The 144179-nt window shown below is 36.1% G+C and overlaps 1 protein-coding gene across 2 annotated transcripts; it reads left to right on the forward strand.

The window, feature by feature from the left end:
• Positions 1-1108: 1108 nt before the first annotated feature.
• Positions 1109-119882, forward strand: NDFIP2 (Nedd4 family interacting protein 2). 2 transcript variants are annotated; one of them, XM_036753702.1, is made up of 9 exons: positions 1109-1338; positions 54050-54206; positions 60567-60700; positions 67596-67655; positions 78515-78602; positions 105149-105273; positions 108210-108276; positions 111091-111196; positions 112607-119882. In XM_036753702.1, exons 1-8 carry the CDS (start codon positions 1297-1299, stop codon positions 111192-111194), a joined length of 777 nt encoding a protein of 258 aa, XP_036609597.1. In that variant the 5' UTR covers positions 1109-1296; the 3' UTR covers positions 111195-111196; positions 112607-119882. The 2 variants fall into 2 exon arrangements, with proteins under 2 accessions (XP_036609597.1, XP_036609598.1); XM_036753703.1 differs by lacking the exon at positions 67596-67655.
• Positions 119883-144179: the final 24297 nt, after the last annotated feature.

Below are 144179 nucleotides of genomic sequence, written 5' to 3' on the forward strand. Positions count from 1 at the left end.
ATGTAATAAATACTAAGATTTCTATAATCCCCTTAAAGATATATAGAACACTTTACATACAGGATCTCATTTGGTCCTTACAAAAACTTTGTGAGGGAAAAGCTATTATCATTCCCATTTTACAAATGAGAAAACGGAGGCGGCCAAGATTAAGTATCTCTTTCTACTAACCGAATTTTCATTTGTCAGATGTTCAAGTCTATTTATAAATATTCTTGCCCAAAAAGTAACCCTATCTCACTAGCCTCTCCATGAAGCTTTTGGGAAACTCCATGTATTCTTGCATTTTTCTTTGATGAATCGATTAATCAACTAGTCATCTATCGCGCCCACTATGTCCCACGCAGTGTACTGGGTAGATAGCAGGGGAAGAGCCCTTGTTCTCAAGGAGCTTCATTCTGTCCTACCCTTACACATTAATGTGCATACAAAAGAACATACAGTGCTTTAAGATTTGCAGAGCTCTTTTATATATACAGGGTGTCCCAAAAAGGGTCTTTAATTGCACCAAGACTTTTGGGACACCACCCTAGGAGGTGCAGGTGTCATTATGATCTATTCTAGATAAAAATGCTTAGGCAGACGGGTTAAGTAATTTGCTCACCATCAGATCATACAGCTAACTAGTGTCTGACTCCCAAGTTTAGCACTCTATCCACAACTCTTTTTTTTTTTTTAATTTAAAAGAAAAAAACTGGGGGGGGGGAGCGGGAAATTCGGAAAGGCCTGAGGTAGATGTGGCATGAGAGCTGAGCTTTGAAGGAAATTAGGGATGAGTGAACAGAACCTAAAGGATCCTAAAGGCGGGTGACTGTGGGATCTGGCTTTTCTCGTGTGCGTGTGTGTGTGTGTGTGTGAACGGAAGGGACCCGTCAAGTCTAACCATGGCGGGTAATAAGTTCCACTCTCGCGGCCACGGCCCACGCGACAGATAAGCCACCACCAAGGCAGCTCATCCTTCCCCGGCAGGTCCCTCTGTCACTCCTACCCAGAAAGAGTCAAACCTCGATCTGGAAACTAAGGGACTCTTTAAAAAAAAAAAAAAAGGAGCCATCAGGCATGCGCGTGCCCCCGAGCAGCGCATGCTCAGTAGCTCAGGCAGGTTCCAGATGAGGACTGCAGCGCCTCGTCTTGACCACGGACAGCGCGGAGGTCTCAGCTGGGGCAGGAAGTGAGTCTGCTCCGTCAGGACGCGGAGGCAGCCAAAGCGTCTGAGAGCCTCTGGGTCTCGGACCGCCCTCCCTTCCCACCTCTCAACCCTTTCCTAGTCCCGGAGCTTCCTGCAGACCGGCGGGGATGGATCTTCACAAGCCGATGACTGCTCGCCGCTACCAAGTGGTGAGTGAAGCCGACCCTGTGTCCCTTTCGGGGCGAGCTCGCGCTCCGGGAGCTGTCCCCCCCAGTCAGGGCCGCGCAGCTGGAGCGGGCGCTGCCCGTCCTCGCTCCGGGGATCCCGGGCTGGGCTCGGGGCTCGCACCGAGAGCTCGCGCTCGCGCGCTGCCTCGTTCCCCCCGCCCCCACCCTCACCCCCGCCCTCGCCTCGAAATCAGTTTTCGTTTGTCCGGCTCCTTCCCTGCCTCCCGAAGACTTGGGTGACTCCGGGCGCCCCGCGGATGGGCTTCCTCCTGGAAAAGGATTCTGCGTTTGGGAAACTCCGGGGAGGGCTGGGCGGGGGCGGGCAGGTACGTGGGCAGCGGAAGCTGGGTGGGGTGGTGGAATTTAGTCAACATCTGGCCTCAGCGTTTGACTTCTGTTTTGGAGTATTTCTCCCCCTTTGGAGTTGCCCGGGACTGATTCTGACTCTGCCTTAGTCAGATTGTGGACTTTGGAGTTAGAAAGACCCGGATTCGGAATTTTGCCATTCATTGACACTTGCTAGCTCTGTGCCACGGTGGGCACAGTTCCTCAGTGTCTCTGAGCCTCGATTCCCTTATCTGTAAAATGGATCAGTTACAGTCTCTTTCCACTTTAAAAGGGAGGTTATGAGGTCTCAAATGAGAAGAATCTATTTGTAGATGGCTTTGCATACTTTAAAAGAGCTATATAAATGCCTATTAACCTGAGGTTATTCCTTTGGAAGAGGTAGCTCCCACTACCTGTACAGATTAGCAGTTCATCTAATCTGCAATTTATAGTCTGGAGCAGCAGTTCTCAAACTAGGTCTCAGGACGTCTTCACATTTTTAAAAATTTCCTCCCCCAGGAGCTTTTGTTTACATGAATTATATATGTGTGTGTATGTATGTATCTCATTATAAATGGAAACGTCTTAATATTGTTATGAAAATAGTTTTGACTTAGAAGACTCCCTAGGGTGCCCCAACCACTTGTCAAGAATGACTGATGTAGACTTCCAGTTAAGATTCAGGGAAGTAAATCTCTTCCTCCCTCAATAACTTCCTTTTTCATTTCCTAGTCCCTTCCTTTTCCCCTTCGCTTCCCCCTTTCCTTTCCTCTATCCTTCCCTTCCTTTCCCTTCCTTTCATATTCTTCTGTTTTATACTTTTATTTTGCCATGTGTGGGACATTCTATAGTGGATCTATTTCCATTAGAGAACCTACTTAAGAGCTGACTTGGACTAATAGTTTTTACTTCTAAATTTAATAACGAATTCAGTGTGTTCCATAAACTTTCAAGAGGTAAAAGCATTTGGATGGAGGTGGGGCTAAGAGCAGCTCAAACTCCATCACGTATTCTATTGGTTTCTCCTTTGATGCTACAATAAAGTGAATTGTTACACTATTCCTAAATCTTTAAAAACTTAGCTATGTTACATGGTTTATGGGTCTCTAATTTCACCTTTCACATTTACTTGCATTGTTTCTCTAAGGATCACTGTCTTGTTTCATTCACTCATTTAAGGTGGGGCCTTGAATCTTCAAGTATGCTCAGAAAAATCATTAACAATTCATATTGTAATTGTTTTAATTATTTTGTATAAAAGCACATCAAAAAACTTACATGACACTTAAGTTTTCAGTGATTTTAAAAATTCTTTTAATGGTCCAAAAGACCTTCCAAAAATCCTGTTGCTACTATCAAAACAGTTCTGATACTGCCTCCGTTTTTTGTAGGGCATTATTTTGTTAGTGAACTTCAATTTTAGTATTATTCTTAAAAAAGTTATGCATTTCACTTAAATTAGCAAAAATACTCTTAAACTGAAAATAGGTTCCTTTTCTTCTCTTTATGGCTTTTCAAATTCTTATCTGTCAGTGTTGGAGAGAGAGGTTGATCTTTTCAGAGGGACTTAATGCACTAAAGAAATTAGAGATCTTTTTAAGCATTGAATTAAGTAAAGGTAGCAGTAGCTTCTTTCACTTTGGTGTTTTACCATCACCCCTTATGGGCTCATATAAAGAATCCTCATACGCAGGATATAATTCAAAACAAGTTAAATTACTAACAGTGATTGACCTGTAAGAATGATTTCTTATAATCCCTGTGACTAGTTAATTTTATTTTTTAAAAGTCCCTGAAACCAAAATACTGATAGCGGATTTCGTACTTTATTTCTGTATTAACCCTGCGGACCCCCCTCCCCACCCCAGCTTCTTTTGGAAATATGTAAAAATCCTTGTGCTTTATAGTGTCTTTATAGTGCTCTTTCCCCCCAAACTGAAAAATTCTCCTGTACTTCTCTACCAAAATGTAGAGAACTTCTTGGTGTTATGCTATTAGATACTGCTTTTGGAGATAAATGATTTTTCATGTACTTTCCATGTTTCCTTTCTTCTTAACATTCTGCAGTTTGACTTCCCACTTCATTTCACTGAAACTGCTATCCAAGAGATGGATTTTTCTCAATCCTCATCCTCGTTTAACCTCCCTGCATCCTTTGACACTGTTAATCACCTTCTTCTCCTTATGCTCTTTTCTCTGTAGGTTTTTATGACACTGCTTTTCAAACTACTCCTCAGTTTCATTTGCTGGATCTTCTGCCAGATAGTTCCTGCCAAACATGGATGTTGTCTTGAGTCCTCTACTTTCTCTAATCTGTATTATTTCCCTTGGTGATCTCATCAGCTCTGGTAGATTCCTTATCATTCCTATGCTAATGATTCTCAGATCTGTTTATTCAACTGTAAACCTCTCTCTTAACCTAGGGATTCAGACCTCTGATGCTTGTTAGACATCTCAAATTGGATGTCCCATAGACATCTTAAAAGTCAGCATGTCTAAAATAGAACTCATTGTCTTTCCCTCCCCACGCTAACCCCTAAGCTCTCCCCTCTTCTGAATTTCCTTAGCAATGTTGAGAGTAGCACCATCCTTCCTGTCACCCAGTCTGACAAGCTAGGTGTCATTCTAGCCTCTTCACTCTCTTTCAACCCCTCCTTCCCATTTCAGTCTGTTGCCAAGTCCTGTTGATTCTACCTTCAAAATACTTCTCACATATGCCCTCTTCTCTCATTTCAGTTGCCTTCTGGGAAGATCTGACCATGTCAACCTGACACCTCCCCTCCCCCCCTTCAGTAAACTTCAGTGGCTCCCAGTTACCTCCAGGATCAAATATAAAATCCTCTATCTGGTGTTTAAAGGCCTGTATAACATGGCCCCTTCCTAACTTGCCAGTTTTCTTACTCCTTAATCCCTCCGCCCACCCACCCCTCCAGTGATACTTGCCTCCTAGTTGTTTCTTGTAGAAGATAGTCCACTGCCCAACTTCTGGCATTTTCACCAATTTATCCCTTATCCCTATAATTCTCTTTCCTCATTTCCACCTCTTTATTTCTTTCAGCTTTCAGCTAAAATCCCTCCAAGGCTTTCTGAAATTACACTTGTTCTTTTCCTCTTTTGGTTAGCTCCAATTTATCATTTATATATTTTGTTTGTATATACTTATTTGTATGTTTCCTCATGAGTTTCCTTATTAAACTATGAACTTCTTGAAAAGGGCTTTTCTTTAAAACCTTTTTTTGTGCCTCCAGCACTTAGCTCAGTGCCTTGCACAGTAGGTGCTTAATAAATGATTGTTAACCTAACATGTCCAATACTGAGTTTATCCTCCTTGCTAATATTCTACCTTATGAACTCTTCATTTTTTATCAATGGTCCCATCATTTCCCCAATCTCTATGTTGAAACCTTAGGGTTATATCTGATTATTCTTTTTTTTCTTCATTTCTCATAGCCAGTCTATTATAAAGTTCTCTGTGATTCTGCTTCTACTTTATCTTCTTTTCTGTCTCGTACTGTTTTTTTTTTAACTTGAGCCACTGTAGTACCCACCTGAAAGATTGCAAGTAGCTTCTTAACAAATCTTCTGTTTTTTACTTTTCTTTCCTTAAGTCCATCCTTCATACCAGTCTTTTGCATAGATCTCGTGATATTTTTTTCTGCTCATAAATATTCACCAACGCTTGAGGCTCTCCACTCTAGCTTTACCCTATTTTTTTCAGCCTTATTTCATACCTGCCACAAACTTGATACCTTAGTGTCAACTGGATTGCCTATTTTCTTCAAAAATACTCTGATCTATTGCCCCTCCCCCGGACATGTATTAGTACACAGAGTGTACTAAGTGCAACAAAGATACAAAGTTTAGATGACACGGCCCTTATCTTTATAGATTGGGGTGGGGGTGCAGGTGTTAAGACATCAGCCCAGATCATTGTAATACACAGTATTACATGCCCTTGATTGCTTTAGGCAAGTGATTTGAAGGATATGAAAGAATTCAGAAAAAAGGAGAGCGAGGCCTATCCAGACATAGGGTACATTGTGAAAAAAAAGGCAATGAGGTGGAGGTGGTAGGGTGCATGGAGTGAGTTCTTGGAAAAGAGAGCAAACCTGTTTGGCTAGAGCTTAGAGTTCATGAAGGAGAATAATAGAGTACAGTAATAATAGCTCATGTTTGCATAGCCATTTAAGATTAAAACAGAATTCTTTTATTATTATTTTCCTCCTAATATTATCTTCTCCCTCCCTCCCCACCCCCCCATTTAGCGAATTAAATTTAACAACAACTGAACTCCAAAAAATAAAGCTGTCAGTACATAGATGCATAGTTGGGCAAAACAAATATCTACTTTGGCCGTGTCTGAAAATGTATGTTTCATGTTGAATTTTAAAGTGTCAACCTTTTTGATGTGAGGTGAGTGGTATGTTTTGTGTTCATTCTTTTCAACTCATGGTCTCATTGCATTGACTAGGATTTTAAAGTCTTTCATGTTTGCTTTTCTCTATAATGTTGACATTATTATAAATTATTCTCCTGTTTCTGCTCACTTCATTCTATATCACTTTGTAGGTCTGCTAGTTTCCTCTAAACTGTCCATTTCGTTATTTCTAATGGCCCAATTATTCTATTATATTCATATACCACAATTTGTTTAGCCATTGCCCAAAAGGAGGACAGCTTCTTACTTTTCAGTTTTTGGCTCCCACAACGAGAGCTGTTGTAAATATTTTTGTAACTTACAGGTCCTTTTCCTTTACTGATTTTTTTTGGGGGGGGGGTATTGGCCTAGTACAGGCATGAGACTGTACACTGAACAAATACAAATTAAGGATGATAGACCTCTTTTTTTTTTTAACTGTATAAGCTAAGCCAAAAGGTATGTATACTTTAGTAACTCTTTGAGCAAAGTTCCAAATTATTTTCCAGAATGGCTGGACCAATTCACCACCATACCAACAGTGCACCAATGTACCTATTTTGCTGAAGCCCATCCAAAGTTGGCCTTTTTTGTCATCTTTACCAATCTGATAGTTGTGAGGTGAAACCTCAAAGTCGCTTTAACTTGATTTTCTGTAATTTGTGATTTCATGCACTTAAAAATATAATTGTTGGTAGTTTGAATTTCTTCCTTTCAAAACTGAATATTCATATTCTTTGACTTTATCTACTGGGGAATGATTCTTAGTTTCATGCATTTGAATCTGTTCCTTATATATCCCGGATATGAGACTTTTTAAAAGAGGAACTTGCTCCAAAATTTTTTACCCAATTACTTTTCCTCTAAGTTTTAACTATGTTTGATCTGTTTATGCAAAAAGTTTTGGATTCTACATAATCAAAATTGTCAGTTTTATTATTTTTGATTCTATTGTTTTTGTCGCAAACTCTTCTTCTAAACATAGATCTGAAAGGTAATTTCTTCCTTGCTCCTCTAATTTATTTATGATGTGACCTTTTATATTTAGGCAATGTTACCTTTTGGAGAGTATCTTGTCATATGTTGTGAAGTGTTGGTCTTAAACCTAATTTGTGCCAGACTGCTGTGCAGTTTTTGCTAAGTAATGAGTCCTTCCTTCAGTAACAGGAGTCTTCCAGCTTGTCAAACATTGTTTCTGTGTGTTGTATACCCAATCTGTTGCACTGATTGATTCCCTAACCCCACCTGTTTTGGTAAACTAGTATCAAGTGATTTTATTGATTACTTTTTTGTAATCTGGTACTGATAAGGCCCTTTTCCTTCCCACTTCTTTTCGTCATTGGTACAGCATTGAGTAAGTACATTATCCTGCACCTTCCCATTTCCATACCTTTATTCATGCTCTTCCTTTATCTGGATATCTTCCTTACCCATATTTGCTGATCCAGTTTTTTAAACCCATCTTCCAGGGCCAATTTACATACTATCTCCTATAAGGGATTGGCAGGGGATCTTGTTTTGGGGGATTGATGATAATTTTCCATGTTGAGTTTGAGGTTTGAGTATAGGCTCAGTAATTTGTCTTGCAATAATCTGGCTAAATTTGGAGACAGATAACATTTTAGCCATAATAACTTTGAATGATAGTCTGTCAAGTCAGAGGTATTCTAACTGATCAACATTAACATACTAACAAAATCATGCGTTCTTGAAGTATTGTAGAAGAAAAAAAGTGATAGATAATTCAAGTGTACATTTTTGCTGGTATGTAGAGATATGCAGTTAGAGCTAAGGGAAGTAATGATTTAAGTGTTTATATGTATAATTTAAGAGTTATCTGTGCAAAGGTGATTGTTGAAGCAATGCACTGACTTCCCTGAGGGAAAGAATATAGTGAAAGAATTAGCAGAAAGCTGAAGACTTGAGAGCCAGTGTGGTGCAGGGGAAAGCTCACTGTACTTAGAGTCACAAGACCTTAGTTAACATCCTGGGTCTATTACTAATTGCCTTTGAAACCTTGGGCAAGTCACTTAACTTCTTAACCTCTCTGGGCCTCATTCATCACTTCTTACTGCACAGTACTGTTCTATTATGTTCCTATACCATAATTTGTTTAGCCATTTCGCAGTTGATGGGCATCCTCTTGACTTTTATTTCTTTGCCACTATAAAAAAGAGCTGCTGTAAAGATTTTTGTACATTTACAACTTTCTCCCCTGTTATCTTTTTACTGTTATCAGTAGGCAAAGGTTATGCCCATTTTAGTGTCTTTTTGCATAGGTTCAAATTGCTTTACAGTCTGGCTGTACCATTTCATAGCTCCATCTTGTGCATTTATGTGCCTGTTTTCCCATAGCCTCTCCAATATTTGTCGTTTTCCTTTTCTGTCAAGTTTGCCAGTATGATTGGGCCTCAGAGATGCTTTAATTTGCATTTCTTTAATCATTGGTGATTTGGAGAATTGGATAGAGTTTTGGGGAATGAGAAGTGTTGAAGGCTTGAGTAAAGAAGAGATATTTTGGAATAGCTTCTAGAGAGAAGGAGATAAAGAGTTAATTAGGAAAGAATAAACCGATTGTATTGCTGTAGTGAAAGCCCAGTTGAGATTGGATAACATGAATTCATACTATACACAGTCACTTAATATGTAACTATGCTAGCTTTGTTCAACTCCATGTGAGTAGGAATGGAGGATGAAGGTGTTGGGAGTATTAGAGGGTTGAGAGTTTGGCAAGGGATAGAGGACAAGGGTTGATCAAGACTGTGTGAAGTTGATGGGTTAACTAATAGTAGTGTTTTGTGAATATGTGGAAAATGTATGGATTGAAAATAATGTATGAAATTAGTGTTAGTTGGTACCATGTAAGTGAATCTAACTCCTTAGGTGATATGTAAAAGAATCTCATGATTTGAGAAAACAAATTTTTTCTTAAGTCATTTTTCTGTTGTACACGTACTTTCAACAATTTAAAAATATTTCTTTAATTCCTTAAAGTCATATTTCCAACAAACTTAGAATTTCATATTTCAATCCATGATTGTCCTAATTGTTGGTGGTTTTTATAAAATTATAGTAATGCAGATGTGTCTGAAGGGAAGCTGTGTTTATAGGCTTAAAGGTGAAATAATTTTATCATTGAGTACCTAAGCCATTTTTGGGGGAGGGGGAAATTTAAAAGAACTTTCCCCACCTCCATCATCTCTTAGTTTATGTACAATTCTGTTTCCTGTATCATTAACAAATTTACTATCAAGAGATAGGAATCTTAGCTAGAAACTTTCTTACTGTTGAAGATTTTGTTACTGTTAGCCTTAGAGTTGCCATGACTAAGTGAAGCTAGAGTCTAGACTGAAGGAAATTCCATTTCACATATTTGTGATGTCATAACTAAAGTACAAAATTAAATTTTACTGATATAAACGGTTTCTTAGAAAAACATTTTCAACAGGAAGAAGCAAGATCAGGATAGAAATTACGCTGTATTTTCATATTTGAGCATTTAGTACAATTTAAAACATTTTAACCTGATGTTTTGAGAAAGCATAGCCTTTTTTATGGCCTATATTTTCAAGGGGGACATCTTTTAAACGTTGATTTTTATCTTCAAGAGAAGAGAAAATATATATTAAAGGAAAATTTTACCATATTAGTGGTTAATGCTATTCTTTTATTATTGTTAAACTATCCATAATTACAAGAGAGCCATCATTTTATAAACTATTTTCATGTTACTAGATAAGTAAAAATTAACTAATGCCAGTCACATTTTAAATATATATATACATATATATATATATTAGTGATAATAACTAAGGAGGTAGACAATTTTATCAAACATTAAATTTCTAACATTTTTGATAATCTTAATTGAGTGTGACCTACATACAATAGGTGCTTAGTAAATACTTGTTGCATGAATTTTTAAAATAAGTATTTAATTTAATAAATTAATAATTTAATAATTAATAATTTAATTTAATAAATTAATAAGTATTTAATTTAATAAGTATTTAAAATAAGTATTTAATAAGTGCCACAGAAGATTTTTTAAAAATTGACATTGAGCATTGTTATTAGAAAATTTAGGGGCAGCTAGGTGGCACAGTGAGTAGAGCACTGGCCCTGGAGTCAGGAGGCACAGTGAGTAGAGCACTGGCCCTGGAGTCAGGAGGACCTGAGTTCAAATCCAGCCTCAGACACTTGACACATGTACTAGCTGTGTGACCTTGGGCAAGTCACTTAACCCCAATTGCCCTATCCTCCCCCCCCCAAAAAAACAAACAATTTAGAAAAACATGTAATATGAAAAATATAGGGTGTGCTTATTTTGTGTTAGTGTTAAAGTAATTGGACTAAGTTAATAATGACCATTTGAAAAATCTGTATTGATGAGTAGCTTATGATTATTTTTATGCTGTAAATATTTTTGGTTTATTTTACCATCTGTTCACATTAGGGTGTATTTTTAAAACTTTAGTTAGGAAAACTCAGTTGATTTTCTTCCTACAAGTCTATTATTCTTGTTTGATAGAACTATATAATTTCAACATAGTAAACTCAATCTGAAGTTATTTCTTAATTAGTACTGTCATACATTTAAGATACATTAGATATTGTTTATAATAACGACCCTGAGTTAGGTACCCTGAATACTCCTGAAATAACTTCTAAATTAAAAAGAGTACCTGAATTCTTTGGGTAGGAAAACATGACCATATAGTTATGCACAATATAAATATTAGCCATTATATTAAATATTACATTAAAAACATTAATAATACCATATATGTTAACTTTTAATTTTAAAAACGTGACATCTGTAATCAGATAGGCATTATATTAGAAGTCATATAAATGTCAGTAGATAATGGAGGGATTATGCTCCCTCTACTAGTGAAGAAATTGCCCTGATATTACAGATCCATTGAAACAAGAAATTAGTTTTGTTTTTAGATGCTACATAACTATGTTCTTGCCCAGTCCATTTGGAAGAGCTGTTACTGGAAAAAGTTCCCTTCCACTCTCCCCCTTCTCCAAACAATTCACAATTTTTAGGTTGATTGGGGAAGGTTAGGAAATGGTGGAGGTGGACAGAAGATGTTTACTTACTGTAATCCCATTTGGAATTTATAATGTAGTTCTTCATAGAAACACTGAGAAAGGATGGTTAGGCTCTAGAGCTTCATTAGCAGGTGCAAGAGTAAGGGTTAAATGAATTTTGTGGTTGGGAGCCCACAACTTAACATTCTTTAAAATGGGAAAATGTGTTCTGAGGCTCATTTGATTTCCAAACTTTTCATCTGGAACTGCTGCCCTGCCTTGTACCCCTCCCACCTCCCATTAGTGATTCTCCTGGCCCACTATTTTTGGAAGCCATGCCTCACTTCACTGCTTCCTTACCCCCCAACAGTCTCTTCAACAGTTTTTCCAGTTTCTTCTCTACTCCTTGCCTGTTGAAGAACCATGATCAAAATCCTCTCTATCATCATTCCTGGAAGAAATGTGTTAATCCTTATGTCCTTGTAGCCTCCCTCACCATCTCTGTAGCTTTAAGGACCAAAGTGCTACTACAGGACCATTTCCCTATTCTAGTTGCCTCTATTAGAATGTATGGTTCTCGAGGGCAGGGATTGTCTTTGATTTTGCATAAGTATTCCCCAGGTTTAGAGGGAGGTTGTTGTAGCTGTGTATTAAAAGCAGGCCTTGGAGCCTGGAAGATCTCAAATCAAGTCCTTTCTTTGATACATACTGGCTGTGTGACCCTGAGCAAATTGCTTTGATATTTGCTCTTTGTGCACCAGGTACCTCAAAGGTGCTGACCTGTACTGGTGGAGGGAACATTTTCCCTTTTAGGAGTACCCTGTGCCAATAAAATCATAGGTCTGTACCCTAACTATCCCCACTGCTTAGTACAGTGTTTGGCACAGACATAGTAAATTCTTAATAGGTGTTTTATCATTCATATTCATTCATTCCTCTCTTAACCTAGGGACATTGCTTGTGTTTTAAAGCCTGTTGTTGGAAGGACTCGTTTAATTAAATTGTTAGACTAATTTATTTAAATTTTAATTAATTAATTAAATCTAAGACCTTGGTTTAATCAATTCTCATTTAATTATGTTCCTAGTTTATAGTTTTCCTTTTTGTTATGACTGATATATAAAGTCATAGTTATTATTTTGAAATAATTTCAAGGATATTAATGCTGTGAATATTCTGGACTTACCACTTCCTTCACTTTTAATTAATACTATGCAAAATGCTTTCAATAATTCCTTGTTAATTGGAATCAATCTAGGGATGCTTTTTGGTGAGTAATTTGTAATGAGCTATTGAGTGCCTATACACTTTGACATACTTTTCAAAATATATTATTCTTTTAAGATTCTTTTTCTTTATTATGTTGGTGTGTGATACAGTTTTTTTTTGGAGCGATTAAGTGACTTCCCTAGGGTCACTCAGCTAGTAAGTGTCTGAAGCTGGATTTAAAAACTCAGGCCCGCCTAAATTCAGCTTTGGGCCTACATACCCAGATCCACAGCACTTCTTTTCACTTGATGGAGTGATTAGGTTAGTAAGGATAAACCAGACCTGCACAACTTGGCAGTAAGGGTCCTAAATTAAAATAGGCTAAACTTCTTTGGGCAGCAGATAGGTTTTTAGCAGCTCACTTTCCAAATAAAGGTATAATTAATGATTAAACTGTTTTGCAAATAAACCAAATTTAAAAAAGGGAAATCAGTATCAATTAATTACACTTATTAAGATTTTTATTTATCATGAAATCATATTAATGTTTAAAAATTACTTTGCTAAGTTGTAGAAGTTTTAATACATTTTCCACGTTTTTTATGGTTTATAGTTAGTTAATGGGTCATATTACACTTCTTGTCAGCAATCAGTTTATCATCCTCCAGAATCATGTTTGTGATCAATTTCTTTAGAAATCTGAAAACTAACCTTAGTAGCTGCCTCATTTTCTGAGTTTGCTTTCTTGAAAAACCATTGTTTGCCACTGAGATTTTTCAGCAAATTGGATGCTTTAATTTGTTTTTCATTAGTGTCCAATTTGCTTAAGTCAGGATGCCTTGATTCGAAATGGCGACGAAGATTGTATTCCTTCAGAAGAGCTATTGCTTCTTGACAAGCAAAGCACAATATTTTGTCTCTCGTGTACGTAAACAAGTACCTATTTGTGCACTCTGCATTAATGAAGGAAACTCTGTGTTCTGATTTGATCTGCCATTTCTTTTTATCACTCATTTTACAAAGTCACCCCAAAAACTTTAATGTTAGAACCAAGAAATCTCCACAGCAACTGCTCACAGACAAAGAAATACTGAACTGAGTGTCTGACCTTGAGAGAGCTCCAGACACTTATGTAACTTGGAGGGTGGCTGGGCAGTGAGGAAGCCCTTGCGTTGCTGCCCTTTATTGCATAGTGGGTGTCAGCTGCGTTGTCATTGCCATGTGGCTGCACTCACTTTGTCCCTGTTCAACGCCAGTAACGATGGAAAACACAGCGAAAAGATAGGAGGACTCCCACTCCTTTCAGACTAGAGACAGACTGAGGATGGTTGGTTGATGTGGAGAGAGTGTGCAGTGGCAGCCCACTTGCCAAGTTACATGACAGGCACAATAGTGACTATTGGAAGGCAGGTTAAGCAGGGCATGGACAAAGCAGTTATGACATCTTTATTGCTTACATCTTTACTTTCTTTTACGTTCTCTACATTTTTTCCAGGCCACCTGAAATCTTTTGTTGGGCTGCAAGCGGCCTGCAGGCCATATGTTGTGCAGGCCTGTTCTAAACTTTTTTTGTGAGGAATGAAGATACCCTATGTGAGATTTGGGACTGATTCCAGGGCCAGTGCTCTACTCACTGTGCCACCTAGCTGCCCCTCTTAGCTGTCTTTTTTGAGAACTACTGGCCTAGTAGGAGATGATCAATCAGAGGATTTGAATTCAAAATCTGGTTCTCTGATTTGTTACCTCTTTGACTTTGTGGTAAATCTCTTTTATCTCCACGTATCAAAGGTTTCTCGTCTATAAAATGAGGAAATGCTAGGTGATCTCTATTTTCCTTCCTAGTTATAAATCTTGTGATCTGTGACATAATCATGGTCTGTCATTTGGGATCCCAAGCCTGTTTTCTTCATTCTTTTTTTGCTTATATTAAGAGTTTTATATGAGTCCATTTTCTAAGAACATAGATTTAGAGTTGTAGAATTCTTCTATATTTCATTACTGTATATTCATCAAATAAGTTGTACGTTTAATGAAATAAATATGTATTGCAGTGATAAAATCAGTATTAGTATTTATTTTTTAAGCTCTACTTATTGTCGTAAAAATTGTCCAAGGATTTGTTGATAGGGACAGCTGCCGGTCGTACTTACCATCATGTAGTGACATTTTAACAACCAGTGTATTATATATATGCTCAGCATAGACGCATAGTATACAAAACCCTGTGTTCCTTAAGCATCAGTTTAAGTAACCTCATATAGGTCTAGTTTGATCAAGCAGGAGGGATTCAATGGAATTTTACAGAGGGCGTAAAGGCAAAGTAAAACCTTATATATCAAAGAACAGATAGTGGAAGGAGTTCTGCATCAGATAACATTAAAACACTAGGAATAAAGTTGGAATTTACAGACTAACAAATAACACCAGAATTATGCCTCATTACTTGACATGTTCATCTTAAGTAAATAGAAGTAATAAAGCTGAGCTAGAAAATCTTTTACCACTAACCAGCCAAAATTTGATGTCAGCTAAATTCTGCAAGCTCCTGCTTGTTATGTGACTTACTGTCTTAAGGAAATGGTGGTCATTAAGCTAATACAGAGCATTTCTCTTATCCCACTATGAATAGCTAAAACAGAAGTAGGCAATCTGGGGCCTTGAGGCTGCATGTGGTCCTCTAGACCCTCAAGTGAAGCCCTTTGACTGAATCCAAACTTCACAAAACAAATCCCCTTAATAAAAAGATTTGTTCTGTAAAACTTGGACTCAGTCAAAAGGCCACACCCAAGGACCTAGAGGGGCCACATGTGGCCTTGATGCCTCAGGTTCCCCACCCTTGAGCTAGAATATAGTAAGCAATTTTATTTCTGAAAAAGTAGCCAGTTTAGTAATCATGGAGTATTTGTTTCTCTTTTTCGAAAGTTTTGTTTGGATTTCTGTTTTGCGTCTTCAGTACTTGAGTGAAGAAACATCATAATATTTTTCTAAACATCGTTCACTCCTCCTCCTTTTCCTCACACCTTTATAGATTCTTATGGGAAGATGTTGATTGCATTTAGAACAAAATGATATTCCAGAAACTTAATTTTTAGATACCTTATGCCCCAGTGCTTATTGGCTATTGTTAACACTAAAGTGCTATGTAAATGTTAGTCGTTATTAATTACAGTAATAATAAGCATGTTTTATCCTTAGTTGATGTAAGTATCAAGGCACATGGCATATTTAGATAAAACTAATTAACTCCTGAAGACAATAACCTAGGTAGAACTTAAACTTAAAATCATGTGTATATGATACTGACTTGAAGTCTCTCCCAGAAACACTTTTACAAGATCAAAGAAAAATGATGAGACTGGAGATAGAGAACTTTAGGTAGTTTGGGTGAAGCTAAATTGTGTGGGTATAGAAAGAAAATTGTAGAAGTGTATGTCATGTCTACCACATTTTAGGGTTCATATAGTTCAGGGATTTGTCCATCTTATCTTACTGATTTGGGTACTCGCCACACTGATGCAAATTCAACCCCTTTATAACTTACGAGATAGTCTTTGGGAGTTTCTGTGACTGAATTATTCATAATTCTGCAGTCAGTCTGGTGCTGACTTACTAGGTTGTACTCTGCTACAGAGCATCTACAGTTGTGTCATGAGTGAAAGGTAAAAGCAGCTTGATCACTGCTGTGGCTGAGGCAGTTGTGGTTGATATTGGAGGAGATGCATGCAATGCCCCAGTAACCTTCGCTTCTGCCCACCTTCTACTATACACAACTTTGCCAAAGCATTTGAACAGCAAGTCAGCGGCTGATGACTTCAAGATGGATGAAGGGAGAAGCAGCATAAATCTTGTCATCCCAGGGATTCTATGGCTTGACACCAAGGAGTTAACTGAGGGTAGGAAGACAGATATTTTCTCACCTTCACTATAGTAGGCAATCATGAGCTCGTCTCCAGTACAATTTACATCTACCCTTGTCCCCAAATACTTTACCACTCTTGCCTCCTTCCTCTGCAGTGCATGCTCCCAAACTTCCCCCCTTCTCAGCCAGAAATTGGTCTCTCAGGATAATTATAAACTATCTGACACCTATAGAAGCTACGCAGGTGCCGTTGTTAAAATTCTGCCTCACATATCACTTTATGACTGGATAGTCCACTTCAGAAGGAGAAGCGATGACCAGTATGAGTCTTCTCTCTCCCTATTTCATTTTTGTTTGTGGGACAGATAGAGTCCCACGAGATGTGCCAGCATGGATATGTTATGATCTGGGTCAAAGATATAACATTGCCTCTCTTTCGGATTTCTCTATTTCTCCTCTGGGCATCACCTTCCTGCTGGTCATTCAGGTTTGCGCCATTTTCAGTGTCTGTCTTGTTTAGCTTTTTACCTTCTGTTATCCCACATCCACATATGCAGCCAGTTCTCATATCTTATCAGTTCCACCTCTGCCCCCCTCTGATTCTCTACTTGTACACCCCTACCTTAGTTCAGACCACATCACCGCTGTATTGTAATAGCCTTCTTGCCTCCTCTCTCCTTTATACTGTCTGTTCTCCACACAGTTGCCAGAGTGATTTTCCTAAAAGTGTAGATCTGGCCATGTTGCTGCTTTGACTGTGGGATCAAATGTGATTTCCTCCTGATCTCGTTTTAAAAAATTTCTCAGTGTTGTGATGTATAGAAGTATTAGTACAGTAGTACACACATGTAATTTGGGTGTAGATGCTTAGATTTTTTTTTTTTACTAATAGAGGTGTACAATCAAAAAAAGCTGAAAGACCACTCCTGTATGGGACCACCGTGACTCCAGGAATGATATTGTATGTAAGTTTCCTGTTACATATGTCATATGCACTAGGTGGTTAGAATATTCAGTGCCATCTACTGGCTGATGCCAACTTATCTAACCTTATACCATCTACTCCCCACTATGTAGTCTAAGTTTTAGTTACATTGGACCAACCTACTACTCACTATTGTGGTGCACTCACACTTTTTTTGCCATTGTGTCTTTGCTAATGCAGTTACCTGGTGCAATACTCTATGTTTCCTGCCCTTTGAACTCGGTTTCAATTGCTTTTTAGTCATGTCTGACTCTTTGTGACCCCATTTTAGGTTTCGTTGGCAGAGAGAGTAGAGTGGTTTGCCATTTCCTTCTCTAGTTCATCATACAGATGGAGAAACTGAGGCAAACAGGGTTAAGTGATGTGCCCAGGGTCATACAGCTAGGAAGTGTCTGAGGCCAGATTTGAACTCAGGAATATGAGTCTTCCTGATTCCAGGCCTGGCACTCTATCCACGGTGCTACCTAGCCACCCTGAACTCTTGTTACCCAGTTTTTTAAGCCTATTACCTATTTCAAGTGCTTTTTCCTTCCAAGATATTGCTAGTAAATAATGATCTAATTTCTGTTTATTTTACCTAGCACTTTATTTATTCTTTTATGTACTTATCCTGAATTAACTCGTATTAGTTACTTACAAACATATCCTTTTTTTTTTTTTTTTTTTTGCTTTTTGGCAGGGCAGTTGGGGTTAAGTGACTTGCCCAAGGTCACACAGCTAGTACATGTGTCAAGTATCTGAGGTCGGATTTGAACTCAGGTCCTCCTGACTCCAGGACCGGTTCTCCACTCACAGCACTACCTAGCTGCCCCCAAATATATCCATTTAACTATATCTTGGATGGACACTACAGATGTTCAGTATGCTGGGCCCAGGGTTAAATGGGAGAGTGAGCTGGATTGTTTCTGGGAAATTCCCTGAAACAATGGCCCAACTTCTTACACTTATTTTTCTAGTCTCTTAGGCTTATAACCTTACTATAATTAATCAGTAAACATTTATTAAGCACCTGCTGTGTGCCAGGCATTGTGCTACACTTTGGGGTAAAAAAAGAGGCCCTCTCTTAAAGGAGTGTATAATCTGATGGGAGGAATAGTATACAAACATATATACAAAGCAAGCTATATATAGAATAAAAAAGAAATAATTAACAGAGGGAAGGCATGGGAATTAAGAGGGATTGGGGAAGGCTTCCTGTAGCAGGTGAGATTTTAGTTGAGTCTTAAAGGAAATTAGGGAGATCATTAATTGAAGTAGAGGAGGCATAGCACTCTAGGCATGGTGGGTATAAGAGTTGAGAGATGGAGTGTCATGTTTACAAAACAGCCAGTATTACTGGATTGATGAATGTGTAAGAATACTGGAAAGGTAGGAGGGGGCTATCTTATGATGGACTTTGAATGCCAAACAGATCATTTTGTATTTGCTCCTTGAGAAAATAGGAAGACCCAAAAGTTTACTTAGTAGGGTGGTGACAGGATCAGACTTGCATTTTAGGAAAATCACTTTAGTGCCTGAATGAAAAATGGATTTGAGTGGGGAGAGACTTGAGACAGGCAGACCTACCAGCAGGGTATTGCAATAATCTAGGTATGAGGTGATGAGGGCCTTGTACCAGAGTGGTGGCAGTGTCAGAGGAGAGAAGGGGGCATATTTGAGAGATATCACAAAGGTGAAATCTACAGGCCTTGGCAGGAACTTGGATGTGGGGGTGAGAGATTGTGAGGAATCCAGGATGACTCCTAGGTTATGAGCCTGAGTGATTGGGAGGATCATGTTACTCTCTACAATAATAGGGAAGTAGGAGGGGCTGGGAGGAGGGTTTAGGGGAAAAGATAATCAGTTCTGTTTGGGATATATTGAGTTTAAGAAGTCTATTAGACTTTCAGTTTGAGATGTCTGAAAGGCAGTTGGAGGTGTTAGAATGGAGGTTAGCAGAGATAACGGGACAAGAAAGATTTGAGAATCATCAGTACGGAGATGGTAATTAAATCCATTGGAGCTGATTAGTACTGAAGTAGTATAGTATAAGTGAAGTAGTGTAGAGGGAGAAGAGGGCCCAGGTTGCATGTATTTTTTACGTATTATAACCCTTAAGCCAAGATCTACTGTATCAGAGATAGTTGGGTGATAGTATTGTAAGTCATAGATTTAGAACTGAAAGAAATATTAGTATGTCATCTAATTAAACCCTTTCATTTTACAATTGAGAAAGCTGATAGCCATAGAAGTTAAATGACTTGTCCAAGGTTATACATAGCCAGGATTGTAACCAAGCCTGTTGGACTCCAGTAATTTACTCCAGTAATCTTTCCGCTGCACCACCAATTGTACCTATTCCTGACAGTCATGTCCTTTTCTGGACTTTGGCTCTGTGGAGACATCAATTTAGGGAAAACTTTAAAATTAATGTGCATGTACCAGCAGTATTTTGTTTGTTCATAGACTTATTTTGAGAGAAAACATAGCTTAGCCATTATAAGGAAATGGACTTAAAAAAATCATTCTATCTTTCCATATGTGTTACAACCTGTAACACTATTCTTTGTCCTCACCAAAATTTCAATAGCTCCACCCTTTATTCTTTATCAGGCCATCACCCCTGCACTGCCTACACTGGCTACTCTTTCCTCTCTTCCCCATCTTGATCCATTGATAAAACACTTCATCCCTAAAATGTACTCTGGAATTCCTTATTACCCCATGCTATCTTCTGTCTTGTGCTGCTAATTCCTAGCTTTAAAATACACATATATTCTGTCTTCTTTGTTCCTATTCATGTGTTGCTGAATGCAGGTGGAGAAAAATCTTGAAACTGTGCTCACTGAACCTGCTGCAAATTTGTTACATGATCTTAACTGGGCCCTCACTATTGCAAGGCATATAATCAACTAATTATACCTAATTAGATATACACCTAATTAACTAATTGTACAACTTAACAGTAGCTTTTCTAAACCTTTTCATCTCACCTCAAACTTCCCATGGCTTCTCCTGACCCCACTCCTTTTAGCTGAGAACCTTGTCTAAAATTTCATTTTTTAAAAATGAGGGCATTGACCAAAAGTTTCTTTCCACCCTTTCTCCTCATCACTTATCACTCAGATGCCTTTTGCCGCTGTTTCCTTCTTTAAACATGTCTCACATTAAAAGATATGCCTTCTTCTTGCCAAGGCAAACCCCTCTACATAGACAAGTGACCCCATTTCATCCTGTTTTCCCTAGAAGATTGCCCTTTCTGTTACCCTAATGCTCTCACAAATCTTTCCTTGTCTCCTTTCCTAATTCCTAAAAGACATACTTGTGTCTTCTTCATCCTCAAAAATTTCATTGCTACTATTCCTGTATCTCTCCTTTTGTGGCTAAACTCCTTGAAAAGGCCATCTACAACTGGTGCTTCCACTTCTTTTTCTCTCATTCTTTTCTTGATATTCTGCAATCTGGCTTCCTACTTCATCATTTAGTTGAAAATGCTCTCTCCAAAGTTACCACTGATCTCTTAATTGTAGTGGCCTTTTCTCAATTCTCATACTTCTTAACCTGTCTGCAGCCTTTGACTCTATTATCCTGTTCTTCTCTCTAGATTTTCATGACACTGTTTTCTCTTGGTTCTCTTCCTAGCTGTCTTACTTTTCCTTCTTAGTATGCTTTACTGGATTTTCAATTAGGTAGTGCTGAATAACTATAGATGTCTCTCCCTGCACCCATGCCCCTGTGTTGGGCCTTCTCTTTTTCCTCTATAAATGTGAATAAAAAAAAAAAGGAGGATTTGTAGTCTTTTTTTAAATTTAATTTATTTAATATATTTAGTTTTCAGCATTGATTTTCACAAAAGTTTGAATTACAAATTTTCTCCCCATTTCTACCCTCCCCCGCACTCCAAGATGGCATATCTTCTGGTTGCCCTGTTCCCCAGTCAGCCCTCCCTTCTGTCACCCCACTTCCCTCCCATCCTCTTTTCCCTTCCTTTCTTGTAGGGCAAGATAAATTTCTACACCCCATTGCCTGTATATCTTATTTTCTAGTTGCATGCAAAAACTTTTTTTTTTTTTGTTTTTGAACATCTGTTTTTAAAACTTTGAGTTCCAAATTCTCTCCCCTCTTCCCTTCCCACCCACCCTCCCCAAGAAGTCAAGCAATTCAACATAGGCCACATGCTTATCATTATGTGAAACCCTTCCACAATACTCATGTTGTGAAAGACTAATTATATTTTGCTCCTTCCTAACCTATCCCCCTTTATTGAATTTTCTCCCTTGACCATGTCCCTTTTCGAAAGTGTTTCTTTTTGATTACCTCCACCCCTATCTGCCCTCCCTTCCATCATCCCTCCTTTTTTTATCTTCTTCCTCCTTCTTTCCTGTGGGGTAAGATACCCACTTGAGTGTGTATGGTATTCCCTCCTCAGGTCAAATCTGATGAGAGCAAGATTCACTCATTCCCCCCCACCTGCCTTCTCTTCTCTTCCTACAGAACTGCTTTTTCTTGCCACTTTTATGCGAGATAATTTACCCCATTCTATCTCTCCCTTTCTCCCTCTCTCAATATATTCCTCTCTTATCCCTTAATTTGATTTTATTTCTTTTAGATATCATCCCTTCATCTTCAACTCACCCTGTGCCCTCTCTCTCTCTCTAGATATATACATATACACATACACATACATATATACACACATACACACACACACACACACACACACACATATGCATATTCCCTTCAGCTACCCTAATACTGAGGTCTCATGAATCATACACATCATCTTTCTATGTAGGAATGTAAACAAAACAGTTCAACTTTGGTAAGTCCCTTGCAATTTCTTTTTCTTGTTCTTTTTCTTGATTACCTTTTCATGCTTCTCTTGATTCTTGTGTTTGAAAGTCAAATTTTCTATTCAGCTCTGGTCTTTTCACTGAGAAAGCTTGAAAGTCCTCTATTTTATTGAAAGTCCATATTTTGCCTTGGAGCATGATACTCAGTTTTGCTGGGTAGGTGATTCTTGGTTTTAATCCTAGCTCCACTGACCTCTGGAATATCGTATTCCAAGCCCTTCGATCTCTTAATGTAGAAGCTGCTAGATCTTGGATTATTCTGATTGTCCCTCTCTCAGTTTGGAACACATTTAATAAAGTTAGAGAGGAGGAAAAATGTAGAATAGAATACATTGAGAAACTAGAGCTAAGAAACTTATGGTATAAATATGTAACTTAAATAAATGTATACAACTTATGGTCTAAATACACACATATATTTAATAGTACCATTTAGACATAAAAAAGACACTCAAAGACATGACACCCAAAAAAGACACTCAAAAGAAGACACTGATTTTATATATATACATATACATATATGTGTACACACACACACACACACACATATACATACACACACACATAGTGTGTGTGTATATGCGTTTTTCTCAGAACTACATAGAACTTTCCTACAAATTAACCATATATTAAGGCACAGAGGTATTGCCAATAAATTTAAGAAGGCAGAAATTATAATAAATATATCCCTTACAGATTATAATACAATAAAAATAGTAATCAATTCAGGGAGTACATAATCCCAATGGTCACCTTATTGTGAAATCCTCTATAATAAGTGGGTTAAAGAACAAATAGTATTAATAATTATGTGAAAGAAAGTGATCATATTGAAACAGAATATCCAAAATTTCTGTGATGTACCTAAATCAGTCCTTGGGAGAATTTGTATCCTTAAAACGTATATTAAAAATAGAAAAGAAGAAGATTAAGGAACTGAATATGAATGAAAAAAATTAGAAAATCAGCTAATATATATAAAATAAACATAGAAAAGGAGATGTTAAAAATTAGAGAAATAAACTAGAAACCAAAAAAGTATAAAAGTGACAAGTAAAGCTAAAAGCTGTGTTTTTTTAATACTTAAGTTTGATAAATCTTTAGTCATTCTGATTATAAATGAAAGATTAGCAAATCTTATCAATAATATAGCAAACAAGTTGAAATTGCAACAAAACCAGAAAAAATAATTGAATTATCAGAGGCTACCATGTAACTGAGTACACAAAATAGAGAAATTAAAAAAAAAACCAAAATCTCCAAAGTTTACAGAATAACCAATAGAGATTTTAAGTAATCCTATCTCAGAAAAATTAATAGAGCTAGCTGTAATTGAAAAAAACCAAACCACAAACCTCCTGGTCCTGATGGATTCCCAAGAGAATTCTTTCACATTTCTAAAGAATATCTTATACCCATACAACACAAAATATTCTTAGAAATTGGGAAAGAAAGCACTGTAGCAGACTCCTGAGAGAAATGATTATTTTTCTATTATATTAATAGCCAATTGCTAAATTAGAATTGAGGTTTTTCCTTTCTGTTTCCTCATTCAGGAACCCTTGCCAGTCATTCAGTCGGTCTCTGAGGGATATTGTTGATAGATGAGGTTGCCCAAATACTCAAGGTACATGCTCTTCCATCTTGGGCAGCACCCCACCCAACTAGAAGACGTTATTTCTGTTTAAAGTATAAACAGAATCCAGTCTAGGTGAGTTGTTGCCCCAAAGAAATGAGCCCCTGTCCTTGGAATCCTCCATTATAATTTAGGGCGACCCAGCTTATGAAGGAGAAAACAAACCAGAGTAGTCTAGGTAGAGATGGATTCCTTTGTCGAGAGAGCTGGAAGCAGCTGAGTCTCATGATCAAGTCACATTCTGAGCAGGAAGAGCTGAAGACTTTTTGCCTACTTCTTCATTAATATGTCTGCCCCCCTCATTAATTGTTCACAAATCAAAGCTGATTTTCACCTGTCAAGGGCACCTCCTTTTCCAAAGGTATTTAAGCACTCAGGGATTACCATGGTTTTGTCTTTGGTTACCAAAAAAGACCACTGACCATCAATTTTTTGATTATTTGCTAGTCTAATTAATGAATTGATTACTGATTACCCAGAAACTCTTTTTTTCGTTTTTTCACACTCCTTTTATGAGAAAAATATAGTCCTGATACTTAAACCAGAGAAGGACAAAGCACAGAGAACCTTAGATCAATATATTAATGAATATAGACTTGAAAACTTTAAGTAAAATCTGTCATACCTTATAACCAAGTTGCCAGGCATGCAAGGTTGGTTCAGCATTAAGAAAACAGATAAGTAATTATATTAAAAATAGCCAAACAAATCCAAAACCTAATTATTACCTAAATCGATGTAGAAAAAGCCTTTGACAAAATACAACACTTATTTATGCTAAAATCCTTATGAAGTAGAGGTGTAGAAAGGACATTTTTAATATTATAAATTATATCTTAAGACAAAACCAAGCACCACATATAATGAGTATATGCTAGAACCTTTCACAATAAATGCAGGAGTAAAGTAAGGATGCCTGTTCTTCAATATTATTTGATATAGTTCTGAAAATAATAGCAATTGCTAGAAGACAGGGAAAGAAAGGCATAGAGATAAGTAAAGAAGAGAGAAGAAATATCCCTAATTACTTATGGCATAATGGTTTACTTAGAAAACCCTAGGAAATAAAAAAAAGATACTGAGACAATCAGTAGCTTCAGTAAAGTTGTAGGCTATGACTTAAACCCTCAAAAACCAACAGCATTTCTCTGTAATAAAAAAATCCAAGAGGCACTAAAGAAAGGGAAATCATATTCTAATAAGTACAAAATACATAAAATATTTGGGTATCTATGGAAGTAAACAAAAATATTTGTTTAAATTTAACTATAAAGTACGTCTTAAAGAAATATGTCACGATTTAAATAGCTAGAAGTCACTGCTCTAATTAATTTATAGTTTTAATACTATATGTATCAAGCTACGAAAGGGATGCCTTATAGAAGTCAACATAATCATAACACAATTCATTTGGAGAAACAAAAGATCTAGAATATCAAGAGAAATGAAAAGAGGTATGGACAAAGGAGGAATAGTACGTCTAGACGTCAATCTATATTATAAAACAGCAGTCAGTCATATGATATTGATTAAAAATTACAGAGGTGGATCAGTGGAATGGAGTAGACAGGGGAGAATTAGAAACAATGAAACACAATAACCCAGTAATCAATAAGCCTGAAAACTTAGGAAATTACTTAGGAAAAGAACTTCCTCTGTGTTAAAAACTGCTAGGAAAACTGGAAAGTAGTTTGGCAGAAATTAGGTTTAGGCCAACACCTTGTACCACTTTCCAAAATACATTCTAAATTGGATAATATGACTTTAATATTAAAGATCATGTCATTAAAAATAAGAATAGAAACCAATCATCTTTCTATAGCTTTGGGTAGGAGAGGTATTCTTAACCAAACTATGGCTAGAGACAATTAAAAAAGATGAAATAGGCAATTTCTCTAACATGAAAATGGAAAACTTCTGTACAAACAAATTTAATATAACTAGGAGTCTCTCAGAGGGGCCCCAGGAGTGTGCTGGATCCAGATGTCTTGAGCATCCTGAACCCCTAAGAGACCCAATTATCCTGTGCCTGTGACACTCCCACTGCCCCCAAGTGACCCTAGTGTTTGGAGGCCCCTGAACCCAAATGTCTTGAGTTCCTTGACCTCCCAAAAGGACCTGGGTGTCTGGACCCCCGCAAAGGGACTCAAATAACCTGATCCCCTTTTCCCTACAAAGGGACTCCAGTGTGTGTAGGCCCTTCACCCTTCCCTAAGGGGACCCAGGCATTCAGAGTCCTTGACCCTTCCTAAAGAATCTCAGTTGTCCTGTGCCCCCAATCTCCCCCTAAACAGACCCAGGCATCTGTAGCTCCAACATCCCAAAAGGCCACAAATATCCTGAAATTTTACCCATTATAACTTGAATCAGTGAGTGGGAGCTGAAACTCCAGCTCCCCTCCAGGGTCCCAGGCATCCTGAGCTCCTCACTCCCTTTAAAGAAGTCCAGGTTCAGACTGCCCCTCCACCCTCCCCCACCTCCTCGTTTTTGTCCCCTGGCCCCTAGGACTGAGCCTGCAGAAGATTCAGTGCTTCCCAACAAGTTCAGCATTGAGTAGCAGGATAATGGGCCCTGAGATCCTGAGAACCACAGTTCAGGAGTCAGTGACCTTCAGGGATGTGACTGCGGACTTCTCCGGGCAAGAGTAGAGACACCTGAATCCTTCTCAGAAGGAGATAAAGCTGGAGAACTACAGGAACCTCATCTTCCTAGTTACGAGTCAACTTAGTGACCCCCAATTAATGTACCTGGGATAAACAGTAACATGATCTAATGGTAAAAAAAAATCTATCACATTTCACTGAGATTTTGGTATCCAAGTTATAGAAAAAAATTGATTTTTTTTGTATGTGTACTTATACACACATACAATTATATACACACACATAACCAAAAACCAATAAATAAGTGGTCAAAGGAAATGAACAGTGCTCAAAAGAACTGCAAAATATTAACCATATGAAACAATGCCCCCAACAGTAATAAGAGAACTGCAAATCAAAACAACCCTGAAATTTTACATCACACCCCTCAAGATGGTCAGTGTTGGAGGGTTTGTGGAATGATACGCTCACTAATACGTTGTTGGTGGAGCTGTGAATCTTCGCAACCATTTTGGAAAGCAATTTTGAATTATACAAATAGTGACTAAAATCTCTTTGACCCAGAGATTCTGCTACTAACTTTATACACCATAGTGGCCACTGACAAGATGAAAATCTCCATATATAACAAAATATTTAGAGCAGCACTTTTTGTGATGGTAAAGAATTGGAAGCAAAGTAGATACCCTTCGATTGAGTGAATGGCTTAACAAAATGTGGTTTATGATTGTAATAGAATGTTATGGAGTGAGAAATGATGAATATGATACAGAGAAGCATAAATGACTTATATGATCTGATGCAGAGTAAAGTAAAAAGAGCCAAGAAAACAATATACATACATTGACTAGAATAATGTAGATGGAAAGAACATCTATAAATAAATTAAAAGTCTACTGTTTCAAAATTACAAAGAATTAGTTCTAAAGAAGAGATACAAGAAGAAATCGTCTCAGAGGTGGTAGATTCGTGAGGGTGGTACATTGCACATATTTTCAGACCTTTTTTTTCTCTTTTATCACTTTTGCTATTTTCCCCCCTTTTTCCTCATTTAAAAAAAAACACTTGTTATATTGGGTTGGCTGTCTTAAATTTTGGTCATGTAAAAAGTATACCAATAAAATTTTTTAAATATACATAGAAAACAGATGAGTATCTTGTGAAGAGCAACAAAGACACTGCATCTTAGAATACATTGTGAGGAAACTAGAAAGGTAGGAAGGTCTAGTTTATGAAGGACTTTAAAAGACAAAAAGATGAATTTTATTTCATATTGAAGGTCTTAGGCCAGCGGTGAGCAACGTATGGCCTCTAGGCCTCTTGTGACCCTCTTCACAGAACTTAATCTCTTAATAAAAGGATTTGTTCTGTAAAACTTGAACTCAGTCAAAAGGCCACACCTAAGGACCTAGAAGGCTACATGTGGCTCTGTAAAACTTGGACTCAGTCAAAAGGCCACACCTAAGGACCTAGAAGGCTACATGTGGCTCTGTAAAACTTGGACTCAGTCAAAAGGCCACACCTAAGGACCTAGAAGGCTACATGTGGCTCTGTAAAACTTGGACTCAGTCAAAAGGCCACACCTAAGGACCTAGAAGGCTACATGTGGCTCTGTAAAACTTGGACTCAGTCAAAAGGCCACATCTAAGGACCTAGAAGGCTACATGTGGCTCTGTAAAACTTGGACTCAGTCAAAAGGCCACATCTAAGGACCTAGAAGGCTACATGTGGCTCTGTAAAACTTGGACTCAGTCAAAAGGCCACACCTAAGGACCTAGAAGGCTACATGTGGCCTCTAGGCTGCAGGTTCCACACCCCTGTCTTAAGCAATGTAATGAATAGGAATGTGGGATGACATGGTTAGACCTGTACTTTGGGAAGATCGCTTTGGTTGGTGGGTAGAAGGTGGAATGGAGTTGGGGGTGACTTGAGACAGGAGACCTGCACCAGAGTGGTAGCAGTGTCAGAGGCAACAAGAGGTTGTGTATAGAGTTATTTTTTAAAGTATAATTGTCAGGATTTGGTAACGTTGGGTACCAGACAGAATCCTGGGTGACTCTGAGGATGGTTGTGTCTTTGACACAGTAGGGAAATTTAGAAGAGGGAATGGGTTGTCTTTCTCTATTATCGTCCCTTAGATTTTATTTTTATATAGAAGTGCTGCTGAATTTTGAGATTTATATAAAGCCTGTGACTTTGTTGAAGCTATTGTCTCAATTAGTATCTTTTTTAATTCCCTAAGATTTTCTAAGTAAAGCATCATGTTACTGGCAAATGGGGATAATTTTTATCTCATCTTTACCTATGTTCATGCCTTCAGTTTCTTTTTCTTGTCTTATTGCTATTTCCAGCATTTTCAAGATTTGCCAACAGTGAAAATGAAGGGGGAGAGAGTTAGGAGTTGAGCCACCATACCTAGTTTATAAGCCTGGATGACTGAGAGGATAGTGGTACCTTCAATATTAACAGGAAAATTAGAGACTTCATAACTGACCAACACAATGACACACCACAGTTGCAGAGGACTCATGATGAAAAATACTATCCATTTCCAGATAGAGAACTGATGGACTTGGAGTTCAAATTGGAGCTTATTTTTTTTTTCTATTTCTTTTTGTTGTTTTGCCCTCCCTCCCCCCACACTCTCCTTCCACCTGAAGCAGCTTCCCCTGTGCCCCCTAAACATGGCTAATGTAGAAATTTGTTTTACATGACTTCATATTTGTGATGGATTTTGTATTTTCTTGCCTTTTTTGTATTTTGTAGTTTCTTGCCTTCTCAATGGATGCGGGTGGGAAAAGAAGAAGGGGAGGGAGAGAAAATAAAATTGAATAGAAGAATAAATTTAAAAAAAATCTTACAAAAGAAAAAAAGTTGTAAGTAGGAGAGGACTTGGGAGTTGAAGTAGAGAAGGTGAATTTAGATATGCAGGTAAGGCAACCAATATGGTTGTAGAATGTTTTAGTAGAATGTTATTACTTCTGGAAATGTTTTCTGTAGTCAGCTAATCTCTTCCATAATATTAGTCACATACTATGTGGCCTTTTCCAGTTATGTATCTTACTGTTTTTTTTTTGCCTTTCCCATAGATTTTGAGATCTATATTGTAAGACAGTGGTCGCTATATATTTACTCTGAAATTTGTCTGTGAATACAAAATTACTGTTAACATTTCTGCTTTGGGGTTAGTAATATCACAGATGGTTTCATCTATTATGATAGAGGTATTAAAGGAGAAAATGAGACTTTCAAAAGTCTGTCATGGACACTTTTGTTTCCTACCCTCTCAACCCCCAATTATCTTGGGGTTATCTAGTGATTTGGTTCTTGCTAATAGCACAGCAGCCTAGAAGACATTATGTAGAAGTAGCCACTTAGCATGAATTTGAGATAGAATAAAAAACATTATAATGATATATTTTTATTTATAGATTTTGGATTTTGGAAGTCAGTGTTGTTCAGTGCAAAAAAGTATTCAACTAAAAGTCAGGGCCTCAATTTACCTGTAAAAAGATAGCAGTGGAGTAGGGCTTTCAGACTCTAAAATTGTGAGTTGCATATTTTATATTGCAAATTTTATTAATGTTTCCCTGGAGATATGCTGAGACAAATATTGGGAAAAAATTACTGCTTAAAGTTACAAGTATATAGCTTCAGGAATACAAATTTACTTGGTTGTTTGTTTCCATGGAACATTTTGGCCTGAAGCCATGACTTGAAGCATGTGATTGCTGAACAATGCGTTTTTGAGCAAAATTATATTCTGAGCAGCATTTGCATCATCACATAACCATGTGTCTCTCACTTCAGTCTTTGTCAATAGTGGTGATTCATCCATCAACCATGTCAAGTATGTATTAGGGTGCTTGTGTATGTATGCGCTTGTGAGTACGTGTTTTTCTGGAGTACGGAGAAGTAGGGATACATAAGAAGATATTTCAGAAATAAGTGAACTTGGTTGGAATTATAAACTTATTTAAATTGATAAAATAAGAAGATAACTTATCTTCCGTTGTTCAAAGTCTCTTAAGGAAATTTCAGGCTGGTGTACATGATTAGATATCTAGAGAATGATCTCTCAGAGTCTACATTTTGCTTGAAGGCTCAGCCCACTTGCCATCTCTTTCATGAAGCCTTTCACTGATCCTTCCAGTTATTAATGTTCTCCCTCTTTTCGAATTATCCTGTATTTACTTATTTTTTTTAGTAGTTGTATCCTTCCAGTAGAATGATAATTCCTTAATGGCAGGAGATATTTCATATTTCATTTCTGACTTTGTCACCTATGCATAGTATACTATTTTGCATATGTTTTATTTAAAAAAATTTTTTTATGGTTCAGATAGGAGGTAAGAGATATATATGGTCTAGGTCTGAGATTTTGTCTTTCTGGAGAACTTTTAGTATTGAAACTCCTTCACCTTATGTACAGCAGCATTTCTGCTGTAGCTTATAGTCTTAATTGCCTGGAGACACTGACAGGTTAAGTGATTTACTCATAGTCAAACAGGACTTGAATCCACTCCAAGGCTGGCTTTCTAACCATTATGTAATTCTGCCTCTTGCCCATAATAGGCGCTTATCAAAGTGTTTGTTGTATTGTTGTGAGGATCTGGGGAGACATATAAACCAGCTTTATAAATGGTAAAAGAACAGTATAAATGTAAATTGTTCTTCCATTAAGATCTTATTCTAGTAGCTTCCTTGCTGTGTGCAAGTGATATTGGACTTGAAAGTTGTGGCATCAGAGTGCAAGCTTATTCTAGCAGGTTCCTTCCAACCTAGAAAGCCATGCTGTGAATTGTACATCTTTCTTTGGAGGTTCTCTTAGCCTCCATCTGTTTAGAGTAGCTTATTACCAGAGGTGTGGCTGCTAAATGATTTACTTTTTGACCATAGCAATTCAGTAAACCGTCTTCAGTTCAAGGGGTGGAGATGCAGTCTGCGTTGATATTGGGATTACCCATACAGATGAAGATACAAATTCTTGTTCTATCAAAGTATAAATAAGTGTTGCTTGTCCTGCTGTTAGATATTGTATTTTAAATGCCAAACAAATGATGGGAGCAGAGTTACTCTGATTTTATCATGGAAACCAGAGAGGAAAAAAAATATTTTCTCTACATTACTTTACTTGTACTAGCATTTATTTATTAAGTGCCAGTCACTGTGGTACATGCTCTATAAATGTTATTTCATTTGGTCCTTACAACAATAGGTAGGTTTTATCATTATTATCCCCATTTTACAGTCCAGGAAATTCAGACAGAGAAGTTATGAGACTTGCCCAAGGCAAGAATTATATATGTTTGATGCTAGCCGATTTGGATGTAGTCACTGTGCTTTAGTTATTTGAGTTCTCTAAATACTCCTTTAGTATGAAGTATCCTTCCTTAGGGAATTATAGTTTAACAACCAATGTTCAAGTAATGTGCTGACTAACTCCTGGTGAAGAAAATCAGAAAGCTTTCTAGATTGCCTGCCAAAGTGTTTGTTATGTGGTATTGATTAAGGAAGTAGGGAAGAAATAAAACCTTTTCTGACAAGTTGCCATTGCCAATAATATTTCACCTTGTGGAGGGGTTAAACTAACTGGAATATTATAAAACCTCAGTATTCTAATAGTTATGTACATTTGAATATCTTTAAAATTTTTCTTTGCTTCTTATTTTAACAAAGAAAAATCCTGTTGGCCTATGTTGAATTTTAGTGCCCAAACCACATGGGCACCTTATATACTGGAGCCTCACTATAATCTTATTAAAATGGAATATTAGGACAACACTGTCACAAAAGTCCCTTCCTCATATGTTAGAACAAGGTAAGGGATGGGTACTTGACTTGCCTCCTCAGAATATTTCATTTTCCTGTGGCAATCGAGCTGCTGTCCCAAATGCTGGCCTGTGGGCAAAATGGGGCCATCACTGAAGGGAGAAATGATTTGGTGGTAGTGGTGGCGAATGCATGCATCAGAAGAAGTGCTCCTCCACCCATTCATGGAGGCATGTAGAAGTATCTAAGGGTAAACTGTATTGGAAACCTTCACTAGCTACTTTCTGGAGCAGATTTCTCACCATTTCCCTTTAAGGGAAGGGAAACCTATCCTTATTTTGCCCTTTCTTTAGTGTAGGCCTGTATAACATGACCCACTGGCTGCTTGTGGTCCACCAGAGGATTTCAGGTGGATTTTCCCCCCATTATTGTACCACCCGTGCTATCATTTGCTATACAATGGAATTTCATATAAGGACTTGTATTTCATACAAGACTATCCTAGCACAGATCCCAGATAAAATGTGTTTCCTAGGGAATTTAGACACATTGCTTTTGATGCCTGAAATTTCCCTTTATCTTGAACCAGTAAGGAAACCAAATTTGTTATAAGACAAAGAAAGTCAAATCAAGTAGCATATGCCTGCTTAGTATTTGAGAGTCTCAATGGTCCATCATACTTCATGAAACTTAAGTGAAAAACTAGGTTTATTTTTTTAAATTAATTTATTTTTAGTTTTCAGCATTCACCTTTATAAGATTTTGTGTTCTAGATTTTTCCCCATCTTTCCCCTCCCCACTCCCCAAGATGGAATGCAATCTGATATAAGCTCTACATGTACAATCATATTAAACATATTTCCACATTAGTCATGTTGTGGAAGAAGGGAAAAAGGGAAAAACCACAAGAAAGAAAAAACAACAACAAAAAAGAAAATAGTATGCTTCTATCTACATTCAGACTCCATAGTTTTTTCTTTGGATGTAGATAGCATTTTCCATCATGAGTCTTTTGGGATTATCTTAGATCATTGCTTTGCTGAGAAGAGCTAAGTCCATCAAAGTTGGTCATTGCACAATGTTACTGTTACTGTATACAGTGTTTTCCTGGTTCTTCTCATTTTACTCAGCATCAGTTCATGTCTTTCCAGGTTTTTCTGAAGTCTGCCTGTACTATTCCATTACATTCATATACCATGACTTGTTCAGACATTCCCTAATTGTCAATTCCCAATTCTTTGCCACCGCAAAAAGAGCTGCTATAAATATTTTTGTACATGTGGGTCTGTTGAGGGTTGGGGGAGCTCAGGTCCAAGACTGGAGTTCCCAGACAGGGTCATTGAGAGGGAGTGCCCCTCAAAGACCCAAGTACTAGAGAGGGTTGGGGCTGTCTGGAATGAATTCATGATTTCAAATTTTCTTTAAGTCAAGTTGGCAAAGATTTATTATGCTCTACAGCGGGCAAGAGTTCTTAGGGAACCTGGGACCTTACAGGGCTATAGGGAAAGTTTAAGTACAGGATTGGGAGTGAAACCTGTCAATTATGTGTTTTGGGGTGGGATTAGGGAGTGGTTAAGGGGTGGTCAGTTCTTAAAGGGACATGTACTTTGTGTATCTTACCCAGAGTTCACTGGGAAATAGCCCAAGGCGGGGTTCTCTGGAGGTATGGTTTTGACTGTGAAACATCACTAAGTCATCCAGTGGTCAAGGCTGACTGGCAGTATCCAGGTAGCCTCCATCAAGTGTCTTGTTAGACAAGATGAATGTAAGAGAGTATACATTTGACTATGTCTAGGATACATATCAGGAAGGTCAGTAAGTAGTAAATATTGTTAGTCCCAGTGCACAGCCAATTAGCACATATACAAGGAGTCCAAACTAATAAATTCTGTAAGTGCAGCTGGCTGCAGTATCAGGAGGAGATATAAGTGTTTTGCTAAGGCATGCTTCCCTTGAACTGGAGAGGGATTGCTAGGGCCAGTGCTTTGAAGCTAGGGAGAGATGTGATTTTAGGACTGGGGTCCAGGCACAGGCACCCAAACAGAGACTAAGGAAAAATGTGATGTTAGAATTAGGGTCCAAGCACAAGCCCCCCAGCACCCCACCAGGTCCTTTTCCCTTTTCCATGATCCCTTTGGGATACAGACCTAGTAGTGGTATTGCTGGATCAAAGGGTATGCACATTTTTATAGCCCTTTGGGCATAAAAAACTAAGTTTATTACAAGAGAAATGGATATGCAAGTGGAACCCTAAGCATGTACAAAGAGTTCACAATCCAAACAGAAGCTTACATATTTATGAAATTATGACAAGGGGAGGAGGAGAAAAAGGAATCTCCACGTAAGTAAGAGTGGCAGGGGAGGAGAAATCATGAATAATTAAGGTGGCAAAAGCAGCATTCTTTTCCCTTGGGAACTGCTGGCTAGACTATGAAGGCAGTCTGCCTATCTACATGGGTCCTGGCTGCACAAGTGGTTTCCCAGTTTGGTGCAGACTTTCAGGTGCCTGTCTTGACTCCCAAGGACACATAGGGAGTCCAGCTTGGGGTGCAAACAGCAAATTAGGTCAGGTGGGGGAGTGGGACTGGCAGTTATGTCCTTGACACGTTCAAGGCCACTTGTATCCTCTGGGTCCAGTGTTGCTGGAAACTATGGCAACTTAAAAGGACAAGTTCAGGGGACTCCTTAACAAGAGCACCAGACTTGGAGACAGAAGGTTGATTTTAAGGTCCAACTGTCACTTAACTAGTTTTGTGTTTCCTTAGAAACATTGCTTAACTTCTCTGAACCAATTTCCTTATTTGTAAAAATAAGGTAATACAATATCTACTTCTTAGTGTTGTGAGACAATGCATGCAAATACTTTGTGATTGGAAAAAGTTAATGTAAGTTGCCCTTGTAACACTTAAAAAAATTACAAGAGCAGCAGAGGCTTTGAGCTTAATTTTCTGCTGCTTTTGTTTATTTTGCTCTATTGTGACTCTTTCTAGATTGAAATCCTTGTCTTCTTTCTGGGTAGTAGATGGTGATGAAGCTTGTACTTACATATACACATACATAATATGTTTATATACAATACAGCTATTTTCTTTCATAAAAGCTACAGTGTACACACTAGTAAATACAGCTCAAAAATCTGTTACCATTGTATGCATTCAGATCATAAAATATAACTTGTGAGTAGTTATAGAGCAGAACTTCTTTAATCAACATTCAGTTCTTTTAATTTCTGGCTTTTCAAGTAACATAAAAATATATATACTTGAATAATGATAAAGCTTTCTGTGGGTAGTCATCGTTCTATGACAAAATGCAGAGTAATTTATGATGAATAAGGTACACTTCTCTAAATGCAATGACAGTAATAGTGTAAATTTTTCTAGCAGGGTTGCTGAATCTACATATTTAATTGCCCAGGTCCTGTTGTGAACAATAACATACATTTATATAATAATATATTTAGGAATAAACAGAATCATAGAATAGAAGAAAGTTTTTTTTTCCACTGTGTGAAGCATGCTGGATGATATAGAAATGAGCCTTTTACCTTGATGTCATTGACCAACAAAGCTTATAAAAAACATATTGAAAAGTAGAAATGTTTAAACCAAATGAATATTTATATTCTCAGCCTAAGCCGTTTTGGTATGCTAGTCAGTGGAATCACTTTGATTCTTCAGTGGATATATGGTTTCATCTCTGTCTATGTTGGTGTTCCCAACAGTTGTGCACAGTAGTCCATCTACACCTTCTCATCCTGTCCAAATCTTGTCTCTGTCCTCCCATAAATATCATAAGGCAGTCTTCCCAACATGCTGGGGCCCTTCCCCTCTCTCTCTAACATAATATTTCTGTACATATTAGTGGAACATGCAAAGGGTCCACCAATTCTTGTTTTCTTTACATGATGTTCCCACCTTCTTTTCCAGTCATAAATCACTTTGATGACGTCCTTTATGCTGCTTCTCCCATATAATTCTTTCTTCGTAATAAGTTGCAGCCTACTCACACCCACCATTATCTTTTGAGTAACTATAGCTTTTAATTCTTCAGAGACTTTGGTACCCATGACTCACATAAAGCCATAGAGAATCTTCATAATTCAGTTTAACCCTTTAGCCAGATTTTAGGTAAATGTTGCCTTACATTGTTCCTAAAATACTTTATAGGTGTGTAGGTGCTGAGAAAACTATAGCAACTCCATTTTGTCTGTAGTTTTTCTGTTTTGTGTCTGATCCTGTTTGTATTGCAGCTTCTGCCCTTACCTTCCTTATAGCTGAAACAGCAAGTATCCAGAACAGCAAGGTTAAGAGGAAGAGCTACCCCAAACAAGACCTTTTCTGGTTCCACACTCCCAAATTTATTTCCAAGCCCCCAATAACAGGTCCTGTCCAATTAAGAGATGCCCTATACCCAATTTACCTCCTGCCTAATTGATTAGAACCTATATAACCCTTGTCCTTTTGTTCCTTCCTGGGAGTCTCTGGGTGGGGCTCCCTTGCTGGTGAACTCAATAAACCTCCATTAGTCCTTAAATTTCTTATTCTGGTTCTGGTTTGAGTTTGTTCTGCCACTGACAATTTTACTCACAGTGGTAATAAAAATAAAGTTTTCTATTGCTTCCCTAAAGCAGTGATCCCCAAAGTGGGTTGCATATACTAGGTTCCCAAGATGATCCATTGTGGATGTGTTAACAACCAATAGGAAGATAGGATCCATTCCACCCCTGCTGTGACAACCAGTCACTGACTGTGTTTCACACATAACTTCATCCCCATCTTTGTTACTGTACAACATTGGCCCAAATTGCTGCATAGGCTCCTAAGTGTTTTCCTGTGCCAGATGCTGGGGAAATTACAGTTTAAAACAGAAACTTACAATAGCTGCACAGTGGCTATTGGGAAAATTCTCCTCTTTTCACATTATAAATGTCCTGCCACCCAGATCATTTCCTGGTGTTGGTGGGTGCCTCCAGCAGCTGGCTTTGTATCTTGGAGCAGTAGATAGTAAGACTATTGTCAGCTGGAGTTTTATTTTTTGTGGGAAGCATTTTCAGTATTGAAAACCACTTGGTTGGCCAGGCGCATTGATCAAATTAACTGAATAATTAATTACTAATGTTGAGAAATATGGGGTATAGGTGTTTTGATACAGAGTATCTCCAGTATGCTCAGGGTTATGCACTATAACTTCTTCCTTTTCTTCTTTCCCCTCTCCCCCGTAATTTTATTAATTTGTTATTTGCCTAAGTTTGGAGGCAGTCATTTAAATAGGTATACTTCGTAATATTCCTATTAATTACCAAGATAGCACACACTTTCCAACTGGCTTGGCTCCTACCACAAAATAAAATGGAATAATCTCATCTCCCACAGGCAGCTTCCCCTCTCTTCAACATCAAATGTCAGACAAAATCAGTATTAATGGCTGTATAATTTATTAGAAGTATCAAGTAATAAGGAAACATTAAAAAAAATAAGCAAGGTATAAGCAGTAATGGTACTCACATCCAGGGTTACCACTGTGCTCTGAGGAAGTAGGGAAAAAGAACTGTTAATTGCACTTTGAGCTCCCCGACTGCTACTTTTGCCTGGCTTTGTCTCCAGTCCAGTTCTTCTGCAGAAAGATACCTTTCTGCACCTGCATGTGGTACCCACAAACTTGGGTTAAGCCCTTTCAAGGCCATTGGAACTCCAAAAACAAACAGGTCTCCTGAACAAACTGAAACTCTCTTCAGAATGTCCCTTTTAATTCTAGTCTCTTTAGGGCAGTCTGTGATCCTCTTAAATATACCGTATCAGTCTCCAAAGGCTCTGTTATCACAGTGGGAACAAACAGGTATCATTTACAGATCTGTCTTCCATTACATACAATAGAAATTATGAAATATAATAAATTATATTAAATCATATTGATTTTAAAAAGTAGCATTAGAGATAGGGTCAGGGACTTGACCTGTGATTTCACTGTTATAAAGAGCTCCCAGATAAGGAAAATCCTTTTCCCAATACAAGTGGGCACCTTCTCTGAGATCCATAGTCTTAGAAGGTTGCTTAGAGCACTGAGAGCTTAGGTACCCTCAGCAGGTCTCATAGCCAGCATGCATCAGACATGCCGTTTGAACCCACGTCATTCTGGTGGCCAGGCTGACTCTCTCATTGTCAACTCTTAGCATCTTAGAGTAGGAATGTCCTTAAAATATCATTTAGTCCAGTCTCCTACCCAGTGCTAGAATCCCGTCAATCATAGTCCCTCTTGATCTTAGTGTACTATACTTTGGAATTACACAGAATTGTCTAATGAAGGGGTTCTTAACCTAGAGTCCATGAACTTCTTTGATTTTTTTTTTTTTGATAATTATATTTCAGTATACTTCCTTGTTTTTTATGTGATTCTGAGAAGGGGTCCATCGGTTTTAACAGACTGTTGAAGAGGTCTATGATACAAATTTTGTTCAATTTTTTTTTTTTCAGTTGGCCGATATTTGAAAATTACTTTCACTTGCTTCCCCTACCCTAATATTTCCAGCTTTTAGTTGCTTAATTTTATCTCTTTGTGTGTATGTGTGTGTATGTGTGTGTGTGAATGTTTATATGGATAAAACTTGGTTTCCTAGCTTTTCATGATCTTAGTTGTTTTCTGGATGGCCTAGAAGTTACAGGAGATTTATACTGCTTTTCATTTTCCCAAGTGTCTCCTAGGCAAGAAGACCCAGGATAAATATCCCTGTTATCACATCACGGAACAAGGAACTGGCCCTGCATCATTATTATTTATAGCTAACTCAATTTTCATGCTTGTAGGTTTCACATGTAGGCTACTACTTCAGAGAATAATAGATTGTAAAATAGCAAATGAACAGTAAAATGTTGAGAAAATTTATACAGATTTTTCCCAAAAGACAAGTTAGATAATCAAGTAAATGTAATTTGTTCTTTGATCTTCCACACTTCAGAACTTCAGAGAACATTATTGATATGGATACTCCATTGGTACAGCTTATATTTTTTCATCCTGTTATAATCTTGGCTTTGTTAACCCACAGATTATCCATACTGATTGTTCTTGGCATGCTGGAGTCCTCCTAGGTCTTTTAACTTTGCCTGAGTACCAGAGCAGCATTTGTACTGTCCATTTCTTATCCCTTTCTTTCATTACATGATGAGCTAACCTCATTTTCTGACAATGTTTCCTGGATGCCATCTTCTGTACCTCTTTTTGCATGGGAGTTATTGATAACATGTGGCAGTAAATATGTTCACCACATGTCTGTCCTTTGCCTTTTGGTTCATCTGCAATTTTGGTTATTCAGAGATTGTGTTAAGGTGATTCATAGACATATATTAACACTGGGAGATTGAGGACATTGAGCTTTTGTTTCAGCATCATGGGATTGTTGTAAGTGCTGTATAGTTTTTTAAATGAAATCTAGTTATTTTCCTTGATCTCGCATATTAAATTTAAAAGATTTTTCAAAATTGATGTCTCCATAGGGCCAACATAATTTATAAAACTAAGCAGATCATAGTCAAAATATTGTATTCAAACTAAGTTGAAGCTGGCTGATAAAGTGTATAGTGGGCCATATTGGTGTGTAGTGGGGCATGGTGGGGTGGGGTGTGGTAGTTATTTTATAGGAGATCCATCATGGCATATTGGATAAAGTGCTGACTTTGAAGCAGAAGGAGCTAAGTTTAAATCCCACCTCTGATATAAATTGGCTCTGTCACCTTTCATGAGCCACTTATCTTCTCATTGCTCTAGGTAGCTTTCTCTTAAGATTTTAAATTGCACAGAAGATGCCAACCTGCATTGGTAAATTGGTCCTCATCAGGACCATTCTATACCAAGAAATCACAGGTCTGTATACACTAGGATATGGTATCTAGCAAACAGGATCATAGAATTAAATCTACAAGGGATCTTAGAGGAGGTTAAGTGACTTGCCCAGGGTCTCCCATGTACTGAATAATAGAAATGGGATTTGAACTTGAGTCTTCTTGACTCCAAATACAGTGCTTTCCCCTCAGCATTGTATCATTGATTTAGTAGATGATTAAACAAAACTTTTTTGCATACAATTAGATCTGTTAAATTCCCTTTTGGAAGAGGATTATGGGAAGATGGCAGAGTAGGTCAGAAAACTTTCAGCTCCCCAAATTTCTTCCACAGAAAAAGACAGAACATTGCCTCAGAGGGAATGCAGAACAGTGGAAATAAGCAAAAGTCCAGGTAAAGCAGTTGTTCACCTAAGACAATCCAAGAGGACCCAAGGAAAGACCTGACCTCCAAGAACAGAGGTTTAGCCTGAGTGAAGAGCAAATGGCTGGCTCTGTGAAGTCAACAAACAACAAATCCTAGGGGCAGCTGGGGTTGGGAGGCAGCCTTAGAAACTTTCATGTCAGGGATAGTGCAGGGATCTGAAGGCTAAGTAGAACAAGACTGAAGGACCTTCCAAAGGTTGAAGGATGCCAAGCACAGCTGTGCCGACTAGATATGTCCTGGGCTGGGCTGCCGCTGCAGGGGAGAAGGAGCTAGTGCACACTTGGTGAGTACAGTAGGAGAAGTGTGGGGACCCTGATGGCTGTGGGCACTTGCAGGAGAGCAGAATCCTTGGTTTCAGTTCCAGGGAAGAGAGGACAGCTGTAGTTTGCAGCCACTAGATGGGCCATGCAGAGTAAGATCATTTGTGAGACAGTGTGATAGGGCTCTAGCCAAGGATTAGGAGTGGAGATGAGAGCCCAAGATTGAGCCCTAGGACAGACCTCATAAAATAACAATAAGAAGGACCTGAGGCTTGGGAAATTATTCCTCATACTTCAGGACTAGAACTTGATTACACTAATAGCTGCTAAAAATAAAACAAAAAATAAATAAAAGTGAGCAAGCAAAGGAGAAAGAACCCAACCATAGATAGCTACTATGGGGATAGAGAAGATCTGAGTTCATATTCAGAGGAAGATAATGGAGCTAAAAAAACCACTCCCTTTTCCGTGAGAAAAGTCAAATGGTCCCAAGCACTAAAAGATTTCTTAGAAGGACTTTAAAAATCAAATGAGAGATTGAGGAAAAAAATAAGAGCAATCCAAAAAAGTCAAGAAAACTATGAAAAGAAAGTCAACCAACTTGAAATAGAGAATCAAAAACTTAAGGAAGAAAATAATTCCTTGAGATCTAGAGTTGGGCAAAGGGAAGCTAATGATATTCTAAAATACAAAGAAACAATAAAACAAAATCAAAAGAATGAAAAAATAGAGAATGTGAAACATCCCATCAGAAAAACAACTATCTGGAGAACAGATTGAGGAGAAATAATGTAAGAATAGTCAGACTGCCTGAAAATTATGATAAAAAAGAATCTTGATTCGATATTATAAGAAATTATGAAGGAAAATTGCCCTGAAATTCTAGAACAAGAAGGCAAAGCAGAAATAGAAAAAAAATCCATGATCATCACCTGAAAGAGATGCCAGGAGGAAAACTTACAGGAATATCATAGTCGAGTTTCAAAGCTCCTAGGTTAAGGAGAAAATAATGGAAGCAACAAGGAAAAAAAAAACCTAAATATTGTAGAGCTACAATAAGGATTACACAAGTCCTAGCAGCTATTATGTTGAAGGACCATAGGTCTTAGAATATGGTATTTCATAGAGTAAAAGAGCTGGGGTTCTGATAAAGGGTAACTTACCCAGAAAAGTTAAGTATAATCTTGAATGAAAAAAAAATGGACATTTAACAAACCAAAAGAGGTATTTGGGACAAAAAAAGCAGAACTTAAGGGAAAATTTGACATATAACTTCTAGGAGAAATACGAAATAAACATGAAGGACCAATTATTAGGGACCCAATAAGGTCAAATTATTTACTCCTTATATATGAAAACATTATCAGTTCTTTTATGACTGTCATTTTTATTTGGGTAGTTTGAAAGAAAGGCTAGGGCTGAGCTGAGTATGATGGGGTGATTCTAAATTTTTTTTTAAACAAAAAAATAAAAAAGGAATTATACAAATGAGGCAAAAAAGGGAAAAAACGATAAAGAAGCTAGTAGGGGGGAGGTTCAGTAGTGCTGAAACCTTGCTGTCATAGAGGATGGGTTAAAGAGGGAACAGCATATATATCTAGAAGGGTATAAAAGTCTTCTAAATTCAGAAAGAAGTAAGAGGGGAGGGGGAGAGGATAAGGGAGGGGTTTTTGGATGGGTGGGTAGGTTAAGGAATAGGAGGGCAAGGTAGTGGGTAGAAGTAAAGCAGAGGAGGAGGAGTGATAGGAATAGGGTGAGGACAGTGAGGAAAAATAGGAAGGAGGAAAATATACACAGGTAACTATAGCTTAGAATGTGAATGGGATGAGTTTACCCATAAAAGGGAAACTGATAGCAAATTAAAAATTTGAATTCAACAATATGTTGCTTTCAGGAAATGCTATAAAATTGAGAGATACACAAAAACATAAAGATCAGAAGTAGAATTTATTATATATAAAAAAGTAGGGGTAGTAATCATGATTTCAGACAAAGTTAGAGCTGAAATAAATTTAATCAAAAGAGAAAAATAGGGAAACTATATACGTCAGCCATATTATTCAATATTGTTTTAGGCAGTATAAAATACTTGAGCATATCTGCCAAAACAGATACAGGAACTATACGAATATAAGCATAAAATGCTTTTTATCCAAAAAAAGTTAGAATTAAATAACTGAAATAATATTTATTGTTCATGGGTAGGTAAAGCCAATATTATAAAAAATTGACACTTTTACCTAACTTAACTATTTATGTAATCCCATCCTAATTAAATTACTAAAAAATTAGCTTAGTGAGTTAGAAAAAATCATTATCAAGTTCGTTTAGAAGAATGAAAGATCAGGAACTTCAAAGAAACCAGGAGGAAAAAAAAAAGATGTAAAGTAGAGCAGATTCAGTAGTAACAGAACTTAAACCATATTACAAGGTGAGAACATTGTTGAAGTGTAAAAAGAATAATTTTGATAATTTTAACATAAAATTTTCTTGTATAAATAAAATCTATGTAACCAAAAGTAGAAGGAATGCAGAAAATTGGAAAAAAATTTGATAGATAATCTGTCAGATAGAACATGATTGGGTTGGAATATTGCTATGGTATAGGAAATGATGAGCTGGTTGGTTTAGAAAAACATGGAAAGACTTGGACTTATGAAAGATGATGCTACCACTTTCAGAGAAACAGATGTCAAGTAGAAATAAGCTTAGTATGGTCTTACATATATGTATATATATGTGCATGTTTATAGATAAATGTGTGTGTGTATATATATGTATGTGCATATATGTACATATATAATCTATACTTAATTGTAGCCTTCTTTCTTGGGGGGGGGAGTGGAAGGAGAGGAAAAACCAAAATAAAGAAAAAAGTGCACAGCAGAGATAAAAGAAAACCTACAAGGCGGACACCTTTGAAAACACTATGTAGTATTTATTATATAGGTTTTCTTGAAATGGAAATTTATTGCTTCATATCGAATCCTTTCTTATGTTCTGCTGTGAACATGACAGTGTTTTTCTTTTTTTTTCTTATTTTGCAATTAAGTTTAAAATACATTTAAAAAAATTTAAAAAAATATGCCCTTTCTTCAGTATCTTACATTGTATAACAAGATATGGTCAAAATAATTTAAACATAAAGAGTGATACTAGAAGCAAATTAGGAGAGCAAGGAATAGTTTATCTGTCAGGGAAGAATTTATGGCCAAAGAAAATATAGTGAGTATTACTAGATGTAAAATGGATAATTTTGATTATATTATATATAAAACATTTTTTGCACAAACAAAATCAACACAACCAAGATTAGAAGGAAAGCAGAAATCTGGGGAACAATTTTTACAGCAAGTATCTTTGATAAAGTCCCCATTTCTCAAATATATAGAAAACTGAGTCAAATTTATATGAATACAAGTCATTCCCCAGTTAATAAATGGTCAGAATATGACTAGGCAGTTTTCAGATGAAGAAATCAAAACTTTATAGTTACGAGAAAATGCTCCGGATCAGTATATGATTAGAGAAATGCAAATTAAAACAACTTTGGGGTACCACCTCATACCTATCAGATTGGCTAATGTGACAGAAAAGGAAAATGATAAACATTGGAGGGGATTTGGGAAAATTGGGACACTAAGGCTCTGTTGATAGAGCTATGAACTGATGCACATTCTGGAGAGCAATTTGGAATTATGCCCGACGGGCTACCCTTTGGGCATACCCTTTGATCCAGAAATACCACTACTAGGTCTGTATCCAAAGAGATCATGAAAAGGGGGAAAGGACCCACATGTACTAAATATTTATAACAGCTCTTTTTTGGTGGCAAAGAATTGGAAATTGAGGGGATGTCCATCAATTGGGAAATGGCTGAACAAGCTGCAGTATATGATTGTAATGGAATACTATTGTGCTATAAGAAATAACAAGTAGGCTGGTTTCAGTAAAACCTGGAAAGATTTACATGAACTGATGCAAAGTGAATTGAGCAGAACCAGGAGAACATTGTACACAGTAACAGCAATATTGTGTGATGATCAGCTTTGATAGACTTAGCCCTTCTCAGCAATGCAGTGATCTTAGACAATTCAAAAGACTCATGACGGAAAATGCTATCCAGAGAAAGAACTGATGGAGTCTGAATGTATATCAGAGCTTACTGTTTTTCACTTTATTCTTTTTGGTGCATTTTTTCCCGTTGGGTTTGTGTCTTCTTTTACAACATGACTTATATGGAAATATATTTTGCATGATTTCACATGTATAACCTGTTACAAACTGTTTACCATCTTGGGGAGGGAGATAATTTGGAACTGAAAAAGTTTTTAAAAATGAATGCAATTGTTTTTACATGTAATTTGGGAAAAATAAAATATTATTTAAAATTTGTTTTAGAAAATAAATTATACAAACAAAGCTAATACAATCAAGATTAGGAGGGAAGCAGAAAATTGGGAAAGAATTTTTGCTACCAGTGTCTCTGGTAAAGGCCTCATTTTTAAAATATGTAAAGAACCGAGTCAAATTTGTAAGAATACAAGTCATTCCCTAATTGATGAATAGTCAAAGGATATGAACAGGCAGTTTTCAGATGAAGAAATTAAAGCTATCTACAATCATGGCTCTAAGTCACTATTGATTAGAGAAATGCAAATCAAAACAACTCTTAAGTATCACATCACACCTACCATATTGGGTAACATAACAAAACAGGAAAATGAAAATGCTGGAGATGTAGGAAAATTGGAACACTATTGCATTTGTGATGGAATTGTGAACTGATCTAACCATTCTGGAGAGCAATTTGGAATTATGCCCAAAGGTTTATAAAACCGTGTATACCCTTTGACCCAGCAATACCACTTCTAGGTCTGTATCCCAAAGAGATCACAAAAATGGGAAAAGGACCCACATGTACAAAAATATTTATAGCATCTCTTTTTTTGGTGACAAGGGATTGGAAATTGAGGGGATGTTCATCAATTGGGGAATGGCTGAACAAATTGTGGTATATGAATATAATGGAATACTATTGTGCTATAAGAAATGATAAACAAGCCGACTTCAGGAAAACCTGGAAAGACATATATGAACTGATGCTCAGTGAAATGAGCAGAACCAGGAGAACATTGTACACAGTCAGTGTGTTATGACTGACTTTGATAGACTTAGCTCTTCTCAGCAATGCAAAGATCTAAGACAGCTCCAAAAAACTCACAATAGAAAATGCTGAAAGTGGATGGAAGCATACCATTTCCTCCCCTTTTCTCTTGTTATTTTGTTTTGTTTCTTTTTTCTCATGGTTCCTCCCATTAGTTTGAATTCTTCTTTACATCATGACTAATGTGAAAATATGTTTAATATGAATGTATAAGTAGACCCTATATCAGATTGCATGCCATCTTGGGGAGGGGGGAAGAGAAGGAAGGGGAGAAAATTTGAAACTCAAAATCTTATGGTAGCAAATGTTGAAAGCTAATAATAAGTAAATTAATAAAAAAAGAAAATAAATTATATCCTTTCTTCCTGTGGTATTCGCTTCTCCTTCCCCTAAGAAACCAAACTGGAGCTGAGGGGTAATGTTATAGTATGTTTTGCAAAAGGAAAAGAAATTAAATGTTTTGTGCATTCTTAAGCCCTTGGATTTGAGTATAAATTTTTAGCTATTCCAAGGTTGTGAACATGGTAACTGGAATTACTGTGATGCTTTCTGCAGCAAAAGGAAATTTGTGAAGTGGGTGAGGGTTTTTAAAAAATTTTTTTTTTGGGGGGGGAAATAAGTTCCAATTTGGGCATATTGGGTTTGAGATACTTTGGGACATTCAGATGGAGCTGTCCATCTCTCAAAACCTATCCCTTTCTCCACTCACACAGCTACTGCCTTAGTTGAGATTTTTATTACTTACTCAGATTATTGCACAGCCTCCTAATTGTTCTGTTCCCATTTTAGTCCTTCCTACACATTGCTAAAAAAGTAATTTTCCTAAATGGTACATCTGACTGTGTGAGTCTCCTACTCAGTAAACTCCAATTGTTCCCTTTTACCCCTGGGGTTAGCTTTTAAACCTTACTAGACCCCAGTCTGTCTTTCTAGCCTCATTGTACATTATTCTCCTTTCTTCCTGTACTCTGTCATCCAGACAAACTGTTCTCTCTATTCTTAACACAGGACACTACATCCCCTGTAGCTGGAATAAATTTCTTCCTTAACTCCACCCCATAGAGTCCCTATCTTCTTTAAGGCATGTTCAGGCCTCATTTTTTTCATGAGCCTTTCCTGATCTTCCCAAATGCTAGTGCCCTCCCTTTAAAATTGCCTTGCAATGAACAACTTTGCATCTATTAATTTTATCTTTATGCTATATTTATTGTGTACTTGTCTCCTCTGTTGGAATGTATGTTCACTGTCACTGGGAATTGTTTCTTTATTTGTACTTATATCCCCAGTACGAAGGCTAGTGCCTGGCAAACAGTCCTTAATGAATGTTGATTGTTTGATTGTTAGGGGTTCAGGAGACAGAAGAGGGTGAGATGTATAGACTTTAGAGTAGGGGTAGGGAACCAGCGGCCTCGAGTCCACATGTGGCCCTCGAGGGCCTCAAGTGTGGCTCTTTGACTGAATCCAAACTTACTGAGTTTGGTACGCAGGTACTGGGGATGCAAGTACAAAGAACAAAAGTTCCCAATGACAATGAACATACGTCCCAACAGAGGAGATAACAAGTACACAATAAATATAGCATAAAGATAAAGTTAATAGATGCAAAGTTGTTAATTGCAAGTCAGTTTTAAAGGGAGGGCATTAGCGTTTGGGAAGATCAGGAAAGGCTCATGCAAAAGATGAAACCTGGACGTGCCTTAAAGAAGATAGGGACTCTCTGGGGCGGAGTTAAGGAAGGAATTCTTGGATTAAGTCAAAGGGCTGCACCTGAGACCCTAGAGGGCCACATGTAGCCTTGAGGCTTCAGGTCTTCCCCCCCATCCCCCACCCCCACTTTGGAGTCATCAATGTAGAAGTAATTGAAACCATTAGACCTGATCAAATCAGCAAATAACCACAAAGAGAGAAAAAAGAGAGCCTAGGGCTGAGTCCTTTTGTATACACATACATAGGGAACAGTATGTGGGTGATGATTCTGCAAAGGAGACTGAGAAGTCAGAGAGGTAGGAGAAAAGGGAGAATAATGTCATGAAAATCCAAGAGAGAAGATCCGCAATAGAAGGAGGGTAGTCAAGAGTGTCAGCTGTAGAGGTAGCGGAGGGTGAGAACTGTGAAAAGGCAACTAAGAAATGTTTAACTTGAGAAAGAGTATGAAGAGTTAATGGAAGTTAAGAAATAAGAAGCAGCTCATTCTAGTTTAAGGATAACTTCCCTTTCCTACCTTACAGGCAGTGTTCTTTATTTTCTCCTTTTCCTTCCTGTCTTATAAACTTTGAGATATTACTCTTGAGTTAAATACTCCCCACTCCTCCTTGTCTGGTGGCTGTCCACTAATTGCTACATTCTCTGCACATTAATTTCAGTTTTCTATTTCTCTGATCAAATCTGGTGAAATTGAGTATAGCAATTTAATATCTACCAGCCTAGACTAGAGAGATCTCATGTAAATGGTTCTTTACAAAAATAATTAATAAAAACTTATTTTGATGTTTTCATTTGTGCCCTTGTGTATACTCTTTCTATCAGTGCAGACAGCAACCCTTTTGTATGTCCAGGTCCAGATTTATGATCATATTTTCATTCTACAGCTTTCAAAAAAAAATTCGTATATGATCTGCCAAGTATGCTAGAGGCCTTGATGTGGTTCTTTTACTATTACATGCACAACGTCTCTGGCTGACCATCTCTTATGTGTCCTCTCTTCATTTATGTCTTTATTGTTTTATTTATTTCTCTTGAGAGAAAGTAATCTCTGATAATGTGCTGTAGCCTACCTAGACCTACTTTGGAGGTTTCATTATTCTGATTTTACTGAATCCTGTAAAAATACAAAGCCTTTTCAGTGAACTCCAATAACCACTTGCTAGAGACTGGCTTAACCATTCGTGCTGGAAAGAAAAAATAACAGATTAAAAATTAAATTATTACCCAGTTTTATTAATATAGATGGACAGTTTCCTAGTCTGTTTTATCTGCTTTGCATATTAGAAGTTTTCAAAGAGGAGGTAGTTTGAGCATTTATTTTGAAGGTAGGTCTCTAGTAGGGGGCACATTTTTGTCACTAGGATCTTAGAGCTAAAAATGTCCTTAGATCCTATCAAATTCGAGTATTTTACATTTGGGGAAACTGAAGTCCAGAGAGTTTGAGTGACTTGTTCAATGTTACATAGATAGTAAGTTGCAGAGCCCTGGGTTTCAAAGCCAGACTTCAAGTTAAACCTTCTTTCTACAGCTCTATGCACAAGGAAAAGGCTTGTCTCTTGAAACACCCAGGGACAAGGTGGAAGAGAGGAAAAGGCAGAGGATACATCCGCCTCTCAGTACTTAAAGGTGAATGATACAATTGGATCTCAGTTGCTTGGGGTGGGGGAAGGTGGGTTGCTAGGCCTTGATTGCAGTTTACCTTAAGGTTACTGGGGAAGGAGAAAGATGGATCCTTTGAAAAGGCTTTCCTCAAGACTTGGTACCCTAGGTTGCCAAGCTCTTATTATTTTGCCTAGTATCTTTCACATCAGAGCATCTAAGAGACAGACAGGAGTGTCAGCAATTTTATAAGGAAGAGTGTAGTCTCCTGCTTGTCTGATTGATCTCCTATCTTTGATTATACTGCAGGACTGACTTTTGAGGTCTAGGTGACTGGAATGGGCTAGAAGTTTCCAGAATGGAAAAGTCTAGCAAAGGAAGAGTAGAGTTTAGATCATAGCCAACCTGTTGCATACTGGACTTACAGATCTGAGAGACCCCAAATGAGACATTTTTTGACTTTTTCAAATGAGAAAACATTATACTATTAGTCCATCAATGAGTTGGATTCAGAGTTGAATCAGGAGAAATTGTACTGGATTGCACTGGGGAATTTTTGCAGTATTTTCAATAATTGTGGGTTTCTGCAGACTTCCATCTGTTTACTTCTAGCATTTCTCCCAGTGATGCTAATCATGGAAATAAAAACTTAAACTTTCCAAAAAATCTTGCTAACATATACAGTGAATGTATTGTCTCACAAAATGTTATTCTTGTTATGCTCTTCCCTCAGGAAACATTAACAGTGATGTAAGAGAAAAATATTTATACACGTGGTTGGTCTCTGTCCTTTGTTCTTGAAGAGGACTAAAATGACATCACTATGCTTGAGTCCAGATTCAGTGTGTCCAACTGTGGCTGATCAGGCCACTACAAGCTTGGAATGCTCTACCACAGGTCGCGCACAAATAGTTCATGTGAACATTTGGGGTGGATATTCCAAACTTGCTCTTCCTGCGTTTCCTTTGAGCTGTTTCGATTCTGCTTTGTTCATATAGTACAACACCTTCTCTGATGCGGGAACACCATGCTGAGCAGTCCTGTGCCAATGTCTTCCCATGTCATACAATCAATTCCAAAGTTCTTGAGAGAGACCTTGAGAGTATTTTGTATGACTTCCTCTGACCTCCATGTGAACACTTGCCCTGTGTGAGTTCTCCATAAAAGTCTTTTTGGCAAGTGTACATTTTGCATTCGAACAACGTGGCCAGCCCATCAAAGTTGCGCTCTCTGAAGCAGAGTTTGAATACTTGGCAGTTTAGTTCTAGTAAGGACCTCAGTGTCCATTACCTTATCCTGCCAGGTGATCTTCAGAATCTTCCCAAGACAATTCAAATGGAAGTGATTCAGTTTCCTGGCATGGCACTGGTAGATTGTCCAGGTTTCACAGGCATACAACAATGAGGTCAGCAGTATAGCTCTGTGGACTTTTAGTTTGATAGTCTAATACCTCTTCTCTCCCATACTTTCCTTTGGAGCCTCCCAAACACTGAGCTACTCTGGCAGTACCTGCATCAACCTCATTATCAATGTGTACATCCCTGGAAAGTACACTACCAAGGTAACTGAACTTATCCACAGCATTCAGAACTTCTCCATTTGCTGTAACTGATGGTTCCACATACGGATAGTGTGGTAGTGGCTGGCGGAGCACTTGTGTTTTTATGGTGTTAATTGTTAGGCCAAAATTAGCACAAGCAGCAGAGAATTGACCCATACTTTGTTGCATCTCAGCTCCAGAGGCTGCATTGAGGGCATAATCATCTGCAAACAGAAAATCATGTACCAGCACTCCCTCCACTTTGGTCTTGGCTTGTAGACTGAAACAAGTTGAAGAATTTACCATCAGTGTGGTAGCTGACCTTGATGTTGTGTTGATCCTTATTGAAAGCATTTGACAACATGGCTGAAAACATCATGCTAAAAAGCATGGGAGCAGGCACACAGCCTTGTTTTACTCCATTGGTGACTGGGAAGACATGAGAGCAATGTCCATTATCTAGAAACCGGGCCAGCATGCCATCATCAAATTGACGTACAATACTGACGAACTCCTCTGGGCAGCCAAATTTTGACATTATTTTCCATAAGCCCTCATGACTAACAGGATCAAAGGCCTTGGTCAGATCTACGAACATTATATACAGACCTTTGTTCTGCTCCTGGCATTTTTTCTGGAGTTGTCATGCAGCAAACACCATATTGACTATTCTTTGGCCCTTTCTGAAGCCACACTGGCTCTCAGGTAGATGACCATCTTCCGGGTGAAGGACCCAGACTCTTAAGGAGGACTCTGGCAAGAATCTTGCCAGTAATGACTAATAGAGAGACCCCTCTGTGATTGTCACAGAACAGTCTATTTCTGTTACCTTTATAGAGATGGACAATGGAGGCATCCTTACACTCCTGGAGGATAACCTCCTCTTGCCATATAACCTGGAAAATTCCAGTCACCTTTTTTTTTTAGAAGAAGTAAACCATTTATTCAGACACCAGAGAACCATATCCCACAAGCCATTTATCCAATCTATCAGAGCAGTAAAACATTCCATACATAATGTCGCAGCATGGAGCCTCGCCCTCCCAAAACCTCTCCGATCCCCTCCTGGGGTCTTCCCAAAAACAACCTCACAGTACAGCTAAGTCAGCCTGTTCAGCTCTAACCATCATGACAGTGGCCACTAGCAGCCATAACTGTGCTCTCCCTCCCCTCCCCCCCGTCCCTCTCTCCCTCTCCCCCTTTCCCTCTCTTCTCAGCTTTTGTATGAGCGGTGGACCCCCTACTTTGTAAACCTAAGCTGGAATAGAATCAGCACCAGGTGCTTTGCCATGTGAAAAGAGCCTAATGGCATTCAAAACCTCTTTTTCAGTTGGAGCTTCAGCTATGGAGGGAGTGACTTCAACCTGAGGTAAACAGTCAATGGCTTCAGCATTGATTGATGATGGTCTGTTGAGAACACTATGGAAGTGTTCAGCCTATCCCTCCAGGATCATGTCCTTATCACTAATCATTGTGGCTCTGTCAGCACTGAGTAGTTGAGATGCACCGTAGGTTTTGGGCCCATAAATAGCCTTCACTGGTTCTTGCTCTTTCTTTTAATCCTCCCCCTTTATGATCTACTCTCTGAAGTTGGTTTGTTTAGCTTATACATTCTTGACTGAACCCTTCCAAGCTTTATTGCCCCATTTTCTCTGTTTAAACATATTTCTATACCAAATTCTATGTGTGTCTTCAATTTTCTTTTGTTCTTTTCTAATAAAAGTCAGCTTCATATAATGCCCATTCCCCTCCCATTCCTTTCTCCATATTCACCTATTCTCTACATCTATTCTATCCCCCTTTTCATCATTTTTTCCTTGCAATGTTACTTTTGTTTGCTCCTGTTTATTTCCTCTTAAAACTCAGGCTTTTAGTTTACTTTTTTGAATTTCCTCTGGGATCCATAAGTTGTATGTTCGCTCCCTAATAGATTGAAAGCACATCATAATTATAATGACCTTTATAGTTCACATCATTTACCTCTCTAGATTTCTCTTGATCTTTCTATTCTTATTTGAAAGTATTTACTCATTTGTAGTCTTCAGGAGGACTTGAAAGTTCCTTTCGTTAAGGGGCCATGTTTTATTATATAGGGTTATATATACTCAGTCTTTCAGGGTAAGTTCTTTGTTTTATGCTACTGTCTTTTGCTTTTTGGAATATTGTATTCCAAGATTTTCTCTGATGATAAATAGTAGCTACCAAGTTTTGTATAGTGCTAACTATACTTCATTAAATTCTTTCTTTCTTTCTTTCTGGCTGTTTGCAGTATTTTTTCTTTGATTTTGGTGATGACATTTCTCAGAGTTTTCCATTTGGGACATATTTCAGTAGGTTACTACTGTATTCTTCCTAATTTCTTTGTACTTTCTGATTATTTTCATTTGTTATTTCTTGGAGTATGGTATTTAGCTTTTTTCGTTTGGTAATGGTTTAGGGGGAATCCAGTGATTTTCTTTTATTTGTTTTTGTTCTAATATTTCTTGTCTCCTGGAGTCATTGAGTTCTGTTTATTCTGTTTTAATTTCCAGAAGGTTTGTTACTTGTACAAGGTTTTCTGCCTTCTTTTCCAAATTATATATTTTCCTTCCAACAGACCTTTTACCCAAAATGGTATAGTTGTGGTCTGTCTGAAATGATTCTAGTTTGTGTTGGTAGGATTCTGGCTTTTTAGCCCGAGTGCATGTGAAAGAACTGGGTTTTCACATTGCCATCTTTAACAGGAAGTGATCTTGTTTAAACACTTTTTACACTCATTGATGTGCTTAGTTCATATTGGTATATTTTTTCCTTTTTAGAATTTTGACTCCAAAAAATGACCTTGTAATGTCAGATTTGTCAAGTGTCGAAATTTGTCATTTTGTTAAATGAACTTTATTAATAGTGAAAATCCTGCCTATCTTTTTTTTTTTTTTTGGGCCTTAATCTGCTTAGTTACCTTTGGAAGATCAATTAATGAATGTGTGCCTTTTATTGAGAGGAAGACAGAGTAAGTTTTATAGACTATTTTATACTATTAAGTTTATCATTTATAAAATTGTGTTGCAAATAATATCTCTTGGTATTTTAGTAGCTAAATCCCCTTGGATAGCGATCCGTCTTTTTGACTGTAGATTTTGTTTTTTCACAGTGACTGTCTTCAACTCCTTTTATGGTGGTTTGTCCTGTTAGTGTGATTGAAGGGTTGGGAAATTCTAACTTATTTTGGAAGAATGGCAAGAATGTACCTTGCAATCAGCTGCTTCTTTTTTTTTTTTTTTAATTAAACAAATTTACGTAACTTGGCTTTCGCTTTTTATATTTGGAAAGTAAAAGACCACATTTAGTAACAACTCTTTTCTAAGTATTCTTTAGCTTAATAATATTCATAATTAGATAAATTTAACATTATTTTAGAGGTGCTCAGAAGAAATTAGGCTTTGGTATTCAGTTTCTTACATTTTCTTTGATTATGTTTGATGACTTTCATTTTTTTTAGCTTCATAATGAAGATGATAATTCAGAATCACCTGCTGTTGAGCAGCCATCACCTTCAACACAGACAGCACGAACATCTCCTTCTGGACCCGCACTTGAACCTGAGGCTTCTCCTCCACCTTACAGTAGCATTACTGTGGAAGCAGCTGCGACTTCAGGTAATTTAAGAATTTTTATATTCGTCTCTGATTAGGCATACTTAGCCTTTATGAGACAGGGGAAATGTGTGCTTGTATATATAATCCCAGTTTTTTTTTTGGAAGATGTTATTGGTAGTTGGTGGCTGCATAACTTTTTTTGCTGTGTACTTAGGACAATAATTGGTTGCTTTACTTCTTTGACTGTCTTTTTCCAAAAAAAGAACCACTTAATATGTTGTTTGTGTATCTGGTTGTTATTTATGTTGCAACTTTATGGCATTTCGTTTATGGTGGTCACATGAAATTTAGCAATATAAGTGATTCTTAGCTCTTTTTCCTGTACTGAGGCCCCAGAGTACTATGGGTAGCATAGAACATGCTATCATACTTTACTTTCCCCAAGATCCATACCTTCCTGATTATTCTATTTTTGTTTTTTCTAGAATTTTCCCATTTTATGTGTTTGTCAAAAATTATTTACTATTTTCAGCCTTTATCCCAGACAATATTCTATGTAGAATATTTCTGTTTTCCACCAGATTATCTTACTTTCATTGTCAAATTGCTCTTAAAAATCATCTCCTTTAACTTTCCCTGACCCAACTCTATTGCCTAAATGCTTGGAGCATTGCTTATTCATAATTTTGCTTTCTTATTTGTTATACTTGCTCTATATGTATGAGAGCTGAAAAAGTTATCTAGTTAAGTTGTAACTGACATATAGTCCTTTAAAACTTGCAAAGCACTTCATATTAATTATCCCCATTTTCCAGAAGGAAAGACTTTGTGATAAAGTACAAAAAAATATTGGCTTTGGAGGTAGAGTACTGAGATTCAAATCCCTTGTCTTCTTGTAGTCATTTAACTTCCTTGTACTTCAGTTTTCTTATTTGTAAAATAAGAGGGTTAAATTAGATAGGGAAAGGCCTACCAACTCTGTGATTCTAAACTTCCTGAGAGAAGAGAAGTGACATATCCAACCTTACACAAAACCTGAGTTTGAACAAAAATCTTGCATGCATATTGCTTCCAGGTCTTGTTAATTTGCATGAATCATTATTGCTTGTCCTTGACCAGGTCTCTTTATTTGCTAGATATAAAACCCGGCACACTGTCATGAACAGATAGGGATTGCTTTTTTGTTTGTGGTAGCAAAATATTTTTCTTAAAATTTTATAGTCATCCATGCTAAATATTCTCTTTATGTTGCAGAGTTTTTTCCTCATACTGTGACATAGTGGAAAGAGTGTTGACTTTGACTGAGTGTGGTGAAATACTCCTGCAATCCCCAGCTCCTGGGGAGGCTGAGACTGGCTGAACTCTTGACTTTGGAGTTCAAAGCTGCCTATCAGTTGCCCACACTAAGTTCTGCATTAATATGGTGAGCCTCCAGGAAGAGTGCTGGTTGCCTAAGGAAAGATAAACTGACCTAGTTTAGAAATAGAGCAGGCCAAAGCTCTCATGCTGATTAGGGTGGGACTGTACCTGTGAGTAGCCCTTGCACTTCTAGCCAATGCTAGATAGGCAGAACCTAATGTTTATGTTGTTGTGTTGGCTTTTAAAAATGTTGTTTTGGATTTGTAGCTAGAGGACCTGGATTTGAGTCGTGGTACTTCTGCTTGCTCCTTGAGGACCTTGGAAAAGTCATTTTATCTCTCTGGGCTTTAGTTTTTCTCAATTACAACATCATGTGGTTGAACTAGTTAATCTTTAAGGTCCCTCCCAGCCCTAAATCTGTGAATCTGTAAGCATAGTTTTCATTTAACTTTCTCTGGTACCACCATAAAGTTGATTTTCAGGTCACCTTGAATAGAAGAGAAACCTTTTCAACTTTTTTGAAGTCATTGTGGTTTGGATGATGGTAAATGTTTATTTAAAGTCCTGTATTCTCAATTCCATTACTCTGTCTGGCATAGAATATATCACATCACTTTAGCCAAGGATGATTATGAATCTTAAGTGCTGAATATTTGTAATGGTAGTAAAAATTGCTGATTATATATAATACATACATCTATCAACAATATCTTATACTTATTATTCCTTTTCATTCAGGATGTATTATTAGGTCTGAGTTGATGGTATTTTTATGCTGAAGAAAAAATAAAAAAAAAAGAAGAAAAGAAATAATTGAAGCCTGGAAAAGTAGGGTTAAATCCTCCTGCTGTTTCCAACATTTTTCTTGTGGCATAATCTCAAAGGTTTTTTTCTTAGTATATTTTAAGAAAAATGTCAAAGGTTTGTTTTTTTTCTTAGACATTTATGTTTTGTGTGTTCTTTCTTTTCTCAATTTTATTTTAATCAAATCTTTTTTTTATTATACCTGTGCTCTTAAGCTTTTGTTTTTTATTTAATGATCCATTACAATATTCATTTAGTAGTACATTTTTTAAAAGATAAGCAAAATGAATACTTTTGGACTTCTTAGGGCTAAATGTTCTTCCTGAGTTGTTTATAAATCTGGAACTTGTTGTTGAGTCGTGATCCTATTTGGGGTTTTCTTGAGAGAGATACTAGAGTGGTTTGCCATTTCCTTTGCCAGCTTATTTTACAGATGAGGAACTGAGGCAGACAGGGTCAAGTGACTTGCCCAGGGTAAGTTGTCTGAATCTGAGGCCAGATTTAAACTCAGGTTCTCCTGACTCCAGTGCCAGCACTCTATCCACTCTGCCACCAAGCTGCCCCACTAAGTCTGGAACTAGTTCTATTTTAATAACTCAAGTTTTGGTTGATTCATTGAGTAAATTTCAAAATTTTATTTTTGTATTCTTTCATTGTCTTTTTTCTCCTAAATTTAGCTCCAAAAATTTATCCCCAAACTACTAAGCATATTTTACTTTGTAAATATCTTTTAGGTGATTGCAGTAATATTTTTAGAACAGGCAGAATTAAAAGTGTCAATAACCTTCATTTGTTTGACTACTGCAGTATATTTTCAGGGAAGTACTAATTAGTAGGTGGTTTAAAACAGTATAAGTAAATAAAAAAATTGACATTCTCCATTATTTGAGCACTTGATGAAAATTTTGATGCATTTATTTTCCCAACCCCCACTCCCCCACTCCCATGCGCAATTTGTCATTATATTTTAGGGATAGATTGCCATTCTTTGCTGATCGCTCAGGAAATGTTACTGAAAGTAGGAATCATAGTCTTCTAGATTGCTCTAAAATTGACATAATGCTTTGTGCCTTGGTCATTGGACAGTTGGTATAGACAAACTAGGAACATACACTTCAGTAGATCTGTGATCTCATAGATGAAAGTACTTCTTCCATTGGTACAGTTCACAACCCAGTCATATCTTTTTATCTTATATGATTCTTGTTCATATCCTTCCAAAAATTCTCCATAGATCTCTACCCAAGAAGACCGTAAATGCAATTGAGACTGTGGTTTCTAAACATTGTTTCATTATTGTTATAATTACTGTTGTAATTGTGCCTTTGTTATTATTGTGCTTTTCACAAAAGATAGGCTTTGAAGTATCAAAATTATGAAAATTTCCAGTTTCACCACATGGTGTAAAGTACTGTTGGCATGGTGAGGTAGTAAGTTTAGAATGAAAAACTCATTGTTCGGTAGTAAGGTAGGGTTGGTCAAGTTAACCTCTTAAGTTCCTTTCTGTTGAACTGTTTAACACTTAGGTGCCTGAATTTACAGTCATAAAAAAAAAGAAATTATAGACTACCATTGCAATATTAAAAATAGTAGCATCTCGTGTATTTGTACAATGCATTTTCTGAAGCATTTGATTCTTAGAACCTCCTGATGAAATAGAAGGAAAGCAGGTAGTAAAATAAAACCATAAGATTTTTAAAAAGCTGAAGTGCTTTTATGGTTTTTTAGTTGTCATTCTACCCTTCCCTCCCCTTAATTGATTGTATTTCATCACATGTAACAAGAAAGATCAGGAATATTATCCTAATACGATGTTCTCTTCAAGGAATATACCTTACTTTTGTGAATATAGCAAGCCTTCTCAGATTATAAACATCAATTGTGTCAGTTAAATTTTCAAGTTTGGGGTTTTTTGAGTCAATTTTAGTAAAATTTAGAGAGTACCATGAGAGTCACAGCTTTTGGCTCTCCTCAGACTAATAATTTTAGTTCCTTTTCCCCTTGGGCTCTAGAAATCTACTTGAATATTTTATTTTATTTTATTTTTCCCTTCCACATTGTGGTTTTTTCCATTGTGGTTTTGATATATCACTGGTTGGGATAAGAACTCAAATGGGAATTTTTGGGAGTTTTGTGGAAGCCTCAGTCAATATGCTGGGACTAGCATACGGCACAGAAGTTTAGAAACACAGAAATGTATAAAATATATGTATGGTATTACATAATATCAACATATTTTATCTTTTAATACCATAAATATACACAGTTTCTTTCTGAAAGTTAAAATAAGTAAAAAGTTAAAGTTTAAGAAAAGAATATGAAAGCCAAGCAGATGACACTTTACATTGATGTACACATATAGCCTATGACCAAATGCTTAATCCAAATTTTACAATAAGGTATTGTAAATACTCCATAAAAGAAAAAGAAAAAAAATTGGAGTCCTTCTCTGGTATGAAGGGAGAGCCAAAAAATTTTACACGGATTTTCCAGGTCATGGGAGCGCCATATTCCTCATCCCCAGTGATGTGGAAGGGAGCATTATATCTGGTACTTCCTCTTCCTTTTCTCCTTTTTTCTATCTGCAGTCTGGCTTCTCACATCATCATTCAACTGAAACTGCTCTTTCCAAAGTTACTATGGTCTCTTAAATTGCCAAACTTAATGGCCTTTTCTTAGTCTTCATTGTTCTTGACCTCTTCGAAGTCTTTGACACTGTTAGTGACCTTTTTCTCTTTAATACTCTCTTCTCTCTAGGTTCCTGTGATACTACTCCTATAGCTTGGTTTTCCTGTCTCTTATAGACTACTCCTCAATCTCTTTTGCTGGATCTTGGTTTGGGTCACTCCTGCTAAAACAACCAGCAAACAGTTATAGGGAAACTAAAGCCCAAAGATAATAGATAGTTTGATTAAGCTTACACAGCTAGTTATTGGCAAAACTGAAACTAGAATACAGGCCTATTGGCTCTCAATCAAGTATTATTTTTGCTATGCCATAATACTAAAATATAGGATGCTGTAAAGATAATGACACATTTTTGTAATTGGAAAGTGGAAAGGGTGAAGTGCTTTTGGCATCTCCTTTGTTTTTCATGCCTAAGATCCTAAAGTAAATAGTCTAACTTACATTTTTTACAGATATTTAAACATCATAATACCTCTTTGGAAAATAAGTAACATATAAATAGCTGTTGTACTCAATTTTTTTTTTTTGTATATAGGCACTACCTGATTTTTGAAATAATTCTTTCCTGGAAACAGTAATTCAACAAATATTTATTAAATATTAATGTATATATTTACATAATAAAATATGCTAGATATTGGGCCCCATTTGGTCTTAGAAATCTAGGAAGGGGGGATAAACCAATATAAAGTAGACTATTTTAAGGCACAGTTAGTATTTATAAGGAGGGGATGAATAACTTCTGGATAGAAAGACAAGAGAGGATGTAGCATTTGTGGTAGCTTTAGCTGGTAAGATAGGAGGTGGGTGTCATCTCACATCTAGGAAATAACATGAAGAAAGGTATATAGATAGGAAGACTTGGAATGTTTTCAAGAACTTAGTCTAGTTTGGCTGGAATATAGACTATGTGAGCCAGAGTCCTGTGAGATAAGACTGCAAAAGTAGGTTGAAATTAGATTAGGAAAGGGTTTGAATATCAGACTAAAGAATACAGTTTTCGTTCAATCCTTGGTGATATGTCATTGAAGATTTTTCAGTAATAGAGGGTAATGATAAAAGTTGTACATTGGGAAAAGGAAATAGCATTTTTATAGACTGGATTGGAAGGGGTTTTTTACTGTAGACCAAAATAGGAGGCAGTGAACACCGAACTAGAAATATAGGCCCTAGGATATTATTAGAAAGCAGAAGGGATTGGTGAGATCATTTAGTCCAACTCCTTTATCTTTTAGGTAAAGACCCTTAGGCTGTAGACCATACAGGTTGCCTAACATTACAGTTAATAAATGTTAGAGCTGAAGTTTCCTTGCTTCCCGGTCTAGTATACTTTCTAGTGCCTCCCTCTGCCTCTTTCATGGTAGTAGCAGTAGACCTGGAAAACTTTAAAATAGCTGCAAAATAGCTTTACGATTAAAAAAAAAAATTCAACCTTCCTTTTGCCCTTGGGCTATATTTTTGTAAATTATCATTGATGTAGAATTGTACAATGTGCAAAATTGTATAGTATGTACAAAAATGATTTCACATACTTTGCCTTTCATGTTCATCTTTTTTCTTTTTCTTCAGAAACAGAAACTCACAGCGAATTTTATCCTGTGCCACCACCCTACAGTGTAGCTACCTCTCTTCCTACGTATGATGAAGCAGAGAAGGCCAAAGCTGCTGCGATGGCAGCCGCTGCAGCAGAAACATCTCTGAGAGTAAGGAAAATAATTATCATCCTTTCTAGAAATGCTGTTTTTGTTTGCCTTTGGCCATTTTGTTTCTCCTGCCTGCAATAGAATTGCCCCATCCTCCAGCTGTCTTTAATGTTTAAATCCTTCCTTTTTTCCAGGGAAGCTTCTTTTATCCAGCTTGTGAGATCATTTCTTCTGCTTTAGAGTTCTCAGCCCTTTTTCTGGACTCCTCCTTTGTGCTTATCACATTCTTTCTTGTATAATAATTTTTGGTGTATTTTTCTTACCTCCCATATTATATTTTAAGCTTAATGATATTATTTTTATATTTTCAGCACCTATTGTAATGGATGCCTTGTATGATGAAATCATTTGACTTTGGATGAAATTAAAGAAATAAACAAGGGCAATCCATCCTTGTTTAGGTCCAAATTAAAGTTGAAGGGTAAATAGCCCGTGTAATTTTAAGAATCTAATCTGATTAGGTCAAATATTCTAACACTATCATTATCAAAAAAGACAAATTCCTATGTGTGATGCACTGCCAAGTGTTGTAGGAGGAGTTAGATACCAATCCATCTTCTAGTTTACCATCTGGACAGACAGCACATTGATGTGGATGCACATTTATTTATAGGATATGTAGAGATTAAAAACAATTAATTTAAGAAATAAATTGATAGCTAGTAAGGTACATATGTTATATGTAGTTGAAGAGAATGATCTCAGAAGGTAGCTCTACCTCTAAATTGGTCAGGGTGGTAAATAGTTTCATAATCCATTAAAACTTAGTGGTTGGAGAAGGTGAAATTTCAGGAGCTGTTAAAATGCTTAGTGAACTGGAGTGAGTTTTAATAAAAGGTAGGATGTTGCAGTCATAAAGAGGTTTAGGGATTTGTGCTCAGGGTGAGCACAGGAAATGGACTGTTACAGGAAAAGACAAATGAAATAAGACATTCCAGGGTGCTTTTGAAATGACCTTTTAAGAGTTTAGATTTAGGAAAATGCAAAATGACAACAGAATTATAATGTGTAATAGTTAAAGGAAGGATAAAATAACTTTGGCAATAGCTGGAAGATAAGCTAAAGGCAAGCCATCTGGTTAGGAGGAGGCTACAGTACTCTAGGCAAGAGAGGACAAGTTTCTAGGGCTTTGGTAGAGAAGAAAAGACAAATAAAGAGTGTAGGTTTAGGTGGAAAAAAAGCAGCATAATTAGTTACCTAATTAGTTAGATAGCTGTAGGCTTATGGTGACTCAATGATCACTCTTAAATTCCTGACTTAGAGTGTGATAATATTGCCTCTTCTGATGGCAAAGTTTGGTACAGAGACTCAGTATCAAAGGAATATATGAGGTTAAATGTGTTGGTCTTTATGTCCTAAGTGAATGATAAAGATGGACAGTCCAAAATATAAAGTGCTGTGGGCTGATGATAGAAAATTTGGGTCTGGGGTTGCAGGGAGGCTAGCTCTGTTGTTCTTTCTCCTTGATCGTGGGATCTCATGGGTTTAGCGATGGAAAGGAAAAAACCAAAATAGTTCCTGCCCTCAAGTTGCTTTAATTTTCCAGTGGGATACAGCATGTACATAGACATATAAATACAAGGAATTTTGTAAGAGAGAGGGAGAACATTAACAACTGGGGTGATCAGGGAAAGCTTAGTGGAGGAGATTAGTAGCAGAGCCATGAAGACCAATGAGGATTTTGAGATAAGGAGGTAGTGGGGAGGGGAGGTTAAGTTCAAAAATAGACAATAATACAATTTGGCTAGTATGTGTTATGTATGAAGGGGACTGAACTGAGATAAATCTGGAAAGCTAGGTTAAAGTAAGCTTGTGAAGGACCTTAAGAGCCAGGGTGAGGAGTTTGCATGCTATCCTACAGTGTTTTTGAGCAAGGCAGCGAAATGGTTAGAACTTAAGATGATTATTTTGTTAAGTGTGTGGAGGATGAATTGGAGAGGGGAGAGACTGAGAGATTGTTTTGGCATCTGTGTGGAAGAGGGAGAGATTAGAAGCAAAGGAACCATTTAGGAACCCAAGCAACAACAGATCTTTGGTCAAACCAGGATTAGTTGCAACAGTGAAGGGAAAGACAGAGTTGAATATGATAGATGTTATAGAGCTAGAAATCACAAGACTTGGGGATTAATTGCATGTGGCAGCTGAGGAAGAGAAAAAAAATTGAAGTATGATGACTCAGAGGATTACGAACTTGGGTGTTTATTGAGTTGAATTGAATGACTAGAAGGATAGTAGTGCCTTCAACAAAGATTGGGAAGCTTCTGAGGTGATGGCAGCAGCACAAGGAAGACATTTGGCTGTTCTCCATCTAGAGGAAAAGTACCCATTTCTGATATATATTAATGATGCCTCATCAGTTGCTCTGCTTCTTGAAGGGCCTAGAGCAATGATTATCCAAGACAGGTGTAGCTGTACTTAGGGTTGGAGTGCTTGACTCTTGATAAACGTAGTTTCTTGGGAATTTGAGCAAAGGACTTCATCCTTAGGAATGAAAGGATTTAATGATCATGTGTATGTGTGTATATGAGAGAGAGTCAGTAAGCATTTATTAAGCACCTGTTATGTGCCAGGGACTGTGCTGAGTGTTGGGGATACAAAGAGAGGCCAAAGACAGTCCCTTTCCTCAAGGAGCTAACAATCTCATGGGGAAGACAACAAACAAACAAATTGAAGAGTATGTAGTGGAGGAGGGGCAGTGTAAGAAGCCTGGGGAGATGAGGTGCGGGATGGGGATAGGGAATGAAAGATTTTGAATGCCAAGCAGAAGATTTTGCATTTGACCTTGGAGCCCTGGAGGTGATAGGGAGCCACTGGATTGTTGAGTTTGGGAGTGACATGGTCAGACCTGTGCTTTAAGGAAATTACTTTGGTGGCTGAATGGATGATAGACTGGAGGGGAGAGACTTGTGGCAGATAGACCAATCAGCAGACTATTTCAAAAGTCCAAGCATGGGTAAATTAGGGCCTGTATCAGGGTGGTGGTAGTGTGGGAGGGGAGAAGGAAACATTTTAGAGAGTTGCTGCAAAGGTGAAATTGACAGGCCTTGGCAACAGATTGAATATATGGGGTGAGAGATAGTGAGAAGTCGAAGGTATAACCTATGCTGTAAGCTTGGGATGGGGGGGACGGGGACTGGGAGGATGGTAATGCCCTAGGTAGTAATAGGAAAGAGTTTAGGGACAAAGATAATGAGTTCCATTTAAAATATGTTGAATTTACTATATCTACTGGACATCCAGTTTGAGATGTTTGAAAGGCAATTGGAGAAGTGAGGCTGGAGATCAGGTAAGGGCTGGGTAGGTAGATTTTAGAATCATCAGCATAGAGAGCTGATGAAATTACCAAGTGCATTAGTACAGGAGAAGAGAAGAGGCCCAGGAGAGAGCCCTGTGGGACATTCAAGGTTAGCAAAGGAGACTGACCAGGAATGGTCCAGCTGTAAGAAGAGAACCAGGAGAGAGTATTGACCAGAAAACCTAGAGAAAAGAGCATATCAAAGAGCAGAGTTGTAGAAAAGTCAGGAAGAATGAGGATTGGGAAAAGGCCATGAATTTGGCAGTTAGATCTCACAGGTAACTTTGAAGAGAGCAATTTGAGTTTGTAAGTTTTGTAGGGGGTTAAGAAGAGTGAGAGGAGGGAAAGTGGAGGCACCTGTAGTAGACTACCTTGTCCAGGAGTTTAGTCCCAAAGCCGGAAGAGAAGTAGGACAAAAGCAGAGATCAAGGATAGGGGAAATGTGGGTGTGTTTGTGAGTAGTAAGGAAGGATCCAGTAGTGAGAGAGCTTGAAGAAAAAAGTCTTGAATGCTGGTGCTTGAATGCTGGCCCTTGGAAGAGATCTTTTTTCTGCATGCACAGGCAGTTGGATTTGAACAAATCCAAGCTAAGCAGGGAAGTTTAGTTTAAACTAGGTCACTAAGACCCCTTCCATCTATAAAAGTGTATGATTAATACATATTTTCTAGATTTATCTTCCATTGTTTTTTAAATTACTATTCTACTCCAGAATGTTCATATTAGTTTATGAAGGAGGGGCAAAGCAGTTTTGAGGAAGGAAATATTAAAATTGAGCATAATTTGTCATTGAGTCATTTTTCAGTCATGTTTGGGTCTCCATGACCTCATTTGGGATTTTCTTGGCAGAGATACTGGAGTAGTTTGCCGTTTCCTTCTCCAGCTTATTTTACAGATGAGGAACTGAGGCAAATAGGGTTAAGTGACTTGTCCAGGGTTACTTTGCAAGTAAGTGTCTGAGAATGGATTTAAACTCACAAAGAGGAATCTTCCTGACTCTAGGACTGGCACTCCATCCACTGTGCCATCTAGCTGCCCTGTTTAGTCCACCACAGTATACTTATATGTTAGTATATATAAAGTATATGTATAAGATATATAAAGTAAATTTATTATTTAAATTTTTATTTATATTTATAAATTTTATTTATATTTATTATAGATACGTATATATAATAAAAATTTGTTAAAAATATTTAAATAAATACAAAGTAAATAATTTCCAAGTCTTACATTGTAATCCCAAATGAGAGGTGTCCTTTCTGTGTACGATGGGTAAAAAAATAGTGCTTCAGCTATTCTTGAAAGTACTACTTTGGAAAGAATTTTCTAATTAAATTATGATGAAAGGATGTCTTGAGGTCTTACTCTTTTGAATCTTTCTGAGGTATAAGTCAACATTTTTTAAATCAAGTATTCAAATGATCTGTTGATTACATGGAGATACTTTGTATCACTAAAAGTGACAGTACTGCTGTTCTTAGTTTTAATAGCTTAATGCTGTTATCTACTAGTAGTTGTCCTTTGTGCTCAAAGAGGGCCAAAATGATATCACTATATTGGGGTAAAGATACAGTGGCCACCTGTGGCTGATCAGACTAATACAAGCTTCTAAGGCTCTATCACAGGTTGGACATAGTCTATATATGCTATTATCTATATGGCATATGTTGTCATTTTTTACTTCTCTTAGATCTTTTTTGAATAGTCTTGACATTGCATTGATCACATTAAAAAAAAGGAACCCCCCTACCCTCCGCCAAAAATAAAAAAGAAACCAAACAAACCTCTACAGTTCTAAGTAGTTGGTAGATCTAAGTTAACAATTATAGGTACAGCTAGGTGGCACAGTGGATAGACTGACTGCTGGCTCAGGAGTCAAGAGGACCTGAGTTCAAATGTGACTTCAGACACTAATTAGCAGTGTGACTCTGGACAAGTCACTTAATCCTGATTGCCTCAAAAAAAAAATAAAACAGGGATTAATTTCACACTTAAAACAAGAACTATATCCTTGAATTAGAACTCTCTGAGATTTGGAACTGCCATTTTTTTTTTCTTACACCTACAGCTCTGAGCACAATCACTTTTACAGATAAATGCTTAATAAATGTTTGAATTGCTGAATTTCATTCAGGTTTTTTGTTTCATAATGGTGAAAATAGAGCTGTATTCTTTTTTCTTTTCTTTTTTCTTTTCGGCAGGGCAGCTGGGGTTAAGTGACTTGCCCAAGGTCACATAGCTAGTACATGTGTCGTGTCTGAGGTTGGATTTGAACTCAGGACCTCCTGACTCCAGGGTGGTGCTCTACTCATTGCACCACCCAGCTGCCCTGAGCTGTATTCTTTAGAGTGTAAAACTTTGTGGCATGCCTATATATAAATTGGAAAAGCCTTAGATTTCTAATAGACCCTCTCAGGATTATAAAAGTAAACTCTGAAATTATATCTTCCCAAAATAAAAACATGAATCATTATGGTGGAGTTGATATAGGGACTGGCCATTGAGTCATAGACCAGAGTTTAAGTCCCACCTCTGACACATACTAGTTGTATGCATGGGATTCTTTAGCTCCTGCAAAAGAGGACAACTTGTGTTAGAGAGTAGGAGATGAGCTTATAGACCTTGTTGGAGGCATGTCTAATTTACCATATATCATCTGAACTAATAGTGTGAGGAAGCAGCCATGGCTATAGCAGTTAATTCCAAGTTTGGAAAGCAATTAAACAGACATCCTTTCCCTGAAAGTCTTACTTGTTCTCTTTCACGTTCATATCCTGCTATGTCAGCGTGCTCCAAATGATTGGTAGCAAGAAGGTGGTCTCTTGATGCTGGGAATAATATGCAAGCAGCAGATAATTAGAGTTCACTGTCCGATAATTTGAAAGCCTCATCTAAACCATCCTTTTTCTGTATTTGGTAATTGATACGTCTTTTAAGAATTTACTGTTTTGGTTTTTTTTAAATGTCTACTGATCTCTTAAACACACACTGTATCTGAAACATTTACTGTTTAATGGAAACTGTTCTTCATAAGAAGTAGGTAGGTAGCTCAGTGGTAGCACTGGGCCTGGAGTCAGGAAGACCTAAGTTCACATATGGCCTCAGACACTTATTGGCTGTATTGGGCAAGTCACTTAACCTGTTTTCCTTAATCCATTGGAGAAGGAAATGGTAAACCACTTCAATATCTTTGCCAAGAAAGTTTCATGGACAGCATTAGCATACTATGGTCCATAGGGTCACAACTGAACAACAGAACAACAATTCTTCATTAAATTTTTGATCTATATTCAATCTTTGGAGTAATTGTCTGGATAAACATTTTTTTAAAAAGTTAAATTTTAGAATTTAATATAATTTAATTTTTAAGGTAATATGTTCCCATGGTACACAATGATTAACATTTACATTTAAAGTATGAGGGGGAAAGGTAGCTCATTTTAAATATGAATTTGAAAATTTAGAATTTTGAGTTTTAGATTACGGTAGTGCCAAGAAACTCAAAATGTTGACAATGTTTAGTTTATGTATTATGAGTAATTTTCACAATTTTTAGTTTTCATCTTACATTTTTCTGTTTTATTGTTTTACATGCTTAGCACGGACAGTTTAGGGAGTCTAGGAGTCTATTTGATGAAATATTCCTGCACTCACCAGAGGTATGGTACAGTTCTACATAGTTTAGACTTTGTGATAATTTTTTCTGGCCAATAAATGTGTTTTGTGTTTCAGTAATGTTGATCTTACCATGAAATGTTCATTTATAATTTTTTTTTATAATTTTGAGTTGGCATTTGACCTCGATATTGTAAATTTTTATATAAAGTTGCTCTTAATAGACTACTTCTGTTTCTTCTTGTTGATAAATGACCATTTATAACTCAGTTAAAGTTACATTAATAAAAATTATTGTATAGGTTCCTTGAGGACAAAGACCAGTTTTTTTTCTTTATGTCCCAGTCTCAGCCTTCAAGGCCCCTGCTGTCCTTCCCTTATCACAGCATAATGAATCATACATTGTGGGTACTTTATAAGTGCTGAATAAAAAAGACAACCAAAATGCTCATGGAACTCATACCTTAGAAAGTAGGCCCTGTGTTTTCTGATCATTTCCCCTACTGGTTTAATACAGGATCACTAGAAAATCTTCCAGTAGAAAATCCAGAGTTTATCCTTTATGGTCATTTAAAAAGACAAAGTTGTAAATTTTCAGCCAAAAATCACAAAAGTAATAACTTAGATGACCCAGATTCTTTACTATTCATGTCCTGGTTACATTGATAGAAAGAATCAGCTTATCTGTAGACTAATAGGTATGATAAAATGGATTCAATATAGTTAGACTAGCCATCAAGCAAAATTTTCATGAGAAAAATTAACTTAGGTATCTTAAATACAAAAAATAAGGTTAAGTAAACTTGTTATACAGATAGAAAAAGCCTTGTCACGAATAATTACAAAGTGAAGTAAAACCTATGATGTTATTTAATAGGTAATGTTATCTTGCTACGGAATTCTCTCTGTATTTGAAAATATTTGTGATTTTAGTTATGTGCTTACCCACATCCTACTTTTAACTAACAAAGTGATTTTCCTAAGGCACAAGTTCAATCATGTCACCCTCTGCTCCAGTAAATGCCAGTGCCTCCCTATCATCTCTAGGATCAAATATAATATATTATGGTTTTCAAAGCCCTTCATAATTTACTTCCCCTGCTTTCTAGGCTTCTTATATCTTATATCTTCTTATATTTTCCCTTCCCCCACCTTCCAGCCCCCTCTTTGTTCCAGTGATGGCCTCCTTGCAGTTCTATGAACAAGGCACTCCATCTCTCTTGCCTCTGGACATTTTCCCCAGCCATATCCTGTGCCTAGAATTCTCTCCCTTCTTGTCCTGGACTTCCTTCAAGTCCTAACTAAAATCCCACCTTCAGTAGGAAGCTTTTCCCAATCCCTCATAATGCTAGGTCCTTCCTTATTTTTTATTGTTGTTGATTATTTTATATTCATCCCATTCATAGCTTGTTCATACATAGTTGGTTACGTGTTGCCTCCTGCATTTGATTGTAAGCTCGTTTAGCCAGGGCTCAGCACAGCGTCTGGCACATAGTAGGTACTTAATAAATGTTTATTGACTGACTAACTTACTAGCTTCACAAACCTTAACAGGCTGTATCAATATCAGCTATTGTTTATTATTATTGTTGTTGTTGTGGTTGTTATTATTGAACCATGAAACTGTGAGAAGTGTAAGTGATGCGTTTCCTGTGAGAGATCATAATTGAACTTTAGCGCTCACTGATCTTGACTTTAATTTACCAACTTTCCTATCTTTTCCCCATCTTCCATTCCTTGATTCTGATCTCCATCTAATTAGGATCATAAAATCTGGAGCTGGAAGGGATGTTAGAAATTATCCAGGCTGACCCTTTCTTTTTAGAAAAAATTAAGAGGCTGGAGGGGTTAAGTAAGTTGCCAGAATTACACAGGTAGCAAATTGCAGAGCCGGGTTTCAAACTCTATTACTCCAATCCCATATTCAGTATTCTTGTTCATTGCTGCATCTTCAAATTCATTTCCAGAAAAAGCAGATAACCTGATTTGGGAGGATTTAGAATGTACAATGAAGACAAGTTAGTGATACTAAGCCCCTCAGTCATTAGTTTTCTATGATCATGTATTTGACTAGAATCTTGTAGTGTCCAAAGGATGTACAGAAGAATTTAAATTTGATTACTTACTGAACTGGAATTTTAGTTTTAGGTTGAACAGAGTATTTGGTATGGATATTTCTGACTTCAGACTTTTGTACAATTTTCCATTACAAGATTATCATTTTAATTTGGATTGGTTTTGACTAAAGCCTTTTAGTTTAGTTTTGCACACAACCAGGCATTCTTTTATCAAGAGCATTGATTTATAATAGATTTTTTTTTAAAAAGTTGATTTCTATTTGCAATTTGGATACATATCTCTTTGGTGGGATGGTTTTAAATAAAACATTTCAAAATTAATTTGAAATAAAAATGAATATAAATGTCCACAAAAGTCTAACGTTCTATTTTTATTACTTTTAAGATGTATGATTCAGGACTAAAGTAAAGTTCTTTTTCCCTTTCTCCCTCCTAAGCTTCAGGCCGTGATCAGAATGAGTCATTTTATATACCCTTACCTCTAGAATCTTTGAGGCCTTACCAGAAACATTTCCTCTGGCTCTCCTTATCTCCCCCTTCCCTTTCTACATAGCCAGAGACTATTTGAAGCCCCCTTTAGGTCAAAGCTTATTTTAGCCAGAAATTGCAACTTGATATAGAGAGAAGTCACTCAGATTTTCTGTTCCATTGCTGTTCATGCTGTAGTGTTGTGTAGGTATAAGCTGGCTGTACTGTAGCCAAGCAGTACCTCAAGCGCCTCTATGCACAGCTTTTGTTTGTAAGTAGTTGAAAGTAGATAAAAGTGAAGCTTTCCAAAGTGCTATCAAAAAGTGTTTCTGTACTTTTTTTCCTGTGGTTTTTTTTTTTAGTGCTTGGTGGTGACACCCTCAAACATCCCCTGCCCCTCCAATAAAAAACAAAACCAAATAAACCAATCTTCTGTAGTTAGGTAAAAAGAAGCTACGGTTAAGAAAGTGCAATTGACATTGACTCTCCAGGGCCCACTCAAAAAGGAGTGATTAGACTGGAAAGTATAAAACTTTAGACATAAAGATAGATATGAACTTATTCATAGCTAGCTATTCATAATTAGTTATACATTTCCCTTGTTCTTTCTTTGCCACTAATTTGTACCTTCTTTTGGGAGTAGCGATTAAAACAGTACCTGTTCCCTTTTCTTTCTTGATCAGGAAGTCCCGGAATTTCAGATATACTTAAGTGGCCATCTAGTCCAACCAATGCCTGAAAAAAGAAGCCCCACTATAACTTACCTAACAAATGGCCATTCAGTTTTTCCTTAAAAATCTGTAGTGAGAAAGAAACCATTTTTACCTGACTTAGCATTTTAGATTGCTCTAATTCTTCTGAATTCTAAGTCCAAATTTAATTGACATCTTTTCAGCTTCAACCTTTAATCTTTTCAGCTTTTCTTGTTCCTGGCTGTACCTCCAGGGCCAAGGAGGACAATTCATTTTAGAAAAACCATTTATTTTTATTGATAGCTTTTGTTTTTACATCACCTTCATTTCTCAATATATTCCTCTTCCCTGACTTACCCAGTGAGTCATTCCTTGTGACAGATTTTTAAGAAAGCATTTGAATAAAATTAACCACAGCATATTCCACACTCATAGTCTCCCATCTCTGCAGAGGGAAGAGAGGTCCATTTTCTAAGTTCTTCCTTGGGGCTGATCTTGCTCATTATAATTTCATCACATTCAATTTTGTGGTGATATTGTTTTCCATTTACATTGTGAGCATTTCTATAGTTCCTAATTATTCTTTTTGTCTCTCTCATCTTCCCTTCCTAAAGCAGTATTTTACTAGGTCTCTGTTCTGCTCAGTAAATCTCTAGGACCAAAAACAAGTGCCTGTTTGGCATTTAAATACCTTTCTGTCCTTTTCGTTCCTCATGCACAATGCTCTGTCTCTCATCTCCAAGCCTTTGCATGGACCTTCTTTTCCCCGTTCCTGTAATGCACTTCTTTCTTACCTCTGCTTCTTAGAATCACTAGTTTTCTCCCAAGTTTAGCTCAGTGTTATCTCCTACTTTGTTGATTATCCCCTCAGATATTGGTGTTTATTCATTTTGTATATGCTTATATATTTCTATTTTGTTTCTTTAGATTGCTTCATAAGGGTGAGGACTGTTTTAGTTATGTCTTTGTATCCTCAGTTTCTAGCATGTAATAGGTGTTTGGTAAGTGCTTTTTGATTGATTTCTACTTCTAATTACTTCACTCTATCAGTTCACATGTCTTCACACACTTCTTTGAATTCTTTGTATTCATTCTTTCTTATAGCACAGTAGTATTCTATTAACATTTATATGCCATGACTTGTTTACAAAAAGTATATTGAATATTTTGGTATATATGGAACTTTTCTTTGAAGCACAACAATTCTAATTCTTTTTCTGTATGACCCTTCAGATGCTTGTGTCCTTCAGATACTTGAAGATAGCTGATGGTCCTCCTAAGTTTGCTCTTCAGAATAACCCCTCCCCAACTCCTTTGTGAGGCCCTTTACTCTCCTGGCTACGTTTCTCTATACATTTTCCAGCTCAGGGATTCTTAACATGTCTGAGATTGATGAATTTAAAAAAAAATTATAAGTAGATTTTGTATAATTGGTTTCCTTTGTAATTCTATGTATTTTAGTCACTTAAAAGCATTATTCTGAGAAGGGATCTATGAGAAGGTTCTGAGGGGTTCCAAACTGGTCCAAAAAAAAAAGGTTAAGAATTCTTGCTCTAGCTTATTAGTCTCTTTCCTAGAATGTGGTTTGAGAACTAAATACAGTAGTATAGATTTTGTCTGACTAAAACAGAGCCAGGGATGTCCTAGAGCTACTTTGAATCCAGCCAATTGTAAAATTTTCAGTGTGAGCCATTTACACCTTGGAAATTGGCAAATGCTACAAATTGGGACTTGATTTATGTTTTAAACTTTAGTTTAGTTTAGACTTAAGAAAATGATGGAGGAAATGTTAATGCAGATTAAACTTAAAAATGTATCCTTGGCATATTTTCTAAAAAATAAAAAGTGAAGAGCCAGTTGTTAAGCATTTACCAGTGCATCCCTGCTTATGACTCTCCTAATTGTTGAATTATATGTCTGTCGATGTGAATAGAAGTGAATTATTGGGCTGCCTATTGACTCATATTAAGCTTGCATTATAATAAAACCACTAGATTTTTTTCAGACAAACCAGAGGCATGCCTCTTCCATCTTTCACCTGTGAAATTAATTTTTTTTTAAAAACTCCAATTATAAGACTTAAGGTATAATAGGAATAAATGTAATTTTGTTAAAATCAGCCTAATGTTTATTTTGTCAAGAACTTTTTGAAATCTTATAGTTATCTAACAGTGATAAATCTCTGCTAGCTTTGTTTCATTTTAATATTTGATAAGAGAAACATTGTAGCCAGAATGTTTGAGGTAATAGTACTATTTTGCTCTAGTTTTTCTTTAGATTCTATAATTAAGATAACTAAGGAGACCTTAACAGAGTACCTCTATGCTCTTAGTGAGTTCAAATCACCTAGTTTCAAAGAACTATGTCCTCCCAAGTCACTAAAAGAACTGGCAGAAGTGATTGCTAAATCATCCGTATTTGAAAGATAGTGGTGAAACTGAGAAGTACCAAAAGACTGAAAAAAAGGGTAAATGTCCCAATTAAAAAACAAAACCAAACCAAAACAAATGGGAAGAGAATGGAGTATTACGGTTCTAGGCCAGTGAATCTGACTTTAATTCCCAACAAAATTCTAGAAGTGGTGGTCAAAGAGATTGTTAGTGATCGTGATAACTATGAAGGGTGATTTTATGAAAGAGGATAATTTGTGCCATTTGGCCTAAAAGGACAGGACTAGGAAGGGTAGAATTACAGTGAATCAGATTTATATTTACCATAAAGAAAGCCTTTCTAATAGAGCTATCCAGAAATGGAACGGACAGTTTCAGGAAGAAGTGATTTTTTCGTTACTCAAAGTCAGCTGTTGGAGACAGGACAACCTACTTGTCAGGCAGCAATTTTTTTTAGAGACACTCTTGTTCATATTATGGACTGGACTAGATGACCTTTGAGGTTTCTCTTTCAACACTATAATTTTGTGAATCTGTATCTCATTTACAATTTGGCATGGACAGATATATTCTTGACTTCCAAAAATCTCTTGGAAACACATTTTGGAACTCACCTTATTCATATGTTGTTGAGTAGTTGTGATGTAAACTTATAGTGAGTTGGGATCATTAAAAAACAAACAAACAAAAAACCCTTCATCTAAACTAATGCCGTGTGTCATGTTAAAGATTAACCATTCAACCAATATAGGTTGAATATGTGCTCAGCATTCTGCTAGGCAAAGTCCCCTAACAAATACAGAAATTGTGTATGGCATATTCCTACCTTGAAAAAACTTTAAGACACAATTAACATAAGATCATGTTTGATAGATCCATGATTTCATCAAGTGGGTACTTTTTCTCTTATTTGAGATCATGTCCTAGCCGCAAATTCTCATCCTTTCTAAATCTTGTCTGTCCCCTCATGTAAATCCCCCTCAAGTCATTCTCCTGGGGGCCTTCTTTTGGATTTCTTGCTGTTATATGAATATAACAACCTTGTTAGATTTACATATTATAAACATTACTATTTCAGTTTTATTCCACTTCAGTGTCTTGGCAATAATACAATTTGTAAATGTCAGAGACAGAATTCAAATAAGTCCAGTACTCTATACAGTATGTCCTGCTGACTAATAATATTTGAGATTTCTTATAAGCCTTTAGTATTTACCTTTCTATCAGGTATTTTAAGATTTGATTCCTTAGCACCCTCAACATTGTGTCTTTTGTAGTACAGATCTTCTCTGTGTATACTTGTTCTAGTCCAGCTACTTCTCCATGAATGATGAACTGTGATATTGAGAGTTAAAATGTGGTAATTCTGCTGTTATTGATGGAAAAGAAGAGTTCTAGAAATATTTACAGTTGCATTCCATCTTCCATCTGCTCTTTGTCTTTCCAGTCTCAAACTTAAATGCCCTTTAGGATGATCTGCTCAGATCTTCTCTTGGGAATCTTTTTGTAAGTTTGTTTTTCCTTCTTATTTGTTACAGTTTTGTGAGGTCATATGGTTCATATTCTTCCAACATCTTGTTCTGTAGGATTTCATACATGAGTATAGATTCTGAACTAATGTTTCCCTTGGTTGCCACTTAGCTCCACTTGCCAAAGTGTTTGCTGGTTTCTAGGTTTTTTATTTTCCTTATTATAGTAGTTTATTTATATCAATTATATTTCTTTAGGAACTAGTGATAGTCTGTTGATGTCTGCTCTTTTATTTGTTTCTAATTTTTCTTATCTACAGTTTTTAAAAATAGGTTTTAGTTTATTTATGTGACAATAATATAATCTCATTTTTTGTTAGTTTTTATGTGGTGTTGATTTTTACCTTTGTTCTAGAAAGTCAGTGGTATGATCATAAATACCTGATTTGGAAATGAACAACACATTATTAACTAGTTATTAACTTGTCCGTTAGAATATAATCATTTTGCTTATTTGTTGTCTTTTGGTGCTTGCCACAACAAACATATAGGAGATTATTAGTAAATTAATTGTTAAATTGTGTTTGTATGCACAGGAAATATGGTAGGTTATAGGGCATAATGCAGCCATTGAAATTAAGGGAGAATTAGCAAAACCTTCAGAAACACTTTAGTACTTAATCTGATCTTAGAAGTGAAGTAGGATTTAGATTTGTGAAATGGGGAAGGGAAAACATCAGGAAAGGGGAATAACATGGGTAAAAACAAATTTTTTAAAAAATTACTAAGCATATACTATATACAAACTACCACTTAGCCCTGGGGCAGATAAAAAAGTTTTGATAATTGCATGTTGCTCTGAGGAAGGTATAACATTTAGATAGCAAATTGTGCCCTTAGTTGCCGAAGTACTGTGCATAAGCAGTTTGCATTCATTATGTAATTTGATGCTCAAAATTCCATAATGTAGTTAGTGCAAATATTATTATCTTCCTTTATGGGGATCAGAAAACTGAAAGCTTAGAGAGATTATAATTTACCCTATACAGGTTCTGATTATGGGGCATCTTGATAGTTAGCTAGAGTAGTTTAATCCTGTTGAAGTAGGAAATAGGAAGTCATTAAAGTTTTTGATAGGTTTATAATAGTATTATAAAGTACTATAAATAATGTGAAGTGTAGAATATCCTTTTAGTGGTATGATATACTAGTGAATCTTAAATAAATTGTCCTTTGCACTTGCACATGAATAAAAAAGGTTTTCTGCACAATTGTTTTAAAATCCATGCTAAGCAGAAGAGCTTGTGAGGAATGGCTTTTTGAGGAATAGAATTGTTTGGGAAATAAACTCCAGACTCAGTGCTAACACTATGCTGCTGTCAGTACTTGTTATTTGTCGTTTCCCTTAAACTAAAATTTTTTTTTATCCTACTTGATCTCATATTGACAATCCTTTTGTTTTGGTTGACATAACATCATTCTAAATTAGTCTGTTTGGGATTATCTTTTGGTTTCAGTGATAAAGAACAAGACTGTTTAAGTCTGAAACCTTTTTATCCTCTCTTAAAATGACCTCATTTATTTGTACCTATTACTATAGATTTTACTTATTTCTTCTCTATCCTGCTGTTGTTGGCATTATGGGATGCATACATACATGAAAATTCTTATGCACACGTATGTATATATGTAGACCCCATTGTATAAGAATTTTAATGTGCGAGGGGGCTGGAATATCCCAGATTTCTGAGACAGCCATTGCCAACACCTTAGAGATAGGCCACAGAAAGCTCTAGAAGTAGATTGGAGTGACACCTTTCTTGTGTCAAACCCTGTACTTAACAGTATAGCCTTTAGTTCTCTTAACACTGAACAGTTTTTGGATTAACAGTTTAAATTGTCATGGATTATTCATGAGCCTATTCTGAGTATTGGGAAAACTATTATAAATATACCTTCTTAGCACTGTTATGATATTATCAGAGGTAATTGTGAATAATGTCTCAATGTTGTGTTTGATCGCTATAGTTGGTCCAGCCTTTATTTCCCTACTCATTCACCCTTAATGTTTTATAACTTTACACATAATTCTTTCATACCCAAATAGATATATAAGTAAGTTATTGGTTCTAAAATTTTATCTTTAGATTGATGTAGATTGACTGTCCATCTCTATGGGCTATTTGACTCTAATCAAATGTACAACAGTTTTTAATTGTTAAATTTTAAAGATTGAACTAAATGCATGAATAGTCTCACCTATTACAAGATTGAAATCTGTAAAACATGCAGGTTGAAAGATCTTTGGCATTTTTATTGTGTAATCTTATACATCAGTTAAGAAGTAAAACAATATTGTAAGGTAGCAGTCAAGAATACAAAGTTTTAAAAATCATATGATTAAAAACTTGTAAGTGAATTACAATTTGGCATAATATAGGCCCCTAAAGTTTTACTAAGCATTTTAAATATTAAAAATATTCATTATGATTTTTTTTTGTTATCTGATTTTAAACATTAGGGACAGTCACCTATTTATTTTTTTAAGGAACCATTATTATTTATTTTTATTGGACATATTTACCTTTTTTGAGGAAAAGAGGAAATACATAGAAAATCTTAATATAGAACAAGTTGAAAATGAATTAAAGTTCTGTGATAATCATATAGATTCAGCTTCATTGTGGGTCAAAAAGTATCCCCTGTGTTGCCAAGTACGTCCCTGTCACCAATAACAAATGTGTAATCTTTCCCTTTTGACATCAACATAAAAGAGCCTACTGTAGTATAGAATTACATTTAAGTAATTATAAAAATGAATACAACATGGAAAACAGGACTGTTGATATGCTTGTTCGAGTGTGTGTATTTGGATGTACAAAAGTTTGTCATGCTTAACACAAGGCTATCAATGAAAGCCATTACTTTCTAGTATGTATGTGTGTACATCTATGTATGTATGTGTATATATGTATACATATGTATATATGTGTCTGTATATGTGTGTATATATCTGTGTCTATGCACGCGTGCGCACACACACACACACACGGTATTATGGACCTGAGAGAAATAAGGGATCAACCTCCGAAAAAGAATAATGAGGCATTAACATTGATTTGTGTTTTTGAGAATTTTTTTAATTATAGGAAATAGCTGTTCTGTGGTGCCAATATTAATGTTTTAACCTGAGAAAGTCATTTAACCTCTATTTGCCTAGGCTTCCTTAACTAGAAGATATAGATAACAATAGAACCTACCTCTCAGGATTGTTGTGAGGATCAAATGAAATATATTGTAAAAAACACTTAGCACAGTGTCTAGAGCATTGTAGGTGCTATATAGATATTTATTCCCTTTCCTTTCTCCCTTGATTCCTTGGGAACAGCAAAGTTTGGTCTCTGGCTTGTAGTGTCAGTTAATAGTTTCAGAAAAGATCATTTCCCCAGGTTCGTCAGATATTTTGAACCAAATAACATCTTAGAGATAGTGGGCTTTTGCAGTTCATTATGAAGCGTATTGCATTAGTTGTTAAAATTTTAAATTTCATCATCTGTAAACTTTTGTTTAACTTGAACACTGTAGTTATTTTTTTCAAATGGTCTTGTATTTTGTTCTTTTTAAATTTAATTTCATGAACTTTAAAATATGGAAATTATAGTTTCATTAGTAAAATAACTTTTTAATGAAACAACAACTAATGGAGACTCAGGTTATATTTGATTACACTGTTACCATTACATTTAAGACTACTTGTTTGCAATTGTTGTAATGGGAGATGCTAACTTTACATGTCACAAATTCAGGAAGAAGAGTTTCCTCCGAGAGATGACTTCAGTGATGCAGATCAGCTTAGAGTGGGCAATGATGGTATCTTCATGCTGGCATTCTTCAGTAAGTTATTTTTCATTTCCAAACAGCCTTTACAGAGATATGCCTAAATAGCAATTGTAGACTATTTGACTTTAAAAGAACATACTAGAGAGGAGTAAGTGTTTATTTTGGTTATATTTAGGAGCTTTAAAAGACAAAAAAGTTAATTATGGAAATATGTATCTCTGCTCTACAACATAACTTTTATATTGTTATTAAACTAATGGGTTATAAGTATTCCAAACCTGAATATTAATTCGATGCTTAACCCCATCTCCTGCTTCTCCAGACACTGGAAGCTGGACACTTCCACGTTCTACTCTCGGAGATTTCCGCAATTCTGTTTGACTTCCCATTTCACTCTTCAGAGTAACAGTAACAAATATTTTCTTGTCTTTTCAACTCCTCAGTTATACCTGACTGGCCCTTTCCATTTCTAGTGGATTACTATTTTCATAAGTAAACTTTGTATTACCCCCAGTGCCTCCAAGTAATGAAGATACATTCTCACTAAATATTTTAATTGAACAGAGATAAGAATCAAATTATCTTAGATATGGAGTATTAGTGGGGTTAATGCTATTTAAATAACTAGATTTCTTGGGAGAGCTGAGTGATTTCATAGGTATAGGGAATTCTTGAGGTAGAAATCCTGTCCACCAATACAGACTGATAATTTTCTCTGAGTTAGAGACTTAGAGATTGCCTAGAGGATTGAGAGGCTAGTAACTAGTATGTGTCAGAGATAGGAATTGAATTCAGGTCTTCCTGACTCCAAAGCTAGTCCTTTTCACTGTATTGAGCTGCTGATTACGATTTCTTATGTATGTAGAAATTCCAATTTAATCTTTGATTTATAATGCTGAAATCATTGGACATAGAAATTCCACCTATCCATTTTAAAATTCATTATATACATTACTAGTACATTAAATTTACTTAATTATCAAAGTGGTGAAAAAAATTAGGGTTTTATATTTGCTTAGTGTATGCATGATTTAATTCACCTTACTACTCTGCTCCCTCTTCTCCTACTCTGAGAACCAGTAAAACTGACCTTCTTGCTATTTCTTGAACAAGATGCTCCATCTCCCAACTCTGGGCATTTTTACTGGCTGCCTCTTATGCCTGGAATTCTCTCCCACTCCACCTCTGCCTCCTGATTTTCCTGGGATACTTCAAGTCCCAGCCAACATCCTACCTTCTACAGAAAGCCTTTTCCAATCCCTCTTAATTCTGGTGCCTTTTCCTCTTTTGATTATTTCCAATTTGTTCAATTTATTCATACATAAATATATGTGTGTATACATACATGCACACACATGTAATATACATTTTTTTCCTCCTCTTTCCTATCTGATTTATATTTTCCAAGAACTTGAGTTCATCTTAAGTTTTCATTAGCCAAAGGTCTATTTGTGATCATTAGCTACCATCTAGTGGCAAATGTATAAATTGCAATTTCAGCCATGCCTTCCAGGCCATCTAGTGGTCATTTCTGCATTTGACATTTCTTTATAGCTGTTATGTACAGAAAAGAAATCTATTAAACAGGTTATATTTAATGTAGCTTGAAGCATTTGCATTTTAAATTCTTGCTATTATGTTTTGCAGAAAAATTGTTATTAAAAAGGAAAAGTAGTCATTTTAATAATTAGTAGTTACATGGTCAGTGGTCATATCTTATTTTTTGCTTTAAGCATTTGACAAATGCTCGTTAAATTGTTTACCTTCTTTATTCAGTTTTTCTTTATATAAACTGTCATCTCTTATACTACAGATAACTACAAAAGGAAAATAGACACCAGTTGAGTGTGTGAGCTTCAAAGTTTGGTAGCATAGGTATGAAAGGGGTGTGTGTGTGTGTGTGTGTGTATTTCATTTGATTGATAAATAGCAATTCTGTAAACTTTTATTAAACACCTAATATGTGCTGAGCACTAGGAATACAAAGAAAGGTAAAAGCTAGTCCTTGTTCTCAAGGAGATCACAATCTAATGGGGAGAGAATATGAAAATAACTATGTATAGAGAAACTATATAAAGTATATAGTGGATATACTCAACAGAGGTAAAGCAACTAGAATTAAGAGGGATTGGGAGAAGCTTCCTTTAGAAAACAGGATTTTAACTTGTATCTGAAGGAAGCTACAATGCAGTGATGAGGAAGGAGAGCATTCCATATGCCAGGGATAGCCACTGAAAATGTCTGAAATAGTGAGATGAAACTTCTTGTTTGAAGAACAGAAAGGAGGCCAGTGTCACTGGATCCAAGGATACATGGGTACAGGTATAAAAAGATTGGAAAAGTAGGGAGGGGCCAGTTTGTGAAGGGCTTTGAATACCAAACAGAGGATTTTATATTTGGTCCTGAAAGTGATAGGGAGTCACTGGAGTTTACTGAGTACTAGGTGACCTGGCAAGACTTTAGTAAGATCATGTTGATAGCTGAGTGGAGTTTGAGTTGCAGTAGGGAGAGGCTGGTGGCAAGTAAACTAACTGGCTTTTGCAGTGAATTCTGATAAAGTGATAAAGGCCTATACCAGAGTAGTGACAATGTCAAAGGAGAGAAAGAAGCAAATGTGAGAGATGTTATGAAAGTAAATTGATATGCCTTGGTAACATATTGGATATGGGGAGTAAGAGGGTAAGGAGTTGAGAATGACACCTAGGTTTTGAGCATGGGCCTGGGAGAATGGTGGTGCCGTTGATGGTAATAGGGAAGTTTGAAAGGAGAGGAAGTTTAGGGAGAAAGACAGTGAATTCAATTTTGGACATGCTGGGTTTAAGCCCAGAACCTAGTCTAAGATGACTGAAAAATAGTTGGAAATGTGAGACTGGAGTTCAGCAGAGAGATTATTGTGGGATAGGTAGTTTGGAGAATCATCAGTGCAAAGAAGATTATTAAATCCATGAGAGCTGATGAAATTACTAAGTATAGTAGTATACAGGGGGAAGAGAAAAAATTCAGCTGAGAGGGTTGTGGGATATCCAAGGTAAGGTAGCATGACTTGTATGAAGATCCAGCAGAGGAGACCCTTGGAGAGGCCAGACATGTAGGAGGAGAACCAGGGAACAGTAGTGTTTGGAAAACCTAAAAAGGAGAATTATCAAGAAGAAAGTGATTGACGCTGTCAAAGATTAAGAGAAAAAAAGGATGAAGATTGGAAAAAGACTTTTAGATTCTTAAGAGATCATTAGTAGCAATGCTGATCTTAGACAAAGTAAAAGCAAAAATAGATCTAATTAAAAGAGATAAGGAAGGAAATTATGTCTTACTAAAAGGTACCATAGACAGTGAAGCAATATCAGTACTAAACATACATGTGCCAAACAGTATAGCATCCAGATTCTTAAACGAGAAGTTAAGTGAAGAAATAGACAGCAAAACTATGCTAGTGGGAGACCTCAACTATCCTCTCTCAGAACTTGATAAATCCAATAAAAAAATAAACAAGAAAGAAACTAAGGAGGTAAATAGAATATTAGAAAAGTTAGATGTGCCAGGCCTTTGGAGAAAACTGAATGGGAACAGAAAGAAATATAACTTTTTCTCATCAGCACATGGCATCTACACAAAAACTGAATTAGGGCACAAAAACCTCAAAATCAAATATAGAAAGGCAGAAATATTAAATGTATTCTTTTTAGATCACAGTGCAATAAAAATTATATTCAACAAAAGGCAGTGGAAAAATAGATTAAAAATTGATTAGAAACTAAATAATCCAATCCTAAGGAATAAGTGAGTGAAAGAACAAATCATAAGAGCAATCAATAATTTCATTAAGAAGAATGACGACAATGAGACAATATACCACATTTATGGGATGCAGCCAAAGCAGTACTTAGGGGAAAATTTGTTTCTCTAAATTCTTACATCAACAAAATAGAAAAAAAACCAAAACAATGAATTGGGCATGCAACAAAGCCTAGAGGAAGAACAAATCAAAAATCCCTAATTGAGCACCAGATTGGAAATCCTGAAAATCAAAGGTGAGATAAGTAAGAAAACTATTGAGCTAATAAATAAATCTAGGAGCTGGTTTTATGGAAAAAAAAAAAGCAAACCCAATAGGACAGATTAGCCATTGGTTGATTTGATTTAAAAAAAGAAGAAAACTGAATATCCAGCATCAAAAATGAAAAGGGTGAAATCACCACTAATGAAGAAGAAATTAAAGCAATCATTAGGAAATATTTTACCCAATTATATGCCAATAAATTTGACAATCCGAGTGAAATCTATGAATATTTATGAAAATATAAATTATTCAGACTAACAGATTAGGAAATAGGATGCCTAAATAACCCCATCTTAGAAAAACAAATGAAACAAGCCATTAATGAACTCCCTAAGAAAAAATCCCCAGGACCAGATGGGTTCACAAGTGAATTCTACCGAACATTTAAAGAACAATTAATTCCAATACTATATAAAGTATTTGGAAAAATAGGCACATACCAACCTCCTTTTATGACACAAATATATTGCTGATACCTAAACCTGGAAGAGGTAAAGCAGAGAAGGAAAATTGTAGACCAATTACCTTAATGAATATCAATGCAAAAATTTTCAACAAAATACTAGCACGGTGATTACAGCAATATATCACAAGGCTTATGCATTATGACAAAGTGGGATTTATACTAGGGATGCAGAGTTGGTTCAGTATTAGGAAAACTATCAACATAATTGACCATATCAGTAACAAAACTAACAGAAATCATATGATTCTCTCAATAGATGCTGAAAAAGCTTTTGACAAAATACAGCACTTATTCCTATTGAAAGCAATAGAGAGGATAGGAATAAAGGGTGCATTCCTTAAAGTGATAAGCAGTATCTATCTAGAACAATCAGTAAGCATTATCTATAATGGGGATAAGCTAGAAGCCTTCTCAATAAGATCCAGGTGAAGCAAGGATGCCCATTATCACCACTTTTATTCAATATAGTACTAGAAATGTTAACTATAACAGTAAGAGAAGAAAAAGAAATCCAAGGACTTAGAATAGGCAATGAGGAAACAAAACTATCACTCTTTGCAGATGATATGATGGTATACTTAAGAGAACCCTAGAGAATTAACTAAAAATCTGCTTGAAATAATTAGCAACTTTAGCAAAGTTGCAGGATATAAGATAAACCCATATAAATCATCAGCATTTCTTTATATGACCAACAGAGCCCAACAGCAAGAGACAGAAGGAGAAATTCCACTTAAATTAACTGTAGACAATATAAAAATACCTGGGAGTCTGCCTGCCAAGACAAATCCAGGAACTATATGAACACAATTACAAAACACTTTTCACACAAATAAAGTCAGATCTAAACAACTGGAAAAACATCAATGGCTCATGGGTAGGCTGAACCAATATAATGAAAATTTTGCCATACCAATAAAACTACCAAAAATTATTTTGATAGAGGTAGAAAAAAAATAACAATTCATCTGGAAGAACAAAAAGTCAAGAATATCAAGGGAATTAATGAAAAAAATACAAAGGAGAGTGGCCTAGCAATACCAGATCTCAAACTATATTATAAAGGAATAATTATCAAAACCATATGGTACTGGCTAAGAAATAGATTGGTAGATCAGTGCAATAGATCAGGTATATATGATAGAGTAGTAATCTAGTGTTTGATAAAACTAAAGACCTCAGTTTTTGGGATAAGAACTCGTTATTTGACAAAAACTGCTAGGAAAATGGGAAAAAATAGGACACAAACTAGGTATAAACCAACATCTTACACCTTATGTCAAGATAAGGTCAAAATGGGTGCATGATTTAGACATCAAAGGTGACACCATAAGCAAATTAGAAGAGCAAGGAATTGTCTACCCCAGATCTATCGGGAAGGGAAGAATTCATGACCAACCAAGAAATAGAGAGCATTAAGAAATGTAAAGTAGGTAATTTTGATTATGTTAAAATAAAAAACTTTTGTACAAACAAAACCAATGCAGTCAAGATTAGAAGGAAAATATTAAGCTGGGAAACAATCTTTATAGCAGGTGTTTCTGACAAAGGCCTTATTTTTCAAATAGATATAGAATTGAGCCAAATTTCTAAGAATACAAGCCATTCCCCACTTGATAAATGGTCAAAGGATATGAATAGTCAGTTTTCAGATGAAGAAATCAAAGCTATCTGTAGGCATATGAAAAAATGCCCTAAATTACTATTGATTAGAGAAATGCAAATTAAAACCTCACACTTATCAGGTTGGCTAACATGACAAAAAAGGAAAATGATAAATATTAGAGAGGATATGGGATAATTGGGACACTAATATGCTTTTGGTGGAATTGTGAATTGATCCAACCATTTTGGAGAGCAGTTTCAAACTATGCCCAAAGGACAACCAAATTCTGTGTACCCTTTGATCCAGCAATGCCACTACTAGATCTGTATCACAAAGAGATCATGAAAAAGGGAAAAAGGAACTATATGTGCAAAAATATTTATAACAGCTCTTTTTGTGGTGGCAAAGAATTAGAAATTGAGGGAGTGCCCATCAGTTGGAGAATGGCTGAACAAATTGTGGTATATGAATGTAATGGAATACTATTGTACAATAAAAAATGATGAACGGGCAGATTTCAGAAAAACCTGGAAAGATTTGTATGAACTGATGCAAATGAAATGAGCAGAAATAGAAAAACATTGTGTACAGTATCAGAAACATTGTGTGATGACCAACTATGAATGACTCAGCTCTTCTCAGCAACATAATAATCCAAGACAAGTACAAAGAACTCAGGAAGGAAAATGTTATCCACATCCAGATAAAGGACTGATGAACTCTGAATACAGATTGAAGCATATTTTTTCACTTTATTTTTTGTGTTTTTTTCCTTTTGATCTGTTTCTTCTTTCACAACTGTGACTAATATGGAACTATGTTTTATGTGATAGCACATGTATAACCATATCAAATTGCCTTCCATTTTATAAAGGGGTGGAGGGTAAGGAGGAAGAAAAGGAGAAATTTTGGAACTTAACATCTTATAAAAATGAATGTTAAAAATTGTCTTGACATGTAATTGGGAAAAAATAAAATACTATTTTAAATAAAGAGAGATTGTTAGTAACTTTGGAGAGAACAGTTTAGGTTGAAGGATGAATTTGGAAGCTAGAGTATAGACAGTGAAAAAGAGAGTGAGAGGAAAGGAAGTGAATAATTCATAGGGAGAGATTGAAAATAAGTGGAAAAGAGGGAATGGTAGAAGAGTCAGTCTCTTGGAGAAGATAGGATGGAATGGGATCACTTGTGCATGTAGAGGAGTTAGCTTTAGCAAGAGGAAGAGCCACCTCTTCATTTGAGATGGGATGAAGGAAGATGTCAGTGGCAGAAAGCCACTGGGTGACATGAAATGAGGAGGGGAGAAGAGGGAGCACTTGGCAAATGGCCTTGATTTTTTTCAGTAAAATATGAGACAAGTTCTCAAGTAAGGGGATGGAGGGAGGGGAAACTATGGGAAGTTTGAGCAGGATAATAAGGTTTGGAAGGGCTACTTTGATGAATGGGATAGTGGGCTAATTAGGGAGATGTACAAGGATTGTTTTTCAGCAATGAGGCCCAGTTGAGGTTTTGTAACATAAATTTGTAGTGGACCCACCCAGCATAATTTTGTTATTTTCTCTACCTTTGTTCAGCAGCACTTTTGTATTGGGATGGTAGGAGTAATCCAAGGCTGATGTTTAGCAGGGCAAAATCAGATATCTTATAAAGGGACTTAAGAGAAGAGCACAGTGTAGAATTGAACTGGTTTAGCAAGCACTCTACATGAGGAATGGAAGAGAATGTAGTCAGTGCAGGAGTGATAGCCTTGGAGAAGACTGAGGGGTGGCAGGATCAGAAGTTACTGTGGAAGAAGGACAGGGTTAGGGGATGAAGGGAGAAGGAGAGGTAGAACAACAATTGGTTGTGATTGTGATTGTGGAAGGTTCAGAGTTCATGAACATGGAAGTGGTGCTTTTGTGAATAATGGCAAGATTAAGGGTATAACCATCTTTATATATGGCTTAGGGGTCAAAATTTCCTGGAAATTGCTACATGTTATAATCAATTATATTGATTACTTTACAGAATCACAGGGCAAGAAAAATCATCAAAATCTAGTCCACATATTCTGCTTGCTATAGATATTTTTGTATTCTAGTTTTAAATGATTTAGACAAGATCAATTTTTCTTTTGCTATTGTTGCTATGTTTCGTATCCCCTATATATTATGTACAAATTTTTTTCCCTCATGTCTGATCTCTACATGTTTATATTTCAAGTCAGTCCTCTCTTGCCTTGCCCCTGATGCAGTAGGAAAAGAGCTTATTACTTGTAAATGGAAGTGAAAATCTAGAAGATCGAATAAATTATATATTTGAGTACTTAGAGATGTGACATTGTATGAAGTACTTCAGTATTTGTTTATTTAGAAAACATTTTTCTTTCGAGAAGCTTGAGCCTTTTGCAGTATTTAATTTTCCCATTACTTAATGTTGTAGTAGTTTTTGACAAAGATGAGAAAGTTACTGTAGGTAGTTAAATGAAATTAGCAGAGGTTTTGAAAATATTGAATAATTATTTTAGATAGAATATTTCATTTGGTGGTCAGTACCTTCTAATTCCCAAATCTGACAGTTTTTTTTCCCATTCTCATACTTCTCATTCTTTTTGCAGTTTTTGACAGTACTGAAGACTTCCTCCTCCTAGGTGTTCTTTCTTCCTTTGATTTCTATGATACTGAATCTCCTCTTCCATCTTGTTTGACTACTCCTTTGCTGGTTCAACTTCTTCCTCCTACCCATGAAGGTGGGCATCTTATCTCCAAGATAGTGTTCCACACTTTCTTCCTTGGTGATCTCACTTACTGTTATACCACAAGGCATGTTGATCTTGGTGGTCTCATTCTAAAAAAGGGATGACACTCAAGAAGCAGCCTCAGTTGTTTTTTTTTTTTAAAAGCAGCAGTAGGGAGTAGTTGACAGTAATGGAGTAGTAGCAGAGCAGTAGAATTTTCAAGCCACAACAAAAGCAGATGCTGAGTGAATTACCAGTAGGATAGCAAAAACAGCATTACTGTGACTTGTTAGCTTGTTGCTAGCAAAGCAAATGAAGACACCTAGATCAGAACAAAACAAGTGAAATCCTAAAGTTTCTGAGAGAAACTCTGAATAACAGCATGAAAAAAAAAGTATGATAACTGAAAAATCTAAATTGAGCCTAGTCCATATAAACCGAGAACTTCAGTTGTTATATACCCTGACAAAGTTCTAGGACATTTCGTTGAAGGAATGGTCTGTGAGCATTTAGAAAAGGATGCACCTATCATTAAAAACTAACTTGGCTTTATTATAAACAGATTGGGCTAGAGTGACTAACCTACTTCCTTTATTGCTAGATCAGGTGAATATTCTTATTTTCTATACTTAGATTTTAGTACAGCATTTGATAGGCTCTCAAGCTTTGCTTTTGGATAAGATGAAAGAATATGGCCTAGGTCAGTAGTGTCAGACTCAAAGAGAATTTGACTTAGCCACAAATCAACACATCATATTGTTTTGTTATTTATTTTCTTAAATATTTTCCATAATCTGGTTCAGACCACACTAGGGAGTTTTGCAGGCCACTGCAAAGGATCTATACCATATGAAACCACTGTGCCCATTAGTTGTTGCTCTGCTGCTGGGAAAATTCTCTTTTCTTCTCTGCTTTAACTTAGCCTTTACAAATTCTTCCCACTAACCCTTACCTTTAAAGGGCTTTTAGAAAATGTTAGCTGTCAATGTGAATAGTAGTTCTCTTTAAGCCAGAGAACTGCAAAACTTATCCAAAAAGTTGCAAGGTGTTGTACTGTCCAATCAGAATGCAGTTCACAGCTCCAGCTTACCGGAATACCAAGGCTGTTGCAAACTCTCCTGTTTTTCCCTCTCAAGCCAAAGATGGCGATAGAGAGAAATAGTGGCTAAAAGGCAGTGACTGTGACTAGGAGCTCTTGGCCAATAAAGTCAGTTGTTTTTTGTCCCTAAACAATGAGGAACCACTCAGCATGAACTCCTCTGTCAGCTTTTCTTCATACACATATATTATCAGTGTTCATTAATATGAAAAGAAAGTTCTTTTTCTACTTGTATTAGACATCACAGTGTTCATCCGTAAGAGCGGCAACATTACAGACTGCCAGAGGTGAGGAAATCGCTTATTAAGAAAACTGAGATCACAGCGTACTTTTCAAGCGAAGGACTACAGACGTTGGAATAAATTATTTATACAATTAGGAAGCTTGGAGAGCAAACGTAGAATTATCTACCCAGAAAAATAGCATGATTACAGAATTATCCACTCAGCAAAATTCATTACGCTTATGAAGAAGGAAAAGAATATTTGAAAATGAAATAAACTTTACAGAGAGGTACAACCACCTGAATAACACATAACAATAACAAATAAACCTCCTAACCAAAAACATTTAACTAGGATAAAACAGTTATTAAGGTAATGTGAGAATTCTCAGAGTGTCACATTGGCTAAATCTGCTAAAAGTTTATAAAGACATTTGCTAGAGAATTTTAGATGTATGTATAGTTAGGATTACTGTTTTGTCTAGCACTTTTTTTTAAAGTGTAATATGATGTTCTTTCTCTATTTTAATACTTTTTAGCTTGAAATAAATTGTCGATAGTACCTCTTCTGTTTCTTGTGATTTAACAGTATATAGTATGTTTTAGACTAGATTTCCATTTTAAATCTATTTAAATGTTTCTGATTTAAAGGTGTTCCTATAAACAATATATTTTTGATTCTGCTTATAATTCGTTCTATAATTTTAAATTTTATTTTATTGGATACTTTAACCTATTGCTTTTTAGTGTTAAAAGTCTTAATGTTTGTCTTTTTTATTCTCCTGAAAAGGAATACATACTTTCTTGTTTTATATTAAACAGGATATCTCTAAATAAAGTTCCTCTGTCATGGTATCTATTAAGTAGGTTACTTTAACTTGGATTTTCTCTTTTTAAGTATGGGACCTTTACTTTGGTAATCTCCTAGTTAAAGGCCTAATGGCCTTTCCTCCAGACGTTTTTAATACTTTCCTCATCAGTCTCATTGCCTCTCATCTCCTCTCCACTTCAGTGCATCTTTCACATTGCTGCAAAAATAACCTTGGCACAGATCTCACCATGTTACTTCTCTGTTCAAAAACCTTCAGTAGCTTTTGCTATTACCTCTAGGATAAAATATAAACTCTTTAACCTAGTACTCTTCCATACTCTTGACTCCAACTAACCATTCAAACTTTATTTCTTATTACTTTTCATTTTGTTATGTTCCATCCAAACTTGAATTGAGCTCTTATCTAAACTTAGCATTCCCCAAACCTAACATTGTCACATCTGATTTTGCCCATGCTGTGTCTCATGCCTGGAAAACACTTTTTCCTTGTCTTCAACTTTCAGAATCCCTATCTTCCTCCTGAAAGTCACAGATTAGGTGATGTTCATCCATTCAGCAGTCCCAGTTCCTCCTAGCTTTCTCTCTAATTGATTTTTCATAGAACACTTTTTATGTGTGCCTCCTTTGCTTCCATCAATATCCCACTTTGTTTTATACTGTTTGAATGTCTTATTCTCCCTCCAATAAGATGTAAGCCTCTTGGAAGGGTGGGCCTGTTTTGTTTTTGTCTTTGTTACTCTAGCTCTTAGCATAGCACCTACTTTGCACATAGTGGGCAGTTAACACATGCTTATTAGAACTGAATTAGACACAGAATTTCTACAACTATTCATAATTTCTACACTTTTTAGGTATATACCTTGGCTTTTTATCCCTAAAATGCAAGTACTTCTGAGCTATAGTCTGTCTGTATGGTATGTACATTTTGTGACTATTCAGCAAATATAAATACATCATAGGGAATTAGGAGAAGTAAATAATTCTTTGATTTACAATTTGAAATGTTTGAAAGATGTTTTTCAATGTTAATAAGTGCTAATTGCCTCTCTATCATAGGGAAAATGTATTCTTTTTTTATTTCTCTTCCATTCAGTATCTGTCATTGGGCAAGATAGTGTGGTAACATAGAAAGAATATTGGCCCTGGAGTCAGAGGACCTGGGTTCAAATCCTTCCTGTAATGCTTACTGTTTGCATGACCTTGGACAAGTCAGACCTTTCCATAGGTTCACCTTATGTTGGAATCAATCAGATCCTTTAGAATATAGACCTAGATTAAACCCCTGGAGGGCTACACTGAACTGGAAGAAAACAAAAAGGCCTGCTGGGTGTGCTCTTAGACTTTTGGGGCTAGTATAAAAATATATATATTTCACCAAACCATTTGGCATACTGCTTGATTTCCCATCCTAAACTTTTATTATTCCTCAGGCCAATAGTTTATGCAGCACTTTACAAAATTGTATTATTCTAAAGTGCTCATTAGAATAATACTTGATCATGTTAAATTCTGTTAAATTTCATAACTTTTTTTTGTATAGGATTAACTACTGAAATATACTTCTTGTTGGATTTATAGGAAAATTCTTTAGGAGTTAGCAACTAGTTTTTTATTCTTATACATAAAATTCAGTAGTTTTGAATGGAATGTGGACCAATCTGAATTAGTTGGAAGTTTGAATTATAGAATGTATCCAAAATAGGATTTTATTAATTTTTGTAGTATACATAGTAACATAATTAGGCTAGGAAATAATTTTCAAGTAAAGATCCTTGGGTCTACTTTTATGAAGATTAGAATAATTGTAATCATATTTAAATGGGGGCTTCTAAAGTGTTTTAAATTAATTTACTTAAATATCTAGGTTAAATAAGTTACAATCTTTTTTACATTACTGCTTAGCAATAATGTAGCATACTGTAGAAATAAGTATCTTCTTATCTTTGGTTGGATTATTAACAATTTAAAATTAGTAGGTTCTGAATTAATGACATTTTGTTGTATTGTAGAAAAAGACCTAAATTTGTGTGTTTGAAGTAGTTTCAGAAAATATCAACCCTCCCAGATGATCATTAAAAGGGGTTCTGCCATTTTGAAATTCTGATGGTCAAAGTAAATTATTTCACTAACAATTAGAGCTTCTCCAATATTGTCTAACTCAGGAGGGAGTGAATTTTCTGTCACTAAAGGATTCAAGCAGAGGCTGCAGATCCCTTGGAGATGATCAGTGAATGCTATACTGAAGAATAACAAAAGTTAAGGATGGGAAACCATATGGATATTGACAGCTCATTTGTAACATATTCTCAGAGAGTTGTATATGGTACTAAAAGGTGAAAAGACTTGCCTATGGTCATAAACATAGCAGGTGTTGGGGGTAGGATTTGAAGCTAAGCGTTCCTGAATTCAAAGCTAGCCTTGTATTCACAGTGCCATTATTACTTATTACTGGGAAATAAAGTTCCTATTTCCAAGGCACTATTAACATTTTATTGCTTAAAAAAAAAGAAAATGGAGTCTGAAACAAATTGATAAATTTATTTCATATAGTTATGAGAAAAGAGATAAAAAGGTAAAATATCTTAATTATCTTTAGATTTCACTTTGATTTGACATGAACTATGAAATGGCAATAAACCAAAGCAATGTGTTGGGTTTACTGTAATATGCATGTTTAAGAAGAAAATGCATTACACAAATACATTATAACACCATACCCATGTAAGTACATACATATACAGACATGTGTATTTATATATATGCGTACATATATATGTGTGTGCATACACATGCGCATGCACATGTGCATACACACACACACCTGGGCATCTAGGCAGCACAGTGAATAGAGTACTGGGTCTGGAGTCAGGAAAACCTGAGTTCAAATCCAGCCTTAGACAATTCATAACTGTGCAACCCCCTTACCTGTTTGCCTCAGTTTCCTCATCTGTAAAATGAGCTGGAAAAGGAAATGGCAAACTACTCCAATATCTTTGCCAAGAAAATTGCAAATAGGGTGTAATGCCAATCACAGCAGCACACTTGAAGAATGCTACTGTGAATAATTTCGAAGGTCTAATTGTATAGTATAATGAACTCTCTATTTATTCAGCAATAAACTAAAGCATTGTTCAGTAAAGTAAAGCATAACATTCATGACAACATCTTTAGTTTATATATGGCACATAGCATATATCATTGCATTCAGTAGCATTTCCCAAAACACTTGTTTATACAATCAGGCTAAAGCCTTCTTAGCATGACACATCCTTAAGGGGTAGCAGAAAATATCCCACCATCTATCCCTAGGTCACAGTAAGAACAGTCTTCTTATTCAATACCAAGCGTCCAAGTAAAGTTCTCTTTCATCTTGACTCGAGGTTGAATTCCAAGTCCCAGGGCTCTTTCCCTGTGGGCTGACTACTCCCGACTCTCTGCTGGATTCACAAGCAGGCAGCTCTCATCTCCTGCTCCAGGTCTCAGCTCTCGGGGACTGCTCTCCTCTAAGCTCTTCCTGCTCCTGCCTGGCAGCGGGCTCCAGGAGCTCCTGCCTGCAGCTTCTGCCTCTGGGAAAACAAAGCTTAACAGGGCAACAACACACTACCAGCACCACCATCTCAATTCACCTCCAAAGCCCAGAGGCTCTGTGATAACAGCTCAGTTCACTATAACAGCTCTCAAAAGGGGCTTAAGCTAAGCCTCCTTCCCATGGGCAAGTTTCTACCCTACAGCTCTATTTGCTTTTACACCTCGGAATCTCCTTCAGCAAGTCTCTGCAATCAGAGGTCTCCTCTCTGCTCTCAGAGGTCTCCTCCTGTAACAACAATCTTGCTAGTAGCTATTGTGGCTGTGTAAAACCAACAACAACCAGGACACAGAAGGCTGCTAACACAGGTTCTTTTATCTGCTTTACTAAGGAAACCAACATTAAGGGGTTAACAATCTTACTTTAATCCAACATGCAAATATCATTTACTTAGCTCAGGAAGAAAAGCCAACAACCTGAACTTCAGAGCAAATACAAACAAATTACAAACATACACAGTATAAACAGACTAAATCACAATTCGTAGTTACCAGGAAAGCATCAACATCTGGGTTTACAAGCCAGGAGCTCTTAAAACAGCTGCCCAGAGTCCCACGCCACTCTTCCAGTGACTGAGAGCCCCCAAGGGAAAATGCCAACCTTTGGGTTTATATATCCTGTTCGGGGTCAAATGCCGTCACAACATTCGACTCAAACCCACGTGACCTAAAAGTGTCACAAACAACTCAAACCCACAAGGCCTAAAAGCCTCTGGCATCAAAAACACATGACTCAAAACCCATGCAAACCAGGCTTTCCATTGAGGCAGGGAGGTCATCAAAGACTCCTTATCCAATCAAAGAAATAAAGGCTAGACTTTTCAAGGGCACTTGATTAAATAAATGCTAAAAGAGAAAACAGTAAAAGAAAGTCCCACCTTGATTACTGATACACCTCCCAGCTCTCAGAGATCTCCTCGCAGCTCTCAGAGGTCCCTTCTCAGCTCTTAAAAGTTTCTTCTCAGCTCAATGCTCAGAACTCATTCTTCTTCTTTGTCTCTTCTCTTCATTCTCTTCTAACAGTAGCTCACTCTCTCAGTGTCTGCTTTCTCTCAACACCAACTCTCTTTATATACAGCTCTAGTTGGCATCTGATTGGCTCAAACTTACTCCACATGTTTGATTGGCTAGAACTCACTACACATGTCTGATTGGCTAGAGCCCACATACAAGTCTCTGATTGGCTAGAACTCAATCCAGCAAAAAATCCTGCTTTACTTGTGTTATATGGGGTCAGGTAAACTATTGAAAGGTCAGAAAAACTATTGAGCAACATATTGTTACTAAATTCTTTCCATGAGTTTGCTGTGTAATTTTGTGTGATTCAGAATAGAGTATTGTGTTACATTGGTTCTTTCTGGTTATCTGGATCATTTTTTCTTTGACTTGGAAGCTCTAGAGTTTGGCAGTAAAATTTCTGGGTGTGTTAATTTTTTGTCTTTATTTTGCTTTTTGGTGCATTTCCTTACTGTTTTTGAGATGATTTTAGAGGAAGCTGAGTTCAGCTTGAAACATTCCCTTCACCATCTTTACTACCCTGTGATAGAATTTAGAAAGAGCTCCTTCAAAAACAATTGTGAACACACTGGGTAAATGTCAACTCCTAGGGAAACTTACTTATCCAGAATGCCCAGTCATCCTGGATTATTGAAATGTTACTGTTAATTGACATATGTATATGTGTAAGTTATTATGACAACCTAGAATAGGAGTAGGCTGGAATTAAAGTGAAGATATGAAGAATTTATACAATATTTCTGAATACCGAGCCGTATAGGTTCCGTGTCACAAGTTGCCTACTAGACATTTCAAGCTGAATGACACATAAGCATCTCAAACTCAACATGTCAAATATACGACTCTTCCAAACTTCTTTATTTCTGTCATGGACAACACTAGCCTTCCAGTCACCCAGCTTTACAATGCTGTCATTCATCCTTGATGTCTCACTTTTATTGTATAGATTGGTTGCCAAATTTTGTTGTTTCTGCCTCTGTGACATCTCTCTGGTATATCCCCTTCTTTTCATTCATATAACCACCACCCTAATTTAGTCCATCTCTTGTCTTGTATGTGATGAATAGATAGAATAATTCTTAAAGAAAAACTGGTGAAAATTATTAATGCAAATCATGTCATGTTTATTTTTCATTGAGGGAATGGTTTTCTCTTAATTTATGCTTCCTACCTGTTAGTTGTGTTATCAACATTTCTTAAAGAAGACCATGAAGCTAGAGGGGTGTGTGTGTGTGTGTGTGTGTGTGTGTGTGTTTAAATAACTTTAGTATCTTGGGCACAAAAAAAAACCTTATTAGACTACGGCTGAGAAGCTTAATTTGTAGAATTGAACTTTAAAATATTTGTGTTTCTAGATGGAAAATGGGGAAAAACTCTTATTTTATATTTTGTTCTTTAGCTTAAAAAAGAAATAAGTTGCTTTTATCTGTTGGAGCCTGGAGTTCAAACTTCTATATCTACTCTTTGCCAAATTGACACTTATTTTATTTGAGAAGTATTTTTTTTTCTTCTACACTTGGCGTATACATGATTCTATTCTAGTCAGTTAGCTTTGTGTGGTAAAGCCATCATATGAACAGATGACCATTTGTGTGTCCTTGTTTAACTTTGTTAAGTTAATTTTAGATTTAGACTTGATCAACAGAGCAATTGTGAATGGAATTTTCCAGATTTTACAGCACTGAAGCTCTTTGCTAATCACTTTTCAGTATTCGAGGGAATACACAGAAATTTATTTGCTTTCACAAAATACCTTGAACAAAAAAATAAGGATTTCATTTTTATTTGGTGTCAAAAATTTACTATTCCTGCCTGTAAGTAGAATTTATGGTTAAATTATAAATCCCAAGGTACCATAGTGAGAACTATTTGAACATTGAGTTACTCTTTGTATCTTTTTATCATTTTCCCTTTCAAGGTCCTAGAGCATGTTCTTGTATATCTCTGTAACATGTAATTCCTTATTGCTACTTTGTTCTGCCCTGCCCCAATATCTACAATCTTTAGTCAGTCAGTCAACTAGCATTTATTAAGTGCCTAATATGCCAGGTACTATGCTAAGTGCTAATGATACAAAGAAAGTTTAAAAAACCCCCTAAGTTCTTGATCCTAACAAGCTCATAAGATAAAAAAGAATTTGTCTACTTACCTATTTGTCATGCTAAATTTAGAGTCGTCTCAGAGGGAACACACTAAGCTTAAGGACTCTGGGAAAAGTTTCCTGTAAAAGATTCTATTTTAGCTGAGACTTGAAGGAAGCCAAGGAAGCTAGGGGGCAGACATGAGGAGGGAGAGAATTCTAGGCGTGGAGGACAACCAGTGAAAATGCTTGGAGTGGGGAGATGGAGGGTCATGTTTGGGAAACAGCAAGGAGGCCTGTGTCCCTGGACTGCAGAATATGTGGAGTGGAGTAAGGTATAAGAAGACTGGAAAGGTAGGAAGGGTTATGAAGAGCTTTATAAGTCTAGGGATTTTATATTAGATCCTTGTCCAGCCACTGGAGTTTATTGAATAGGGGGTTAGTACTTTACTATAGCCTATGTCACATTGACTTCAAGGATAGAATCTTTGTCTTGTCTTATCTCTCTTCCTATTTTCATAGTGCGTGGTAAAAATAAAATAAATTGAATAATAGTTCAAGTCTGGAGTTTGCCACCCTGTTATCAGTAATCCCTGAAGCGGCTACATAAGTTAATTGTTGTGCCCCTCCAGGGAGAACCTATGGACTCCGTCTGCACAGGAAGCTTGCTTCAGACTTGTAGGTCAGGGGTTCCATCAACAGAAACTACAGTGGTACAGCTACCATTGCCATAGGGACCAGGGATACTTCTTTCTACTGCTACCATTGTGGAGATTATCTGATAAGTGCTTCACAGAGTGACCTTCAATGGTAATTACACATTATTCTTTCATGTCTCAATTGGGACTTGGAATTCAACTTCTTAATGAAACAACATTTTAAATTCTGCTTAGACTATAGTTTCTTCATGGGATACTCCCCAGTTCTAATTTTCCTAGTTTTGATGAATAATTTCATGTTTGCTCTATAACAGTGGTTCTTAACCTTTTTTGTGTCATAGGCCCCTTGGGTATCTGGTGAAACCTATGGACCCCTTTCAGAATAATGTTTTTAAATAATTGAAGAAAATGCTAAATTTCAGTTAGAAGTTAGTGAAAATAAATTTTTTTTTCTATCCAAGTTCATAGGTCTCCTGAAATAATAATGATGATGATGATGATAATACTACTAATAATATTTATATAGCACCTAGTACATACATACATTTGCATATTAATGCTGTATAGCTGTATAAGTGTTAAATAGCTAACATTATGTATCACCTGCTATATGCTAGGAGCTGTGCCAAGTGCTTTACGTGCATTAACTCATTTGCTCCTTATAACAACCCTGGGAGGTAAGACCTGTTATCATCTTTATTTTATAGTTGAAGAAATTGAGGCAAACTAAGTAACTTGCCCAGGGTCACACAACTAAGTGTCTGAGGATAGATTTAAATTCAGGTCTGCAAAAAGGAGTGCAAAACTAACCAACATGTATAGACAAAGTCTGATGCTGTATGTGTTGTTCTACACCCACCAATATTTGTCTTCTTTGGATCCAAGTTTAGTCATTATAACTCTACAGCAGTCAGTTTTTTAAAAAATTCTGTTTACATCATTATAGACATTGTCTTTCTTTTCCCCCAGTTCTACACACTTCACTTAAGTTTATGAGTCTTTCCATCCTTCTCTGTATTCATCATATTCATTGTTTCTTATAGCATAGTAATATTATACTACATTTATGTACCATGATTTGTTTCAGTCATTCCCTAATGCATGGATATTGACTTGTTTCTAGATCTTTGCCACCAGAAAAAGAGCTGCTATAAATACTTTGGTGTATGTTGGGCCTTTCTTTTGTCATTGACCTCCTTGAGAATATATGCTTAGCAGTGGAACCTCTGACCCTAAGGGTCTAATGTTTTAGTTGATATTTTGCATAATTCCAAATCGCTTTCAATCATCAGCAGCACATTAGCATGACCATCTTCACACAGTTGCCTGCTCCCATCTTTCAGCATTTTGGACATTTTTTGGTATGTGAGGTTAAACTTCAGGGTTGTTATGATTTGTATTTCTTTTATTAGTGATTTGGATCATTCTCTCACATACTTGCTTACAGTAGGCTATAGGCATCTTGTGATTGGTAGGAACTTGACAGTGAGTCATTGTGTGCAGGTTGAAAAAAGAGAAGGGAATAAGTATTATTTTAGCACTTGCTATGTGCCAAGCACTGAGCTATGTACTTTACAAGTTTTATCTCATTCAGTCATCATGACAATCCTTGGAAATAGGTTCTGTTATTATCCCCAGTTTGTAGTTGAGTCAAATGAGGCAAACAGAAGTTAGGTGACCTGCCCATGATCACTCAGCTAGTAAGTGAACTCAGATCTTCCTGACTGCAGGCCCACTGTGCCACCAGCTGCTTCAACTAGCTTCAGAAGGGAGAAAGAAGTCCATGGCTTTCTTCAGTGGGAGTCAGGGTTGCTGGTCTCTCTCTTCCTGCTGCCAGTTAATGCATTGGGGCATGGGAGGGGAAGATATAAGATGGAGCCTAAATCTAATTTCTGCTAGACTGCTCAATAGTTTACCCAGCAATTCTTATCAAATAGGGAGTTGTTTCCTAGGTAATTTCTGTTTAGGGGTTTATTGAACTGAGTTATTGAGTTCAGCTGTTTCCTATTCTTTGTGTAGGCTGTCCACTGATCTGTTTTGTTTTGTTTTTTTTAGGATAGGGATAAAAGATGAGCTATAATTTTATTGTTACATGTAGGGAACTCTATGGGCAAGGAAATACCCTGTACCAATCCAATTTATAGTTTTACAGAGTTGTCTAGAGCCTTGAAAGGTTAAGTGACTTATCCTGAGTCACAGGTCTAGTAAGTGTCAGAAATGAAACTTGAACCCTGGTCTTCTTGAATTCAAGGCTAGCTCTTTAAACATGACCTCCTACTGCTTTTTAGCCAGTACCACATAATTTTGATGATTATTGCTTTACAATAGAATTTGAGTTCTAGAAGTGCTATACTTCATACATATCTTCTTTTAATATTTTTGGGTTTCAGTGCCCTTCATAACCTGGCCTCCTCCCACCCTTCCAGTCTTCTTACACTTTACTCCACAACAGATACTCTTTGATTCCGTGATACTAACCTCCTAGCCGTTCCACAAACAAGACACTTTATCTCTCTGCTCCGACCACACTCTGACTATTCCCCATGTCAGGAATGGTCTCCCTTTTCCAATCCAACTTCTGATCTCTCTAATTTCCTTTAAGTCCCAATTAAAATCCCACCTTCTCCAGGAAGCCTTTCCCAACTCCTCTTAATTCCAGTGCCTTCCCTCTGTTAATTATTTCCTATTTATAATGTATTTAGGTTGCTTTGTATATATTTGCATGTCATCTCCTGCATTAGATTGAGGGTAGGGACTGTCTTTTGCCTCTTTTTGTATCTCCAGTGCTTAGTACAGTGTTCCATACATAGTGTACTTAATAAATGTTTCTTGATTGATTGCTTTCCCTTTGATATTCTACATCTTTTGTTCCTCCAAATAAATTTTATTATTTTTTGTATTCTGTAAAGCATTGCTTTGTTAATTGGTGGCATAATATTAAATCTGGTTTTTTATTATATAAATTTATTTATTTTCAGTTTTCAGTATTCACTTCCCCAAGATTCTGAATTCCAAATTTTCTCCCCATCTCTGCTCTCCCCCAACCCCAGGACAGCTTGCATTTTGATTATCCCTTCCTCCAATCTGCCCTCCCTTCCATTATTCCCCACCCTCTTCTCTTATCCCCTTCCCTTCTATTTTCCTGTAGTGCCAGATAGATTTCTATACCCCATTGCCTGTATATCTTATTTTCCAGTTGCATGTAAAAACAATTTTTAACATTCATTCTTAAAGCCTTGACTTGAACACTCTCTCCCTTCCTCCCTCCCCACCTAGCCTCGTTGAGAAAGCGAGCAATTCAATATAGGTTATACATGTGTAGTCATGCAAAACACTTGGATAACAGTCATGTTGTGAAAGACTAACAATATTACCCTCTATCCTGTCCCACCCTCCATTTATTCTATTCTCTCCTTTGGCCTGGCCCTCTGCAAAAGTGTTTGCTTCTGATTGCCACTTCTCCCAATCTGCCATCCCTTCTATTATCTCCCTTCTCTTGTCCCCTTCCCCCCTGCTTTCCTGTAGGGTAAGACAGATTTCCATACCCAATTGAGTGTTCATGTTATTGCCTCCTTAAGCCAAATCCAATGAGAATAAGGCTCACTTATTCCCTCTTACCTCCCCCCTCTTCCTCTCCATTGTAAAAGCTCTTTCTTGCCTCTTTTGTGTGAGATGATTTACTACATTCTACCTCTCCCTTTCTCTAGTGATTTTATTTTATTTTTTATGTATCATCACTTCATATTCAGCTCACTCTGTGCCCTCTGTGTACATATATACACATATGTACACACACATATACATATAAATACACATATATACACACACGCACACACATGTATATCTATCTATATCTATCTATCTATCTATCTATCTATCTATCTATCTATCTATCTATCTATCTATCTATCTTCCCTCTAACTACCCTAGTACTGAGAAAGGTCTCTTGAGTTACAAATATCATCCTTCCATGTAGGAATGTAAACAGTTCAACTTTAATAAGTCCCTTATGGCTTCTCTTTGCTATTTACCTTTTCATGTTTCTCTTCATTCTTGTATTTGAAAGTCAGATTTTCTGTTCAGCTCTGGTTTTTTCAACAAGAATGCCTGGAAGTCCTCTATTTTGTTGAAATTCCATTTTTTCCCCTGAAATATTATACTCAGTTTTGTTGGATAGATGATTCTTGGTTTTAATCCTAGCTCCTTTGACCTTTGGAATATCATATTCCAAGCCCTCCGATCCCTTAGAAGCTGCTAGATATTGTGTTATCCTGATTATGTTTTCACAATACTTGAATTGTTTCTTTCTGGCCCCTTATAATATTTTCTCCTTGACCTGAGAACTCTGGAACTTGGCTACAATATTCCTAGGAGTTTTCCTTTTGGGATCTTTTTCAAGAGGTGATCAGTGGAGTCTTTCCATTTCTATTTTACCCTCTGGTTCTAAAATATCAGGGCAGTTTTCCTTGATAATTTCTTGAAAGATGATATCTAGACTTTTTTTTGATCATGATTTTCAGGCAGTCTGATAATTTTAAAATTATCTCTCCTGGATCTATTTTCCAGGTCAGTTGTTTTTCCAATGAGATATTTCATTTTGTCTTTTATTTTTTCATTCTTTTGGTTTTGTTTTGTAATTTCTTGATTTCTCATAAAGTTATTAGCTTCCATTTGCTCCATTCTAATTTTTAAGGAATTCTTTTCTTCTTTGAGCTTTTGGACTTCCTTTTCCATTTGGCCAGTTCTGCTTTTTAAGGCATTCTTCTCCTCATTGACTTTTTGGACCTCTTTTGCCATTTGGATTAATCTATTTTTAAAGGTGTTATTTTCTTCAGCATTTTTTTGGGGGGGTCTCCTTTAGCAAGCTGTTGACCCATTTTTCATGATTTTCTTGCATCACTATCATTTCTCTTCCCAATTTTTCCTCCACTTCTCTTACTTGGTTTTCAAAAGCCTTTTTGAGCTCTTCCATGGCTTGAGATCATTTCAGTATTTTTCTTGGAGGCTTTGGATGTGGGAACCTTGACCTTGTTTCTTCCTCTGGCTGTATGCTTTAATCCTCCTTGTCACTAAGTGTGTAAGAAAACATCTTTTCACCAAGAAAATAACCTTCTGTAAGTCTTATTCTTTTTCCCCTGTTGGCTTGTTTTCCCAGCCAATTATTTGACTTTTGAGCTCCTTGTTAAGTGGAAGGTGTACTGCCCCAAGTTTCAGGGGTTTTGTGTAGCAGTTTCCAGAGGGATCTCCAGGGACCTGTAAATTCTCAGTTCCTCCAAAGTGGTATGATCAAAAGAGAGGTGTTTAGTGCTCTCCTGCCCTGTGCTGTGGTCCACGAGCAACCACAAGCCCTCTTTTCTGCCCTGGAACTGAGAGGAGGGTTCCCTCTCCACAGTTGCCACCTCACCCCAGGACTGCTACCCAGGACTGTGACCCAGATCAGCAGCTTGGTTCTCCCACTATCTGTAAGCAGAGAGCTCCTGAAGCAGCTGCCACTGCCCTGGGGCTAGGGCTGGGCCTGTGGCCTGACCATGCTCCTCTCTCACCCAGATGAGAAATCTTTCCCACTGACCTTTGAAGCTGTCTTTGGCGTTTGTGGGTTAAGAAGTCTGGAAACCACAACTGCCAGTGATTCAGTGCCCTGAGGCCTGCTCCAGTCCGGTCTGTGCCAATGCGGCCCAGGCTGGGCTGTGCTCTGCTCTGAGCCCCTTGCAATAGACCCTTCCTGTTGACCTTCCAGATTGTCTTAGGCTGGCAATCTGCTTTACTCGGTCATTTTGTGGTTTCTGCTGCTTTAGAATTTGTTTAGAGTCATTTTTTACAGGTATTGCGAGGGGTTTGAGGGGAGAGTTCCGTCAGATCCCTGCTTCTACTCCACCATTTTGGCTCTGCCCCTCTAAATATGTTCATTAACTTTGGTAGTATTGTCTTTTTTAAGCATAGGACTCATGTACTCTCTGTATCCCTTACAGTACCTAGGACAGTACTGGTTGAGGCAGAATAAGTACTTGATGATTGATAGATTGAAGTAAATTAGTGTAGCTTAAGCAAACACTTTTAAGTGTCTGCTATATACAAGACACTTGACAATATAAATGTGAATATGACATGGTTCTGTCAAAAAAGTACTGTCTCAGAGGAGAAACTAGATATAACTAATACAAATTACCTGCATAGGAGAAATTCAGAATTCTGTGAATTGAGAAGGGAAGAGAGTTCAGAAATAAGGAATATTTAACAATTGATATTAACCTTGCTAAATGGAGTATTTGTGATCATCAGGAAGTTATTTAACTGTTTATAGTTGTGTTCCATAAGATGTTTTTATGTGTTGAATGGTGGTTACAGAATTTCTCTTATTTTGATGGAAAATAGTTTCTTGACTCTCGGAAGCATTGTATTGTTTTTTTAAAGTATGCAGATGGTGATAATACATAAAATTTCACGGAGTTTCTACAGAATGAGAAAAAATTATCACACACTAGATAAAAACATTTGGTCACACATTTGGTCAACATTTCCCAGGCTAGTTCCACAAAATGACAATGGGGGAGTGCTGTGGGGAAAAAAAAATAAAGTTAGTGATATTATCTGACTCTTCCAGTATAAAGAGTACCTGAAATCAAAGGCTTTAGCATATTAATGTATAAAGTTAAGCACATATCAAAAATATTGGTTAAGTGAATAATTTTTCAGTTTGAAAGTAGCGCTAAGTTATTCTAGCTTTAACGTTCTTACTCTCCTTTATCTTGGGGTTATCCCATGGCAATATATTTTGAACCCAAAAGCTGTTCTTTGATGAAAATACTTTGGTAAATATACCAATTTGTTAACTTATGAATATTAAAGTTAACCTTTAACTGAGTATATAGGACAACACTAGGATTACCTCCATTTCGGATCCTCTGCTTGCAAGGCTGAGTACCAAAAAGTTCATTTTATCTTTTGTGTGATTTTGTTCCAAGATTTCAGTCCTACACAGTAATTATTTCTAGCACATGAAGAGTTAACCTGTATCATGCATGAGGTAAACCAAGAAAAGGGATTTAGGTTGAAACTAAATCTTTAAAGCCAACTCATATTTCAGGGAAAAACCACAATCGAGTCTAGGTCAGCTTTATTGGAGGGTTGTACTTAGAAGAGAAATGGAAAGGAATGTGTGTAGAGATGAGGTGGTGGCCCCCCACCCTCAATTCCCCAACAGTATGGATAGACATTTCTCAAGGCTTTTGAATTCATTCTAAGTGTAATCCCTATTTTAATGTTTTATTTATGTTTCAAAATACTTGGGATTTGGCAAAATTCTGTTTTTGAAACTATTGGGTGGTCAAAATAGAAGAAAATTCTGCTCTCCCTCACATGTTTCATTCATTCCTGGTTCTTTTCTTTTTCTTTCATTTCTTTTTTTCCTTTCTTTCACCTCCCTATATTCTTTCCAGCACCCTTTAAAGTATGATCTTCCCACGTTTAATAGATAAATTTTGTTTAAATAGTTTTGATTACATTAATTTAGGCCTTACCAGTTCAGAATTCCTGGTAGTTTTACCAGAGCTGGGCCTTAGTTTTACCTTTGTGTTATTCATGAAGAAATAGTTTATTAAGTAATTAAATAGTGTAAGTGAAATGTTATGTTATGTGTAACTTAAGAGAACAGTCTTTGCTCCATTGATAAGTAGATGGTTGATATGGTAATTACAAAAGATTCTCACAACTAGGAAATAAGATATACAGGCAATTTGGCATAGAAATCTATCTTGCCCTACAAGAAAGTAAGAGAAAAGGGAATGGGGGGGGGGGAAGAGGGCTGACTGAGGAACAGGGCAATCAAAATATATGCCATCTTGGAGTGAGGGGGAGGGTAGAAATGGGGAGAAAATTTGTAATTCAAACTCTTGTGAAAATCAATGCTGAAAACTAAAATATTAAATAAATAATAAGAAAAAAAAATTACAAAAGATTCTCATCCATACAGCAAAGCAAATTTGGAATGTCCTCTCCTTGGCAACACTGTTTTCTATTTCAATAATACTATTATCTATTTTTAAAAAGTAAAATGATGGGTTTAAGATATATGTTTATATGATGTTATGAATTCTTGAATTGAAATCTCTTTCTGGATTTTTCTTTTTCTTGGTGTGGTTTCCCTAGAAAACTTTTCATGAATGTTCATGAATATAAATTAAAATTATTTTATTAATGTTAAATGTTCTGATAAACGTGTTAATTTGGTTTGCCTTAAGAGGGATGTTTCTCTTTCCTGTAGTGGCATTTATTTTCAACTGGATTGGATTTTGTTTATCCTTCTGTATAACTAATACCATTGCTGGAAGGTATGGTGCCATCTGTGGATTTGGTCTTTCATTGATCAAATGGATCCTTATTGTTCGGGTAAGTTTCTTTATGGAAAATATGTTTAATAAAAATGGGGAAATGATTCAGTGTTTGGTCATTTTATCAATATATGAAGTACTTGTTTTGACATTATCCTCGATCTTTATAAGTTCTTATCATAGGATCACTAACATGTAGGTAGTTTTGTGAAATAAAAGCATAGAATTTTAGGTTTAGGAAGGTGATCCATTATTACATACAAAGTACTACTTCATCCCATTATTTTTTTTTTAATTTGAATTTTTTCCTCCCTTCTTAATTTTTGATATTTTTCGTTTCCAGGTGGCTTGATGTAGTGAAAATAGTACTGGACTTGTGGTCAGACCTGGATTTGAGTCTTGTCTCATCCTTGGGTCAAGTTAATTAAGCTTACTCTTTGAACCTTAGTTTTTCCTTGTCTACAAAATGGTGATCAGATATTTGTGTTAGTCACTTCTTAGGGATGTTTGTTGTGAGGAGAAAATGATAGACTGTATTGTGAAATGTATTGTAAAAATTTTGTAAATCATGAAGTTATATACAAGTGACAACAACTATTCTCCCCATATAGTTGAGATGAAAGTATTTTGTTAACTATAAAGTCATGTAAATGTGATTTGCTATTTAAGCTTTCTTTGAACTAAAAGCTCCAAAGATTGAAAATAAAAAAAAAAACTACTTTGGAAGTTTCATAAAACTGAACATTTTACTTTGCAGGGAATTGAGCTTTCATAAAATATTATGTAAATTAATTCAAATTTTTTAACTAAATGATGTAACTTAAGACTTGAACTTTTTTAGGAAATCAAAAATCAAGTCTCATCATTTGGTTCAAGAAAGCCAGTAAGGAAGATTAAAAAAAATCTTTTGCTCTACAAAGTAATTACTAGTCTTTCTCACACCTCCTAATTTCTTAGTGATGATATGTTTTTGCCAGTTAGTAGCACTAATCTTAAAACATAGAGTAAATTTCTGTGACCTTTGTTAACATTTTTCTGAGGTCTAAATTTTCTTAACCATGGCTGTGTTAATGACCATGACTAGTCAGTTTCATATATAAGAAACAGATTGTTGTGAAGATAATGTATTTAAATTTAAAAAAATCTTTTAATCCCCTAATAAGCTCATTAACCTTGTTGTTGCATAGTGTTGCCTATCTGTATTCTACATTTTTTTTTGAGATTAAAAGGTAACTGCTTTTCTTTCTTAAAGGAGAGGGCAGCATTTTTTTGGGTGGATTCTGACTCTGTTTTTAATCTCTCTTTTTGTGGCATCCCACACTAGTTAACATTTAATAATCTAAATGTGCTACATTTTTCTTTTCTTTTTCTATTTTGGTATTTTCTTTTCCTTTAACTTTATTTAGCTTCAGAAACATGTTTGATGTTATGAGTTGTCTAAATAGAATTGCCTGGGATCTGTTGTTTTTAAAATTTTTTCTCTCCCTTAACATAAACAGTATACCTATCCACAAGCATACTTATAATGAGAAACTTGGTTAAAAAACAGTTTCTTTTATTTTGGAAAGAAAGCACAGGAAAATATGAAATTTCTAACTTTTTCTTAGCATGCTTCAAAAATCTGTTACTTCTTAGAAATTTAGATCAAGATCAGCTTTCCTTGAAATTACTTACCTAGAAAGTTGGAACTAAAATGGCTAATTTATCAATTGGGTAACTCCTTAATATTTTAGAGATTTTTAACAGTGTAATCACAAATTATGTTCCCGTTTTAATGGGTATTCCTTCCCAGTGGTGATGTCTTTTGTAGTTCATTACCATAGTCAGTATTTCTAAAATTGTATTTTTAAGACTTTATGAAAATAGCACTAAACAATTGGAAATAATTGCTTGTAAAGTTGGAGACAGATTCTTCTAATTAATTTCAGATTGAAGTGGAGAACTTACTTCTATTCTGGATATAAGACTTTTTAATTGAATATAATTTATTTTGGAGTCCAGTGGAAATATATTGAATATAAAAAATACTTCTAGAGTAACTTGTCATTAATCACATCTTAAAGCGATAGTACCAAAAAAAGAATAAAGTGTTAGAAAGAGGAATTCAAAGTAAGTATCTGAAATAAGATCTGCAGACATTTGATTAGATTAGATTTTTTTTTTAAACCAGTGAAGCATGTAGTCTGGAGTCTGGTCAAGGAAAAGATACCTGTCTCCAATAGCATCACACCCTGCCCTCCAGCTGCCTGTTCATATTCCCACATCACAGAGAATATAAAACTGTCTACCATGGTCACTAACAGGAACAGTTGAAATGCCACTTCAAGGTTCATTTAGCTGCGCTCTGCTCACTGCTGGGAACTGAATGCTGGAGCATCTAGTTTGAAAATGAAAAGACTTTAATGAGTTGGGGGTCTTTATGTGACTAGTATTCTTGGCAGCGATTAACAGTAGGGGGTGTACAGAAGGTCAAAAGCTCTTCTTTTGAGGGGTCACCAGAACATCCCCATCTGATAAGATTAAACTAATGTGGCTTTTGGTGTTAATATCTAAAGCAGCGGGTTGCTGTAGTGTTTGGAATAGTAGTTGTGGCTTTGAGAGAACTGACATTGACTCTTTAATGGATAAAATGTTCAGTTCAGATAGAACATTTTCTTACTTTCTTGTAAACGAGTCTAAATTGCTTTTATTTTTCCAAACACTAAAAAATTAGGTTTCCATTAAATAAAAGATAATTTTGAAGTTCCTATAGCTTGTATGTGTGTGTGTCACACACATACATATATGTGTGTGTATATGCGTGTGTGGTGTGTATGTGTATAAAATTTAACAAGTGATTTTTTTCTATTCTTTATTTTCCCTTTTTTGTTTTATGTATTAAATAAAGATTATTTGGGTGGGTAGAAAGGCCTTCCCCCACAATGTTTTCCTCTTTGAGGTTATCTTATTTTGATATTTAAGTATGACATAGTTCTATTCATGTTCTTTTCATAGTTTTCTGATTTTTTCACTGGATACGTCAATGGACAATACTGGCTTTGGTGGATATTTCTTGTCCTTGGTAAGTTTATTCCTAAGTCATTTTAATAACATTCCAGTATGATTTTTGTGTAATTTTTTAAAGCATATTAACTCATTAGAATATTGTATTGATATTACCCTTAGGTAAAAAGAATAACACTTGTAATCAAAATGATTTTATATTTTCTTCCCATTAAGTACCTGTATCACTAGTACATAGATTTATAACAACTCTTAAATCTTCTTGCATTCACAAGTCATTACAGTAGTGTAATATTAATTTTTCTGGATTAAATCAGGAAGCCATATAATTTATGGAATCAGCAGAAGACTGAATGATATTTTAACACCATATAACTTATTAGAAAGTCTGCTATAAATTTAACCCCCCAAAAGGTACTAACCTTTAACATTCTTGTCTTATATAAAAACAGTCTTTAAAGCTCTTAGAGGAAGTTAAGGGGGGGGTATGACTAATTTTGGATGCTGTATCTGCCCTCTTGTTTTTGAATTATGGAAACATCCTTTTTGCCTTTGAAATGCATCCTGCATTAATCATTACTCAGTCAGGCATAGGGAAAGGCTTCATGCCTGCTGATCACAGTGTTTCCGTTCAGTTGTCTTCTTAAAAAGTCTGTCTTTTCATTCATGGTAAGGAGCTTTATGGATTTTCAATTTTTGCCTCCTTGGTCCTGTATGAGTTAAAGGAGCAGGACATTAAAATCAGACTCTCTGAGGGGATGTATTTTTAATTCTGTATTTATGGTGCACAATGTTAAAGAGAAAACAAAGTTTTCTCCCGTTATCTCACATTAACTACTAGTAATTAACATCTCTCGAATTATAATAGAAAATGGTGTTGGCAGTTCAGTAGGTGGCACTCTTCTCTTTGTGTACTTATTTAATCACTGGTGATAGATCTTTAGATGAAACACAGGTTCTTGGTAGTCAGTTATGTTTAGTAAAGATTATGTGTTTAATTTTTTAAAAATTGTGACAGGGACATCAATATGGTGTTGTCATGCCAACTTGGCATCAGTAAATTTTTCTCTGAAATTTCCATGCACTTGAATAGCTAAGCAAAGGGAATATGGAAATTCTGCTAAATATTTGAGCCTAGGAAATTACTGCATTTGATTATATATCTGTACACTATAGGGTATGGGGGTTAGAAAAACTTTAGGGGAACATGGATAGGGTAGAATGGAGAATGTAATGGGGTAAGGAGAATAGTCAGTTCCAAATCAGATCTGTAATCTTGCATGTAAATTTAGGTCTTAAAAACTTCTGTGACTTTTCACCCATGATGGAATTATCTTTCAAAGATAGGACATAAGTTTGGAATGTAGGGTAAAAAGTAGCAGCTAGTCATTGCTGCATAGTGATCATCAGTGGAATGACTTTTTAGAACAAAGACTGGTTAGTCTTAGAGAGGGGACATATGGAGTAGTATCTGGAATAGAATTTTAGTGGTGGGGCCAATACAAATATGGGAAGTAGATAGGATACATATTTTTTCCCCTAAATTGGCCCCATTTGCTTTGTCATTGTTTCTTTCTCTGTCTTCATCCTGTGGTTATATCTGCACCCTTGTTTTTACCTTTAGTGAACTGTTAGTATAATTGGACTCTGATGTTCTCATTTGGTTTTTGGCTCACCACTTCTCTTGAATCTTTACCCCACTGCCATATATGCCTCTCTTTCACCTCCTCACCTTACTGTGGTTAAAAATTTACCTGTTTTGAATGCTTATGGGAGAATTGGATGTTTAAAAATTTGAAAGGCTTAATTCTGCTATTAATGGTAATACGTTATATTTACCTGGAATCTTTCACCTGACACTTTGATCTAAAGCACTTTATCAGCATCATCTTATTTATTCTCAGAGTACATATTGTATATTGGGAGAGAATATTTTACAGAGAGAGAAAAACTGATAGAAGAGATGTATTTAAAGGGAATTTAAATTCCCTTAACAAGTCATAATGGACTTAAATATCTTAAGCACCTACATTGCTTTTACATGTTCTTCCTTTTTAGCTATTCACAAATTATTCTTCTCTATACTGTCTCTAAATACTACATTTTCTGAATACCGATCATTGAATAATAATTTAAATGTGTAATTATATATATGGCCAAATACATATATAGAAATATATATATACACACACACACACACACATATAAAGAGTATACATGTTATTAGGCAAACTTAATTAATCCTCATCAAATAGCATTGTTTTGCAGCAGTATGCCTTGAATGTGTCTCTATCTTGAATATGCTGAACAAGTATACTTCACTTTATTCCATAGATATATTCCTGAAAAGCTGTCTGTGAATTGGAATCTTCTTAATTGAATAATTTAAAGTATATTAGGAAATTTAGCTATTGAAGGAATCTTGTGGTAAACCCCCTTTAAAAGCACATAATCTTAAATTTTCCTTTTATGCAAATCTGGATTTTTTTTCATAAACCATGTATTTAAATCAGAGTATAAACATGCACAAAACATTAATATATGGGACTCTTAGTCAATGAGGTAATTAGAATGATATAACATAATGGTATATTTATGTATAAATTAAACACAAGATCACTTAACATTTTTATCCTTTTATTTTGTTTTATATTATTATCTTAGAATTAAAGTTCATTATGTATTTCTTCAAGATGAAGTATACATAGTAGTGAAATTTAATTTTGAATGAATGACCTTTTGTAAATGCAATTCTCGTATTAACTCCTAGGCAACAAGATTTCAATATATTCCTTATATTTAACATTTTTTTTTTCTGTCAATGAAATATGTACTGTGTCTTAGATGTAAATGGTGTTATTTTAACTTGCAGGCCTCCTCCTTTTCTTCAGAGGATTTGTCAATTATCTTAAAGTCAGGAACATGTCTGAAAGTATGGCTGCTGCTCATAGAACAAGATTTTTCTTCTTGTATTAGTGGTAAGGAAAAGTTATCAATGAGCATATTTATTTATCTTATTTCTATTGAACTCAATAGTGTATTTACTGGCATTTAATACTTCAGTTAAATGGAAGAGTGATTCTTTACATGGTAGATAATTTTTGGACTTTTACTATCTAACTAATAAAAGCTTTCAATTTTCATTTATAACTTAAAGATTTCATACTTGCTCATACTTGATCATAATCACACTTTCTTATCTCATAACTCTTCAAAGCTTGGCCACAGAAGGAGTGTGACATAATCAGAAATGCAGTTTTGAAGTCTAAAAAGCTATGACAAAATACCTACAACAAGAGAAATGTGCATTTTACATAAAACTGTCAAATCCATACAGATATCTGGTGTAAAAACATATCTGTGATTGGAAAATAAAATGATCACATGCTGATCTTAAACAACCTGGATCAAGAAAGAAAAGTTAAATGAACAAAGTAGAAATTCTGTTGCTTACAAAAAGTAAACTGTCAGTTTACATCAAAGTTTAAGGAAATTATGAAAATAAGAGAAATAAATTGTAAAGGACCTCTTCTCCCTCCCTCCCCCTTTACAGAGGTTCTATTCTGTTTATTGAAAGAACATAAAAGCATTTATTCCTTTTTATAGGAATAACATTTCTTTTTCCACAGAATATGGTAGAATCTTCAGGTGAAGGTTATAACCTTTCTCCTTGCAGCCCCTAATAAGCCTTAATGTACTTGAAGTTTAGTAATATTTCTTTCTTAAAGTATGTAAAGTATGAAAAAGAGATCATAAAGTTACCTTTGTAAGTAAGAATATAAATAAATGCAAGCAGTTTCAGAATTACTATAATCATTCTATCATAATTACCTTGAAGTATGGTTTGTGATAGTGTCATTAGCTTCTTGATGTTTGTTACCAGTTTGTCTTTATGAATATATAATTTGTCTAATATCTTACATTTTAGATTTTTTTCTCCTGAAGAGAAAGATAGGCAATGAATATTTCTAAATGAAAAACTGCAATGAATTTTAACTATCAAATTTAAATTTCCCTAAACCATCTCACAGTGGTGTGGGTTGGGAAGAGGGAAAAAAGGCTTAGTAAAAACGTGAAAAAAATGGCAAGGATCGGCACCATTAGTGTTCAGTAGTGTTAAGTATTAAAAATAATTGGCAAAGAAGATGGCAACATTTGAAATGATATTCAAGAGTTTTTTTGCCAATGGGATTATTTTATGTAAATTTTTGGCTGTTAAACAGTATTGTATGTCATTTTTATGGTTAAAGCTCTCCAATTATTCTCATATTCTTATATATCTCTTGTAGTCTTTAGTGTGAATAACTTTTTTTTAATGTGATGCTGTTAAAAGTAGCTCATTAATGCAATTTAATACATTTAAAGAATAATCCTCTCTTTATCCCTAGACTGCATCGACCAGACATTCCTTTCCTATACCAATGTGAAGTAGTAGAAGACTACTAACAACAGAAGACCAATTAGTGAAGAAAATAAATTGAATGACAGAGTGGTTTATGCTTAAATGCCATTGCTGTTCATTCTGTTAAATATTTGTTACCTTTGTTTTTTGCACATTTGCATATGTTTCATTTAAAAGAAAAGAATTCAGATGAAAAAACAATTCCTATAATTGAATAGAGATTAGGTACAGTTAGACTTGGCTAATCAGTGTTCAAATACCTGAAAGACTTGAGTGATAAACTCTCTTATAGCATGTATGTACCACTGATATGTTGATCTGAAGTTTAGTTGCATAAAAAATTAAATTTATAAACAATTCAAATTAGGTCAACTCTCAGTTAGTTTTATGGACACTAGACTCATGTTGTGATGATTAAACATGTAGAATATCCTTTGTTTTAAAGTTTACCAGAACTTGTAATGCTTACTATTAGAGGGTTGTCAAGTTTTGGCCAAGGTATTACTTCATCCACCAAAACTCTTTCCATCTGTAAATAACCACGCATTAATTTCTTTTCAGATGACTTTCTTAGGGATTGTGTCCAAATATTTTCCTAGTCATTTAACATGGTTTACTTTTAATAAATATGGAATATATGTCAATCTATAGACATATATATATATAGATAGTTATAGACATTTTGGGTGTTGATGACATAGATTGTTTTGGAACAAAATTTCAGAGGTGGTAAGTGTACCAAATGACTGGACTAATTTTCTTTCAAGTTTCTATGATAACAAAGGGAGAAACTTGGTTTTTAGAGTGATCCATACATCACATCTCTTTATTAAGTTAAAATTTTTGAAAATTATTTTTGAATTATATCAGTTTCATTTTGAGGTAACCTTTAAAAAAAAAGAGCAATCTTGGTAGTTGTAGATGTCTTTTTAGTAAGTAATAAAGACTTTTTCCTTTAGGTGTTTATTTAAGCTCAGCTAACAAATAAAAACCTGCACTATAAATACCTTCTTGCTTCATAGTAATAGTGTTAAGTTTTGAGAAAATCATCTCTTGCATCTAGATGTGTAAAACTTATGAGAATTATAAATGGGCTTTGTGCCATACTTTAAGAATACACTCTCTCAGCCATTATCAACAACTGGAATCCAGGTTGCAGTCATAAGTTAATGTATTTTCACCTTTCAAAAACATTTTTCATTGGTTTTTATTTTTTAAATTATAATTTTACATTTTTAATGTTGAAAATGGTGGAGTCTGTGTCAAATCCTCAAAATTAGCTTTAACTTTATATCTATGTGGAACATAAATATGGGAAATATTGATCATTTGATTTATTATACTCTGAAGGCTACTAAAAAGTGAATAAAACTCTTCAAAAAGACAGATGCTGTCTACTTTATGAAATACAATTAAGTATTTAGCATCATCTGAATTTCATCTATATTCTTCTGGTTTTTTCCCCCATTGTCTTTATGAATGGCAAATAAAAACATATAGTTTTGTTTTGCTGATGAGACTCCTGTTTTTGACTTCCTCATGTTCTTTTGCTACCGTCTGTATTCCCTAAATCTTTGGCAAATGAAATAGAAATTTTGGCAACTAAAATATAAATTTAATCACAAGTTAAAACAACTAATGGTTTTCCTTTTCCTCTCCCATTTCTTTTAATACTTGGAATTTATTTCCTGAAGACTTGATTCCTTTGCCTATTATAAAAAATTGTGTAGAAATGTGGTTAAGATCATTCATTGTTTTTAAGCTTCATTAGCAAGCTGAACTAGAAGATAGCAATTTTATCAAAATATTGTCTTCCAATTTTTTCCTGTATTTACAATCTGTTTTCTGAATGTGGATATGTCATTTTATGCCCCAAATCAAATGTTACCTCTTTGTTGAACTCTGCAGTGTTAAATCTGTATGAGGTTAAAATTTGCACATTATCTAAACCCTGTTATTTGGTACAGTCTTGAGGTAGCCTGAATTACCATCAGGAACAAGAGAATTGTGACATCATTTTCAAAGACAGCAATTTCTTCCAGATGTATCAAATGCTGCATACTTCCCTTACTATTTCCTGTGAGCTTGGATAGAAGAGCAGCTGCTTTGTGTTTTAGGGACACCTGACTAGCTATGCCTTCTGCCTTAAAGCTTGGAAACCAAAAAGCATAGTCACATTAGAATAAAATTAGGTGAAATTATTTTGAATGGATGTAGACTAGCATTTGGAATTGTTAAAATTTCCTTAAAACTTTTTCATTTCTTTGACATATAGCATATATCTGCACATGACAGTGTTGTAATGTGTATATCTTCTGCACTAGGCTTAAACCATTTGCTGCCCGTCTCACTAAAAAATAGCAAGGTACAGTGAAAGTGCTGTTTTAGAACTAAGAGAATCCTGCTTCTTAACTTCAGTCTCTATGTGACCTTGGGCAAATCACATGGTCCCTTTGGGCTACAGTATCCTGATTTATAAAATAAGGGGGTTGGACTCGATGACCTCTTTGAGACTTCTCACCCTTAATCTATTATTTTCTCCTAAATCATAGATGGTTTCATCTTTTTTTTTTTAATTTAAGACTTTAAATGCTTGAAATTGATTCAGGACAAATTCCATCACCATGAATGCATGGATATTCAAAGTATTTCCAAATCCTAGCTAGTGCTTCAATTTTTATTGTAAACAATATTCAATACAATGATCTTACAGTAATTTTAAAACATATTGAACATTCTTTTGAGGTTCCGATCTCTAGTATCATCCCTAAAGCTGACATTCTTTAAAAAAATCCATTATAGTTCAATGAGTGCTGGGTTTGGAGTCAAAGGACCTGGATGCCAACCTTGGCTCTGCCACCTTACTAGCTATGTTACCTTGGTTAAATCCCCTTAACTTCATTGGTCTAAAGTTTCTTCATTTGTAAAATGAGGATACTGAATGAGACAATCTTTTAAGGTCCCTTCCATCTGCAAAACTATGATTGTTCCCTCTACCCATCCTATTTGGCTATGGACAGTGTGCCACAGTTAACTCAATGAAGTATTTATGATTAGAATTTTTTTCTATTATAGTACTTAGCATACTTAATAATAATTTATTAAGTACTTCTATGTGCCAGGCATTTTACTAAGCACAGGGGATACAAAGATAAGGAAAACCACATAAAGCCCTTAAACAGGATTTACACAGTAATGGGAAATACAACATGTAAATAAATTGATACTTAAAAGATGGATATAGAATTGAAAGAATATAATCTTAGAGGGGAAGACTCAAGTGACTGGGAAAATGGAAAGACCTCTTGCAGATGGTTGCATTTTAGTTGAATCTTGAAAGACAGTGCAAAGATAGAGATGGATAATGGTGTACAAGGAACAGTAGTTAGGATGGAATCGTAATCATAGAATGTGTGGAAGGGGAACAGAGTGTGAAAAGACTGGAAAGGTGGCTTTAAATGCTAAACAGAAGACATCATATTTGACCCTGAAGGTATTTGGGAGTCATTCCACTACATTGAGTGGATGGTGAGGGGCAGGGGGACATGATCATATCTATGCTTTGTAAGAAAATCAGTTTTGCATCTGTAGAGGAAGGCTTGGAGTGGAGAAAGACCTGAGGCAGGGTGACCAATTAGAAGACTATTGCAATAATCTGGGCTGTATTTGATGAGGGTCTGAACTAAGGCAGTTGCTATAGGAGTAGAGAGGGATTCGTGAGATGTAGAAAAAAGATTTGTTATAATATTAGATAGGTGGGATGAATGAGAGTGAGGTATCAAGGAGTCTGAGATTGTGAACTTAGGGGACTGAGAGGATGGTGGTACCCTCAGCAATTGTTTGGAAGTTTGTACGAGGGGAGCATCTAGGGAAAAGATGAATTCCGTTTTGTACATCTTGAGGTTGGAATGACCAGTAGGCAGTTGGAGATGGAGGATTGGAGTTCAGGAGAGAGATTAGGGCTGGATATATAGATCTGGGAGTCATTTATATACAGGTAACTAAACCCATGAAGATTGATAAAAAGCACTAAGGGTAATAGTATATAAAAAATAGAAGACATATGTAGAAACATTTTAGGATTAAGAAATTTTCTGGCTTTTGAATATCTACTCAATGTATTTTGACACAATAACCATGAATTCCACAATTGGAGGACTATACACACACACACACACGTATATTTATATAAAATTATCATTGCAGGATAGAAAAAGAAATGATTGAAACTTAACTTGGGGCCTAATGTTATTTAGTAGTTACTTTGTGGATCACATGTCTTAGAAAAGTATGGTAGCTGACTGTGTATTAGACTGACCTAGAGTTGGAGTGAAAAAAATGTGTAAAACAGGAACCCTTTCATTAGTACACTTGGGGATATAGGAAAGACCTTTTATTTCTATTATTTTTTAAAAATGTTTTTATTGATGACTTTTAAAAAAAAAAGTCATTGTCTCATCCTACTTTCTCTCTCCTTACAACAAGTAAGTACAGCCAAGCAAAATGAAACACATTTGCCACAGCTAAATCTGTACACTTCATTCTGTACTGCTAATCTGCCACCTTTCTGCTGAGAGATGGAAAGCATGTTTCACCATCTTTTCCCAGAATTTCATGATTAGTCACTACAGAGCTTTGAATTCTTTCAGTGCTGTTTACTTTTACATTACTTGGGCCATTCTGAAAATGGTTCTACTTATTTTACTCTGCATCCTTCTTTTTATATATGTACAAACAGCATGCCTTGGAAAAATATCCATTTACAGAAAAACTCAGAGATGGAAAAGAGGGCTTTCTGTAGAAGGATTTAGATGAGGGAGAATGATTAAAAGATACACTAATAATAATATTTTTTCAGTGCTTTACAGTTGCGATATGTTTTCGTGTATATTCTCATTTGATTCTGACAATCCCATCAAGTACTTGCAGATTCGATGCCCATTTTACACATGGATAAACTGAGAATCATTGAAGTTGAATGACATATTGAAGTTACACTTAACTAATAAGTTTTCAAGGTAGACCTGACTCTAGTTTTCTGACTCCCAAGTCCAGTGTTCCTTTCACCGTACTTAATACCCTTGAGAATGATGTGTTATGGAGAAGAGATCTACCTTTTCCTGAGGCCCTTAGCACGAAATAGGTTTCAGACCTTGAACTAAATGATTGCTCTGCTGTGTATAATATACACAGCTTTTCTGTGTTTAGGAAACCATCTATATATGTACCTATAGAAGTCACTGAAGATCATGAAAAGTTAGGGGAGTAACTCCTAGAGGAAAAATTAAACTAAAGAGCCACCTAGCATAGTTTTAAAGTTTCCATTTAGACTAAAGTGAGTACCTGACATTTTGTCCTGATATGTGCAAGCAGAGGAATACCGACTTTGTGAATATTGAGTATGTGTGTACCTATTAATGGTATTCTAGAAGCAAAGTTGTAATTAGAGTTCTTCATTGAAGCAATGGATAGGTCTAATCTTTTACTAATGGATAAGTCTAGTGTATTATTTATAAAAGCAGAATTCAGTATTAATATTGTTTTGTTAATTTTTTCTTTTCTGTTTCTTTGGGCTGTTTTTTCTTCTGAATTCTCAGAAAAATAGGCAGTGATGGATGGGGACAGAGGTTAAAGATGTATTTTGATTCTTCACATGGTTACCAAAGTCATAGGCAAGACTGACATCAGTTTCTAGAAGTATGGGTATAGACATGTAGTGGGTATATACGTGTAAAATTGTGTGTATGAGAATTTTGTTTTGGTTAAAAGAGATTCCTTAGACTTTGAAAATCCAGTTAGAGATTTAAGGGGGAAATGGGAAAAATAAGAAAAATACAGACACATAAGAAGGGACAAAACAAAAAACATTTAAAATTAAAGAAAAATACCCTTTTCTTAAAGAATGCAAGGCACTGTCATTAATATCTCAGTTTTTTGGGGGGAGGGGATTGGGGAGGTAGGACTCTTGTCTAAAAGTTTGTCCAATTTTGTCCTTCCCCACTAATGCATACCCTATGATGTAGCAACAATGTTACTTGCAGCTACTGTGGAGGGGAAAGCCAGTAACACCAGCACACAGGAGGACCTGTTAAATGGGCGGGGAAGAGCTTTAATCATGATTAATCACAATTAGCACCACATATGAAGATATCATTTTTCCTTTTTGATTTTTAAAAGCTGGATCCTCCTAGAAATATGTAGATTTCAGTGTAGTAGTATATCAGTGATCGATTTTATGGTCTTTCATTTATTGTGTTATGCATGACAACCTCAACTTGTTTGAAACTTAGATTTCAAACCTAAATATATTTCTCTATTTCACATATGTTCTGTTTGTATTAATTCTAGCCTTTTAAACATCTTGCCTAAAACAGAGCATTGTGCCCCCACCTTGTTACCGCTTCCGTTTATGAAATTACCTCATTTCTTATTATATGACATGTTTTAAAATTAAGAATACCTATGTAGTATTTCAGTGTTTATGCAACAGTGATTGAATTTTTGCCTTGGAAAGAGTGCTGTATATTTTTGGTGGTAATTACTTGCTTGAATATAAGACTCTTCTGGCAAATGGGAAAGAAAATAATTCTTAAGAATTTGAGTTAAAATACTGGCTATCATGAAGCAACTATGCAAATATACTATTGAAAATTAGTAATAATTTAAGTGAAGTGTGCTTATAATTATTATGGACTCTTTACAACCTCCAAATATTTCTGACAAAATTAAATTAGAAATTCTGAGCTCTGCAAACTGCTTATCATTTTTATTAATTGAAAAAGCAAAATTTGATGGACTGACTTTATGTTATGATGCATATTGGCACATGTGTATATTCTATTGTTGTAACTTGTTAGCACTCTTCTATCTGTTGCTCTGTGCATTGTTAAGGGATCCCTTGAAATTGTCTTCTTGAGTTCCCATATTTTCCAGACATGCTAGACCTGGAGTATACAGGAGGCCCTGAATATGCCAAGGACAAAGCCTCTCCTGAGCTGACATAATTTGTTATCTGTACCTCAAAGCATGTTACCTCACTGCTTGCCCCGCAACTATAGAAACAGCTGCAAAGCAGTGGTCTTAACCACATTATCTCGAATGTATAGGTATTATGCTTTTCATATTATTAACCTTGTGTTTAGTGGATGGCAGAAAAAGCGGTTACTGAAATTAGACTGCTAGATGTACTTTCTCTAGATTTCATTTGATTTTCTTACAAACAATTTTGTTTTGTTTTGCTTAAACTACACTTGATTTGAGCACAGTTATCTTCCAGAGTTTCCTTAGACTTTGTATGTTGACATATAGCAAAAGTGTAAATTTCCAAGGCATCTGGCATTTCAAGTACAATTAGACTGTATTGTTGGTGAATAATCAGCAGTGAAGTGTCATTTGTCATTTTAGGGTATAAACCACTTCTTTAGTCTTCAACTTTACCTAAAAGTTGACACCTTTCTTAGAAACTAAATAGCAAAGCCTACATAAGAATTCTGAAATGCATTTTTTTAAAATTCTCAGAATATTGAGCACTCCTGCATCCTGATGGACTGAAGACATTTTTTTCTTGATAAGAATGACCTGTTAAAACTGGTTTTATTTATGATTCTGTATTCTGTGATTTAAGAAATAGTTGTTAAAAAAAAAAACAAAAACATTGGTGCATGAAGAAAATATCTGCCTTTAGTTATTGAATAAAATTGTAAAAAAAAAAAAGTTCAGTATATGTCCATACCTACTAGGCATATAAATTAGTCTGATATCACCTGGGCCAGGTCTAAGAGTCTAAGATAAATTAGGTAATAAATAAGTAAGAATTTGAATAAAGGTAGGAAATTTGACCTATGTAGTATTGTTACTGTATTGTAAGACTATTGATGCCCCTGGGAACCAATGGTTTCATTATTATAATGAAAATAGTATGTGTTAGAAGGGCTGTTGAAAATATTATTAGACTAGGTAAATTGGGTATCAACACTCAACTCTTTTCATTAAATTATCATCTCAGGTGTCTTCCTATATAAATTTCAGTTGATGGCATGAATATGAACTGCTGCCTTATATACAAATGCAGTTCAGTTGAGTGAACATCTATCTGTTTTGTACATTTTACAGCATATGTTTTCTCATGTTATTTTAATGTGTGATTTACATATGTTACTTTATTTTGGCAAATGAGTTCATTACTTAGTGGCTTTAAATAGTCCATAAACATTTTACTTCTTTAATTGATGTGCCTAATTCACCATTGGTTTTATATAACTCTTCTGTATTTTAAATCTTGTACAGTATATGTTTTTTTTCATGCTGTATTTCCTACATAGACTATAAGGGATGTCAGGTACTTTTTGAGAAATGTTATTTATATGTTTCTGGTATTTAGTATTTTGAAAAGTATATTTTTCCCATATTCAGTGTAAGAAAATGACATTTTTCCATTGTCGCATAAAGGCTTTCTTAGCTAACTGCTTTGTTGGCATGCAGAATATGTACAGTATCTGGCAGATTTTTAAAAAATTATTTTTATGGAAAGCATGTCTGAATGACTACAGACTTGTTTTGAATAGTTAACAATTACTGAGCCTTTATGTCTTAAACTATATTAAATATATTTAGCAGTTTGAGCCATCATTTCATTGCTCAGAAAGCATGTCAAATATGTCAATTATAGAATGAAATATATTTTAAATATAATTCAACTGTAAAATATTACCATCCAGTTGAATCATGTCATATAGAAATGTCATATTGCCTGTAAGCATAACATGTTGGTGTGTATTTTAATTATTAATAAAGTTATAAATACATCAGAACTGTGGATCTAATACATTCTTCCAAAGGTAAATTTGAGATTTAATTATTATACCTATTTCATACTTTTTTCTATACATAAGTAGTTCCCTTGCTTTACTGAAATTTTGTGAATGTACTGATGCTTTTAGATTTGTTAGGGACTTATATTAAAATATCTTGCTTTAATTAGGTGAGGAATATGTTTCCTAAGCTCATATGAAATGATGGATTATAATTAATATTTAACTTTAATGAACCCATACTAGAGAGAGCCATGCTAACTCACCATTAATTTACCCAGACTAATGCTCAGAATATAAAGGTTTAGCCCATTTAGAGAAAATATCTACTAGTAAATCGTAAAGTTCTTGGACTTAATCTGTAGCACTGGAGAAGTATCAAGTTGTAGTAGAAAGATCACTTGATTTAGAGTCAAATGACTTGTTGTCAAGCCCAAAGTCTGCTACTTATTACTTCTGTGACCTTTTGGCAAGCACTGCATCTCTAGGCATCATTTTTTTTCTATATAAAATGAGTTTGACCATTTAAGCACTAAAGCCTCTTCCTGCTTTGTATCTTATCATATAAGCAAAGACCACTAACTAGAAGGATTTTTTTTGATGGGGGGGAGGTATAGGGGAAAGGAAGGACACACATATTTTGCTTCACCATGTCAAAGAAGCTCTTAGCACTCTTAAGCTTTGAGGCTACAAAAGCTGCCTGATGCTCTGTAACAACTCTACCCCAAGTCTGAACCCCTTTGAATAATGATAACTTACCTGAACTTATTACTCAATTTTTAACATATTCCCACCCTGTCATACCCTCCCCATCCCAGAGATTCTGAATCCTTACCTACCATTGTACTGTTCTCTCCCTCATTCCTGTTTTTCCTCAATCCAACAATATCTCCACCTCTACCCAAGGCCCTACTCTAGAGCTATTCAACCCTTTCACTATACTCTCTAGAATGCCAGCTCCATAGATTAAAAAAAAAAACAAAAACCAACACCTAGCTTTCATTTTCAACTTTACCCATTCTCCTTTCCATCTTTCAGTCACTAAGATGTGGCTCCCTCTTAATGATTTTGCTTTCCTGACCATTCTTTTCAGCACTGGTTGTACTTTTACTCATACGACTAACTTAATTGGTCCTAGTGGGGAGTCAGAAAACTTCTTCCTCTGCATTGCCACTTAACAGAGTCTTCCTCTACCCCCATCACCCAGGTCTTGACAACGGAGTGAAGGTAGGACTGAAGGAGAAAAGGATGACACCTAGGTTGCAAGCCTGGTTTCCTGGGAAGATGGTAGTGCTCTTAACAGTAATAGGCAAGTTAGAAAGATGGAAGGATTTGGAAGGAAAGATGAGTTTAATTTTGGACATACTAAGTTTAAGATGTCTGTAGCACATCCAGTTTCAGATGTTCAGTAGGCAGTTGCAGATGAGTCTGGAGGTTGGCAGAGAGTTTAGGGCTTGATAGATCTGTGAACCATCCATAAAGATGACAAATCAATGAGACCCGATGAAATCACCAAGTGGAGTAGTATAGAGGGAAAAGAAAAGAGGCCCAGAAAAGACACCTAAGCTTGGTGTGCATGACCTGAATTAAAATCCAGGAGAGGAGACTGAGAAGAAATGGTCAGGTAGAAAGAGAACCATGAGAGAGTTGGTGTCCTGAAAACCTAGAGAGAAGACAGCATCAAGAAGAGGGTGAAAGACTGCAAAGAAATTAAGGATGAGGACTGAGAAGCGACCACTAGGTTTGGCGTTTAGGACAGCATTGACAACTTTGGAGAGAGTAGTTTCCATTGAATGGTGAAGTCAGAAACCAGACTGTAGAAAGTTAAGAAAGAGTGAGAGTAAAGGAAATGGAGGCACCTATTATAGATGCCTTCTCAAGAAGTTTAACTACAAAAGGAAGATATGGGATGATAGCTAGTGGTGATGGACAGATCAAGTGAAACAGCCTCAGGATGGATGGATCAGATGAGGGCTTTGTGAGGATAGGGGAGATATTGGTATGTTCTTAGGTAGGAAGGAAGAAAGGGAGAGAATAGAGACAAGTGAGAGAATGGTGATGATAAAGATATAATCTGGAGAAGACAGAGGGATGGAATAAGGTCCCTTGTGCATGAAGAGGGTATTTGCATTGGCAAGCTTTTCATGTGGCGTAGTGATTCAGTAAAGTTGCAGTGCAAAATGGAATAACGAATGGATTAGGGAGGTGTAAAAGGATTGCCTTGCTGCAGGGAGAGCCCAATTGATATCATGCAACTTTATTTTGTAGTGAACCCAGTCAGCATGGTTTTATGATTTTCTGCAATTTTGTTTAGCAAGCAGTGTGTAAGTAGGCACAAAGGCTGGAGAGAGTAGGAGCAATCGAAGGCTGAAACTTGGTAGGGCATGAGGGCAATAGGTTGAGGGGCCAAGAGGCTCAAGAGAAGACAGTATAGAGTTGGACTGGTTCACCAAGAGGTCAAGATGGGGAAAAAGAGAAGACAGTACAGGGAAGGAATGGGGCTTGGGGGTGGGAGGGTCTGGGAAAGAACTGTAGGTGGGAGGGATTGGAGGGTGTGGTGAGGAGGAAGGACAAGATTTTAGGTTGCACCTGAGACAGTTTGGCTGGATTAGAAGGTGAGTATAGACATTTGTTCTTTTGCTCAAGAATTATTGACAGTTTATTCATTATGATTGATCTATATATAACAGTATAGTGTATATTATTATTACTATCATTATTCCCTGAGGGTGTCCCTAAAGTGCTAGAATCTAATTCTATTTCCATTTTAAATGTATAAGTTTTATTGCTTGCAAATCAGGTTGTTATTCTAATCCACAAAAACTGACAGTGGGCCATCGTTTGCTAACCACTGTTTTAATCCAGTGGCAACCTCATGATATCAAAAGAATGTGATGAAGTCTCCTAGAAAGTTGAGTAGACATCCTGTGGTGAATGTCTGATAGAAATATATAAGTGAGATTTACATAGGAGGGGCAGACAGGGATGCTTTTCTATCCACATCACTGGAGGAAGATTGATCTCAATGAGATTTACTGGAATATTGGAATTATAATCCAAATGTCTAAATAGATAAAATAGTGCACTAAGTAAATTACACTCCTTTTCTGTCTTAATAGGTCTTGGTACGTTGTTGTAAGATATTTAGGTGAGACGTGCTAGTAAAGTTAGTTGTGATAGCTTCTTCACAAAGCACAATGCATTCTCATACTCATTTAGCTCTAAAATGAAATTATATGTAACTTTAAAATGTAAAAAATAAAAATTTATTGTCGCCCTTTGCTTTTAAATTGCCTTTCTTTCCAAATATGTCTCTCTATACCTTTCCCCGGCAAGTATTCTCTTATATCTGAGATTAAAAAACAAAACACCACAATTAACTTTAAAATTTGGTGACAGAAGTTTGAAATTTCATATCTGGCATTGATTGGCTTTAGTGCCTGTCACTGTGTTTGAAGGTCGTTGGTTACTTAGTTAAGCATTGTGTGTACCTAAAAGACAAGATAATCTAAGGCCTGTGCCTTACATGAGAATGTACATATTTGATCATTATAATAAGCCACAATCCTAGATTTAAAGGAACTTATGAGGAATTTTTGCTTTTTATAATACTAACTATAGTCAGATTACAATGTTTTAGGTGGAACAATAGTAATGAAAAGACAGTCAGCTACATAGTCACCAATAAAATAAACTAAGAAGAATGTCAGGCCACGCTCTGTTTTGACTTAGTCAAACCAAGACACAAAGTGACATAAGTTGAAGGAAAATCCAAATGATTTGTGTTATTGATGATTTAACAATACGTTTCAGGAATGCTAATGGGGAAAAGAAGGTTAAAGTGTTAACATTATGAACCACAGGGCTGTACTGAGCATATAAAAGGCATAGCCCCTACAAGAGCCTGAGAGGAAGAAGAAATGAATGGAATGAGATTGTCAGGAGGACTGTGAAGTGTAGAGGTATTGAATGAAGGGACTGAAGCCTATATATACAATGGAAGCTATTTTTGAGGAAATGTCTATAGAAAGAGCTGGGGAAGGAGAGCTGGCCAGATTCTCAGAAATCTGAGGGCTCTGCCTTACAGCTTTTTCCTGGAGGAGTGTCTGCTTGCTTCATACTCCACTAGAGAGCTAGATATACCACTAGTCCTGTATGTTATTATGAACAAAAATCTTTTAAAATTACATTTAAAAAGTCCACTCCTTGTGTAAATTGTTGCTAACTTTGTCCAGCCGTTGTCCTCCATGTGTTGGTATTTATTCCAAAAAGAAAGATGTTATTCTGTAGTAAAAACAAAACAACAACAACAAAAAATCTGCAGCTAGTTCCTTCATTTCTTTGTTTTAGCGTGCTCCTCCTCAGGCTTGGTATTCTCCAGCATTTGCCTATCTGTACAAAGGGGATATGTGGGCTGACTTGTTTAATTGTGTAGCCAAGTTTTACTTCTTTTGATTCCTGTGAAAAAGAAAAAAATGATTAGAGGTGTTTACATAAGGGTAAATAATAACTGAATGCTTACTGAGTGGCTAGATGAGTATCTGAGAGGTAATGGTTTATGTAAGCTTTGGATTCCGCTTGATGATCATGCCCACCCAGAAGGCTCAATAAAACCCTCACCGTTGTTCTACTTAGAATTGGCCTTCCTGAATTCAGCTATATAAACTTTTAATGAGTGACCTATTTGTGAAACTCCTTTCCGGGTTGGCAAATACAAGTTGATAGGGAACTTCTAATGCCTTTTTCCTTGTAACCTCCCTTCCCTTGTATTTCCCCTCGGCCTGGAACCTGACCAAAGGAGAAAAAACACAAAGTAAACGGCGCTGACAACAGCTGTCCACAGCATTTCCGCACTGTGATTTCAGAGTGAAATAAATTAAACACATTGATTCTGTTGTTTCATGGTGTCTGCTTCAACCTACTGGGAGTTTTTAGGCATAAAGCAAATAGTTCTTGTTAAATGTTGGGGCCTACCTAATTGTTGAAATAATGATAAAGTGGCATTCATAGAGAATGTTTTGTTTGCTTTCAGAGGGACTTATTTGGAGCCTTTTTTTTTTTTGAGCAGTATAATGATTCTTGAAACAAAAGGAGGAAAGGATTTGAGGTTGTTATATCTTTTTTAAAACAAGCAACTAGAGTGCATTGATGGCTGTTAGCCATCAGATTTTAAAGACAAATGCACAAATAGAAAAAATATTTCACTTATTCATATAAAGCACTAATACCCCAGTTAGATACAGAGGCACTTAATTTTTAATGCTATTTCTTAATTCTCCTCTTGCACATTTTCCTTGGGAATTTACACCTAAGATATAAATGAACTATATAAGATATAAATGAGCTATAAGATCAAATTGGAGGAATGACTGGAAACTTGAGAATTGAACATGAGAGATTTTATTGATTTAAAAAATTAATTTGTATGTTCTTCTACTAATGTCCTACATTAATGCCTCACTATAATGTGGAGGTACTTATTGATTCTTGAAGTCTTTTCTTGATAACAGACCACAAACTTGTCCAGGCCCCACCAGGCTGGAAAGGCTTCAAGTGTACAGGGAGTTGGATGGATTAGTGGATAAAGCACTGGGCCTGGAGGCAGGAAGACCTGAGTTCAAATGCAGCCTCAGGCACTTAATAGCTGTGTGATCCTAAGCACTTAACCCTGTTTGTCTCCATTTCCTCATATGTAAGATGAACTGGAGAAGGAAATGTCAGACTACTCCACTATCTCTGCCAAGGAAACTCCAAATGGGAACATGACTGAAAATGACTGAAAAACAACATACAGGTACTGATGAGGATGGACTCTGCCTGTTTTCTCCAGACTCACCTAAGTTCAGAGAGGCTTATAAACAGATGATTGGCCACCTTGTGATTCTTTTGTCTACAGCAAATTGTGAAGATTGCTGAGATGTGGAGGGTTTATGATCTAAGGTGGTGGTGGAAGCACCCACACTGATAACATCACAGATATTAGAAGTGAATTGCTAGGTTAGGGGTCAATACTGATCTGATTTATTTCTAACTTCATTCAAGGATTGCCTACTTTGGTTTTGTTTTACATGCATCGATCTAAAAGAGAAATGCTTATCATAATCAAAACCACTTTCAAACAGACACAAATACCGATGATGACAATAGCTGACATTTTTATAACATTTTATTTAAAGTGACCCTCACAACAACCCTAAGAGATGGCTGCTATGAGTGATATGATTCTCATTTTACAGATATGGAAACTGAAGGTCAGTGAAATTAAGCAACTTGTATATATGGTCACACAGCTAGTAAGTATCGGAGGTAGGATTTGAATCTTGTTTATCCTGACTCCAAGTCCAGGAAATAATGCAAAGCATAAAACCATAGCTCAAGCACTTAATTATAGAACTCTACCTTGTCGGAGTGTGGGAAAACCATTCTTTCTCTGGATATATTTTAAAGAATAAAGATAAAATAATCTTCATTTTTTGGCTCACACATTCCAAGAATTAGAAAATTTCACAATTCTTTTTAAAAATGTAATGTTATGCTTTAACACCTCCTGCTGAAGGGGCATCTGCTTGTTTTATATCCAGATAGATAGATGGATCAGCCATGAGTCCTGCATGTCATTCTGAACAAAAAAAACCTTCAAAAATATGCTACAAAATCCCCTTTCTGTAAATTATGGCTGGCCTTGTCTTACTATTATTCACTATGAGTTGGTGATTATTTAAAGAAGAAAGACCTCATTCTTCCAGTAAAAAACAAAACAATAACAAAAACTAATGGTAATTCCTTCTTTTCTTTGTGAAATGTTGCTGTAGTCTCTGCTGATGTTATATTTACATATTTTTTTTTGCACCAATAGTCACTGGAGATATTGGCCTATAATTTTCTTTTTTTGTTTTGATTCTCTTTGGTTCAGGTATCAGGATCATATTTGTATCGTAGAAAAAATTTGGTGGGATCCCTTTCCCTATTTTTGCAAACTGTATAACATCAAAAGTAGCAATTCTTTAAATTTTTGATAGAATTTTCTTGTAAATTGATCTGGTTCTGAAGTTTTTTATTTGAGAGTAAACTTACGACTTGTTCAATTTCTTTTTCTGAGACTGCGTTGTTTAAATTCTTTATTTCATTTTCTCTTAATCTGGGTATCATATTTTTGTAAATAGTCATCCATTGTTTTATTGGTATGTAGTTGAGCAGAATAGTTTCAAATAATCTCCATTATTTTGTCTTCATTTGTTGTGAATTAGTGTTTTTCAATTTTGATATTGGCAATTTAGTTCTCCTCTTTTTAAAAAACATGATTGCCATTCAGTTCATCTATTTTATTGTTTTTCATTCTTAAAAAAGCTCCTTATTTTATTTATTCAAAGTCTTTTCTTTGTTTTTGCTTTCAACTTTGTTAATTTCTTTGTTTTTCATTTTTTTTTTATTTTGGAGTTTAATTGAGATTTTAAAATACGTTAGTTTTCTAGTCTTTTTTTTTTTAGCTATATGCTCAATTTTAAAAATCTGTTCTTTCTTTTGTTGAGGAAAATATTTAGCGATATCTATTTTCCTTTAAGGACTGCTTTTATTGCATCCCCAAAATTTGGTATGTTATTTCATTGTTGTCATTATTTTTGACGCAATTATCATTTCTTTGATTTGCTCTTTGAGCTATTGAGTCTTTAGAATTATTCTCTAGGTACTTACTAATACAAAGTTTTTCCCTTCTGGATTCTATTACTTTCCTTATCCTAGGCATATTAGTTGTGTTTGCACAGTAGTTGCAAATTTCTATCCATGGTTTTATCTACTTTATCTTTTGCCATTGTTTCTCTATTTGTCTTATTATTTCTTTTAAAACCCTCTTCAGGATCCCCTGACTTCCAAACTTAGGGTTTATTTTACCTATGACTAATACTTCCTTGAATCTACTTTCCCTCATATTTCCTTTCTTCTCTCCCTCTCTCCTGTTCTCTTCAGTTAAATGTATTCCTACACTAAACTCTTTACATTTGTGCATATGCACATTGTGTACTTCCTACATTCCTTTTACTAGTTTAGAGAAAAATGAGATTCAGGTGATACCTACTCCCTTCCTTGTTTTTGCAGACTTCTGCTTGTGTACTCTGATTATGCATGCTAAGTTCCCTCCCTCCATTTTTCCAAGTGTATCCTTCTGTCCCTCCCTTTTCTTTCTTTTAGGACAATTAAAAAACATAAAAAAAAAATCACTCCTAAGCCTTCTGTCTCATTTGCCTCCTTCTATGATATCTAATGACAGTAGAGGTCTGCAGGAATACCTTATCATTTCCCTTAGCTACTAGAATGTAAACACTTCATCCATCTAAAGTCTCCTCTGTTCACTTGTATATGCCTTTTTATATTTCTTTTGACTCCCATGTTTGAATTTCAAAGTTTCTACTGATCTCTAATTTTTTTCATTAGGAATGAAGTCCTGTATTTCATTGAAGAACCATTTCTCCCCATGTAAGATTATATACTCAGTTTTGCTGGGTAAGTTGTTCTTCTTTGTAGGCATATATTTTTTGCCTTTTGGAATATCCGTGCTCACCACTTCATTATGGAAATAGCTGCTAAATCTTATGGGATCTTGTCAGTACTGGAACTCTTTCTTGCTGCTAGCAGTACTTTTTCTTTGACCTGGAAGGTCAGGATTTTGGTTATGTTTTTCTTGAGAGTGTTCACTTTAGGGTTTGTTTCATGAGGTGATTGGGGGATTTTTTTTTTTCTGTTTTCATGTGACTGTCTTATCCTAACATGTTTGGACAGTTTGCTCTCTGATTTCTTGAAATATGATATTGACTTTTTTTTTTAATCGTGGAATTCAAATAGTCCAATGATTATCACTTAATCTGTTTTTAGGTCAATTTTTGAAAATAATACTTATATTTTCTTCCCCCCCCCCAATCTTTTGACTTTTTAAAAAATATCTTTCATAGTACCATTGAAAAGTTAACTTCTGTTTGATCCATTCTAATTATCAGAGAGTTTGTTATTTGGGTAAGGTTTTATGCTTCTTCGCTAAGCTCATTTCTTTTCTGTAGTGCTTTCATTTCATTCATAATATTGTTTAAAACTCTGTGTCATCATTTCTTCTGGGAATTCTGATCCATCTTGTGGCCAAGAAATGTTTTTCTTTGAGGTTCTGTTTATAGGTATTTTAAAGTTATTCTCCTCCTTTGGGTTTATGCCTTGGGCATCCTTGATATCATGATAGCTCTTTAAATTATTCATTTATTCATTCTTCTAGTCTTACTTCCCAGATTGGGAGATTATGTTAGTGCTAGTATTTACTTATCTGTATTTTTCTATTTTTCTGTTGGTTGGAAGAAGGGAATTTAGATAGCAAGTGATTATATGGGAACATGGATGGCACATCTACAATCTCCAAGAGGCCTGCTGATTGACAAATAATGAGTGTGATACTGTAAAAATGGATCCATGGACTTGGTTAGATCTCACATGTTGGCTAATCCCAAATAGAGAAGAGGTATTATGATATGAGAGAAGTGACTCTTTTTGGGGGATCACAAGCAAACTCAGAATTGCTTTAGTTCCAATCATAGAGATTCTCTCCTATGGTAGAATAAGGGACAAGTATAGCCTTCTAGAGTACTTGATGGCCTGATAGAGTACTTTAAGCATTTTAAGTATGAATCTAGTCTGAACTAGGGAGGTTTCTTTAAATTTTAATTCATATTATCTCACACTGGAATGTTATTTCTAAAGTTGTACAGTTTCTTTTTTCCTCCAAATAAATCCTAGAAAGGTATATTTCTGGTCTAGAGAATGCAAAAAGTAGAGGCAGACAAGGAAGAGAAAATGGATGTCAATTTATCAATCAATCAATAAACATTTATTAAGCACCTACTATGTGCCAAGCATTCTGCTAAGCACTGTGGGGTACGTAAAGAGGCAAAAGACAGTCCTTGCCCTCAATGAGCTCACAACCTAATGGAGGAGACAACAAATAAATGTTTACAAATTAACAAAAGGAAGGTACTGGAATTGAGAGTGGTTGGGAAAAATTTTCTGTAGAAGACGGGATTTTAGTTCAGACTTAAAGGAAACTAGGCTAATATGACAAAAAAGGCAAATGATGGATGTTGGAGGGGATGTGGGAAAACTGAGACTCTAACGAACCATCTGTGGAGCTGTGAACTGATCCAACCATTCTGAAGAGCAATTTGGAACTATGCTCAAAGGGCTATAAAACTGCATACCCTTTGATCCAGCAACACCACTGCTAGGTCTATATCCCAAAGACATCCAAAAAAAGGGAAAAGGACCTATTTGTACAAAAATATTTATAGCAGCTCTTTTTTGTGGTGGCTAAGAATTGGAAATCTAAGAGCTGCCCATCAATTGGGGAATGGCTAAACAACCTGTGGTATATGATTGTAATGGAATATTATTGTGCTATAAGAAATGAGAAGCAGGATGATTTCAGAAAAACCTGGAAAGACTTAGATTGGGGTGGGGAACTTGCAGCCTTGAGGCTACATATGGCAAATCCTCTTATGATATAAATATAATATAGTATGGTTTGGATTCAGTCAAAGGATTGCGCTTGAAAACCTAGAAGGCCGTGTGGCCTTGAGGCCACAGGTTCCCCACCCCTGACTGAGATGAACTGATGCAAAGTGAAGTGAATAGAATCGGAAGAGCATTATATACAGTAACAGCAATATTGTTTGATGAAGAACTGTGATTGACTTAGCTATTCTCAGCAATACAGTGATCCAAGACAATCCCAAAGAACTAAAGATGAAGCATATTATTCCTTCCAGAGAAAGAACAGATATTATTTAAATACAGACTGATGCATACTATTTTTCACTTTCATTCTTTTGTTCTAGTCTTGTACAAAATTACTAATATGGAAATATTTTACATGATTGCACATGGATAACCTATATCTGAGTGCTTACTGTCTCAGGGATGGGGAGGGGACAGAGGGATGTAGGAAGGGAGGATAGATTTTGGAACTCAAAATTAAAAAAATAGTTTTAATATGTAATTGGGAGAAAAAATATATATATTTAAAAAAATGAAGGAAGCCAGACAATCAAGAAGATAGAGATTAGGAGGAAGAGCATTTCAGGCATAAGGGACAGGCAGAGAAAATGCTAGGAGCCAAGAAATGGAGTATCTTATTCCTGAAACAGCCAGGAGACTAGTGTCACTGTACCAAACAGTACATGGCAAAGGAGTAAGGTATAAGAACACTGGAAAAGTAGGAGAGGACTAGGTTATGAAGGGCTTCAAATGCCAAGTAGAAGATTTTGTATTTGATCCTGTAAGTGATAGAGAGCCACTGCAGTTTATTGAGTAGGAGATGATATGACTGGACTTGCGCTTTAGGAAAATCACTTTAGTGGTCAAATGGAAGATGAATTGGAGGTGGGAGAGACTTGAAGTGGGCAAATTCACCAGCAGGCTATTACAGTAGTTTAGGTGTCAGGTGTTGAGGGTCTACACAGGTGGTGGTGTTATGAGGAGAAAAGGGAGCATCATCGAGAGATGTTGCAAAGGTACAATTGACAGACCTTGGCAACAGATTGGATATGGGGATGAGAGATAGTGAAGAGTCGGGGATGACTCCTAGGTTGCAAACCTGAAAGATTGGGAGGGTGGTATTGCCCTCTATAGTAATGAGGAAGGAAGGAGATGGGGTGGCTTTGGGGGCAAAGACAATGAGTTCCTTATTGTCTTGTCTAGGACATTTACTTTCAGTGGTAGCAGCAGAAAGAATAGATACTTAGGGACTTGCTACCTCCATTGCCTCATCAACCCATTCTTGCCTCAACTCTTTGAGGGCAAGCTTTGATCTTTACCACTCTATTGAAAAGAGCAGAGTCACTGTGAGGTTACTAAAGACCACCTTATTATGGAATTCCAGGGCCTTTTTTCCAGTCCTCTTTCTCTGACTTTTCTATAGCATTTGATACTCTTGATCATTCCCTCCTTAATATTCTCTTCTACTGAGTTGCCATGATTCTGAATTTTTCTAGTATCTTTACTTCTCTTCTTCCGTCCTTTAAATACTTTTCCATCTCTTCTTCCCACTCACTAAGTACAAGGACTTCCCCCTCAGTTCTTTGTTTGGTCTTCTCTTCTCTTTTTTATATTCTTTAAAGCATCACTCACTTCCATTGTTTCAATTTTCTCCTCTGCGTATAACTCTCAAATACATGTACCAATCCCAGCCTCTCCTTTAAAGTCCAGTCCCACATTTTCAATTGTCTTTTAGACATTTCTACTTCAAACTTAATAGGCCTCAAACTGAGATCATTGTTTTTATTCCCACTTGCCTTTCCCTCTAACTTTCCTATCCCCACTGACCATTCTCCTAGTCAACCCCAAATTCAAAACCTTGGAGTCATTTTTAAATCTTACCTCTCCTCTATCCCTCATAACCAAGTCTTATGGATTCTACCTCCACAATATCTCGAGCAGCTCTGCTTCTACTATTGACAACACTTTGGTTTAGTCCTTTATTTACTTCTGTTCTTGGAAGCAAAAACTTAAGAAGATAATTTAAGTATACCAGAGAAGTTCTTGTTAAAAATGACATCAACTACTACTAGATAAACTTTATTTAGCATAGAATAGTAGAAAGGGCCCTAGATTGGGAATCAAAGAACTGGATTTGAATCCCAGCTTTCCTACGTACTTACTAACTCTTTGACTTTGGGCAGATTTCTAGATCTCTCTGAGACTCAGTTGCATCATCTGTAAAATGAGTGTTTTAGACCAGATGAATTCTGAGCTTCCTTTTAGTTTATGTCCACTCTCATGTCAAGTATAAATCTATGAATTTAGATTGTAGCCTGCCTGCAGACATTAACTACACTAAGGGATTTTTTGGAAAAGACCCACGATGGTAAAAGTGGTCTGAATTGCGCTCCATGAGCTTAAAACCATAAGCAATACTTTGATGTTTTATATTAAGCAGTTTATATTACCAATCCTTCTTTACTTGTCTTGTTCTTCATTAGAGAAGTTAGTGAGGACTATTGAAAGAAACATGTGGCTCCTCTATATTGTAAACATAGATATAAATATAGAAATATAGATACTGCCACTTTGAAGGTACATGTGGAAGTGATATGTACTAATCACTCTTTAGGCCACACTAGCACTATATATCATGGATATAGACACATATAGGTATAGATACAGGTAGATATATGTATAGATTTCATGTATTATTGAAGTATCTAGTTGTCAGAGGTTATTGTTATCCTCTAGAGTACATGATCTCTTTAGGCGGCATATGTCTATTCCAATAGTTCTCACTAACTTTTCCAGTAAAGAAATAAGGCAACCGATTTGGCAAGACATGCTGTCAAATATGGTACTATATGCAGTATCATAGCTTTGGCCTTGGAGTTTGTTTGTCCTATATGTCAGTATTACAAAATGACCACAATAATTTGACTTACCACTTTAGCGTGTGGGCTGCATGATACTGAATATGTAGAAAATAAGTCCAGAGAGGAAATGAAACAAGTAACAAGAGAAGGAGAGAGAAAAGAGGACAAAATATATAAGCAAACGCATAATTTTGTATATGTGGTCTCTGATCCAAACGATAATAAACTGGTGCAAATAATTTGTCCTATTCATAGTTTAGTCATTTAATATCTAATAACAATATACAAAGGACAATATTTTATATTATAACAATTCACCAAATAATTCAACACCATTAAAAAAGTTATACTGATGCCTTCTGTTTATACACTATGATCATTTTCCCTAATACTTTGCCCCACCCCCATAAACCTTCCTTTGTAAGAAAAATGGCTAAACTAACTGAGCCAATAAAGTCACTGTACTTGATAGTATGTATCACCTCCATTTCCGTAGTTCCTGACCACTCTATTAAGACAGTGGAGGTGTGAGTCTTCATCTGTTCTCTGATACTGAGATTGGTCATCACAATTAATCAGCTGGCTTTTAGTATTATTTACATTATTGTTGTAACACTTCCAGTGTCTCAAGGCCAGCAGGCTACATTTTTCTTCAGGGTTCAATAAAACCCTGAGGACTTTGTAGATATTTCTTTTCTTATCAGACCCATCAACCTCCTACTACCTGTGTTTCTTTGATTTGTTAGGGGCCTATAACTAGCACTCCAGTTCCATTTAATTACTTAATGTCATATGACTTATATAATGGGATATTTAGTTCAAAGATATAGCAAGAACAAACTGCTATTTGCCCTAACATCTAAGGGCCATAATATTCCCTACACCACTTCAATCTCAGAGGCAGAGAGGATTAGACACCAAATTTAGGCAAGTTCTTAGATGGCAGTGGTCCCACCAAGTTCACGTCCACAAGTGACATTGCTATGCTATGAGGTCTACCACTGGGCTGGGGTCCTGAAGGTCGCTCCAGAAGAGCACTTCTCATTCCTTAGGCTATCATTGCTTGAGCTGGCTGCAAATCTGGCTTGGATTCCAGTTCCTGGATTTACATGGCACTCTCCTGGTCTTTTTTCACTCCTAAGGTCAGATAGCCTTCTCTCTACATCTTAAATGTGTAAAAAAAAAAAACAAACCAATAAATGAGACAAAAAAATGCCACTGCACAACAGAAGTAACCAAAGCTGACAAATCTTTTCAAATTCCTCCAGAACCAGTAAGAGTGCCTCTCCACCACATAGTCAACCTGAATCCACACATGCTCCAGTTTCTTCATGGTAATGCCCTTTCATGATTATCTCAGGAATGGATTCCTTGTGTAGTTTACAAAGAGAGACACCATCTGCTCCCCAGTTTCCTCAGTTTAGAGACATTATCTCAGGCCTACACAACATACAGCCCACAGGCCATTTGTGGACTGCCAAAAGATTTCAGGTGGCCCATGAAAAATGGAGGGTTGCCACTGCACACTCTTGTATTTGTCATGTGACCCATGGCAACCAACCATCGTCAGTCCGTCTCTAGTTTAACCTATCTGCGGTCTGAAGAAGTTTACAAGTTGTTCAGCTCTGGACTATCTGAACAAACTGAGAGAGTCTGCACAGGAACCAGACCGTGTCATTGTGTATACCATGTTTTAGGTCTGCTTACTTGGCTTTGTACCAATTCACACAATTTTCTCATGTTTCTCTAAATTCCACATTCTTCATTTTACAACATAATCATATCCCATTAGTTTCATATAATATTATTTGTTTGGCCTGTCTCTAATTGGTGAGTGTCCATTTTGTTTCTAGTTTTTGCTATCACAAGAAAATATTACTCTCTCTCTCTCTCTCTCTCTCTCTCTCTCTCTCTCTCTCTCTCTCTCCAGATATATACATATATATATATATATATATATATATATATATATATATATATATATATATATAGGAGGGAGTAGAAGGGAATAAACATTTGTAGGATGCCTACTATGTGCCAGACACTGTACTAAACACTTTTATAAATAGTACCTGGATAACATAACAATAATAGCTAACATTTATATTGTGTCTACTATGTGCCAGGTATCGTCTAAGCTCTTTACAAATATTATCTCATTTTATCCTCAGAACAACCTAGTGGAATCACTGGATTAAAGATTATGAATAGTTTAGTAACTTTGTCACATAAATCCATTTTTTAAACATTTGGAAAGCATATTAGCATGTCTGCTTCCCTGAAACTCTTCCAGCATTGACAATTTCCATATTTTATGATATTTGCTATATCGGGGAGTATGAGGTAAAATTTCATAATCGTTTTAACTTACATTACTCATTCTTACTGATTTGCCACAATCTTTCAAGTGAAATTGCTGCAATTCCTCTTTTGAAAACTCATTGTACACTTTTATCTAAAAGAATGTCTCAGCTTTATATATGAATGTTAATTCCCTATATATCTTGGTCATATAACACCTCTGATCAATTAAAGGAGAGTATTTTACAGATTTTATTATGGGAAAACCGGTGAGGAAATTTGAAATTAAGCCATTCTGTCCTTCGATGGCATACAACATACTGTTTAAGGTTAGCTAAAAGTATTTTCATAGTGAAATCATGAAAATTTTCTATCCAGGATTTACTACTGATAAGCATTAGTATAGTTCTATAAGTTTTCATAACTGCTTTGCTGGCATCTATATTGCTGTATGCTTTTGAAAAAACTGTGCATATGAGTGTATATGTATATATTACTCACTGTTCTCTTGAGACTGCCTTTGGCAAAACTCTCTTTAAAGCCTTACAGAGAAATGGAACAAAAATGAAATACTAATGAGAAAACCAAGGCCATAACTGTATAATACATTTGAGCTTTTAGGTTCAGCCAACAATGGGCAGTTGAATAAAATAGTAGAAAGATTTTGTATAGCTTTCTGTATTTTGGATGTCTTGTTAAGAAGGTTTTAGTTTTCCTGACAATATCCTTCCAGGAACTTAATATATATTTGTCTTCAATTTCCTGTCCTTATTCCATCTTTTGTACTTTTTTTAAAAAAATTTGAGTTGGTTGGTGAACTTCCTGGTTCCTTAAGAACATTCCCTTTTCCTCTTCATCCTGACCAGTTGAAGCTACATTGTCAAAATTTCATTCTCGAATCTTCCATTTCTCCTGAGATGACTTCCTTCTTAGATCAGAGTCCCTTGGGATCCTACCTAGACTACCTCGCTTATGTTTGAAGTGTGGTTTCCTAAAGTCTAGGCTGGATGTCAGACTATGTCTGGTGTTCTTGTAATGTGTAAGAACTTTAAGTTCACCTGGTTATTGCTTTCTCATGTTCTGGTCAACTCTACTTTATAAGCCATTGAGATGAGAAGTTGAGGGATCTCATAATTAGATATTTTCAATTTCAAGTAAGTAGTAGCTGTGGTTAACTAACAGTAAGGTGGATGTGGTTAGAGACTTGAAGAGAATGAAAAAAGTCTAGGAATAGATAGAGAACAATAAGCAGCTATGTGGCATAGTGTAGAAAGCATTGGTCCCAGAGTCAGAAGGACCTAAGTTCAAATCTGACTTCAAACACTTACTAGTTGTGTGACCCTGTGCAAGTCACTTAAGTTGTCTGCCTCAGTTTCCTAAACTGTAAAATGGGGATATTAATAACACTAACATCCCAGGGTTGTTGGGATAGTTGTAAAGTGCTTGGCACAGTATCTGGCACTTAGTAGATGCTTAAATGCATCTACTTCTTTCCTAATAATGACACATTTATGTGGCATTTTGAGGCTTGCAACGTACTTTCCTCATAATAGTCCTGCGAGATAGGGATTCTATTTCACCTATTTCACAGATGAGGAAGCTAAAGCTTTGAGGAATAAAATACTCATGTTAACTTAGACAGAAATTGTACAAGATGGGATTTGAACCCAAATATCATTACTTCAACAGGGAGCCAATTATACATGAATAAAAAGATTCCTAAATAGCAGTGATGGTCCTGCTGAGGTTAGGCAGCAAGATTTTGAGCTAATTGGCATAGTTCATGACTTACTCCATCAAATCTTGGCAAACTTGATAACAGGGTTGAGGAAGGCAGAGCTCTGAAGACACAAGCTCAGACAGGAGGAGGAGTGAGAAGTATCTGTAGTCTGAATTAGTCAGAAGTCGAAATTTTCATTGTAGTTACTGTTTGCATTGAGACATGTGTCAGAAATTAGCAGGAACCTGTTGATTATTTATTAATCAGCCACATCTGGGCAAAGTAGAGGGTAAAAAATGTTCCCCTAAGATAGAAACCCTGGAAGCAAAAGGCGATTTTGTTCAGACCATTGGCAACCAGAGGTAGTCAGAGCAAATAACTCAGAAATGAGAATTTAATCTCAGCAGATTTAGTGAGTAAAGGAACTTCCAGCAAACCGAGGAGATTTCGCTATGTTTGTGTTTCTTTTCTAGGCAACCAACAACAATAATATACTAAGTGTGAACTGATCTCTCTGCTAGAAGAAAAGATGAAAGTGTCGTTCTACCTTCCAATTTATCAACAAGGATGAAGTCTTCCTTGATATGATGGAAGAAATGATCCAAGTAGAAAATAAAGACAAAGACACATAAGTATCCAAGTGATATTCAAACCTTTGGCAAATCCTAGAGTTTAGGGGATGAAGAGTTGGAACTACATAATAGGAATAAGGCACTTTCCATAGAAACCTGGATCTTATGAGGAAAAAAGAGCTGATTGCTGTGCTTCACAGAACAATAAAGAAGAGCTATAGGTAGGACTACCAGGAGTAAAGATATACAGTACTATCAACAGGAAGAAGATATCAGTTGTGGTTGGTAAATATAGGGAGTTTATGAAAGAAAGGAAAGAATATGGAAAATGACTAGCTGGCTAAAAAATTGGTGACAAACAAAATGATTTTACTTTCTGGACCATGGCTTTTGATATAGAAATGAAGGACTCTTGGACTGAAATGAAGTATACCTAATTAGGTCTAGGAAGAATATATTCTATTGATCTTAATATAGGTCACACTTTCTTAACCTTTCCTATCTGTCCATCCATATGTCTTTTATAAAACTCAAATATAGTTTATAATAATTTCTATTTTTCATCATATCCCAATATATTGTTTTCCAATTAGTTATAGTTTTGGTCTATCCCAGGAAATAATGTACTTTCCTGGACTCTTGACATTCTGTTCAAGAAGAGTGTAAATTGAGAATGGAGAGGATGGAAATTACTTGGCTATAAATACTAAACCAGATACTATAGAGTATAGGAAGCCATCAGATCATAGGCATATAGCTGGAAGGGACCTTGGAAGTCATGTAGTCCAATCTTCTTATTTTACAGATGACCTGTCTGAACTTCATTGTTTTTAATTTGCCCAAGGTCACATAGATAGTAAGTGGTAGAGATAGTATTTAAACCCAGGTCACTCTGACGCCAAAGTCAACAGTGTTTTACTGCATCCTTATGTAGAAATATAAGTAACCTTGGAAATGCTCTATAGTTCCCTGGCTAAAATAACTGGGAAGAGGGTGAAAAATGTTACTCATAGTGTCTAGATATATGTGTACATCAAGGAACAGAATATAGGTAATGAAGCAAACTAGATACCTTAATTGCAATGAGTTAAATGTGAATTTACCACTGTCTCTCAGACTTGGTAGTTTGTGACTCATGACTTGAACGGAAGATTGTACCTTGTTAAAAGGTAGAATTGAGGCGGGGATGAGACAAGTGGGAGAAGTAAAAGAAGTAGTGAATGTCAAGGAGATTTATAGCTCTGTGTAAATCCACTAACCCAATGTAGGGTGAACAGACTAGAAAGAATTTGGGTGAGGCTCAAAGAAGAGAGAAATTACCATCATAATGAAAGTGTATTATTGACTCGGGCAAAATAGATGAAATATATAATGCATTCCTGACATAAATCGTAAAGTTGGCATGGAGTAAGGATATCATTGTGACAGAGAGTTCCAACCATCTGGATATCTGTGAGGATATTCCTTTCGGCTAAAAAACAAAGCAACTGATAAATTATTAAAATGCTTTGTTGATAATTTATTCTTCCAAAATGTAGAGGAGGCAGCAAGAACTATTATTCTGGATCTGATTCTGACCAATACGAAAGAATTGGTTGTAAAGATGACATAAACCTCCCTTGTCTCAATTGGCACTGTACCCAGAGGCAGGGCCATGGGTGAGATCTGTCTTTTAGGGAACTCTGCTATTTTGTTTTAGGATTGGTTTGGGAGCAGGGGCATGCATGGAAGGGTGGAGAAATATAAGCAAAATAGAAACAGTAAGCCTCTAGAAAGGTTTGTGTCTCCAAATTTGGACTTGATGTAAGAAAAAAACTTCCTAAAAGGACCGTCTAAATGTAGAATGGGTCACCTAGTAATCTTGAGGAATAGATCTTGTACAGCGCTTATAATTTTGAATCAGTTCATTGTATGTCTTGAATATGACACTTATTAGAAAAACTTTCTGCAAAGGTTTTCACCATTTAATTGTTCCCCTTTACCCATTTCCTTTCTAACTTTAGTTGCATTGGTTTTGTTTTTGCAAAAACCATTTCTATCCTCTTTTTAATCACAATGCTAAGACTCCAGAAAAATACATTATTTCCTGAGATAGGCTATACTTTAAAACTGTAACTTTTTTGCATCTCTTTTTTTTTTTGAGGGGGGAAGGCAGGGCAATTGGGGTTAAGTGACTTGCCCAAGGTCACACAGCTAGAAAGTGTGTCATGTGTCTGAGGCTGGATTTGTGCTGACTCCAGGGTTGGTGCTCTACTCACTGCACCATGTAGCTGCCTCAAAACTGTAACTTTTTAATAGCAAAAGAATATATTGGGATTTGATAAAAAACTGAGAAATTATTATAGACCACACTTGAGTTTTTTTTAAAAGACAAAGGGGTAGAGGGACAAGGAAGTGCGGCCTATGTTAGGATCAATAGAATATATTCTGTGGTAGGTGGAAGATGAAATGACTGAGGAAAACAAAGGTTCTGTCTTCTGAGTGTATCAATTTATTAAGCAATGCATGAAAATTGCCCAAAAAAGAGGGCCCAGACCTCCTCAGCTTAGGCCTGGACCCCAAATACAGGAGGAGAAAGACTTTTATACATTAAAAACCAATTAATCAAATAAGGCAAATTGATTAAAAGGAAACAGTACAACATTAGGTGATCTGATTTCTAATTGGAAGAAAGATTAGGGACTTTCCAAGTTGGGAGGGAGAGAGCAAATAGGTACAATGTCCTGAACTCAGAAAGGGAGGTGTCCCACTACTCATCTATCTGTAAACAATCAAAGGAACATGGAAACAATAATTGATTGATCAGTATGGGTCAATTTTCAGATAAAACATATGGGTTGCTTGAGATGTGCAATTGTGAGAAAACTTCCTCCATCAGTCTTTGGATCTGACTGGGTTTCTGCTCAGCATAACCTTGGTCCTTGGTTAAGAGTCTCTAAGCAGCAGAGAGAGGTGGTCCAGTTTCCCAGGCACACAGGGCTAGGTTCAAAGAATTCAGTAAGGTTTTCTCTCAATTCTCACAACTGAATAGAATTTTCTTACAAAACAGAAGTTGGACTAGACCCATAATTGAATAGAAACTAAGCTAGCTCCAGAATGGAGTCACAAGATGGAGTCAGTGTGGTTCGCTCAATTCTCACGATTAACTACTTGCTGTCCTAATCCCCTCAATTATCTCAATTCTTTTTAGGCCTAATTAGATGCAATACATCTCAGGCCAAGTGGCCCTTGTTTTCATGGTCCAGGAAGTTCAATAATTTTGTCTGACACCATCTTAGCTGGCTAAAACCAGTTATTTATTTTCAATAAGCTCTCTTTCTTTCATAAAGTCTGTATTTACCAATCACAACTGATACCTTTTTCCTGTTAAAGAGTAGTAAGGTAGGGGTTCAGTGGGCAGTTGGTGCTGATCCAGCCAGTTCACCTCTCCTTCAAGGTGCTGTGCCAGTCTCCTATGCTTGCTTTTTTTTTTAAATTTTGATTTACAAATTATCTCTCTCCCTTTAGACCCTTCCCCACCCACCGAGAAAGCAAATACCCAAATCTGTGTGTGTGTGTGTGTGTGTGTGTGTGTGTGTGTGAATTATCTTCTCTACTTTAACCACTTCAGATTAGAGTGAGGTTCAAGGGTCATCCAGTCCCCCACCCCATCCAACTTTGTCTTCCTTGTTGTATAAACTCCTCTTTTTATACTACATTTATCTGAGATAATTTTGCCCATTCTTCCTCTCCCTTTCTCTGTCTTATTATACATGTGAAGTCATACAAAATATATTTCCATATTGCATGTTGCAAAAAAAGCAAAAAAAATAAGGTGAACAAATATTCTTCAATCTTCCCTCGGAGTTCATCAGTTGTCCCTCTGGAAGTGGATAGTTTTTTTCATCATGAGTCCTTTGGAATTGTTTTGGATCATTGTATTGATCAGAGTAGCTAAAGTTTTCGTAGTTGTCCATCATTATAATATTGTTACAATGTTCTCCTGGTTCTGCTCACTTCACTGTAGCAGTTCATATAAGTCTTCCCAGGTTTTCCTAAAACCATTTCTCTCATAATTTTTATAGCATAATCGTATTTTATCACAATCATATACCACGATTTGTTCAAATATTCTCTGATTGATGGGCATCCCCTCAATTTCCAATTCTTTGCTACCAGGAAAAGAAATATTTTTGTGTATATAGGTCCTTTTCCTTTTTCTTTGATCTCTCTGGGGTACAGACCTAGAAATGGTATTGCTGGGTCAAAGACAGCCTTTGGGCATAGTTCCAAATTATTCTCCAGAAGGGTTGGATGAGTTCACAACTCCAACAGTGCATTAGGGTACCTACTCTTCCACATTCCCTACAGCATTTATCATTTTCCTTTTCTGTCATGTTAGCCAATCTGAAAGGTATGAAGTAGTACCTCAGAGTTGGCCTAAATTGCATTTCTTTAATTATTAGTGATTTAGAGTGCTTTTTTTTTTCATATGACTAATGTTGGCTTTGATTTTTTCTTCTGCAACCTGGATGTTCATATCCTTTGGCCACTTATCAATTGCTGATGGCTCTTATTTTTATAAATTTGACTCAGTTCCGTATATATTTGAGAAATGAGATATTTATTAGAGAAACCTGCTATTAATTTCGTTCACCAGTTTCCTGCTTTCCTTCTAATTTTGGCTCTGTTATTGTTTTTCAAACCCTTTTTAATTTAATGTAATTGGAACTATCCATTTACCTCCTGTGAACCTCTGTTTCTTCTTTGATAATAAACTCTTCCCTTATCC

This window comes from Trichosurus vulpecula, chromosome 4 (genome assembly GCF_011100635.1).
Source record: "Trichosurus vulpecula isolate mTriVul1 chromosome 4, mTriVul1.pri, whole genome shotgun sequence".
Taxonomy (NCBI): Eukaryota; Metazoa; Chordata; class Mammalia; order Diprotodontia; family Phalangeridae; genus Trichosurus; species Trichosurus vulpecula.

Excerpts from the sequence above, each read along its gene's own strand:
- NDFIP2 (XM_036753702.1), top strand. The coding sequence starts at position 1,297 with ATGGATCTTCACAAGCCGATGACTGCTCGCCGCTACCAAGTG. Across the intron at positions 54,207-60,566 it reads GGAAGCAGCTGCGACTTCAG|AAACAGAAACTCACAGCGAA; the intron begins GTAATTTAAGAA and ends CTTTTTCTTCAG. Across the intron at positions 108,277-111,090 it reads GTGGATATTTCTTGTCCTTG|GCCTCCTCCTTTTCTTCAGA; the intron begins GTAAGTTTATTC and ends TTTAACTTGCAG.